We start from the raw sequence: 136,774 nt of genomic DNA on the forward strand, positions 1-136,774 counted from the left end.
TACAGAAGCTTAGAACATTACATTAGGACCCTCAAAGTGATGTTGATTAATTCAATAAACAAAAGTAAAATCCAGTAACTGCAAAACTCATCGAGATACATTCTTACTGCTTTCTTATCTCTTTTACAAGAAACCACTGAATCTCTGGATTAGCTTGTTTTCTTCTAGCAGAATCCATCCTGGAGAAAAAGGCTGGCAAATTTGCGAATGCTGACTTCAGGATTTCACTGTGTGAGTCACCAACAGGAAAGTTTCCCTCCTGACTATTTTAGGGTTTTTTTCGCCCTCATTCATATGCTAATGATTTGCTTTTACTCTAGTACTTTCCTACCTTTTTTTTAAGGAAGCAAAAAGCCAATCCATGCTCTCAGCCCAGGTATTTTTCACATCTGCACCAGTTCTATTGATTTTTCTAAATTCTGTTGAAGGGATCCAGTGTTATATATCGCAGTATCTGTGTAAAGTCATTAGTTTCCGTGGGATGTTGAAAAATTTTGCTTTATTGTTAATTTTAGAATGGTTGCTCACTGTGGAAAACAATCAAATCTGAGAAGCAAAGTTACCTTTCCTCTTTTGTTTTATAGCGTAGGGTAGCAGACACAGGCATAGAGTAAAGTTATGGAGAAAAAATTACAGAAGGACCTTGTTACTGCCCTCAGAGTCAAGTGCGCTCCATTTGGAATAGAAGAGCTCCAACATGTCCTGAGCTGCACCTCTTACTCCCTGGCAAAGAAACCACTGGACAGGAGACTTGCTTCATGTTCCTATGGCTCTCGCGAGCATTTGTGGTGTTGGTCAAGTCAGTTCATCTCACCGTGCCTCAGTTTTCCCAACACCAAACAGGACAATATTCTTATTAGAAAGTGATAGAACTGTTCCCGTGGAGGCTACGTACGATTATCAGCTCATGGTCTGCCAGTTTCCCCTCACAGACGGACACAGAGCAAATGCTGAAGCAGAATAACACCTCATTGGTCATAGGCAACCTGACAATAGCGCAGTGCACGCAGAGAAGTAATAATCGCAGCGCAAGTCTAAACCAACATCTTTTAGCCAAGGCTAGACTGAAGAATGGCACAGAAGGGAGAGACTGTGGAATTACAAAGATCAGCATAACACAGTCTCAGTACTGTATTGTTGTGACATCTTGCAGGTGTTGAACTCACGTTTCTGAAGAAGCTGAAGGAGAATGCAACCTGGCCTCTCATTTACACGATCCTAGCTGTTCTTCTGTCACATCTGTTTTCATATTATTTTCAAATATGATTACTCAAAAATAATAATTTGTGTTTGGTAAAACATCACCATACCGTCTCAAGGCAGAATTTCAAACCTCCTGTCTAGACATAGATTTTGAAAGCCCTGACTAGTTTGGCTAATGAGGAACACCATGATACAAAACTCCTTCCCTCCCTACCTGCTGAGAGGGAAGGAGTTAAGCGTCATGCTGGTAAAGGAATCTGAATCATTCTTTTGCAGCTGCTTCTGACTTGCAGATATATGTGGAGCAATTTGTCCCTGCAATGTCAAGGTCTTTTTGCTATTTGGGAAGTAAAGTTTATCACCAGTACCCTCTGTCTCTCCTGAGATTTTGCTCTGGCTGCTAGGACTATAAGCTGAGCCCTTCAGAATTTTTCATATATTTAGCCTCACAAATCCTCTCTGAACAAGCAAGGAAAGAATTAAAGCTCTGAGAGAATGAAGTGTCTTGCCTGAGGTCATCTGGGCTGCTTGTGGCATGGAAGAACTGCAATCTTTCACAAGGGTAGGACTAAAAATCATTAACCTATTCTCTCTTCTCCCAAGTACAGGAAACAATGCAATCATTCTCAAAATACTCTTTTTTTTTTTTTTAAAGGAGGAGAAAGTAGAGACTTTTTTTATGCTCTGTCAACAGTTCCACATCAGTCTATCCTCCTGTGGAAAGCTGCTTTGTGATGTTAAATGACATTCACATTATTCCTCCCAGTATCTTTGTTGTCTGCAGGGTATAACAAGCAGTGAAGTTTAAGGGATTCGCATCAATTTTTAGTCTGAGCCTGGCTGACAAAGATATGAACACTTAATTAAGATTTCTTTCATTCTGTGAAAATAGCCCTGAAGATCTGAGCCTGAGACGCGAGCTGCCAGTGATACTAGTGAAGGCAAAGTGTCCAACCACAAGATTTTAGCTGGAACACTTGCCGTCACAAACCATTTGAATCAAATCCAGGTGTTTCCAAGTGGATGCCCTAACTCAAGTGAGAGGCTCCTGCTTTCTCTTCTCACTCACTCTAGTCCTGTGAATTCCTCTTTCACACAGGGACAGACAACAGGAGGGAGAGCCCCCTTCAACTCTGCAGGAATAATGTAATCAAGTCAGGCGTGCATGCTGCAGAAATAGTTGGTTTAGGCTTCCCAACGTACCATCTGTGAGAAAACTAATTTTTTAAAACGACTGATTACAACAAAATGCACATTCCTTTTCTATTTATTTACATGCACGCATCTATATTGATTAAAATTAGTCCATTTTTCCTACATTGAATCAGAGTGTTGATAATTAAGCATCTGTGCACAGGGCTGAGAACAGTAGGAGGACTAAAGAAACAAACAATAGTTTATAATAGGATCATTAGAGCAGTCTCAGCAGTACTTACAACATGTTTATTCAAAAATGAAATATGCCCCAAGGAAAAAAAACACTAATTATGGAACACAGGGGATTTAAAATAAAAAGCTCTGTTTTAAAGACTTTAAGTAAATAATTTTAAAAAACTCAGCAACAGCTCATGTTTAAAAATAGACTAAGTAGCTAAAACAATAAAATGCGTTAATTGCAGGATCTGGAATATATCAAATGGACGAGCAGTCACCTTCATTACCTTCTCATTGTTCACGGTTAAAAATTCAGTATTAATCCTGTCATATGACATACCAATTAACGTATATATGCACAGCAAATATTTATGGTTCTGTGTCTCAAATTGGTTGTACACAGCCGAGAAGGAAATATTTGCAGCTGCACCAGGGTTAAAAAAAACTGTGTGCATAGCTGTATCAACAGCTCAGGTCTGCAGAAACCACCGGCTGTCCTTGTGTCAGAAGAAGTTTATAGGTCCCACTCTGTACTTGAACAGATCTTGTGTCCAAGTGGTGGAACAACCTCTTATCGCATACATATAGGAAGGCACCACTTAGATTTATACAAGTTATTTCTCATTAAAGCACGTATCTAACAGCACCTGCAATTTTCAGTGGGACTAATGAAGTATTATTATTATCCACTGACAAACAGGGACTTTGCCTCACAGTAAAGCATTACCGTAGACTAAAACTCACCTCTTCTGTTTACTCTCTTACCACATATCCTCGTAGCACATAACACACAATATAAATAATTTAATCCAAGGAATTAATGCAAAAGAATAGTAAAAGGGTGTAAGCGAATTAAACCCTCTACAGAACTGGCTGAATTTCAGTGAAAGCCGCGGGGTGCTGGTAGTATCCCAAAGCAGGCCACTTCGGGCCCTGCCAAGGAGACACCTACTCCAGTGTTTCTTGGAAGAAAGGGCTGTCGCTGGACCACGCAGTCTTTCCCGCAAGGTTCTGGGTGCTACCTGGAGACCGAGCACCGCCCCTGCGCCCTGGCCCTCCCCATCGACACTGTGGAGGAAGGGGCCAGAGAGCCCCAGCGGCCAGCCGAGCGCGGCTCGAGGCCCGCCCCTCCGGGACCTGCCATGCGGAGGGCTACCAGCCCCGAGGGGCTTCGCCCCGACATGGCGGACCGAGAGGCACCAAACCTCCCCTCAGGTGAACCCAGCCCCACCCCGCCTCCCCACACGCCGCAGGTGAACGGTAGGGCGTTACACCCAAAGGCGCTGCCATTGGTCTGCGGCGCCGCCAATCGCCCGTTGCTGCGGCAACGCGTATGCCCTCCCGCAGGCGCCCCCCCGCACTCCCCCGGTGTAGGCACCTGATTGGCCAGAGCGGCGGTGACGCGCGCGTGGGGGATTTACGGCCCTCAGCCGGAGGCGAAGCGGGTGGAGAGGGCGAGCGGCGGGTCTGTGGGCGGGAGGTTGTTGTTGCTACCGCCGCCATGACGTTCAAGCGGAGCCGGGACCGTTTTTACAGTACCCGCTGTTGCGGCTGCTGCCATGTGCGGACCGGCACCATTATCCTGGGCACCTGGTACATGGTGAGAGCTTGGCGCGGGGGGCAGCGGAGGGGGCGGGGATTGGGTGTGGGCAGCGCGCATGCGCGGGGGCGCCGGAGGAGAGCCCTGAGGGGGCCGTGTCGGCGGCCCCACTGAGCTGCCCCGCTCATCGCCGGGGGAGTCTCCCTCCGTCGGGAGCTGCGCGGGTTTCCTGGAGCGGGTCGTGCCCCTCCGCCCTCGCGGGGTCCGAGTCGGGCTTGGCACACCCGGTTGTTCCCTATTGGCCTCCCCTTCTGTGGTTAGAAAAATAAAGTTCAGGGTGCTTTAACCTGGGTCTCCCGAGGGGTTCTGTTAGTATTCCCGTTCCTTTTCTTCGGGTGGAGGTGCGGGGTCTTTCGTACGCTTCAAACATACTGAAGGTGTCCTTGGTAAGAGAGGAAGACGCTAAGGTGTCGTTGAGGCTGCATTTGGGGTTCCCCGAGTAGTGTGTAACCCCCGGGAGGAAGGCGAGGGTCTTCAACATGAAGGTGGCTTCTGCTTGCTGAGGAGACTTGGGGAAGGTCCCGGTTATTCGGTACTTGGTGTAGTGGTTAAAGAGCGATAGAAGCAGTTTTGGTTCCCTAAACACCCCTTGCTTTGTGGCTGGTGAGTGCTTTTTCTCTGAGAGGGAGCTGTGGTGGTGAAGCTGAGACGTTAAAAGTAGTTTTGAACTAGAGTAAAGTAGAGATGCGAAAACAGTATCGGCAAGTTAAGGCCTGGAGCCTTAACTTCCCTTAGTTCCCTTAAAGGGGAACTGAGTTTTGCTTTACTGAAGTTATTTCCTTATCTTCCTTCCCCGTACCATCACTGGCAGTAAAAATGTGAGGACAGTTTAAAAACATTGCATCATAGCTTTTCTGTTGTCCTGAAGCTGTAACCAAAGCCTATATTCCCCTTCACCCTTCCCCAGACTGCAAAAATAGAGAATGCTGAATTTTTATGCCTTGATGTGAAGGAGCCATGTACAGAAACTTTTACAGTCATGGGGATTTGAGTTTGGAGAGTTTATGGTTTATCTTCAGCGAGTGTGGGGAGATCCTTTATTATTTTATCTTTGTTCTTCCATTGACAAAAACTGTACGGGCAAACAATAAAATGGTAGGAGAGAAGAATGGAAGAAAAAGGTGTGAGGGGGAAGTGTAACAAAGCTCTAGGAAAGGGGTAGCTTCTTGTAAAATAGAAAAGTAAGGTCCATTGCAGTATTGAACGTTGGACTTGTTCTGGAAACCTGCAAAACTTAGAAGTTTTACCCTATGTCTGTGATGCTTTTGGTACCTCAAGTAAGAGCATAAATTGTTAACAGTAAGGAGACGCTTACCCTTGTGATGAAACAAATGCGACACGCCTTACTGCCTTCCCACTTTTGTTTCCTCTTCACAGGAGTATCTGAAAACCCAGGAACTTGGTGATGGTAGTGGGCAGGAATGTGCATTCCCTGGCCACAGACTGTTAGTACTTCCAGCTTCTACCTCTCCTGCTGTGCTTCTGTTTCATCTTGTTGCCTGGATGCAGTGCCTCTTCCTCCTTTCTGAATCTGTTTAAATGTCCGTAGTGCTTATGGACGGTGAAAAGTATGCTGGCCGTTGATGAGGCTGATGTCTTCCGAGGTGGAGTGGTGTCTGAGGCAAAGCGTTCCTCCTGACCTCGTGTAACTGCAATGGATTCAGGCTGCTAGAGGGAAAAATACCGTTGTGTTCACAGTAGCAGGGTGCATGCGAAGTACTTCTTAGCTGCATTTTTCTATAAACTATATCCAACACTTTGTTAAGCTATGCACTGAAAAATTTTTATCAAGCTGTTCTCAGATGTCAGTTGCAAAAAGGTGATAACTCTCTTAAGTCTGACAGCTGTTGGCCGTTTGAGCTGAAATACGGACTTACCATGGAGTCTTAGGTGGTCTTGCCTAATGCTTTAAATCATCATTCAACTGTAATTCATACCTTCTGAAGGCAAAGTACAATTTGGACAGTGAAAATTATGTGTATCTTTCTGCTGACAAATTAAGTGGCCTAGGGCATATCAGGCTCTTTAGATATGTTAATGGACCATTTTAAGTACATTACTAATTCAGTCTTTCAGACACTAGCTTGCGATAAGTATTTCTAAATCAATTTAATGATCTGTTTGTAAGTTACAGTGGGACAAATAGTAATAATTTTCTGTGTGGGGTGAGTTTTTAAGGGAGGTAGCTTTTTGGTGGGGAAGAATGCTTAGTTCAACAATAGCTTTGTGTTACCGGATAGACTGTGTTCTCATGCTGTGCAGTCCTGAAGGAATTTGATGCCAAACATAAAATGGAGCCTTGTAGCAATCTACTCCAGATGTTTAGTAAGATAAGAGTTTGGCTATTTAAGAATAACACACGTGTATTATGTTACCATTTCTGTAGGCATTTCCTATTCCTTCCTTATTTGTATACTCTTAAATCTTGCATCTAATTAACTTATCTCCTCACTAAAACAGTTATATCGATGTCCTTGTGTACTTTTGTGAGTCTAGAGAGAACAAGGACAATATCTTCTAAAATGTCTGCTGTTGATGCTGTATACCATCAAACTGCATCTTTTAAGCATGCTTCAGTCCATATGCCGCTACTGTTTCTCATAAATAGATAAAACTCTATTTGCAAAAAGATGAGTTAAGAATATTTCTAGCAGATTCATACTTGAGTTCCAGGATTAATATAGCTTGGTTTACTCTGCAACACCCACTACTGTTCTGTGTAGGAAGGAAAAAGAAACCTCCTAGTCCTAGCTCCATAATTGCAAACATGTGGCTTTGAAGTTTGTTTCTTCCTGTAAACTTCCTTAATAGGCACAGTGCTTTCCAGAAACCGGAAGTGTGAACCCTGCACTGGCAAAAATCAGATCAGAGTTCAATAAACAGCCTAAATGCGATGGCATTGTTGTGGAGGGAGTGGCTGTTTCATTCTGGCAGCAAACTCCAGCAGTGGAGTCAAAACAATGCAATTGCTACTGGTTAGCAGCAGGGTGAGGATGCTCTCTGGAGTTGTTTGTCCACTGAACAAGATTTCCAGAAATGAAGGAATGTAGCTGGTGTCAATCTAATCTTGATAGTGCTGGAAGCTCTGAAGGACCCTATTTAACATTATTCTTTTTCAGTTTGTATTATTTCTAGATAATAAAGAAAACCAAACCAAAACAAAAACCCCATCTTGGTTTGTTTCTTCAGGAGCATGTTTAAGGAAAAATACTGGAAAAGCAAGGGGAAGATGAGGAAGTGTGGTAGTGCAAGGCAATTTTCCTCTCTCTCCCACTCATAAAAGGAAATAAGCAAATGATAAGTCGGAATTCTTGTTTATGTCCAAGACTTTGTCACTCAGGTGCTTGGGGAAACCTAGACTTCATGTTCAGGCCTCCAGAGGGATGAAGCACTTAGATGATTAGGCATTAAATATATACCATGGAGATATATACTGGCTAATTAAAAAGCTAATACTTGTTACAGTCCCCACAGTCTTTTGAGTTCTGATCACATGGGGGCTAATATTTGTTACCCATTTGTAATAAATGCTGACTTTCTACTTTAATACCAGCTACTGGATTTTTAAATTTTGATATAAGCTACACCAAACTTCTGTTAAGCTCGGTTATCCAATTGGGATAAGAGTAGAATATACTTCTTAAACTACTACAAAACTAAATTAGGTTTTTTCATCTTAATGAAACCATCTTTTGAATAAGAATTTGAACATGCATTTTTGTAATTCTTTTTTTTTTTTTTTTCCCCCCCACTTCCTAACAAAAAGACTAGGATGGGGACTGCGGGGGTTTCTGAGGTGTTACCTCAGAATGGTGCACTATCCACAGAGTGCTGGCTTGTCAGGGTTGGTGGGTTTTTTGGGGCGGTGGTGGTTTTAATCTTCTGAGTACACTAAGGTTGACCTCTGCTATGTTTTTTTTCTGACTTCTTTTCCATGTAGATAATTTGTGAACATACATTTTATTCGCAGTGAGTATATTCTTTTAAGCTCTCTTAAGCTCTGATGATCCTTGCTGTCCAAATCATACTCCTGCTGCCAGTTACATTGACTTACGAAGCTGAAACAAGCCTTGTGGCCTTGTTGTTATCAAGCTTCTGTGAAAGCAGAATGGTAGTAGTTAAAATACAGGCTATGGCTTTGTGCTAAAAAGGACTCTTAATTTGGAGTTGTTGGTAACTTTTAATTGAAATTCATATGTTGTATGTTGCTCAGTGCTGTGATATGGTTCACAAATAGCAGTAATGGACTACTGGAAACCCTGGGGTGTTAATTGGTAGAGGTTTGGATTTGTTTTTTGGTATTTAAGTTGGTATTTTTATTCTGTCTTGCTGATCCTAATAGACTAGATTTTGAATGACTCTTTAATTCCCTATTTTCCTTGCATGCCATTTCAGGTTGAGAAAATAAAGCTTTCAATACTTCGAACTGTGCTCAGTAACCAGTGAAATTACTAAGGACTTTTGTGTGCTAAATTAGGATGACAGATAGGATGAAAACAAAAAAAAGTGACGGATGTAGGATCACAGTCTCACAATTTCAAGGCAGCCAAGTTCTTCAGTATTTCTATGTTAGCTCAATTGCTGCTTGCTCTTTATCTTTAGGCAGATAGCTTATCATGGCAGATAAACTCAGTATTGAAGTAATATTGTCTTTCATCCTGAACTTTATCACTGTATAAGGTCAAATTATGACTGTGTATAAACAATAAATGAGTTAGGTATAATTGAACCTGCCTCTATGTATTTTATGAAGTAGAAATCAATGTTTCAACTGCCAGAGATCTGAACCTTGACGTAGGCGTTGTTTTAAAACAAGTGTAGAGCAGGAAGTTATTTTCCAAAGTATAGGTTGATAGCCCTGGTTCACTCAGAGGAGGAAATAGAAGGCTTGGAAATACATTGAAAGCAGAAAGCCAGAGCAGAGAAGCACAAAGCAGGAGTGGTGAGAGAATATAGTATTCTATACATTTGAACAATGGTGAAGCAAAATAAAAGATTTAGACAAGTGGCAGATGAGCAACCTGACAGTTTGCTCTGTAGAAGTCTCTTGCTGGGGGGGGAATATGCTCATTTCAAGGCTAAAGATACTGTTGGCTAAACTTAGTTCTTCACTGCCAGCAGTACTATTACTATATTTTACATTCCAAGGCATAAAATGGAGGATACAAGTGGCTGAAAGTAGCTTGTATAATACATGATGACGTGATAGCATTTCTACAAAACTGTCAGTTTTTATTTCACTGAAGGGCTTTTTAGCAGAAAATGTAAGCAAGCTGGTCACCGTGATATCTCTAAACCCTAGGGAAGGAAAAAAACACCCAAACAAAAAAAACCCAAACCCTTTGATTAAATCAAAAAGCTTGGAGGAATGGTGAGTCTTAAAAGCTAAAGCTCTTTCTAAACGTTCAAAAGCTTTTTTTCTTACTGAAAACTTCAGTAATTGTGCGTAGGCTTGCCACTATTACTATCACTGACTCCTGGAACCAGGCCAGTAAAAGAAGAAATATCTGGCAAATATTCTTAAGTTGTGAGAGAAACTGCAAACCAGCTTGTTTGGTTTTTTTTGCTTTGGGCTTTTTTTTTTTTCTTTTGAGGGGAATTGTAAAAGATCCTGCGGGTGGTGGTGGTGCCACTACTGAATACTGATTGGTAAACAACTGCAGCTTGAAAATACCATCCTGACCTTTTTTTGTTATGCCTCCTGTTTCTTTGGTATGTCTCTCCAAGTATTAGTAACATAAACTATGCCCCTGTAAATCTTGAATAGGTTATAAATGCTGTGAAAGCAGTTTTGCAGAGGCTTAAGCTACTTCTGACTCTTTGAGCTCTTACTGTCACAAAGCATTTCTGGTGTGTACCAAAATGGGGAAACAGCAGCAGTCTTCAGTGGCAGCGTAAGTGAGGAGGACCGGTAAGCACATAGCCAATGCTGAATGCTTACAAATTTTGGGGCTTAATCTTTGTGTGAGATTTCTTTAGCTTTACCAGTGTTTGTGTAACTTTTCTGATAGGTGCTGGTGAGGTTTTGATAAACTATGTAGGAAGGGGAGGGAGCCAGTCCTCCCCTGCTTGTATTAAAATTGTAGCATGGGAGAAACCAAGAAGCAAGCTACACTGGAGGATTAGGGCTGTAGTGGAAGCTTTTCTTCATACCCAGATTTACTGTGTGATGCTTGCGCGTCCCTTTGTACTGCTTGCCCCCAGCACTATTTGAAAGAGTATGGTGCAGTACCTTACTTGTGCATTAAATTAACTCTGCCTTTCTGTTTGTTGTAGAAAGCAGAAACTCTTTCCAAACGTTCCTCATTGTGTCCGTTTTACCTTTTCCTTCCTGGCTTCTTTTAACTGTTTCCAGTTTTCCAGTTCACAAATCTCTGCGTTCATCACGCAGCATCGGTTTAGTTATCTCATTTGAATCCTTACAAACCCTATCCATTCTCTTAATTTGCGAAGTTTAGTTGTGATTTGTTGAAACTAGCAAGTGTCCAGTGCTCTGCTGTTTGGTTTGTGGTTTTTTTTTTTTTTTTGTACTGGTTTAACTAAATCAGCTTGAAATTTAATCATAAGTTGGGTTCTTTTTTTTTTTTTTCTTCCACTTATAGGCAAAGCAAAGAGTTTATTTCTAACTGAAATAGAAGATTTAAGTGTCCTTAAAAAGATGATAGATGTTGCAATGTAAATAACCTTTAGGTAACTGTGATCTTTCCCAGGTGGTGAACTTGCTGATGGGCATCTTGTTGACAGTAGAAGTAACTCATCCAAATATAGTGCCAACTGTTGATATCCAGTATGAAGTCATTGGAAATTACTATGCTTCTGAGAGAATGGCTGGTAGGTGTATAACTCTGCTGTTTGATTGGAAAATAAAGCATGATTATCACGGTGTATTTGCCTTACACTGGTGTAATATATGCATACAGCTTTTAAATATGGTTGTCTTTTTTTTACAAGAGTAAAAGAAAAGCTTACATGGAATTTTTTTATATTACTCCTAAACATATTAAACTATAAGATTTCTACAGATTTCTTGGCCTCCTAATGCTTTGAGTGTTGAAGTATGTGTGGAACATCTCTAATTCACTTTCTCTACAGACATTTACTATTCTTGCTGTGTCAGTAAAACAAAAAGCAGAAAACTATTTTTAAAGTTTTTTTTTTTAAAAATGTTTGGTGACCCTCATGGATTTAAGGAAAGAGCTTACAGCTCTTGTGTGGGAGTTTACTGAGAGGAAAACGATGCTGTTTTTATAAGAACAGTGGAAGAGTTGGGATGCCAAGTACTTGAGCGAAACCAAAGTATTTATCTAAAGTTTGACATGCGGAAGAACCAGAAGAGAAAGCATCATGAGCAGAATTAAACCTTATTCCACTCTGTTGTTACAGGTGAAGTGTGTGACCTGTATAAGTATAATCAGTGTCAAACTCTGCCTGTAATGACCAAGTTTCTTAACTGTAGCATGACATGTAAACTTGTGCACATGCTTTGTTTTTCTTGTTTTTTATATGTGCAGAAATATGTTGAGTGTGGCACTTCTAATGTGTCTTGTCTAAGCCTGTTATATTACCCTGAAATTTAGGGAGGGTCGATGCAGTCTGGAGCAAAGACAGATAGTACAGCACAAATCTGGATTTTGAGAGTTCTGGTTTAGTCTTCATATTAAGTGTTCATAACCTGAGTTGAGGGCCTGTGACTGCAACTAATGATTGTTAGTAATGAAATGAGAGAGGAAGCAAGGACCAAATACTTCATAAAGCCAAAATATTAAGTAAAATTACAGTAGATAACTGTCAAATATTATCTCTTTTATAACAGGTGTTGGTATACTTGGTAGCCGTAAGCTTATATGACTGAGGGGTGCTTCTGAAGGCGCTTTCTCCACTTTTTAGTGTAAAATGGCTATCGCATACTATTGACTTATATTCTAACATGGAAAACAAGAATCTGAGCTAGAGGTTTTTGTGTGTGTGAAGGGGTATTACAATTTTGATTGTGCATGTGGATACTGCAAGTAGCAAATCCTCAGAAGAAAACCACACTTGCTGGTTGTTGCTAAGTACTTAGGGTGCTCTGATTAACGGAATGCATTTCTGACATGGGAGGACCTCATTCTTGATGCCATCTGTGTAGGTAGATGATATTATCTCGTACTGAATTGGGTCTGTAAGTGCTTCTAGAGTGTAACTTTTCAAATCAGCTGCAGACTAGAAGGTTATGATTCTCAGATCTGTTTCAAGCGTGGGAACCACCAGGGTTTGGCTTCAGTATTGCAAAAAACGTTAGCTTACCACATCTATAGACTCTCAAGCTGGTTTCTTCCTCTGTGTCTAAAAATGTAAACTGTGCTTGCTGTAGGAGAACGAGTATAATCTAACTTGTGGAAAGCAGCTGTGCTTCTGTCATCAGTAACTGTGATGCGCAAGGAGAATCTCTATCATTCAGTTTCCACGAGTGTCCTGGATTTTGCTACCATTTGGTTTCTGTTCAGCTGCCTTTTCATGTAAATAATGGGATACCTTTCACACAGCGATTTCCTGTTTTCCTTAGTGTCACTGAAGGAGCAGTGCTGTTCCCACTGCCAATGGCCGAATTACATAATCAAGCCATTTTAAACTGTAAAGGTTGATGCTGTGCTAGCTTCTCTTAAAATTATTTCCAGTTGTAAAGTTAATCGCCCACATACTTTTAGCACTGACATATATTGCAATCAGCATCATTATGTTGCATTACTGTCAAACGATGTCAGGCTTCTGATCGGTTTGTCTGAGCTTTATTCAGGCTTTCAATTAAGGTGGAAGGATTTTTCCAAATGCCTGCTGGTTTTCTTGAACCAGCTCTTTTTCCATTAGGAGAGGTCTGAGTTACTCAATTCTGCTGTGGCACAGATGAGTGAGAACAGATCACAGTAATGAACAGAGCTTGTGTACCTGTCAGCTGCAGTGTGACAACTTCAGGAAATGACTGATGCTTATTGTTTTTCTTTTAATGCAGAAAACGCCTGTGTCCTATTTGCTATCTCCCTCCTCATGTTCACAATCAGTGCAATGATGGTGTATGGTGCAATTTCTGTAAGTACATTTGTAGTACATGGTTTTAAACTTGCTACTTGAATTTTTAATGACATACCTTACAGACAGCTGCTTCTTTTTTTTTTATTTCCTTAGCATCGTGTAGGCTGGCTGATCCCATTTTTCTGTTACCAGCTCTTTGACTTTGTGCTCAGTTGTCTGGTTGCTATCAGTTCTTTAACTTACTTGCCCAGAATCAAGGATTACCTGGATCAGTTGGTAAGTGTTTGTTCACCTCAAGTTGGTATTTTACGTATGAAATTAAACTTTGGTTTAATTGGATAAGTGGCTGAGCTATAGTTACCTTTCTGTGTGTTTGAAAGAGGAACTCGGGCTGCAGCAGCCATAGGGGATGACTGCTAGGGTGGTTATGAGAATGAGAGTTTATCAGAGGTGGAAGGGCCAAAGGTGTCACTGCTCCCTAAAAGGAGCGGCAGAATTGTGATGGGAGTTGTTGGTTTAAACACTCTCTGCTACATTTGCCTTCAAAACAAAGATGTTCCCCACCGTTTAAGAGATATGGTTCTGTGGCAGGTTTGCTACTGCAGATGAAAAATGTGTTGATCCTTATTTAGTGGGGGAAGAAGAGTTTAGGTAAGTACTGATATGATGTAGGGTCCTACAGCATAATGGATTGGAATCCGAGATTCTGAGGGTTCCTTTTTATGTCCTATTTCTCATTTTGCAACAGTACCTTCTAATGAAACTGTAATGGAGTTGTCATTAATCTGCCTGGGTTTTTAGCTGCAGGAAGACTCAATGGATAGAATACACTGTCACTTAACAGGGATCACAGGCTCTTTCTGGATGGTGTTTAGATCTGTTCAAGTAGATGTTAAAAAAACCCTTTTAAAAGAGAGAGAAAAAATCGGATTGGTGTTGGAGAGAAGCTTTGTTAGTGTGGTCAGGGAAAGAGGAGTCTGAAATTTGCAGAAGCTCTTTGTTTTGGCTGTTCTGAAGTTTGGGGGTGACTTTTTTCCGTTCTCCACTCATGTGCATTACTGGTTGGACTGACAGGAGGTAGTTAATACTAAGTAATGAAAGAGTTATCAAGTAGAGGGCCATAAGTACAAAATCTCTTTGAGGAGGTGACTAGGGGCATATGCAGTACAAGGCTTCTGTATAGGTAGCCCTCTTCTGAGGTGACCTGGTAGAGTCTTGCAGAATGGAGGCAGGATAAATACTGTGCTTTCTGGGAGCAAAAACAAACTAGCAAGAAATTGAATTTTTTGTTGTTTCTGGGAGAGCAGTTTACACAAGAGTTTGTTTCACTAGGTGTGAAGTTCAGATGTCCTTCTGTCATATTTGTGACTGTGCAGTACGTGTGCTTATCTCCTCCCCTTCTCTCCCATTTTTTGTTTTGTTTGTTTTTTTCAACTAGCCGGATTTCCCTTATAAAGATGATCTCCTTGCCTTGGACTCCAGCTGTCTCTTGTTTATTGTTCTGGTGTTCTTTGCTTTATTTATCGTTTTAAAGGTAAGTTAAAAGTTAAGCGTATGTCTGTTTCATGAGTTATATGAAGATGCTATCAACTTGAGTTAATTCTCAATGCTGAATGAAGAACTCAGCTGACTTCTTAATGCTGAGTTAAGAACTTTGAGCAGAATTGTTAGGATGTTCAATTACAGTATGACTTAGACTTACATTTTGTGTACTGGTGTCTTCTACTAACTTGCCTGTATGCAGTGGGGTGTGTTTACGCAGCTCTGCCCTTCCAAAGTAGCAATGCACAAAGACTTCAAATACCATCTTTTTGCATATGTGGAGATAAACTTCATATTTGTAATTAAGCTTGTAGTGAAACGATATCGAGTTACTGCATGCAAGTTTTCTAAACAAAACTTTTGAAATGTCTCACTGTGCCTAACAAGCCAGGGTGCATGTTTTAGAAGGAAGATGATGGAAGGAGGAAATGCATAGGTTAACTGTGCTGTATTGTTCTTACTACTGAAGGGTGATATTACCAGATATTTTCTTTTTGATGATCTAAAAACAGAGGCATTCATTTGAATTACAAAACTTGTGCAGACAAAGCATATTAGAAGAATGAGTTGATAATATACAGTGACCATGAAAATGTTCTTTTATTGCATCCAGATTGAATTTAAGAGAAAATGAAGTAATGAAAAAGTATTTTACTTGTTTTCTGTACTTTCTTCAATGGAAACGTCTGACTGGGGGGAGTGGGAGCCTAATACAGGAGATGATATTTTTGTATTGATGGGGAAATTCAGTACCCGTGCATACCCATGTGCTAATGTGGCAATGAAAAATTCAGAGAGATTAATGTTATACAGATTAATAATAATAAAAAAATCTAATCCTTATCAGAGCGTCCCAGTATGTCTTTCTACAGCAGTTAATGTTGACTTAAGGTCCAGGCTGCTTTGCTCTACCATGTCTTCTCCTTGCCACCCCAGTTGTGTGTTCGTGCCCCCTCCTTCATGCTGGTAGTTGGACAAATAGTAATGCTAACTCAGGGATGAGTGGGATTGTGCTGTTGGCCTCTCCTCCTCCTCCTCCTGGCAAGTTTGGACTGAGATTCACAGAAGCAAAAGCCGGTTGGGGATTAATTTGATTAGTACTGCTGAGGCAGATAGAGGGATTAGTTGAATGGATCTGTGAATTCTTTTGCTAAAGCCTGTGTGGTTCATAGTCTCTGAGTCACTATGGTAGCAAAGCTAAATGGGAAACGACATAGGTATGTGTGGCTAAATCTGTGAAATAGCACCCATTCCTCAGGTATGTATTGACTAAGTTGATTTATACTCCTTGTCATATGAATGTAATCCAGCATCTGATTTCTGAATCAGCTAATGCATGTGAGCTCTTTAAAAAGAGAACTTTCTCTTCTTTCAGGCATATCTAATTAACTGTGTATGGAACTGCTATAAATACATCAGCAACAGAAATTTACCAGAGATAGCTGTGTACCCTGCTTTTGAAGCTCCTCCACAGGTAAAGCCTCTTTATGAGATAAAAGGAACCAGCATCGTTTAATTTTGAAGTAGAGAAGCACACCATATCCATATATGTTTACAAGCTTTCTAAACAAAGACTGGGAGATTAAAAAAGTTAAAGCAGCTAATGTTACGGTGGGTTATTTCTTAGTTACATTCTTACAGTGCATAAAATAGGAGGTTTTGCAGAGAAAAGTCTTCGAATGTTTTTCTTCCAGTAGAGCAAAGATTTCTGATTGTGCCAGGCGAAACCCTCCTTGCTGCTTTGCAAAACCGAGAGACAGTGGGGTGGAATGAATGACCTGGGGTTAGGTTCAGCAGAGCAGTAAGCTACTGTTGTACCTTCTTTCACTTCCTCACTGGCTTACTAGGAACAGCAATAAATTCTTCTTGAAAACATTTGCCTACAACAGAGGATGAAGTTGCTGATGGGGCATGTATGTTCTTGTTCTGGGGTGGGTCCTGTTGTCGTCGTCCCCCCCCCCCCCCCCCCCGCCGCATTAATCTCTTTTAAAATGTCTTCTTTTTAGTATGTTCTGCCAACCTATGAAATGGCAGTGAAGATGCCTGAGAAGGAACCTCCGCCTCCCTATGTACCTGCCTGAAGCAATTTTTATGTTAATTAACATCTGTACCAGCTTCCTGGGGGTTTTGTCTTTTAATCTTGCAAAACTGCTTAAGTAATAGAAGTATTCAGGGCTTTAGGAGCAAACTGTTCTGTTTAAAATATGTTTGATATAAACTTACTAAGCAAAACACATCTGGGAGTGTTTTTGTTTCCTTTAATTTTTGTTCTCCTTAATGCTCTTAAACATTTTATTGCCTTAGGGCCATATACTGCAAGAACTTATGCATGTGACTAACTTGTGGCTTTTAATAATACCAACTGAGCCAATCTGTGATTGAAGTTAGCTACAATTATAAGTGTCTGCAGGATTGTGCCCTTAATTTATATTAATTTTTTTGTAAAGTAGCTCATAAAGACAATCTGGTCGTGCAGCAAAGTGACAGTTTGCCTTTATCCATTTTTTGGAGGGGGAGGGGGTTTGAATGTGGTATATACATGATCTTTTTTTTTACTTTGCACTTTTCTCATGTTATCTTACCTGTATTGTGGTTTTTTTTTTTTATTATCCTCTGTCTTGAAACATCATATTTTTCAGGAAGAAGTGAGGGTGGCACAGGAGTTGTATTACAACGTGCTGCAAATGCAAAAAAATAAATAGAAATGCAGAAGATGGTTGCATGCTTCTAATATTATACGTATTTTCCTCTTTGTGATAAATGATACTTAAATAAATCTTTTACGGACCGTTTACCAGTAGCCTTGGTTGATCTGTTGGGGTTTTTTTTAAGCGCTTCAGTGTACTGCAGGTGGCCCCACAGACATGCAGCTTAGTGAGCACTGGCTTCCTACAGGTTTTTCAGTGGTTGATCTGCATTCTTCAGCAGAAGTCCTCCTGTGGGTGGAGAACATGGATTCCCTTATACGTATGAGCTTGTATTGCAACCTTTGCAGTTCAAGCACTCAAGTGTTTTTGTCTGGTTGCTACTTACACGTAATCTGGGAAAAGGGAATTGTACTGGAGGCTTCTAGCCCTCGCAGCAAATTTGGTGTTTGATGAGCTTGGGTGTTAAGAGCAGGACAAACACCCAGTAGGAATACAACATTATTTATGTTGGGAAACGTCCAAAATTGTTGGACCTATGCCATAACTTCAGAAATGTTCTTTAAAGAAAAGAAACCAAACCCCACAAAGAAAACTTTCTATTCTTCCTCCTCTGTGGTAAGAGGGAAAGATAATTTAATGATCTGCTGATACATCTGAAGAAAAAATGGCTTTCTACTTCAGAAGATAAAAGGAATCTGGGATTAAGCTCTGGGTGAAAAGGATTCAAATTGCTACACCATACAGGTGGTTGATTATTCCAGCCTGTTCCTGCCCTCGGACATGTTTAAAAAACCCCTCTGTCCTTACCACACTACCAGTAACAGGTTCCTTGGTTTTCTCTTTACCTAAGTTGCTGTCTGTGAGAGCACCATAAACTGTGCTGGTGTAAGAACCTCTTGTGCAGCTGCTGGGGCAGCGCCCTGCCCTTCCCGTTACCCTGTGCGCGCAGGTGTCTTGGCAACCGCGCTCAGCTTCCAGGTTCTAAGGAACTGGTTGGATGCGGACTTCCAAAGAGAATTCCCAGAACAGGGAATCTTTAGATCCTGGCGAAGACTGCTCAAGTGTGACTTCAGGGTGGGGAAGCCAAAACACTACATGAAGTAGTGTTGGGTTGACAGTTGGACTTGATGATCCTAGAGGTCTTTTCTAACCTTAATGATTCTATGAAACTGAAGTGGTCTAAGAAACATGCAGCTGAAACTTGGAGTTGTGTGATACTCAAATACCAATCCCAGAGCTTGTGCTCTGGGCTGGATCCATCTGCACCAAGGGAGATTCAGCATGTGTTACAGAATGAAGCCAAAAACCTGCTCCTCCATTAGCTGTCTGAGCGTGAGTGGGCACCTAAGGAACGTGCCAGCGTTGGTTATGGGCAGAGAGCTCCAGCCCAGGGGTGGGTGTTGAGAATTCCCAAAGGGAGGGTGGGTGAGCAGTACTTGGCGGCAGCAGGCACTGCCTGAAGTTCATGTGGGGTGTGTCTCGCTCAAACACTGCTGCAGCCCCCTTGAGAAGGTGAAAGCCAGTGTAGGCCACTGGACCCCGGCCCAGGGGGGTGAAGGGTGGTGTTCCCTCTTCCCTGACTTCATTTGCAGGCTTTGCAAACGTGTTGGTGGCCTCCTACTGTGCAGTCAAGAAAGTACTTGCTGAAGTGAGTCAATACTGGTGCAAGACTGTACTGCTGGTGGGTTGTGAGGGTGCGGTGTTTTGTTCCTGCTCTAAATCAGGGCTTCCTGTTCCGCATATGGAGGTACAGCCCAACATGTCGACTGTGGGTTCAGCAAAGTGTCTGCTGAAAGGCTGTGCTGGTGATCATAATGGATTTGTGCCTTAAACCGTGCTTTCCATTGAAGCTTGCTGCAGCATCCCGCAGGACTGGCAATCCTAGGGACCGGGTGTGACAGTCTAGATCTGACAGCAGGGAAGGTGTGTTCTCGTGCCTCGGTGATAGTGCCGTGAGCTTTTTCTCCCATTCTTCACAAATACTGCCCTGGAGATAAAGCATGGTGCTTGCTTGAGACCAGAAGTGCGAAGTTAGCAGACCCGGATCAAATCATTCCAGCGGAGGGAGAAAAGCTGCGTTTGTATTTCAACTCCTCCCGCTCCCAGGTTTGAACCCTGTACTCGCTGTGGCACAAATTCCCTAAGTTTAGCTCTAATCCTTGCAGCCCTCCCCTCTCCCAGGCTGAACGCCCCGTCGGGGCGGGGGAGCGCGGTTGGCAGCTCCCCCGGGGGGGGCCGACACCCCCATCCCGCCGGCAGCTTTAAAGGCGGCGCCGGGGGCTGCGGGGCGGCCGGCGGCACCATGCGGCGGGCGCTCGGCTCCCTCGGCTGCTGCCCGGCGCTCCCGTTCCTCCTCCTCCTCCTGCTGCTGCCTCCCGCGGCGCGGGGCTCCCCGCACCGCCTGCGCCGGCAGCCGCGGCCGGGAGGCGGCTCCGCCGGGAACCTCCCCGCGGCAGGTACCGTCCTCCCGCCCCGCAGCCCGGCGCGGGGCTGCGCGGGGCGGCGCTGGGTTGCGCGGGGCTGCGCGGGGTTTGCGCGGGGCTGCCCCTGCCGGCGCTGGTGCCCTCCGGCTCCCCCGCTCCCTGCGGGCTCCGCTCGCCGCTCGCCCGCCGCTCCGGGCGCCGCCCGCCGTCGCTTCCCTCGGGACGCTTCCTGACGTGCTTAATTTTGCAAACGCTTACGGGGAGGTTGTGCCCTGGGACCTCGTGCTGTAGCCGAAGCGGTCCGCGGACCGTGTGGCAGCAGTACCAGCTACTTTCTTTTATGCAAAGCTGGCCTTGCTCATCTCGAGAACCGAAGTAACCCTTCCCCACCTCTGGTCGTTTCTCGAAACATCTCTTTCAGACCCTCAGAAGGATCAGGCTGCTGAAACGGGTTTTTCCCCCTAATCTACAAAAGATAATTCGTCTGCCTATAAATATGGGATTCGGTCTTTTTTTTTTTTTTTTTTTTGTAGGACAAACATTGTGTCTCTTTTTCTTCCATGTACACGCACGCATGAACATTTCTTTGTGTTTTCTCAGCTTTCCAGAAGGCACAAAGCCATTCTTCTAAATCCTTAGGCAAAAACTGAGTTATGGGATGCATGCAGAGTTATATATAATATATGTGGTCGGGATCCTAAATTAATCCAGTCCATTCCTCTGTCCCAAGGCAAAATCAACTCTGCTACTGTGTTTCCTGATGGAAGTAAGATCTATCTGTTGATTTTTTCCCTCCTTTTAACTTCCACAAGAGAAAAACATTTTTAATGCATTGAAAAAAAAAAAGGTGCTGTCTTCACCTCTACTTTTAAAAGAAATGTGAAGTTTTTTTTTTTAACCTGGAATGGAATAATGAAAGTTGACTTGATGGTAGCTGGGCGCGTCAGGTTCCCAAAAGAGCCCTTCAGGGAGGATATTCAACCTGAACACCTCACAGTTTGCTATTTAATGGACTGTTGAGCAGGAATGTCTCTTTTGTAGAAATATTGTGCTTTTGGGCTGCCTGTTTTGATAGACCATCAGTACGGCTCCATACCTTTATGGCGTTGCTGATGCCAGGTCAGGATATCAGGACAGAGAACGTACAGTTTAGGTTACCGGCTATTGCTGGCTTGATTATTTTTCATCTTCCTAGAAGTGATGCCTATCTGAGCTGAGCCATGGCTTTTCTCTTTCAATCTAGATTAATATGTTAGTGAGGAATATTTCTGTGTCAGCTAGAAATATTTGTGTAAATGTTCATTTTTACATGTAAAATTACTTCATAAATAGTAAGTTCATTTATTTCTTTGCTCTAGAAGCCTTTAAACTGTAAAAACTTCTAAAGAAGCCTTTATCACAGCATCGTTTACATCTTTTTCCTGTTGGCCTTTATTTCTTCTTGTTGTGTACTTTGGATTGTGAATTACAAACAAGAAAGAATTCCTAATAAGCAATCTATGTTGTTACTATCCTAAAAAATACTGTTAGGATCTGTACACTATGTAATCTAGCCAGTTGTTTTACCATTTTATTTCTGTAGCTTATAAAAATGGAATTCGGGCTTTATAAAAATAAAAAGTCAGCATATTTATATATCATTGCTACATTTCTGCGTTGGCTGTTACATGCAAACTACAACCCTTTGTTTCAAGGACAGTTAAGACATTTTGCGGGCTCAAATGTGGACCCATCTTTTAATGCTCAGAAAAGTTTAATTACGTATTCCTTGTCAAAATGAACATTTAAGAATTTATATAATAATATAGAGGTATTATATATTTAATACATACACATATATATTCTATTTATATATAAATTAGATATTTAAAAAATCATGTGTTGCTCACTATAATTTTAAGCCTCTTCCTAGAGAATCAAGAGTGCCAACATTTATGTGGTAGGAGTAGTTTGCCGTGACAGCTCTCACTGCCTGAGGGTGAGAGCTCTGGTTCTATGTAGGTGATGACTTGAAGTGTTTTCCTTCCTTCTTGACAGACACTGCCTGCAAGAACCGGCCCCTGGACCTCGTCTTTATCATAGACAGTTCCCGTAGTGTCCGACCTGAAGAGTTTGAGAAAGTGAAAATCTTTTTGTCAAAAATGATTGAGACTCTGGATGTTGGTGAAAGAACAACCCGTGTGGCCGTCATGAATTACGCCAGCACCGTCAAGGTAGAGTTTCCCCTCCGGACCTACTTCGATAAAGCATCTATGAAGGAGGCTGTATCTCACATTGAGCCCTTGTCTGCTGGCACAATGACCGGCCTTGCCATCCAAACTGCCATGGATGAAGTCTTCACTGAGGAAATGGGCACCCGGCCAGCAACCTTCAACATCCCCAAGGTGGTCATTGTTGTGACAGATGGACGACCACAAGACCAGGTTCAAGATGTGGCAGCAAGCGCCCGGGCGGCTGGCGTTGAGATCTATGCAGTTGGGGTAGACCGAGCAGACATGCAGTCCCTGAGGGTAATGGCCAGCGAACCACTGGATGAACATGTCTTCTATGTGGAGACCTACGGTGTGATAGAAAAGCTGACATCAAAATTCAGAGAGACTTTCTGTGGTAAGGTGGTCAGTCCAAGAGGGTAGTGTAATTTGGCTCCTTTTAGCTCCTACCACGGTTCCACTGCCTAAGAAAGAAGTTTTTCTTTCTGAGAAGTGTTATGTATCACATTCAAATAATTCCTTTGCTATTCATTGGGCAAACAAGTCAAGCTTTTATTCACTGGAAGCCAAGTAATGACCTTTCATTTTGAATAGTGACCTTACGATGCAAGTAACAGACCTGATTTTAGATTTTAGTGGACGTCCTTGTGCAGTTGGTCCGATTTAGTGCAAGAGAAAACACAGCAATCTGGGCGGGATTTGGCTACGTATATTTACTGATTTACCAAGAGTGCACGCAGGAGCTGCACAGTTTTTTAGCCACCTGGCTGGGAAGCAAGTTGTGCGGAAGTGTGGTTCTGAAGGGCTCCTTATAGATTCAGAGCAGGAAAATCACTGTGGCAGGTAAACCGCCATGCCAGCTTGAGAAATTTGGTGCAGGATGAAGTGCCTCAACACAACAGCAGGTCATCTCGGAGTGGGCTTTCAATCTGCAGGCATTTCTGGGCTTTTTCAGTGTGCCAGCCTCGCACCTTTCTCTGTTTCTCTGCACCTTGATTTAGACAGAGATCTGTATCTGCGCCTTCTGTTGGATGTGTTGAATTACCTTTGCTCTTTGAGGGCTGGTCTTGGAAAAAATGCTGGATGTGTATTTGGTTTGGGCGAGAACTCCACTGACGATGATAGGCCAGTGTGGGTTGTTACTGCCATTTACAGAGCAAAAAAATGGTCATGTATCTGGAGTATTTACAACCACCTATGGAGAGCTATGCCACAGCCCTACCCACAAAAATCAAATGACAACTTTTTGATGCTTAAAAAACTTGTATGAAGTAGATTTTTCAATTTCTAAGGCAATTACTTGTAAAATAAGTCTCCAGCAAGTAATGGGTAAAATCAGGTGTAAAAAACATTGTAAGAGAATGAAAATAACAGCCATTGCATTGGGAAGTTGGTTGGCAATGTGTTACTTTGCTCTTTCAGAGTCTTACTGAAAATTACCGCCATACCTTTTGAATACGTTTAAAGTGAATAGGCCTCTTTTTCTAGGTATGAAATAAATGTGTAGGACCATCTGTAGACAGGACACTTTGCCCAATAATTAACATAGGAAATTCCTTGAGGTTTGGCTTGACATCATGTTGTACTGCTGATGTGACCACATCCTCTCTCTGGTAGCTGGGAGTGGGCACAAGCGCCCACCTAGCTGGACAGGTATGTGCACTGTGAACGTAGCATTGATTTTCCACCTATGTTCTCGCCAAAGCAAGTCCTTTTATAGCACCAAAGAAAATTCTCTCGTTCTTCAGAGTAAACGTACTGTTTATTGTGCTGAAGCGTAGGAATTATGCCCCTACTAAGCTGGAGAATAAACCAAAGAGAGCTCACACGTACACACTTCCAGTGTAATTTTGAGTTGCCTCCATGCAATTAACCAGAATCTGTGAGGTTCATGGACAAAAATGGGGTAAACGGAATAGTTTTTCAAAAGGTTCCTACAAACCAAATGTATCTAAGAGGGTCTTGTAAGACAGTGTGGGTAAACTGGGTCTTTTCCAGCTCCAGACTGCTTTTTGGTCAGAAATCTAGACTCACCAGTGACAATTAGGATTTTCTTTGCTTTGGCCAAGCCAAATAAATTTGTTTGTAGGGTGAACTGAAAACAGGAAAACTAATGTTCAGGGGCAAAATAGTTGGCTGAGATCAAGTTCTTGATGCACTGAGAGCATCATTCAACATGAAACCATCCTGGAGATGGAAAATCTTAGCCTTCAATTGGTGTCCAAGTCAGTGGAAGCTTGACTTTCCTACCACAAAAATCTGAGTCTGAGCTTCTCAGTTATGGTTGAAAATATCACCCACAGATTTTGTTAACAAGTCATGGAGATGAATTCTCTTACTCCCTAGGGTGTAGCAGAATGAAAAGGCTGTCCTGGTTTGAGATTTGTTTTTGCCAGTGGGAATACAAGACACACTTTCTACCAGCCTTCTTAGGGGACATCTAAGTCTTCCAGGTTTTAGAAAATGGGTGATGTTGCCTTGCATTCAGAAATACATGAGAACATTCAAGCACTCTTGCTTCTCATTTCTTATCTCACCACGATTGCTTTGGAGTTTGCTTTTACCAGTGGTCAATATCCACATCATATCTACTCATCTAAGTAAAATCTCATGTAATAACAGACCCATCTTCCCATTTTTCTCTTTTTCCCTTTTGTTTCCTCCTTCTTTCTTTCCTTCCTTCCTTCCCCCCTTTTTATCCCTTCCCACTCTTTTGTTCCACCTTTTTTTTTTCTCCCCCCTTCCCTCTCCCCTTTTTCATCTCATCTAAATCTAGTCATATAAAAATTACCTAAGTTTGAGCAAGTATCTAGGATTTCTTTCTGTGGAGAGAAACAGAGGCATCCTGAGGTGACCAAAGAAGCATCAGATCCAGAGCTAAATACACTTGAGAAAAATTGGTCAGTAGTAAATTAGTTACTTAGTTAGACCATCTGTGAAGAAAAAGACTGTCAGCACACATGGTGCATTGCAGAGGCAGCCCAGTGTTTCAGCAGTCATTTTGTCTGCCCTGTCACCACAACACGCTTCTGTCAGCTGCCATCCGTCACGCTGCTTTTCGTATCACCGTTTCCTGTGTTCTCAGGCTGAGGAGGTAGCCTCACTGCCTGCTGGGGGACTAGCTGGTCCCCCAAAATTGAATCTCGTTTTGTAGTTTGCAGTTTCTGCTTCTCAGTCTTCTGAGGTTTGGACATTATTTCTGCACTGTCCTTCCATTAGGTTCATGTGCCTGAAAGCTACCTTACACTAGAAACTTTCCTCCAAATCTTCTTTTGATCTTGACTTTTTAAACCTGATGGAACAAAGCAGCTGCAGCCCTCACAGACCCATCTTGCACTGGTGGGTTTCTTTGCTGGCTGGTACACCTGGACCATCATTGCGCAGACACTCTCTTCATCTTAGTGCCTCTGTGTCATTTTTCTTTTCATCCTCATCTTGATGCCCTTTCTATTACAGTATTTTATTTTATTTTATTTTATTTTATTTTATTTTATTTTATTTTATTTTATTTTATTTTATTTTATTTTATTTTATTTTATTTTATTTTATTTTTTGTGCTTTCTGTTGCATTTGAGTTTACATAGGAGTTCTTTACAGTGCAGCGGGAATTCATAAATCAGGTTGTATGCCAGTGAGCAGAAGTTAGTAAGCTGCCAGACAGTGATTGATACATTCTGGGGTTATTTAAACAGGTTGTCTGTAATAGAAAGGGACTGGATACAATAAGCCAAAAGGTCCTTTTCATTGCTGAGTTCTCATTTTCGGTGTAATGTTACTAAATGCTTAAAATCTCTCTCTCCCTGTTGTACCTTTTTCAGTTTAATCTTATCTTTCTGCCACCTCAGGTGGTGAGTTATTTCAATGCTGTTGCTCAGTGTTGTTTATGACCTCTTTCTTCTGGCTACAGAATTATGCAAAAGATGCCTGGAACTTTTGTGACAGTGACACAGCACTGACATTTACTACTACTAATCCAGCAAATGGTTCAAGACGTACTTTTGTAAGCATAAATGATTAATGGCTGTTTCTCTCCTTCGGGATGACCTGAAATGCCTTTTCTGTAAATGCCCTTTGTAGCTGCAAATGTGTGTGCGCTTGGGACCCACGACTGCGAGCAGGTCTGTGTGAGTAACGGCGGATCCTACCTTTGTGACTGCTATGAAGGCTACACTCTCAATCCAGATAAGAGAACCTGCTCAGGTATTACTCCTTTGGTAAATGTGTTCAACTAGCAGAAAAATCACTTTTTAACACCATAATTGGGTTTGAGAAGCTACTTGTGTACCTCTGGTGAAGCAGTGAACATCTGTATGTCTTCAATAATAATAAATCTAATAATCAATAATAAATAGTCTACTGCAAGTAATGGTGAGAAGTAGTTTGATTCCATCACCATCCTTTTTATTATGCCTACAGAACTATTCATTAGGGCCAGATGCCAAAACAAAGTCTTCAGGTGTAGTCACTGTATAGATATTCTCTCCTACCGCTTTCTTTAATTCCTTCAATTATTATTGCCATTTCTGAGCTGATTCCAAAGAGAAATATATTTGAAAATGTGAATATGCACTCCACCCCAAACTACTTTTTATTAACAATGAATTGTTTCTCCAACGTGTGCCTTGCAGCTGTGGATGTGTGTGCACCTGGAAGGCACGAGTGTGATCAGATCTGTGTGAGTAACAACGGATCCTATGGCTGTGAATGCTATGACGGCTACATCCTGAATCCAGATAAGAAGACTTGCTCAGGTAAGAATTAAAGGCTACTATAATGCATGAAACTCATGGAGACATGGAAGTGTCTTCATTGTTTCTAACTGAAAAATTGCTTACAAACATCATCTCTTAAAACGAGAAGTCACCTGTACACTTTCCCCTTGGTTCCAGTAACAGTAAAATGGCACTTCTCTTTAAACGTGTTGATTACAAATTGCAATTTGGCACTTAGCTACCATTTTATGGCCTTCACAGTACTTCATAAACATCACTTAGTCCTTGGGAGAGGACGAACCTATTCAGAGATGCCTGCCAGCACTGTGTCTCCATTGGAGACTGAGTGCCACTAGTCTGCAGAGAACTTAAAACCTGATGATTTTCCCCCGTCCTCTCCAACTCTCCTGTCAAAACTCGTATTTTTTTTACAGCTTGCTGCTTCTGCTTCAAAGCTGTGCAGGGATCTGCGATATAGCAACCCCAGTCTTACACTGGCAGCAGCTTCTTGAATTGTCACCCTGAAAATTTATCCTATTACAAAAAGGTTCTTTTTCCCAAATACTTCTCTGGAGTTGTTTCTTTAAATCCAGAAGTTTTGAGCAGCACCAGCCTTAGGGTAGCTATTTTATAACTGGGAAGTGCATCCCTCCATTTGGGAGCACATAAGCATTCTTCTCACTGAAGTTTTCACTCTTCTTTCTGAAGAGAGAACATAATCATCTAGTGCTCCTGCTTTTTTGTTTGCTTGTTTTGTTCTCCCTAGGCTTTATATCTCTTTGCCATTTAATAGCATTTCTACATATCATGCCTGGCTTTTTGTGCCTGCCTTCAGCTCATGGATGAAAGTATGAAGTTAAATTTGGATTCACCATAGTTGCTGCTAATATTGGAAGAAGCATCTTCTGCCTTGACATGTGGCAGGTTATTGCTCATCTCAGTGCGGTGTTTTAGCTTCATCCTTACTGGGGATATTCAGGGCTGTTAGAATTGCTGATGAAAATCAGATTGCGTGAGACGTGGTATAGTAATGTCTTGCAGTCCAGATATCTGCCTTCTCCATTAAATAATTAGCAACTGAATTCAGTTTTCTGCAGCATAATATAATAACATAGTAGGACACTGGTTGAATCCTAATTTGAATCCTAATTAAATTGTACTTATAAACATTGAGGCTTTTAAAACGCTTGAGTGTCGGGGGATGATTAATAGCTTTCATCTCTAAAACATGGTTCACCACAGCCATGGACATGTGTGCAGCTGGAAGGCATGATTGTGCACAAGTCTGTTTGAGTAATGATGGATCCTACAGCTGTGACTGCTTTGAAGGATATACTCTGAATCCAGATAAGAAGACTTGCTCAGGTAAGACCTGATCAAGGAAATATTGTGTTCAGCTAAAACCAAGTAACTTTAAAAATCAGGTTAATTTATGTTATTTTTCTGACAAGAGTATCCAATCGTTTCTGTACAATTCCTGAAAACACAATGCAATTTTTTTTCTACATGTTTCCAGTAATTTGAGACCCGTGCATCATGAGTGTGATCACTCTTTCTGGCGGATATGTTTGGACCTTAAAAAATACACCAGCCTTAGAGCTCTAGAGGATGGAGGGAAATGTCCTTTCCCAGTGCTGGGCTCTTGTGAAGAATAGGAGCGCAGATGTAGCTGGTACTTAAGGATGTACATATAGTACCTACAAATTAATGTGTATTCTATATTATTTTCACTTGATTAGGATTTGAACTTCACTCTTCATTTCTTTGGATTTCTCACTGATGATTTATTTATGCAAAATCCTTTTTCCACTTCCATCATAACCCCTTTCCTTATTACATTTTGTGTGACAGAGCGCTGAACCTAACCTTCCAGTTCCAGGAGGTTCCTAGGCAAATCTCTCCAATTAAGTCATATGTCTCACATCTCGGAGGAGAAGCAAGAGGGCCTCAATATTTCTTCCTGCCTGGTTTAGGAGATGATTTTGTAAATACAGTTCCTGAGATTAATTCTCACCTGGCATTATATAGACACAATAAACATCTGTGAGGGAATGTAAATTCAGTTAGGCATCCCCTTTGGGAGTCTAATCCTGAACTTCCTTTCATAGCACTGATTCTGCCACTGCATAGTCGAATTTCAGATTATTTCCCTAAAATGCTTGCTTTTTTTTGACCAGGAGGGAGGGGATCTTTCTTTCCCTTCCCTTCCCTTCCCTTCCCTTCCCTTCCCTTCCCTTCCCTTCCCTTCCCTTCCCTTCCCTTCCCTTCCCTTCCCTTCCCTTCCCTTCCCTTCCCTTCCCTTCCCTTCCCTTCCCTTCCCTTCCCTTCCCTTCCCTTCCCTTCCCTTCCCTTCCCTTCCCTTCCCTTCCCTTCCCTTCCCTTCCCTTCCCTTCCCTTCCCTTCCCTCCCCTCCCCTCCCCTCCCCTCCCCTCCCCTCCCCTCCCCTCCCCTCCCCTCCCCTCCCCTCCCCTTCCCTTCCCTTCCCTCCCCTCCCCTTCCCTTCCCTTCCCTCCCCTCCCCTTCCCTCCCCTTCCCTCCCCTTCCCCTTCCCCTTCCCCAGACTTCCCTGGACTTCCCTTCCCTGGACTTCCCTGGACTTCCTTTCTGCAAATGTATCCAAATACAGGAACTCCTTCTCAGCTTGCCCTTTCACAGTTGACATGTTACATTTGGCAGAAAACATCAGCCTCACACATAAAGTACCCAGTTTCTAACTGGCAGCGGGTGCCACGTCTCTCTGTTTTTTAGCAGCCACGTATTCTCTTCTGTTTATGGCCTTTTCACTCCATAAAACAGTGTCTTATCCAACTCAATTAGGGCTGAAATAATGCCAAACAGTCTCTTAAAATCCAGGTATTTGTCTTCTGAAATTCCTTTGGATAATTATTTTGTAACTGGGTCACTGCTAGTCCAGTTCCTTTTGCAATCTGTTACAACTGCGAAAAAGTGTTGCCAGTATTCCAGATATCGTCTTAATTTTGTGATGTTGATAGCCAGATAAAAACACACTCTGCATACTCTACTATGGCTAATAGTGTGCTGACATGCAATAAAACCATCCTGGCTTGGATGCAAATGAAGATATGTTTGCAAATGTGAATTACTAACACCAGCTAAAAAGGCTGAAGTTTGGGTATTGATTAATGATGTTCTCTCTCAAATGCCTTCCCTAGCTGGCGACATGTGTGCACCTGGAAGGCATGACTGTGAGCAGGTCTGTGTGAGCGATGATCTGTTCTATACCTGTGACTGCTACCAAGGCTACACCCTGAATCCAGACAAGAAGACTTGCTCAAGTAGGAGCAGATTGCTGTTCTCTATCCCCCCATACCCTCCCCAGCTAAGTACCTGTATTCAAACAGCTCTTGTTAGAAGGTTGATATATTTGAATCTGTCTGAGAAACTTTCACACGTGTTCAAGTGTTATAAGACCGCTCTGTGTCACTCTGCCTGTTCCACTTTGAGAAGCATTCAGAGATATAAAGCACTTTCTATGCAACAATGCTAGTAACTGCATTGGTCTTTCTTTATCACCTTATGACTAAGGCTTTCACAGTATTTAAAAATCTGCAATTATGCAATATTCACCAAACCCAGAACTGAGAAATAACTGAAGAGAGACAAGCTGAGGTTAGTCACACAGTCACACACCTTGCAATACTGTGGAAACTGCGTGCCACCATGCAGGAGACAGTTGGGGATGGTTTCCTCTCCTCCAGGCTGATTTTTGTGGTGTTGTTTCTTTAGCTTCTCAGCTAACTTCGTGTTATAGTAAAAATGTAATTTTTAAAAAAATGTGTCTTTCCTTCCCAGTCTCCTTACTATAAAGTTATTGTGTGCTGGAAACTTTTCATAGCATGCCTTTGGAGGTGACTGGGCACTTCACATCTGGTGGGGTTAGGCAGCTGCAGTCAGAGTGAGCACAGCCTGTACAAAGCAAGGACTGAGGGAGACCCTGATAAGGCAGTTAGTTCATCTCACTGCTCCAAGGCAAGATCATTTACACATGCCAGTAGTTCCCGGTAAGATTCACGTAGGATAGGCTCCCAGCATGGAAAAGCATTACCATTGGGAAGCATTAAAAAAACATTATCTTCTTTTTGGATAACTTTCTCCAAAATGCATTCTGTAGGAACTGATGCGTGTGCACCAGGAACCCATGACTGTGAGCAGGTCTGTGTGAGTAATGGTGGATCATATACCTGTGACTGCTATGAAGGCTTTACCTTAAATCCAGATGAGAAAACATGCTCAAGTAATAATTTAATATATTTTTTTTCTGAATATATTTATTGAAGCACCTCTCTTTAATGTGTTAAATCCTTTTAATCTGCTTGAGAAACATTCTATCAACTAACTCCCTGAAAGTATAACCCCTTTTCATTTTCTGCCTGTTTCCACTAATGTTTTGAGCTAGTTTGATCTTTCTTGTTTAGTTATAGCAGTTATTGTATTTAAAACTAGAGTTGACTCTTAGCTCTCACCACGCATTTAAGGACTTCACCGTATTATAAAAAAAAATCTGTTACGATCTGCATTTCCTTATGAAACGGGAATAAGTGGGGGGATTGGCAAGGCAGGGTTCTGGGGCATCTGCCTCTGGGGCATGGGACTCAACTGCGTACCATCAGCTGGAAGCTGGGGGCAGGCCAGAGGGGAGCAGAACTGCCGAACTGGTGTCAGAAGAACTACTGCAGTGCTAAACCATATGTTCTTGTCCACACCTCCAAGCTGAGTGGGGCACGAATGAACTCACCAATTGCTTTCCCTTCACATGGGCAATAATGGCATCAATGGTTGGCAGAACCTCTGCACCATTTGATGTAGAATCATAAGTAAAGTTGGGTTGGAAAGGGACCTCAGGAAGCACCTAGTCTGATCTCTGGTTTAGAACAGGAATAATTTGCCGTTACATCAAGTGGCTCAGGACCCGATGTAAGAGCAAAGTTATAAAATAGGTGGGTATAGCCAAACACCATCTGCAAAAATAGTAATTTTTTCTAGGTCTGGGCTTAATCATAAATTAAGTGTAAAAACACAAATCTAGCATGTTTTGTATGACTTGTTGGGCATCCCAGTGGCAATGGGAGTGCCCAAGATTTTGAATATCAAATACTGGAAGACAGTAAATTTCACAGAAGGACTGTAGAAAACTTCAGGGTACCCTCGGGCAGTTGCCAAAGTTGGTTGGAAAAGTAATATCTTTAAAACAGACATAATCCAAGGAGGATCTGTATCTGTCACTGGAGAATTTAAATGCTAACATGAAAACTTAACTGGCAGTTGGTTGGAAACCACCCATTTTGGTGTGATGTTTTGAACTGGCCTTCCTCCAGCTGAATCTTGAACAGCTCTTCTTTGTACATCAACCATAAAGCCAGTGGAGTGTTCCAAAGAAGAGAGCTGAACAAATACAGGTTCAGCGGAATCAAGAAGACACCAGTTTCAACATTGGTTCTAAGATAAATGAGCTTCTACATCGCTAGAAATGAATCTGTTCATAGATTTTTTCCAGTGAAACACAATGAAAAAACCTTTTGAAACTGATATATTTCAGTAATTTTTCTGTAATTCAAGCAACAATCAGTTGCCCTGCAAAATGGAAATATCAATGGCATGACTGATAAGCAAAAAGAGAAACCAAAACGATGTAGAAAAAAAAAAGAAATTGTATCCAGGTATAATATTTCTATTGTTTTACTGTTATAATGCTCACATAATTTGTTCGGCATTGATCAGCTATGCATTTATATATCTACAGAAAAAAATAATTGAAAAATCTGCTGTCATTGCCTTTGCAAGCAACAAAAAACCGCATGTATAAAGTGTCAGGTATTACATACAAGTAATCCTTCTTGATAACTTGTTGAAAGGGTATTTCATAATTGTAGACCCTCTTTTAAGGAGGCTCTGCCTTTGGCAGCTTATTATTCCAGTCTCAGACATAGGCAGTGCTCTCACTACAGCAGCGGTGCTTCAGCAGCTGTTCACATGTTTGTTCTTAGCCTGCAGCAAGTGGTGCCGCTTGCCTTAACTCCTATTTTCTTTATGGAGAAGGAGGGGTTAAATTGCCTTTCATGCAGCTAAGAACTCATGGCCATCAGCTGGTGCTTGACATGTTATTATACAACAACCAAATTATCATCTCTCTGAGCCCTTTGAGATCACCCCTGGTTTTGTGGTGGGTTATGGAGAAAAAGGAATTCTTGAGGACAGCTGAGGCTGCCCTGGTAAGTCTGGATGACACAGGGCAAGACCTAGGAACAGATTCAATGGAATCACTGCAGAGTACAGCAATGCTTGTTTTCTCTTTCCTGAGAGACTGGTTACTTCTCTGTCATACTAACTGGCTCCTCCATTAATATTGCTGTGCCTTTCTACCAGATTTTAAATTAATTTGGGCCCATTTGAACATGGTTGTTCCCTCCATCCGTATTCATGTGACACGGGAATGGACTTGTGTTCACACCTCTTGATAATCCAAAATTATACTCCCTATGCATGCCTACTGCCACAAACCAAGAGTACTTGTGAGGTGATACACATTGACAATTTGGCTGAAACTCTATTGCATAGTATTTTAAATTAATGCATGTGTTCCTGCTTTCATTTTTATATTATTTACCAAGTGATAAATTCAATTCTTCTAATTCCTTCCCAAGCTGAGGCTTGGGTATCTAAATCCCACGCACATCTCAGAAACTGATGCAAACCAACCAATTTCTGACACTGACCAACTCTTTATGTGCCTAAAATCACTAGATGCCCTCCTGCTTGGCTTGCAAAACTCCCTGGAGGCTTAACTTTTGGACTCTAATGCATTCTCAGAAGTGCTGTGTTTGGGAGTGATGGGTACACCAAAGGCCATTACAATCCAACTTTGACAGGGCAGCAACCTTGATTTTGTAGGTAGATAGATTTAGGTATAAGGAAGAGATCCGTTTCTCTGAGGGTGGTGAAAAAGTGGAACAGGTTGCCCAGAGAAGTTGTGGATACCCCATCCCTGGAAATGTCCAAGGTCAGGTTGGATGGGCCTTTGAGCAACCTGGTCTAGTGAAAGATGTCCCTGCCCATGGCAGGGGGCTTGGACTAAATGATGTTTAAAGGTTATTTCCAACTCAAACCAGTTTGTAATTCTAAGTTTCTTCTGAAGAGAAGTCGAAGTTAGTCATTGCCTTAAATACAGCTAATTTTATAAATCCTGTTTACAGTGATGCCAGTGGCCTTCCTGTGTGGACAGTCTGATGGTCAAAGTACTATGTACAAGACAGAGACCTGGACTGCAGGTTCTTCTCAGTCTGCATCACTAGAACACACTCATTCTACTTCCCAGGGTGACTTACGTTTTGAGGTGGGGGATATTCTGGATTAGAGGGAGAGGGAACAGGCAAAGGGAAGATTCACTCTAGTTTGGCCATTAGAGTTGATGGGGGAGGCTAGTTGGTCCCTGAACCCAGGCCTCTTTTTATTTTTTACTCAATCATGGTCCAGTTTAAAAAGTGCAGAGAATCCAGGTAAGCAGGCTAGGAACTCCCTGCTCTGCCTCCTCCTCAGTTAGAGTCAAACTATCTCTTGCCTGTCCTCTTTCTGGACTATGACACTCGTGTCTCTGGCTACACACTGGCCCCTGTTCCCTGCCGTCTCTCCCTCCCGACTGCCCTGGGTTGCAGTGCTTGCTGTAGTCTCACAGCATGAGTTCAACTCCTGTTGCAGAATCAAGTGTCTTCCTGGGATTTAAATGTTCGATAATTGTCATAAATATTCTAAATGCTGTTTTCTCTCTTAGGAGCCATAACAAGCAGTCTTATAACAACTGAAGAATCCTGTAAGTGTGAAGCCATAGCTGCCTTGCAGGACTCAGTTACCTCACGCCTTGAAGCTCTGTCCACAAAATATATCCTTTTTCTTACATGATCTTCTGCATTCAGCTCTTTACTGGTATTTTACAGGTAGCTGTTTTGATATACACCAGGGAAGCACCGTCCCTCAAAACATAAAGTATTTTCATGGTGATTTTAGAAATGTTATATAGCAAAATCTTGGTTGTTGCAAATGCCATTATGCTTTCACATCTCATTGAAGGGCTTTAGTATCAAGACACAGATAAAATACACATGCCCACATTCCTTAGATTATAAATCTTGAACATCAAGCATTGCTCTGTTCATAACTCTTCCAGATGACCTTTACCGTTATAGCAAATGCTCTGTTTTGAGTCCCCCTATTATGTCCCCAAATTTTCAAGACAACTTCACAAGCAGTATGACAACATTCCCATTAGCTGCGGTATTCCCCTGCATCCCACCTCTGCAGGCAGGTGCTGTCCCAAGCAATTTTCATGCACCTTCTTCTTTTCTGTGAAAATGTGCTAGCCTATTAATATCCAGCTGCTGGGATATAGGAGAATGGGAGAGCTGTGAGGCAGGGTGCCGATGCTGGAGGCACTGGGCAAGCCTCAGGTCCATGGGACATCTGAGGTGCAGGCTGGTGGGTGCCAGCTATGCAGGCGCTGGAATTCACCAGCTTCATTTGCTGCAGTCCAGCGCCTGCAGCAGTGAAGAGGAATGTGGTCAGCCCCCGGGTTAGACATTTCACAAACGTGTGGGAGAGAAAAAAACAAAAAAAGAGAAAGTGGTGAACTCTGTTGTACCATAGCAAACCTCAATGCTGCAATAAGTGCTCTCAGATGGCATGGCAGGAACTGGACTTTACAGTTGGGCAAGCTGTGATTCAACATAAGGCACAGTTTTTAGAAGCGAGAGTGGTTGATCACTGTGAAAATTTACCAAGATTTTCATCACTCAAAATTTTTGAGATGACAGGTGTTGTTCTGTAAAAGGTGATCTTGTTCAAATAGTAATCGATTTTGGGGGAGTACTTTATCACAAAGAAATGACACTTTCTTTCAAAGTTATTCTTTGGTGGGCAATTTGTACCCCTAGCATCCTTTCCAGACAACCTGGAAAACGCAGCAGAAACAATCACTTGCTGCTCCTCAGCCCTGAATGTCACTTGGTCCAACCCCTTCTAAGAAATTAGGGTTGTTGAGATCATTTGGGAAGTGGCCAGACCTTGACAGATCTCTAAAATCATAGAATCATAGAATCATTAAGGTTGGAAAAGACCCTTAAGATCATCGAGTCCAACCGCTAACCTTTCACTGCCAAGTTCACCACTAAACCATATCTAAATGTTCTGAAATCTCTGGTTCAAGAATGTATTGGCCTCATTCAGAAAACAGACTGTTTGTTGAAAATGGAGCAATGAGAAAGATCATAAATAAACCAGACCTTATAGCCATCTATTATATTGCCCTTAACAACTGACCACTAGATGAAGTATCTGAGAAGCTGCAGGCGTATCAAGGCAGACAGCAGGCTGTCTGAGCTATCGTCCTACTTAATTTTAGAATAATCTTTCAGAATCAACCCTTTTTATTGTGTTCAGCAAGCTTTATTTTGTTGCACAGCTTACAAAACAGCAGTTGGTTTGTTGTTATTGACAAATGTCAAGAAGACTTCAGGAAGAAAACAGTCTTGAAAATACAGTGACCCTGAGGATCTTCATGTACAGTCACTTCATAACGATAAAGCTACCTACACCTGCTGTGCTTCAGTCTGTACTACTAGTACAGTAGGCACTGCTTTTCTGCAGTAATGGCATTTTTATTCTCTTATTTAAAATAAATACAGAAAAAATTAATGGATACAGCCTATCATATTATATAAAACTGTGAAACATCAAGGCAGAGTAAAAAATGTGCCTATGTCATCTGTCCATTAAATGGGAAAATAATCTGGGGTCTCGTAACTTATTTTAATAAAATAAAGTATGATCAGTACACTGAAGTTGGAAGGTTTTTTTGTATACAACTTAAAGGATGTGTGTTATGAAGTAAAGTGTTTAACAAAAACAAGGAAACATAACCTCAAAGATAAAGGAGGCATAAATGGAAGGAATCCACATAATTAAACAGGATACGATCCTCAAGTCACATAGTTGGAAAAAGAACCTTGTGATTTTAAAACCTACAAGTCCTTGTTAATACAGATAAAAGGTTTAGTAGTACCTTCAAGTATTAATAGAGTTGTTTAACACTCAGAAGGATGAAAGACATACTCCAGTTAAGGTTTTTAGCCTACAAGATTTACTTATTTTATTAGTCAGTCTTTCCTGTTATACCATGTACTGGGACTACTTGTGTCAGCTGGGCTTGTAGGATAAAACACACAAGCTAACAATTTAAAAATTTAGTTGTTAAAGGAATCCACTCGTTTTGTACACTTGACGTTCATAATCATCCAAATGCTTTAGAAACTATATTTAAATAAATGTGAAGATGGAGTAAAAACTATTATTCTTTTTTTTTTTTAGAATTGAAATATCTGACATATTTTGTAGAGTTTTGCAATACAATTACACAAAATATATCAGTAGTTGGTATGCCAAGGACATATTATAATGACATCTGTGCTTGCTTCATACCCTGTCCATAATAGATATGAACAACTGCAAGGAAAATCAGTGGCAGTTCAGTTATCATGTTCACTGCACGTGTGAGACATCAGATATGTCTATACAGTAATGTTAAGTTAGAATATAAAGCTAAATAGCGCAGGTGAACATGGAACACAGCTTTGTCAAGGGTTAAAAATAAGACTACGCACTCTCCAAGACTGCTGGATTGGTCTGTGGTTGATATTTTGTGATGTGTCCCCACTGATCTCAATTTGCTGTAGTTCAATTAAAGTTAGGGTGGGATGACCTAGCTATGCTATGCTTGCTTCCTCAAAGTGCTGTGTATGCATATTTTTTCTGTAAGTCATGGAGTTTTATATCCAGCGCTTCACTTTGCTTACTTTCATGTCCTCTGCTTAGGCATGGGTATTACATAAGGATTTATAGGGCCAGAAGCATGCCTTGGCCTCCGTGATTGGTAAGAATAAACAAGCTGTAAATCTAATGCAAGACTTTTCAGCTTCTTGGCAACTGGGCAGGGATGACATCAGTCCCATTTACACTATGGCCAGTTGTCAGAGGAGATGTATCATTTTATACAATAGTGGAAAAATTGTCCTGGAGGCCAGATGTGTCTTGCAAGCTGTCAGCTGGGCAGGCTTTGTTTCTTGCATTAGTATTCATAACTTCATTTTACATTACAAATGATAGTATTTACATTCAATTCCTCTGAGCAATTGCCTTGTCTCACTTTGTGTTTGTGAGCACCAGATGAAATTCAAAAGCGATATAAGTGATTTCTTTAAAGTAGGACATACCAGCATGTCCTATTGACTGCACACTTCTATTTTAAATATAGATGTACTTGATGATATGGAATGAGTAGTTATAGTTTTAATTATTGGGGCAGTAGAACTTTAAGACTAATGCGGAGAACTGCTATTAAAAAGACCAAACTTAATATTTTGGAAGGTATTTTAAAATTATTTTTATTGTGCTTAGAACAGAACAGAACAGAAAAGAGAAGAACAGAATATTTCAGTTGGAAGGGACCTACAACAATCATCTGGTCCAACTGCTTGACCACAGGCATTTCCTAAATTACCTTTAACTATCTTATTCAGCTCAAGGTTACGGGGCTTCAGCCAGCCTTGCTTCATATTTCTGTCTTACGTACGTGCTTCTAAGTTGGCATCAGTCAAAAAGCTGGATGCCCCCTGCTCCTCACTATCGTGTGTTCATGTAACTTCAACAAAATGGTGTGACAATAACCCATGGCTGGTTCTATTTCTCCACATTTGCAGATAGCCTCTATGAGAAGAAGGTAACACTCTAAACTTGACGAGACACAGGTTTGAGACCCTGGCTTCATCATGATCCTCCTTTGACATTGAACAAATTACTTATATTTCTCTGTTTGTGTTGTGGATGCCCTGGGAGACATGGCATTTCTATTCCTCCCATGTCAAGCAGGCAAATTTTTAGAGCAGGATGCAGAAGACACAGGACAGACCATATTCTATACATCTCCTATGTTCCCCTTTTCTGTCAATCAGCTACAGAACAGCTTTGGTATGGAAAATATTTATTTTGCAGCTGGGGCCAACCTAGCTCGAAGCAGTGCTGCAGAGCCAGGCTGCTCCCAAAGCCCCCTGCACCCCTCGTGCAGGCACAAATCTAGTCTTGAGCCTCCCCACTGCCCTAACAGTAGCCATGGGGCTTGCTTTCCCCCTCTAACCCGCTGAATCAAGGCAGCATTCATCCGTGCGTGTGCGTAACCGACTGGCCAGGCCTGGCTTTGGGTGCCAGCAGCACCCTCTCGGGGAGCAGGAACGGCGCCCAACGCCTGCGGCCTCAGCCGCAGCCACGTTACCTCAGTGAAGAGTAACGCCTGGGGCAGCTCTGAGGTTGGGGTAACCCTGGGGATGTATTGGTGTAAGTTATGCTAAAACCACCACGTGCAAACGCTTTGGGATTCGCAAGCTTTCAGATTTTCCTTCATATATAAGCAGAGTGACGCTTACTAATGAATTACCAGTGCTTTCTACCCAAGTTACGTTAATTTGCTGCCCACTGCTGCCGCTGTGCCGGGGAGGGCAGACTCCCAGCCCACCTTCCTGCCCAGGGACCCATCGTCCGGCGAAGATGCGGGCAAGCAGGCAGGTAGGCGTACTAACAGGCAGGCTGACAGACACACAGACAGCCTGACCAACGCCTGCGACTCCAGCCCCTCACAGCGGCCACGACCCCAAACGGCGCATTTGGGGGCGTGGCCACAGCATGGCCCCGCCCCTCTGGGGTGGAGCACCTATGCCTGCCGGCAGAGGGCGGGCGGCAGTGAATGAATCGTCTCCACCCTCTCCCCCTCCCGGAAGTAGGGGGGCGGGCTTCCGGCGGCGGTTACCAGGGAGAGGCGGTTGCCGGGGGGGCCGCGCCGCCCGGAGGAGCGGTGAGGGCCGGCACCCCCGCCCGGCCGCCCTCCCCACCGGGATGTTTATCTACCTGTGCAAGAAGGTGCTGCTGGGGCGCGGCGGGAGGTCGGGTCGGCGAGGGGTGGGCGGGGTCCCCGTTCCGTCTCCACCCGGAGCCCCCAGGCTGGGAGCGCCGAGGCCTCGGTGTGCTGAGGGGACCCTCCCGCTGCCTGCGGCCGCTGCGGCTCTGCTGGCGCCGGGGGCTCGTCGCTGCCCAGAGTGCTGCCTGCTCTGTCCTGCCAGCCCCGTCTCGACCTGACTTCGGGGCGTGGGGTGTCCCTGGTCCTCAGCCGTCCCCAGGCAACAGCTGCCCCGGGAGAGCTCGGACGTGGCCCTTCAGCTGGAGACCAGCTCGTGGCAAAGCCCTGTGCACTCTGTGGTCCCTCTCGCCTCTTTTGTCGCTCGTGGCGCCTTCCCTGCACGCCTTTGAAGATGTCCTGTCATTATTTACTGTATATGTTAGGTTTCCCTTTCCTGCGGTGTTCTGTTGCCTAGTTTTCACTAGTGCATGTAATTCTAATTGTCATCTGTCTCTTTTGGCATGTACTGACCTGTTGATAGAAATAAATTTCCCTTGTGTGGTATCATAGGTGTCTTTGAGGTGTTCAAATAGAGCATTTTAAAACAAAACATGATTCTTAGAACTATATAGAGATAGAAAGCATTTCTTTTTCAGATTGCAATTCCTGGTAATATTCGATTAAGATGTATTTCCTGGAATAAGGATCAAGGTTTCATAGCCTGTGGTGGAGAGGATGGGTTACTGAAAGTTTTAAAATTAGAAACACAGACAGGTAAATGTGACTTTTTTTATCCCCCCTCTTTAAGGACAAAACGCACCACACTGACAAATTCTGAAATCATAACTCCTTCCACAGGTTACTTGGCAGTGTTGCATGTGTTTTGAATCTGTAGGTCGATATTTATGTATTTGCATAAACATCAGATGTGCTGTCACTTACTCTTGAACACTGTTTTCCTCCAGCTTCTTGTACATGGCTCACATGTAATTTATCTGCCTGCTGTATCTGCTGAAGTTGTCTTCAGTGCTTCTTTTTTTTCAGGACATGCATCTCGTCTTTTTGTATAGGCTTCCAGTTTATTTTGGAACTTATTTCATTATTTCTTGATTTTGTTTGAATGTTCTCTACCATCTTCATCATCTTTTTAATAAATATGTTCGAAGAGAAGTAAAACCTAATATATTTTCAAATTCTTCCAAACTTTTTTTCTGCATATAACAAGATATGACAGCCATGGCTTTTGCTGCTGTTTTGGGTTTTTTTGTTTGGTATATGAATTTGGATGACAGATGTGAATAGCAAGCACATTGAACTGAGGGATGGAAAATTCATCCTGCAGTTGCAATTTACATACTTCTAGGTGAATTGATTTTATCTACATGAATAGTGACTAGAGCTGCGGTATTGATAGAGGTACAGTAATATGTATGCTTTATTAGGTTTATTTTATAGCTATTTTTGTTATTTTTAGATGAAGCAAAAATAAAGGGACTAGCAGCTCCTAGCAATCTTTCTGTGAACCAAACTCTTGAAGGTCATAGTGGTAAGTGTGTTTGGGCATTTAACGTACCTTTGATTAGAATAAAAGAAATACAAGATTTTGTGATGTTGATAGAGTAATTTTGCTATAACTTTTTATTATAAACCTGAAATAAGGATTATCAGCATTCAGCTCAGGTATGTAACAGTTTGGCTATCTGTTGTTACCAAGTTATCTGATGAAAGGCCTACAGTCAATCTTTCATGATATGTGAGTGAATTACTGACTTGAGAATCAAACTGATCAGCCGTAGTTCAGTCCTCCTGGCTGATACGGTATGTATGATGTGGGATGCGTGCTGCACAAACCAAGCTCTGCTCTGCCTGTTACAATTTAAAGTTTGCTTACGGATTTTGGAAGGTTAAGTCTGCAAACTTCGACATTACAGCCGAACTTGTCTTGTGTTACCTCAGGTTCTGCTTTTTCCAAATTATTTGGTCCCCATTCATTATCCTGAGAAGGAAGTATTGATTCCTATTTAAGTGAATTATGCTATTTTACATGTTATATTACAGAGGGACTTTTTTTTTTAAATTGTGCAGTGCTACTGGTATCATAATTGTCAATTCTGACTTCTGCATGGTTAATCTGGAAGTGCTCATCATTTGCATGGGGCTGGAATATATTTGTAGGTATTTACATAAAAGATCATGATACACTTGCTTCCATACATTTGTTCACATACTGCCTTGGTAGATGACGGACAAAGAACACTTTACAGTAGAAGAGAAAAGCTAAATTGATGGGCGTCGATGCTGGAATTGCTGAGTTAAAGAAACAATTATCTTCTACTGTGGCTTTTTTTTTTAAAAAAGAGCAATTTTCTCTTACACTATATAGAAAGTTTTAATCTCTGTATGATGAACTAAAATGAGAATTGAGACTAAAAGCCTTCTTAAGCATTTCTTCTAGTGACACATACGCGGATAAGCCTATAGTTTTTTGATAGTGTCTGAGATTTGCTTACATGTTACGGTAGCTTTACATTTTCTTCTGAAGAAATCAAAGTTAGTTCAGTAAACCTGATCTCTGTCTTAAATATATCTGCATTTTCCCTTTATTGACAAACTACAGAATGTGTAAGGTAGACTGCAATATAGTACACAGACAAAGTTTAGAGAAGCTAGAAAACAGGCTAGAGAGCGATAGTGTGTGAAAGTAAAAAATGAATGCAGGGAAATCATAGAAATTAGACAGGGAGGAATTAAACAGGGAATTAGGGAGGAGTAAAACTCTTGCATGCGATGGTCGTCATCGGTGGACAATGGGATATGAAGAGAATGCTAAAGTCTTTACATTGTTTAAATAAATGGTCCTTCTTTGACGATTTGCAGTTGAAACCTGCCAACAGCAAGGTTATTTCAGGGGCCTCGTTAAATATGATTTAAAAAATGAATTGTGAGCAATTGATTTAGTGGATATTTTGAATGATGTCTTCAATTCTGAAATAGATTACTGTTACCTTCAAAAATCCCCAACATTCAGGGTATCTTTGCGTTTGCTGACAAAGTTCATGACTGAAATGCTGAACAATGGAAAGGTTACAGAGGAAATGGATGACTAGTGGTGAGAATGTGAAGGAGTGTGATGCTTGAAGCGGCCAGGTTCATATCCAATGTTGAAGTGATGAAATAAAATCCTGCTTAGAAACAGTCGGAAGATGTTTTAGGTCAAGTCAAGTATTTATTTGGCTGTTTATTATAGGATTCCATATGAGACTTGAGGGTCTGAATGAATTGTGTAGAGTGCTCTTTTTGGTAATTGTGAGGGAGATTTTTCTTTTAAAAGTGCAGCACTACTGAGGATCAAAGTATTAAGAGGAAGAAAAACCAAAAACTTCTTATGAGAGTAAAGTTTTGTCAGCTTCCCAGACTAACATGTCAGAGGTGGTCAGAAACCACAGAACTATGATTCAATTTTTGTGTATTGAAGCAATATTCTGAGCAGAATTTGGAGAGGATGTTACTCAAGTGGGTGAATACAGAAGCACAAGGAGCTGTTTAGCAGAATTTTGAAAGAGGAAATGAGTGATACAGAAAGCATGCCTAAAACTAAATCAAAGTCAGCAGTGCAAATTTCTGAAAAGCTCGTGTTTGATTAAGTTCAATGTGGTGGTGTTTATTAATTTATTTATATGGTGCACATAAAAAATTTGTATCATTTTCTAGGTTCTGTGCAAGTGGTGACATGGAATGAACAGTATCAGAAACTGACTACCAGTGATCAAAATGGACTCATCATTGTGTGGATGCTGTATAAAGGTATTCTACAGCACAAATCTGAGATGGGATAATATTCCGTGTTGTGAGAAATCTTTTTTCTTCTGGTTTCCCCCCCCCCCCCCCCCCAGCAATTTTTACAGTTCTTTCCCAGACTTTTTATTTTGCAGACTGTAAATCTCAAAATAGATTTAAAACAACTTCCAAGTTTTTATTGCATTACTTGTCTACATTTTTTGTGGTGTAGTTGCATATAAAAAGGCATTTCTCCTGCAGAGCTACCTTAGGAGAAGGTATCAGTTCTTAGCCATATGCTTGGTAAACTGCTCTAGAATTCTTGTTTTCTTATCTCTATTACTTTATTTCCGTGGAGGAAAAATAGTATATTGAACAACAACAACAAAAAAGCAGTGCTGCTTCATGTAGGTTCTGTTCTGGATATCATTGTAATATTTAAACAGTTCTGCAAAATGCATCAAGCGCAGACATACTGGTAGAACTGCAAGAACTTAGCAGCCTTCCTTAGAAATTCAATTAAATACTTTTATAAAAACAATCTTTAGAAATGTTTAATTAAGGCAGAGAACTAATATGACTAACCAGGGTATTGCTGTAATTGGCTTTATTGTTCTTGTCCTTTTCACACATAAATGCGCTTCTTTGCTACACTTAAATTCATTTGAAAGCCAGCAAACCTCTCAGTCAAGGTAACCATTTTCCAGCACCTGTGGGAAAGGAAAAGAAAATAATGTTTTGGTTTTTTATTTCTCTTGGGGATTTTTGTTTAATGAAAAATGGAAACAAAATCTCAGCTCAGCTTCTTATTTCAGGAGTGAAGAATATCACTTGATTAGTCTTTCTGCCTGATATGCAGTGGCTACTGTCAAATATATAATCTCTTAGTTTTGGAAAAGAACCAGTAAATTCCTTAATACATATTCCTATCAAAGATGGTTGTTTCCTCTGTTTATATTTCCTAGTGTATTCTTGTCTGTTCTGAAATTACGTAAGCAGAGATCTCTTCCTGCAGGGCCCCTCTTAACTTTGGCTCCCATCTCCGATTCCTCATTTGGAAATAAGTAGCTCGCATCTGAACACTGCGTTTCACAATAATTGTATCTGTGGAGTCTGAGGGACACTATAGTGTAGTCTTGAGAGACTTTTACAGAAAGGGTGGAACAAGTTTGTTTTTAATTCCTTTCCAAAATTCATTGCTTCTGTATCTTTTTGTTGTATAGTACATTGCAGAGTCACGTGTAACCTACTATCTCATGTTTACTTATAAACAGGCCATCCTCAGGTTTCTACATTTCATTGAACACCTAATCTTACTGCTTGGTAACTTTTAGAAACTTTTTGTGCGTCTGTATTATGCTTTTTGTTGTGTGTGTGGGGTTTTTTGTGGTTTTTTTTTTTTTAAAACAACTTCAGGAATTCATACTGCTAAGAAATGTCATTATCATCCTATTTGCATATCTTTTTATTTGAGAGTAATTCTACTCTTTGAATTCAGTGATTAGCATGTACCTTGAATCCAGTAGAGGATTATAAAATCGGAATTATAACTCAGTTTTCCATTTGCTACTAATAGGTGCTTGGTATGAAGAGATGATTAACAATAGAAATAAATCCGTTGTTCGAAGTATGAGCTGGAATGCTGATGGACAAAAGATTTGTATTGTATATGAAGATGGAGCTGTGATTGTTGGATCAGTGGATGGTAAAATTTAAGCTCTACTAATTGATGTGGTGTTACATAGCTTTTGTTTCAGTATCGTGTACATAGTGGCTCTGTTTTTGTAGACAAATACAATTAATAGTTTCTAATAGTTGCTTTGACTTTCTTTAGCAGTTTCAGTTTTTACACTGGTAACTTGCATCCTATTTTTAATTTTGTGGTATGTTTATTAAGTACAACCAATGTTCCGTTACAGGCAATCGCATCTGGGGAAAAGATTTGAAAGGTACCCACTTGTGCCACGTGGCCTGGTCCTCCGATAGCAAAGTTTTACTCTTTGGAATGGCAAATGGAGAGATTCACATTTATGACAATCAGGGAAATTTTATTGTAAGTTCATGGTGGTATAATAAAGGTATTCACTTCAATGGGTATGAAAACTTGCTTCCTCCTAATTTATTTCATGTTGTTTAGTTGGTGGACTTCAGTACTGAGAATTGGACAAGGTCTTGTGCCCAAAGTTTTTATTCAAGATTTATGCAGCTGTAGCTTTCTAATATAAATATTTCTTTCTTGGTAGCTAAATGAATATCGCATCAGCTAATGCCTTTTTGTCTTGCAATAGTTATTGAAAATGTAAAAATAGCTATGGTGATACTAATTAAATTAGATGAACCTCATGTTAAAAGTACTAGCGTGCTTTTAGAATAAAACAGGAGTTCCTTTTCCTATTGCTCTTGTCATTCTTTATTACTTAAGGAATGTTAGTTACATGCTTCAGAGAAAACCAGGTAATAAGTAGAAAAGTGAAAGGAAGTAACTATAATATTGCTGCATTCCTACAACTTCAGTTTACTTATTTTTATCTACTTATTTGGAATATTTGACTATGACTATGACAAAATGCTAAACAGAAGTAAAACACTGACTTAGAAAAGAGCAATGTATTTGGAACCATGCTCTTGACTTTTTGATGCCTATTATGGGTGAATTTTCTCCTCCTTTCCTTTCCATTTTCTTTAACCCTCCACTGTATCTATCCTTCCCACTGTGTGAGTCATGGCGTAAACGTAGTAATTTAGCATGTAGTGTAAATTACTGAAATTATTTAAGTAAGTTGCTCCCGCTGTCTCCCCTCACCCCCTGACCTCTTATCAACAATATGTATGGTTGTGTGTACTCTCCTTCCTCCCTCCCTCCCTCCCGTAAGTTACCTGGTAGCCCTCCCTGAAGTGATCCGGGTGCACTCTTATCTTTCAGAAAAAGCCCTTACCTGGGTTACCAGATGTACAGGGCTAATTATTACAAAAGTAATCTTATCTTAATTGGTGTTCTAATTTGGACACTTATTTCTTCCAGTTACGTTTATATATTATTCAAGAGACTTTTATCAAGAAAAAGCTGACAAAAGGTTTCTTTTTTTTAAAAAAAATAAATCTTGTGGCCAGGAGTGCTTTATTTTTATTTTTTGCAAAGTTGCAGTGGGGTTCTATGTGTGGGCATGTGTGTGTGTGGGTTTTTGTTTCAGTTTTTTTGGTTTTCTTTGTTTTTAAATTACTTTTCAAAGGATGGAAATGCCAACATTAAAGTACTTCTTTGCAGTTAAAATATATGTCTTCATATGTCTGGTCTGGCTTTGAATAAGGAAGTTTCTCAAACTCTTAAAATTTTGAGAATGTGAAAATTTTTCTTGGAAGAGGAAAAAAAATTTTGCGTAGACATCTGGCCTTCTGCAGGGTGTCAGTAGGGGTACAAATTGTTATCCTAAATAGCATGTTTATGTGACTTTAAATAATGAACCATTCTTGTCTAGGTGAAAATGAAACTGAGTTGTTTGGTGAACTTAACTGGGGCATTCAGTATTGCTGGAATACATTGGTATCACGGTACAGAAGGCTACATTGAACCAGATTGTCCCTGTCTTGCTGTCTGTTATGACAACGGAAGATGCCAGATAATGAGAGATGAGAATGACCACAGTAGGTACAAAATGTCAGGTGCTAATTACTGAGCTACTCGTGACCCAAAATGTCTACTTCTGTTCATATTCTTAATGTTTATTCCCTAAAATCTAGATCCTGTTTTGATTGACACTGGTATGAATGTAGTATGTATTCAGTGGAACCACTGTGGAAGCGTACTGGCGGTGGCAGGCTCCCTAAAAGCAACTTCTCAAGATAAAGATGTAAACATTGTGCAGTTCTATACTCCGTTTGGTGAGGTAAAAATATTTAATATACTTACATAACTTAAATGGTTTTTTATCTTTGTACGTTTTGTCTATGTGATCATTACTGGTGGAAATTGGATGCCAAAGTGAGGTGTTTAGTATGTTCAGTGTGCTCTAAGCTATCTAGGATATACACCTGGATCTGGAAAGATGATGCAGGACCAGGTACGCTTTTAGAACAGCAAGTTAGTGGCCAGCGTGGAAATCCAATTGCATGTCATAAAACGCTAAATGATGGGATCTGTGTGGTGTCAAACTTTGAGCACCTAACTCGGATACTTAGGTTCAGACTATAGTCAGTAAGTGGTTTGGAACACTTAGGCAGCAGTTAAGATGCTCCCTTAACATCTGTGTATCAAATCTTGGAAGTACTTGTCTTTCTACTGGCTGCATAAGAGACCTGGGCATCTATAGATTAGGAGTTCAAAATACGGCAGTGAATGTTCCCCTCTATTTTTATGGAACCAGTAAAACTGAGAAAATGATATCTGGTATCAGTAAAAACAATGGCTCAGAAACCTCAGAAAAGGTACTGTTTCTAATCTTTATTTGTCTGTTGGGGATATGGTTTTGTAAATGTTTTTTGTACTTCCTGCCTTTTTTACAAGATGGTAAATGCTCAGCAGTTGAGAGACAACTTTCCTATATATTTTTGTTCATGGTGCTGTTCTTGCCTTGCAAGGGAATTTCAGGTAATTTCACCTTCCCTCCTAGTAATATATCTGGAAATCAGTAAGTTAGTGTTACGTATCAGAGTGTGAGGGAGTTTGTCCCTTGTACAGAGGAAGCCCTTGTCAGCCCTGAGGGTAACTGTGGTAAGGATGGAGCTGTGAGCTCTGCTGTGAAAAGTTTTAAGGTCCAACATCATCTGTAGGGGTTCCCTTTGTTGAAATTATTAAATGGAACCAAAGGCATTGGCAATAATGTTATGTCTCTGGTTGCTAATGTCCTTCAGATTAACTGAAAGAGGTGTTCCAGATTCTTTATCTAGTGTTTAGAAGTAAATTCTTTAGATTTTAAAATTGTTTTGTACTAGTTCTGATATTCAGATACAGACTTAACTTGTTGGAAGATGGTATCTCCTGTGAATAACGTGTGACCAGTATTTGGACTTGGTATTTGCATCTGATCAAAGGCATGAAATACGTACTAAACTGTGAAAGTTCATTGATAACAGTTTATTTAGGCACAAAGTTATGCCCTCGAAAGGAAAGTGAGATCCAAGCGTAAGTATCAGTGTTCTGCTTGGTAAAATATTGTATTTTTTCAAAGCCTAAGATTATTTAAAATCTTGCCATATGTAGTTGATTAATGTGTCCTTTATTGCATACATCTATATTACAGAATCACAAAACGGTAGGGGTTGGAAGGGACCTCTGGAGATCATCTTGTCCAACCCCCCTGCTTGAGCAGGGACCCCAGAGCAGGGGCACAGGAACGCATCCAGGCAGGGTTTGAATGTCTCCAGGGAAGGGACTCCACAGCCTCCCTGGGCAGCCTGTGCCCCTGCTCTGGCACCTGCACAGGAAAGAAGTTTTGTCTCACATTGAGGTGGACCTTCCTGTGTTCCAGCTTGTGCCCATTGCCCCTTGTCCTGTCATTGGGCACCACTGAAAAGAGCCTAGTCCCATCGTCCTGACACCCACCCTTTAGATATTTATAGGTATTGATGAGATCCCCCCTCAGCCTTCTCTTCTCCAGGCTGAACAAACGCAAGTCTCTCAGCCCTTCCTCATAAGGGAGATGCTCCAGTCCCCTGATCATCTTTGTAGCTCTCCACTGGACTTGCTGAAGGAGTTCCACATCCTTATTAAACTGGAGAGCCCAAAACTGGACACAGAACTCCAAATGTGGTCTCACTAGGGCTGAGTTGAGGGGGACGATAACCATTCTCAACCTGCTGGCCACATTCCTTTTAATGCATCCCAGGATACCGTTGGCTGCCTTGGCCACAAGGGCACATATTATTTTCAATTTCAATTTTCAATATTATTTTAAAACAAAAAGCTTCCCACAAAAAGATACTCTGTGGGACTAAGGTTATAGTCTTTGGAAACATGTTTTTCAATTGTTTCATTCTTTCAACTTCAAATTCTACAGTAAAATAAGGATATAAAAAAAAGATGGAAAGTGTGTTTCTTTGCTATCTCTTAAATGGTAAAGGGACATCTAACTGCTTCTCTTAGACTTTTTTTTTGGAAAGGGAATAGAGAAGAGACTGTCCATTGCCTCGCTGCAAATGGTGTACCTCTGCAGCTGATTCATTGTAGGCTCTTGACATAGATTAGCTGTATGTTTTCATTTGTTTAAACTATCAGCTGTAGTTAAGGGTGTTGTACATCAACTGACTAATCCTTCCAGCATAAATGAAACTTCTGAGGCATATCAGGTATCAGTACTATTGCTGTGTTTATTTTAGTAGTGACTAAAACTATAAAGGTGATTCAAATTACCAACCAAAGGAAAAAATGTTTATACTGTCATTCTCCGTCTATTTTTCTAAGTTTGAACGATCATGTAGCCCTGTTTTTTCTTTCTCTCTGACAAAGAAAGAATTGAGGCAAAAGAACACTTTATGGTAATGCATGTTAAATGTCTCCCCCTTTGTTTGCATGAGTACTGTAATTTGGGAGTCGTCATGGCGTTCTGTAAAGATGATCTATGGTTTTCATCAACTATCAAAACTGTTGCTTATGTGTATTAGAGTGGTTTTCCTATGGTGAATTAAGAAACTTGTTCTTTCCTTGTTTTAAACAAGCATTTGCGCACACTGAAAGTTCCTGGCAAACAGATATCTGCCTTGTCTTGGGAGGGAAGCGGACTGAAAATCGCACTAGCTGTTGATTCTTACATATATTTTGCAAATATTCGTCCAGATTACAAGGTACGGAGGAATGTGGCACTTAACTGTATTAATAAGTTTCTGTTATTTATTGTTTCTGCATGGGTTGAAAAAGTAGCTTTCTCAAAGCTTGATGTGATTACTGTTTGATCAACACCACCCACTTGAAGTTTTAGTGGAATGTGAGTGTCTGTCTTGATGATGGAATGACTTAGCCATTGCTTTTCTAATGAATTTGTGATTTTATTTTCATAATAAGGAACTCTATGCTTTTGTTAATATTAACAGAATTGAACGTGATTCTAAATCTGGTAGTAATTGAGGCTGTCATATAGATAAGGCTCCGGTGTTTTCCTTGCTCTGTGGTTAAACGGAGCGGGCTAAGTGATACAATGGGACTTGTTTGAGCCTGACTTTTACTGTCACCTTTTCGGTGGTGAATTATTAATTTGAACCATAAGAGTTGTGTAGAAACCTGAGCAGTAGAAATGAATGTAACCTGATAGGTGTACTTCCTACTCATATTTCAATCCCCAGTATGCTTTTTACAAGTGTGTATTGAGCTGATTCTAAATAATGTTTTTATGTGGTCTACCATATGGGGGTTTTGTTTGTTTTAAGGAGTTAGGACTGTTTCACTTAAATTTCAGTTTAACCAAAAACAGCGATTGGTGTTCAGTATACCGTATTGTGTACTTTTTTCCAGCACAGGATGTATTTTTTAATCATCAGTGTGTAACCACTGTGATTAAATGGAGTGAGAGTGTAACGTGAGGAACTTGCTGCAGATATATTGAAATTTATTCACTCAGTTGTGAAAAATCATTGGTCAGGGGGTTATAAACACAAATCTGCTAGGAAGCAATCTCAAATAGTTTGTTGTAAATCTGCTGGGAAAGACGTTGGAAATTTGAGCTGGAAATTAGTCTTGCAGGAAATGCTACCTAATGTTTATTCTAGGAAATGTGTAACAGCTGGAACACAGGCCTATTACTTTTTCTTAAACTCATCAGTATCTATGAAACCATGTGTATTTCAAGAACTGGCACAGTTTGCAAATAAATAATATTCTGAAACCTTAGTTTTAGAAATTGCATGTGTAAGCTCTTTTTTTTGCCCTTTTTGCATATTTAAAGTGGAAAAAGATGTGCTCAGTTGATTTCTGCAGCAAATAATCTCTTAACCTGTTGGTAGTATACTCAGTTTCAGTGTTAAATATTTTTATGGTGAATGGTATGTGTTGTCCTTCAATAAATAGTACACATTACCACTGCTGTGTTATTTCTGATTATAACAGTAACGTTTTTAGGAACTAGATATTCTGAAAGGTGACAGCCATTAAATGGTAGTGATTCAAAGCTGTCATTAGCTTAGGCTGGATTGGAATTAATGACCTGGAAAAGAAGTGTTAGTATCACATTACCAATCTACTAAATAATCCAGTTTCCTGTATTTTTCAGGTATTAACATAATAAGAGAGAGGGTTCTAAATTAATATTACAGTGAAAACTATGAATTGATCTGATAATTTTTAAACTATTCATGGTTTACATGGTATCTCTTCGGAGCTGTAATACAAATTTAGAGTCTGTAGCTCTAGTTACATTTCTTCTGGTGTCTTACCTCATTCAAACCCACATTGGATTTCACTTTATATCCTCATCATCCAGCTTTCTGGGGACCTTTTGCACTTCTTGAAGTCAGTTTTAGATTTGACAAACATGATTTACTGTTTACCAACTTGTTACCTCATAACTTATACTATTCCGAATATTCAAAATTTATATGAAAATAATAAGCTCTAGTTTGCATCTCTGGGAACGATCCTGTGCGTAGTGCTCTCAGTTGTCAAAAACTACCTTTATTCCAATCCTTTCATTTTTCTTCCTGTATCCAAAATGAGCTTGACTTTCTTGAAAATCCAAGTAGGTCATATCAGTTGGCTCATCTTCATTGGCAAGCCCCTTGCCTTTCTGAAAGATAATGATAATAAATGAATGAGGTACAACTTCTAGGGCTAAAAACATGACTGTCCAGTGTGTTGTACTTATCCAGGTCCATCTGATTTTTTGTTTTTACATCTCTGCCTTGTGTGAAAACCGGATTTACTCAGTTGTGGTTCCCGGAATCATAATGCTTTTTCCATCTGCCCACTCCTGTTCCTCTGGCTGTACTCCACAGCATTGTGATTGAATTCCTGTAGAACTCTACTTGAGTGAAAACCATTGTGTTCTGACAATTTATTACCGTTCAGTTTATAGATATATTCTAAAAGTTCTTTTGCTGATACTTTAGTTTATTGTCTCGGTTTCGTTCCCCGTAGAGTGAGGGAACCCTGCTGGCCGGCTCTCTAACAAACTTTATCCTCTCTCTCTAGCAAATGCTGATGTGGAGAATTCTATTACTTTTTCTACAATTGCATCACCATCCTTAAGTGGTTTGCTTTAGATCTCATTTGTGTGTCAGCATTATCTCCTTACTGAGATACTTTCTGATTCTGCTGTGTTAGAAAGGGGTTTCAGTATTAATTTCTATAATTTAAATCAGTTGAATGCAATAAAATACATCTTCATGGGTTTGACAGTGTTTGGATATTGCGTTTCTTCTTTTGCCTTTTTGCCCTTTCTCCTACTTGTTACATGAATAATTATGATGTTCTGGGAGGAAGGGAGGGTTTTTCTCATGTTACTAATACAGAAGAGGGGATGTGAGTTATTATAGTGCTCTAATACAGTTGCTTGTTTTCGGCTGCGTCAGGAATTGCACTGAGGTGTTTCTTATATTCCTCTTGAGAAATAAACTTTGGGTTTCCAAATCCATAGTCACAGAGCAAGCATTTTCATGGCAAAAAACATCATCACAGTGGGTGTTTCTGTGTACCTGCTGAATAAGGAAGAAACAAGGGGAAGTGAGATCTTGTTACATTTTGAGGTTGATCCTCCAGTTCTGATTGCGATAGGTTATTCTGCGTGATGAGAGGGCTGCTTTTGCTAGTTTACTATTATGCAAGTAACTTATTACTGGAGCTGTGTTCACATGAATCAGTTTGTCACTTGACAGGTAAAACATATTGAATACTGATTGTGTATATCAAATAAACACTTCCCTTCACAGCTGTGAACAATTTATTATTGAATTCTTACAAATTTTGATATGTTTTATAAAAATTGTCTCTCTTGGCAGTGGGGTTACTGCTCCAATACAGTTGTTTATGCATATACCCGACCTGATCGTCCAGAATACTGTGTAGTCTTTTGGGACACAAAAAACAATGAGAAGTATGTGAAATATGTCAAGAGCTTGATTTCTATAACAACTTATGGAGACTTCTGTGTTTTAGCAACTAAAGCGGATGAAAATCAGCCTCAGGTAAAGTCTTTCTTTTAATTTTCACTTGAAAGCTCTGTTCCACGTGTCAGTGCTTTACAGCCAGAATAAGATGGAATGTAAAATTCTGAGTCTGTTTCAGGGTGCGTCATTCAGTTGTCATTTGACAGAATGGCACTTGAATGGGCTCAGTGTTTAAAAACAAAGAACCCCAACAAACAACAAAGTAATAGCAAAAATGTGCAGAACCAACTAACTGCCTCTATATTTTAACTCCTTGTAGCATTAGTAACTTACTGAAAACTGCAGCCTTTAAGATCAACGTTTCTTTAGAGATACTTAGTTCTCCAAAGAAAAGCTAAAAGCAGGAGAACATCAGAATGGTAACTAATATTTAATCAGAAGTGGGGAAAAAAAAGAGGAATTTTGTAGGTGATATAAATCACATGTTACTACGAACTGCTCAGTTTTTTTGTTTATTTTAAATGTGGTGACAAATGATATGATAAATGTATCCTTTGGTTAATGTATGTTGGGTTAGTGTGATGCTAACTGTTACATGGCTTTTCTTACTGTGTTCACTTTTGACTTATTTTCTATATCACTTGTATATTGCTTACAAAGGAGGAGCATGAGATGGAGTCGGTTGGTGCAACGGTAAAAAGGATGCTTTAGTGCTGCTTTGCTTGATTGTGCAATAAATGGTCTACTCTCATATGGATTGAAAATATAGTATACATGGCCAAAACCATCTGGTGAAATTGAGTGCGATAAAATGAGATTTTTCTGGTTGTATTTTTAGAATAGGAAACAGTGGAGGGATTTAGTATAACTTTATTGAGCATAAATAAGAGATTTAATTTTAAAATCTGAAAATTACTGATAATAAGCATCTTTCAATTCTTTTGAAATGGCTCCAATGTAATTATTAACACTGGGGGGTGGGGGGTGGGGGGGTCAGCTTTTAGGAAATGAAGTGAACAAGCTAGTCCTTTGGTAGTAGTTCATTAGAGTTGTTTTCTGAAAAACAGATTTGTTTTCCAATAACTCTTAGTCATTAGAATTGTGATTTCAAGATGGCAAAATGTACAGCAATAGCTGATGGGGGGGAAAGACTAATTTCAGCAGGAACTGTTTAAAGGTATTGCAAGTGGATGTGAATGTCAGTAAGTTATGAAGAACTTAACATTGAATCTTGTAGCAGGGCTTGAGTTTTCTGCTCTGATCAAATTGGACCATGCAAACTCCCTTGTCCTGGCCCTGCCCTGTGTAGCTCATGCAGCCTCTCTGTTACTGTTAACTCCATCACCCCTTGGCAGTCTCTGATCTACTGACTTAGAGTCTCAGAAATAAGTAAAAAGGGCACAAAAGAGAAACTGATTCAAGAGTGAATGTTGGGATAATTTACCAGAGAAGAATTAATATAAACATAATGGAAACAATAAATAGTTTAAAAAGCCAGGTGTGGTTTCCTACAGAGGTGGAGGCTCAACATATTTTTTGGAAAAGAGAAATTTGAGAATGCTGGTAGAAAGTTCATGGTGGAACTCATGAACAAGGAAATAAAAATACTATTTTTGAGAGGTGTTTATTGGTGGCAGAACCAGAAAAATAAATTATTTAATGAAAAGAAGTCTTTGTTCAGACGTTTGAAAGAATGAAATTCATACAGTAGCTGAAAACCTAAATTCTGCCATTCTCATGTGATTAATAAGATATCGATCTGTCAGTTAAAAGGGGTAAGCTGTAGAGTTGCTGAAGTCTGCTACCATCGTTACATGAATTGTTAAGGAGGTGAAAGAGCTACAAACTAATTATCTTCCATTTCCTGGAGAGTCAGGGTAACAGCCCTTAGGAGATTCAAGTTTTGGCAGTCCTGTGGCTGTGTGTTGTGGTGTGGTTTTTTTTTTTTTTTAATCTAAAGACTTTATAGTAAAAGTTGTTACTTAATTTCCACACTTCTCTTCAAGACATTGTTATTTCCCTGTGCAATCATCATAAAGCTATTTAATCCTTGATTTAGGTCTGGAAAAATAAATGCATCAGCAACAACAATGAAGCATTGGTGTCTAGGTCAATTTTGGTTTATTTGCATCTTCCTGAGTTTAACAGTCTGTTAAATCTGAGGTATCTGTGCTATCAAAGCCCTCCTGAGCAGGATTACATGAAGGGCAAAACTAACAAAACTCACCAGTTTTGTTATATCTGCGATACTGCAGGGCAGAGGGATGGCCTTATTCACAATTCTCTCCACGTTGTTGCCCTCTTGGAGGTTCAAGGAGATCGAAGTCTGCAAAGGATAGAACAAGGGTTCTAACTTACAGGAGCTAGCGAGGGGGTCCAGGGCAGTTTATTAGATTACCCTTTGAATGAACAGCTGGACGAGGGTTGAGTCACTGAGAAATTGCTGGTGGATCATGCTAGTAAATAATCACAGTACAGTGTGCCCTATGGGGCAGGGGGTGAGACACTGGACTGTTGCCCGCATGTTATCTGTGGACCTTGCTGGTGGTACATCCTGCGTGTTGTATTTTGTCTGGTAGATTTGCTCCTTCGCTTAAAACAGTTGGTCATTTTCCTGTTTCGTGCTTGGCTTCAGTTATAGTGCTAATGGGCACACATCTCATTACTCTCATGCTTCTGTTTATATTTACTGCAGCCATGGTCCCTCTGTTTTCTGTTGTTGATCAAAATTAAATGGTGTGAAATGTGGGTTATGAGATACACCTTCCCAGAAAACCCTGTAGAGCTTACCAATTTACAAAAAATGGGATAGTAATGACACTTACTTTTATTTCCATACAGTACGTGCTGGTTCTCTGCAATTCTATTGGTACTCCCTTGGACCCAAAATATATTGATATTGGTAAGCAACTTGCAGTAGTCTTATTCTGTTGGTGTTTTTCGAGTCTTTATAACAAATTTCTTATGCAAGCCTGTTGTTCAATGAAACAATCGCTGTGTGGCAACACCCCTTGCATCCAAATGTTGTGACCTTCTCTTCTACCCGTGGTTGTTACTGTGAATTTTTTTATCGGCTCCTCACTTGGATCCTCCCTAGGCGTAATAAGCATGTAATTGAGGTTCCCATGTTGTGAACTGTAATTTTTGTTGGAATTGACCTATTAGTTAGTCTGTTAATAAAAATAGTGACTTATAAAACCAGTCCTATTCCTTGTAAAACTTGGCTAAATTTAAACTGATTCTTCCAGGGAATACAAGCTATTTACGATAGAATTTTGGAAAATTGTTACTTTTCCTTTTTTTTTATTTTAATGGATGTTCTTGGTGATTCAGATTTTCCTTCACAGCAGTGGTAATTCAACTCGTTTTTAAGAAAATGTACTTTTTTGAAGAGGGTCCTGTTTCTCAGAGCATTTGAAATAATTTGATCTGGACTTTGATTTAAAAATAACATGTTGCTGCTTCCCAAATATCTTAAAGATCAACTTCCCATATTTCAATGTAGATAATATCCCTTCCTTATTTTTCTCACAATTGTTTTATCTAAATAGTTTCAGATTATAAATTAAAAATAACATTTAGAAAAAAAATCAGTGGATTATAACAGAATTATGAAAACACCCCCACATCCTAAATAGATCTGAGTTCCAGGCTTTACCTACACCTTTTTCGCTGCAAGTCTGGTACAGAAAGTTGCCAAGTAATTGCAAACCACTGTTTTCTGGGAGTTTTGCTAGAGAATAAAGGTCATTGATTTTTCCCTTCAAACAGATGAGGGAAGTGCAGACAAACCAAGAAATTAATCAGCTTTTTGATTAATTAATCCACTTCTGTTTGTTGCAGTTTTTGCTTTATTTTTGGTTTGTTATCCAAATAGCTCTGAATTTGGATTCAGAATAGACACTGTGAACCCTATTTGCAGTTTTCTTTTGTGAAGCTTGGTTCTTTGATTAACTCTTCTGTTTTGTTGAAAGGCTAAATCATTTGTAATGAAGTTTTAGCAAAAACATTTTGATTTTGAATGAGAGAAGAAAGTATAGTTATTTAAATGAAGAGTACACACTTATTTTTAGAACCTCTTAGCTAAAATGATGGTAAGCAGAAGGTCTGTTTGGCAGTAGACATCTATTCCATATAGTAGACATGGATTCTACTGTGTTAGAAAGGTGGGATACGGTATGCCACGGCTGTGCTCAGTGGTACAGCATGTTCTGAGCACACTAAAATACTCAGGAAAAAAAAAATGCTGTGCATGGTTGGTACAGCAGAGGAGCATAGCCATATTGGAACAGGTTATGGTTTTGACCAGATTGCTTATTGAAAACCTGGAAGAATTCTTCCCCGCTTATTTTATTAACATAAAGGTGTCACTTAATGTGTGTATATAGCTTTGGAACTCACGTGCTCTGATTCTGCAGAAATTGGGTTTAATTTTTAAAGAAACCAAACCAAAATCTTTTCCGTACAGTATCACAGAATGGCAGGGGCTGGAAGGGACCTCTGGAGATCATCTTGTCCAACCCCCTGCTTGAGCAGGGACACCCAGAGCAGGGGGCACAGGACTGCGTCCAGGCAGGGTTTGAATGTCTCCAGGGAAGGGACTCCACAGCCTCCCTGGGCAGCCTGTGCCCCTGCTCTGGCACCCGCACAGGGAAGGAGTTTTTTCTCATGTTCAGATGGAACTTCCAGTGTTCCAACTTGTGCCCATTGCCCCTTGTCCTGTCATTGGGCACCACTGGAAAGAGCCTAGTCCCATCGTCCTGACACCCACCCTTTAGATATTTATAGGTATTGATGAGATCCCCCCTCAGTCTTCTCTTCTCCAGGCTGAACAAACGCAAGTCTCTCAGCCCTTCCTCATAAGGGAGATGCTCCAGTCCCCTGATCATCTTCGTAGCTCTCCGCTGGACTGTGCCAAAAAGCAATGTAGCTATTATGACAAGAACCCTCATGAACTTTTTTCAACATAAATTGCCCCCTAGAGCCATTGTTTCATCCACTCTGCAAAAAGTAACTCTTCTGTCTAAATTAATCTCACTAGAGAAGTTCGTTCCAAGCCATAGTGCTGCTAATTGGTGTTAGTATTGAACAATAAACAAACAGCCATTCGGTCTGATAAAATAGATGGGAAAAGTGTTTAGCAAAGTTTTGGTAACGAAGAAATGATGAGGAAAGTAAGGTGAAGAACTGTAAGACAAGGAAGTAACAATTTACAGAAGAATGTAGGTAGGAAGAAAAATTCAATTCAAGAACAGAAATAGTTGAGATCATGAAGATGATTACTTTCCTCAACCAGTGTTCCTAAACAGTTTTATTATATATTAACTAAGTTTGTAAGTGTCATTTCCTAATGTTCAGTTTTTCAGTGATAGGAGGAAATCAGCTGAGTCAAATACATATTGTGAAATTCATGCCCTGTATTGTAGATGATCATCATTAAAATGAAGATTATCCTGCTCTGATGAATGAGTTTGACTCCTTTGTCCTATGGAGTTTGTATGAAATATTGTACTTTTTAGTCTCATAATTTCTGTTTATGTCAATTTGATGCCCTCTTGCCACCTTTTACAATAGGGGTGGTACACCAGAGCCTTAAAGAATAAAACGCCCAGGAAATTCAATGCCAAGGATTTTACAAAGGATGGAGGGAAAAAAAACCAACAAAACCTGAGCACTGAAGTAAGATGTGGAGGGTGGTAGTGGGGTGTCTGTTGTGTCCCTTGTCCCATTTCCCCTCCTGATTGGATGTCTATGCTGTACGAGCCTACTAGTCTCCCAGATTTACTTGACAGGTGGGGTTGGGGTGGTGGGAGGAAGATTTGGGGACTTATAGGGAGTAGTTAATCTCATTTCTACAGTTGACATCTAAAAATAAGTTCGGTGAATCATTCCCAAAAGGGTTTTTTTGCTCTTCATTGGGTACAAAGAAGCCCAGGGCAGCCAGCTCATCTCTGTCAGAAACGTCTAAAATTAGGTGAGACAAATCCCACTCAAATGGTCAAAATTAGCTTTCCATGTACACCTCTAACTCTGCATTTACACTTTTTGCATTTTTCTGGTGTTCTGTTTATGTGAGCTTTCTACATCCATCTGTGTTAGTTTTATTTACATTATAAACAAAGGTATCGGCTCCTTTATCATTTCCCCATCAAGATCCATCTCCTACAGCTGTCTACACAAGGAAAGAATCTTCTTCAGTGACTGAAAACAGTTAGAGACATGCTATTTAATTGAAACATGCTGCTGTTGTTCCAACTGTATTTGAATTGTGCTGAAGAGATTAAACATCTGGAAGAAGCTTGGCTTCCTTTAGCTTAACTAAGCTTTCTGCAGTCTGCTGCTGTTCCCTCCAGTGTCAGAGGATCAGTTTAGCGCATAGATTTACAATGCTCTCTCCTAGTGTGAGTCATTTGCAAAAATGCTGGGCATTTTAGCCTTCAACCTCGTAGATGGGCAAATACTTGAGGTTAGGAATATTTGCATTTTTGAGTCCTGAAAAATCTGTGTAGTCTCGGTAGTTCACATGTAACAAGCAAGTCTTTCATTGCTCTATAGTAAACACAGCCAAGGATTCAAACTTTTTTTTTTGATATATGCATCCTGTAAGACTCCTTTAAAGTCAGCCTACCAAACTTACAGAAGGGATCAAAGGTGAACGTGAAAAGCAAATGCCTATAAATACAACACTTTTGGAACACTCTGTGCTGGTTTTATCATAGTTGCTTTCCTTTTTTTTGTAACCTTTGAAGAGACAACTTTATATAACAGCTTGAAATATTTATAACGTAAGGTCCATTTGTTTGAGGTGTGGACACTTTTACACAATCAAGGCCGTAATATACAGTATATCATGCTGTTTATCACAGTTGGAGCTTCTTGGCAGTAGAAAGTATAATTGTTCCGGTTTGACAGGGTGCTGAACTTAAGCAGCTGGCTGGCCTTGCTGAGGTCAACAGAGAGAGAAAAAAACCTTGTAAAATCTTGAAGGCAGAAGACGTTTCTGTAAGTTCCTTTAAGATTCCAGTTAATCATTTTGTTAGAAATTATGCATCATCCTTTTGTCCTCTTTATAAATTATAAAATCAGCTTCAAATCAATTATCAGGTGAGAGTAATCATTTATGGTTTAAGATATAAGTAGTACAAAAGTAAAACTAACATATCTCTTAATATAATTGGAGGGGTGTTATTGACTTACAAAAAATACATTATCTGTCTGTGAAATTCTTTCTCTTCTTTCTACCAAAACAGGTTTTCAGGCTACAGTCTTTTAGTAGAGGGATAAACTGTTGCATTGAGTTCTGTCCAGAAAATAAGTTGCTTAGGTAGTTTTTGTTTTGAACTCTTGTTTCAGACTTCTAAGTGCCATCTTTCAGAGCGGTTTAAAAACACTTAGGTTGTTACTTTGATTTTCAGAAATGCTTATGAAAAATATCTTTTGATATAGCAGGATGTTCCTCAACAGACCACTCGCTATCTGTGTGCTCCTGCCTATTCTTAAGTGGGTGCTCTTGACTGCCATGAGTCTAAACTAAATTTTTTTAACTGGCTGCAATTACTGCAAATTGAACACAAAATATCTTTTTTTAATCAGTCTGTGCTTTATTGGAATAGCAGTTACCTGGCGCTCCACTGAGCATAAAGGTTTTACTCCTCCTTGAGACTTTGGTGCCTGGCAGGTCTTTTGTGCTTTGACCTGTTAGGAAATTGATAGTGGAGAAAAAAGATTGCTAATCTAGGGATACTAAGTAGCTGATAGAGCACTTGAATAATGCATCTGAGAATGTGTGTTAAGGCACACTTTGTACAAATTTGTTTCAACAAAGTGCTATTAATCTCCTAATGACAAATTGTGATGCTGTGCAATGCTTGATTGCTGGGAGATGCAAATCTTGTTGGGTTCTAAGCCAATAGTTAAGATGGGCTCAAAAAAAAAAAAAGGTGCTTATTCCCTTTATTCTGTTGAAATTTTAATTACGTCATTAGCCTTCTAATGCTTTCCTCTGCTAATGATGGATCCATCAGTCACTACCTGGTGAAAGGCCATAATTTCAACTTTCTTTAGACATTGATGGATGGTTACACATTAAAGCTCTTCCTCATTTTGTTCTTTATTTTGTCCAAGGGCATTTTTCTTCCTGTGCTTCCTGTGCCTTGTTTTTAGGGCCCTTCACAATAGCTAGTGTTTGCTAGCCCATAAATTAGTCTTTTCTCCATCGTCTAGCATTATTACGTTCCATCCTACTAGGGTACAAAAATTAACCAACAGAGTTTCTTCTGTGCTTGTTTCACAGGCTTTCTGTCAAAGTTCTTTCATGAATAACTAAGTATAAACTACAGAAGTTAAATATCTTGTTATGTAATATCTTTTTAATGGAAACACAACAGATGGTATCTGCTGAAGAAATGTCGCTCAGGCTGGATTATATCATCTTCTTACATGTGCTTGGGAGCACTGATACTGTGAAGTGTTGTGTTATCTTCCACATGTGTGCGAGTGCCCAGCGAAAGGAATACAACAGGCTCATCAGCATACAGGTGGATTAAAGGCAGAGTGCTGGAGTCATGCCCAGCTGTCTTGCCTCCCTCCTGGATGCCTTAACAAGAATGACTGAACTATATGTGAAACAGCACTCGAATTGCTGTTACTTAGAGTTAATAATTTTGAAGTAAATGATAACTGATTTTTCGTATTTCTTTGTATTCTGTAAACTGTTGTCATTCATGAGTTGTCCCATATGCAGTTCAGCTGTCCCTGCTGCTGTCTGACATTTTCTTGTTTTTATGAGCTAACACTTCTGGAGATGTTTGAATCAAGCTCTAAAATTAGGTAGATGTTATTTATCAGACTAAATTCATCCCAGTTTCTCAGGAACAGCCTGTAACAGGCTTGTATGAAAACAACAGTTTAGTCTTACGTCTGTCTGTCAGATTGCTCCCTTTCCATCAGATAAGGTGGGATTACTTGTCTCTTGTGTTTGCATATTCTATTCCATATACTAGAAAGTGTCTCAGCTTTTTAATGCAGCAAAGTAATATATTGATGGATTAAGTTTGGTTTCCATCTACTATTTTTTTAAAGAAGATCAGATGTAAAAGCAGGTGTTTTCTAACTGTTTTGAAGTGAGATGGGAGTGAGCGTGGATGAAATACAGACATCACAGGAGGTTATTTGAGATTTCTGGATATCTAAGAAACATGGTTACCTTCAGGGAGGAGGTTTTATGAAGGAACGGTGAAGAGAAATGAAGTGAGAAGAGAAGGAAGGGCCAGGGAAAACTTAAAAGGCAGTTATTTCACATGTTGGTGTTGTTTTGATGGGATGGTGTGTTTTATCCTTTTCAGTATTTGATCCCTGAAAAGTAAGGTACCTGTTTAAATATTTTTCATACGTATTTTCAAGGTCTGGAAATTCAGAACAAAGACATTAATACTGAAGTTAGCTATCTGCAAAATCAGTGGGAAGAGCTAGACAATCTAAGAAGTCTGTGTTTAGCATGGAAAGCCGCTATGTGGTAGAAATGCTGAGCAGAGGATTGTCTGAATCTCTTGTCTCCTTATGACTTAGGTGCTTGCTTTTCTGTCTGCTTAATAGTCAGCATGAGTTCTTTGAAGGGCACTGATGCCCCAGTGAGCAGCACTTGCTGCTGAAATCAAGGCTGCTGTGTGAGAGGATACTACTTCCCTACACTAAGGCTCCGAGGAGCGAGAAGGGAATAGAACAGAACAGAATATTTCAGCTGGAAGGGACCTACAAAGATCACCTGGTCCAACTGCCTGACCACTCCAAGGCTGGCCAAAAGTTAAAGGATGTTAAGGGCATTGTCCAAATATCTCTTAAACACTGACAGACTTGGGGCATCAGCAGCCTCTCTAGGAAGCCTGTTCCAGTGTTTGATCACCCTCTCTGGAAAGAAATGTCTCTTGATGTGCAGTCTAGACTTGGATTTTAGTTTATTTTCTCACAGATTTTTCTGTGTGTAATTTTTTTTTTTTGTTTGCTTCTTTAATGGCTGTCCAGTATAAAATGCTAAAGCAATTCTAGGGAAAAAAACCCATATGTCCTACTTCCATGCAATTGTTTAAGCTATACGGGCAATTTTTTAAAAGCATCGCTTCCCACATAGAAATACTGCTCTTCTAGGTGTGTTTTTGAATGGATCTGAACCTGATTATTGTGTCTGTGTATCCTTCTCCCTGTGATTTGACATCTGGCTTACATCCAAACATTGTTTAGCCTGCTGTTGCAAAGAAGGGAAGGCCCTGCCCTCCATGTTGGCTGCTCACTCCTGCCCTCTCCAACATTTGTGATTTTTCTCTTTAATCCAATTTAAACTAATCTTTTATTTAATTTTGAGCTCAGTTAGATGAATGAACTGATCCAACTTACTCTGTGGTCAAGGTACTGCTAGAGCTGTTATAAAAGAAGTGGCAGGGAAATGTGTCAGGGGTTGGTGAGTGGGTTTTTTTTTTTCACAGCAACATCCTTTTTTCCCCAGTTTGGGGTACACTGCGGTGTGCACAAATGAGTATGTTTAGGCTCCATGGAAGCTGTAGGTCCAATGGGGAGTCACTTGGTGAGTCTGAGAAATGCCCATGGCTTTCAGATATGGGCTTGGTTTAGCACGGTCGTGGAGTAAAGTGTTTAAACGTTGACTAAATGGAGTCCAAAAATGAGGCTTAGTACTAAAATTTTGTGATTTGAGCAAAAAGAAACCTTATTTCCTCACAGGTCAGGAGATTCTCATGTTTCATTTTTAAAGGATAAAAGCATTGATTGTTATGGCATGTACAGCCACAAGGTAATAAAACAACAGAGCAAATACATAGAATTTATTAATGCTATTAATGAAACAGAGGAGACTGTATCCTTCAGTTGTTTGTGACTAATTTTGAAATGAATGTGCTACATGAAGTACACTGAGTTGCATATAATGTAAACAACCATACTGCTCACATGTTAAGCATCATCAGTAAGCCTTCTTAGCCAGTATTTACATTTATAGTAAAAAGTATTCTGCAGCCATCAGGTAGTTTGTATAATCCCCTTGGTTGCAAAGAAATAAAATCTGTTCAACCAACCTTCCCCCATCTGTCTCTCATAGCACTGGTCGTCTTTATGGCAGGCTTATAGCTCCCTCCAGAGTTCTGTTCTGTGCTGAAATAGAAGAAAAAATGAGATTCACTGTAATATAATCAGATTTTGTGTTCACGGCATTTTATCTGTGTGATTAAGTGTTTCATTAATGGGCTGGGCTACACAATTCATTTGAATTTGCCTGTTTTTTCTGGTAGCATACTATTGTAGAATTTAAAGACATTGGGGGATTTACTTAATAGGTTTCTACATTTATCTATGCCTTTTTATGTGCATTTACTGGTTTTCAGAAAGATGAGACAAAGGATTGTCAAAGGAAAAGAAAAAAGAGCCACAATGCAGTCAAGACAGTGTATTATAAACAATAATGTAACAGTTTAAGTACATATATATTTTTTCTTTGTTCACTGAACGCTGACAGCAGGAATGAGATACTAATTTGCTGCCATGCAGATAAAGAAGTGTTATTTGGTCTAGCTCTTAACAAAGATACAAACAGCATTTTTGTTAACTGTTAGGTGGTGCTGATCAAAGAATCTCTTACAGGTTGTCAAGTTTTGAGTAGTTTCATTTATATTTGAATAATTACAAATATGTCAGATATGGAGGTATTTTATAAACCTTATCAAAGATTTGAGATATTCCCGAGCTAGCCATTAGCCTGAAAATTTGTCTAAATGTATTTGATGTCTTCTGCATTAGCACATGGAAAGTCACTGAAATAATATGGAGGAAAGTGTTAATTTTAAAATCAGAACTTGTAAAGAATTTCTCTGTTCTTCTGAACACGGCCACAATGCCCCAGTGAAACATCTTATCAATTAATGAAAACTGCTGCTATGTTGTGTGTGGTGTGGTTTTTGGTTTGGTCTTTTTGGTTTTTGCTTTTAATGTATGCAAGGTACGGTTTTATCCATCTGGGAAAAAGTTCACAAATTAGTACCTAGTCCAATATTTGCCACTCTAATTTTATAACCATTTGGGTTTTGTAACAGGGCCGTTGTTTGTCACGATGACGAAAACGCATGTGATAGCAGCTTCAAAAGAAGCGTTTTACATCTGGCAGTATCGTGTGGCCAAGAAGCTCACAGCATTGGAAATTAATCAGGTAGCACGGACCAGAAAAGAAGGCAGGGAAAGGTTTGTCTTCAGGCTTTATAATTTTTCTTTCTTTGCATTGGTGTCATTGATTAAGGCAGATTCTCCCATGCCTAAACTGTGAACTCCTGTCTCTCATTTTTCTGCTCAGATTTGTTGACCTGCAGGCATGTAAGATTAAATACTCAATAATAGTCTTTCATTAAAAATGTGTGTTAGTTATCTGAATCTCTTGGAATTATTTGGATGAGTTCCTGTTCAGTGTCTCCATTTGCTCACTGCATGCTTCCCTTACAGAGCTGGGTGTCTTGATGCTTCCCCCCCCCAACACCCTCCCCTTTTTCTTCTGCATGCTCTTGGCTTCCAGGCAGCTATATTCCTTCTGATAACTTTAACTGCTTCTTGGGTGTCAGTGGCTGTTAGGACATAGTCTATCCAGCTAGTTCTTCTCTAAATACACTTGTGTCTGATTTTATCTTTGACATCTAATCCTGTATGGACTCTTATCCTCTCAAACTAAACAAGACAAAGTCAACATCATCTTGCCTCCGAAATATATCCTTCTCACATGCTCATTAGGGGCATTAACCTTTCTGTCATCTCTACAAGCTTGCAGCTTCTTTTTATGTCATTTTATTTTCTTCCATAGAGATGCTCTAGCATCTTTGTGTAAGTCTACCATCTTCTGTCACCATATATCCATAATAATGAGTAATTATTTGTACATGGTATAATAACTTACATTGGTCTAGTACCTGAATGTCCTAGCCTTGGACACAATTGTAAATTTGACAGAAATACTGAAAAAGTAAATAGTTGTAATTCAGCATAAACTATTACTTTAGCATTCTAAAATCTTTCCTAATACTACTTTTTAAGACAAAAGAGAAGTTATCATGAAGTTTTGAATACAGAAATACATAATTTTTATGGATATGAAGGCGAAGCTCTTCAGAAGTATGGAGAAGAGTCTGAGGGAATATGGAAGTGCACGTTTGAAGAGAGACAAGTGGGGCTGTTGATAGCTTGCAGGAACTTCTTGCAGAATGAATGTTTATAGATCATGTGAGAATAGACAATCAGGGGCTGTGAAAGGGAAAGCAAATACCACACCTTTATATCAATACACTGCAGGGTTATCAAAGGGGATACTACTGCAACATAAGAACAGGCATAGCTTTTATTCTCTTTTCCAATTGCAGTGGTCTCATCTCCAAGGATTGAAGATACCTATATGCTATGAAAAACGATCCTTTCCTTGGACTCACTTTTTCTTCTAACTTTCCTTTGCTACAGGATTTATCACATTGATGACACCCCTTCAGGATCTGCAGACGGACACCTTGATTACAGCAGAGCTATCGAAGTGAGTGATGTGTTTAACTAGCTTATTGTGGTGTCACTGGTAGCTTGAAAGAGAATTAGTTAGCATTGCTTTATTTACTTTCATAATTTTCATCAGTACAAGTGGTCACACTTAAACTTTCTTTTACTTCTACCTTTTGTACGTAAGTGTTATATTTCTTCCCTTTGGTTAGTGCGTTGTTACTGTGTCATCACTGGAAATATACACCAAACTGTAGGGAACAAAGGAAGAGTATACTCTGGGGTCCAGTATGGAGACACCTGCTGTCTTCTTGGTGAGAAGCAGCACCCCTTACTTCAACGAAGTATAAGCTTGTTGAAACTCAGTAACCGCTGTAATCTTTTCTAGTATTTTTTGCCTTTTTCACTTCATGTTTGTGTGTGTGTGCACATGTGCGTGCTCACTTTTGTATTTGCCAATATACCTGAAATTAATTTCAGGCCTCACAAGTCAGAGATAGTTGTCTTCTTGTGTTTGCTGTTAAATACCTGTTATGTTTTGGATTTCTTGTTTTTCTGGAGGAGATGCAGGAGAAGAAAGGAAGCTGTTAATATTTTGTCATGATTCCCATAACAAAGGGTACTAATATCATAAACTACCCATTTACTGTATACTGACAAGGTTTGATAGCCCCTTTTCACGTGGATACTTAGCAATATTCTTGTATATTTAAATAACTTGTTTCTTCAGCAGTGCATTTGTACTGTTGCATTAAAACTGATATTGATATTGCTTGTATACTTTCAGGGAACAAGAGATCCAATTTGTGCAATAACAGCATCTGATAAGATACTACTTGTGGTAAGTTACATGATTAAAATAACTCCTAATTGCCTCTCATGCCTGTAGGCAGGAGATTCTTCCTCAGCATGTTCATAAGCAGTCATAATTTCAAAGTATTTCTGAATTTAGAACTGGACTTTTCTTTAGGAGGACTAATTCACTAAGTGCTTACAATTTAAATATGGGCTAGTTGCCTGAGTTAGTACTTATACGGAGTTAGTACTTATACATAGGGTTTGATAAAGTCCAGGTCAGGACTGTAATCAGAGTTCTGGGAAGTCTCTTCTAGGCTGTAGGTAAATGCATAAAGATTTACAGTTTGTCTATTTACATATTAATAGTATAATGTATGATGATAGATATGACATGTATGCAGTGTGCAATATACATATTAATACTTTTATGGATTATACATTTGTGTTATGTATGAGGTTTTGTATCATGCTAAACAGCTGGTGGATTGTTTTCCTGATTTGAAAAGAGTGATCTCATTAGATGAACAGACATACAGGTGGGTTTTTAAAACTAACGAAGCAGAACAGATATAGAAAAAGAACACTGTTTCTTTATTTTATCCACCTCCCCAAGAATGAACTGGATGTTTTCCCATGTTCCTACTCCAGTGATTTTTTTTTTTTGTTCATTTGTTACATCCTTTGAATGGATTATACCAAATCGGTGCATCACGGGGCAAAAACATGAATGAAAAAAGTGTGATGGTTAGTTGGTGACACTGGGATTCTGTTTGTGCTTGAAGAATAAGAGTGAGAAAATGAAACTAAGAGGGTAATTAATCAGTGACTTTGGGTAAAAGGAAGGAAGGGAATGAGAGGACATGCCTTTGAGACTAGATCTGGATAAATGTGCTGAAGCTGAATGCATATTACAGTCGTTAGAATTTCTAACACTTCTGACCAAGTCTGCTTTTCAGTGTATAGGGTATACAGGTGTGAGAAAGTCAAAGATGAAAGGTGATTTATGCTGAGTATCTTAGGGTGGCTTTGCGGCGGGGTGGGGGGGAAGGAATAAAATTTGGACTACCTTCAAGTTGAATACCAACCAACTTGCAGCATAAAGGTTAAAGAGTACGAAAAATAAGCTGGATACGTTGTTCAGTCTACAGAAACACCATGAAAAAATAGTGGCAGTGATCATTTCAGTCCAGGGATGTCAAACTCATTTTGGACTGCTGGCCTGATAGTGTCGTGACACAGGGCATGGGTGCGTCATTCGCCATAGTAAAGATAAACCGCATTGGTACTTAGATTTATTTACTGTTACTCAGGCCTTTGAATAACCGGTATATTTTACAGCATTTACTTTTAAAGCTAGTTCTGGCCTTGAAGTAATTGGTAAGCCTTGTTAGCCTGCAGACAGCACTACGTGAACACAGCTGTACTCCTTTCAGACCTGAGCTGGTACTGTCATACGCAACTGCTTGAGTGGATTTTCCAGCATGGGACAGGGATCTTTTCACTGTTCTCCTTTTTTATGTAGACCACGCCTGAAGGTTCATGGGGAACTGTTGGGCTCCTGAAACTGTTCTGTGGGCTGTATGTGGACTCTGACTTTTCATTTTAACATCCCTGATTTAAGCAGATCTGTAAACTGTAGTATCTTAGGAAAGTATTTTGTTTAAATAGCAGAATTCTGAGCTTTTAGGGTGGTGATGTCCTTCTCTCCGCTTCTGCTGCTCTGTCAGTTACCCAAAAACACTTTTATCTAGGACAGCACATAAATAAAACCTTTTTAAAGTGATGGAAAAAACCTTTCCATTAAAACCATTTCATTAAAACCTTTAGTGATGGAAAAATTATCTCGATAAGCAGGCATTGCTTTTCTCTAGGGAAGAGAATCTGGCACTATTCAGAGATACAGTCTTCCTAGCATTGGTATGGTACAGAAGTATACCCTGAACTGTCGCGCGTATCAGCTGTCTTTGAATTGTAACTCCAGGTAAGTTACACATCTACTTCTAGTGCAGGTATCTGAAATTAAAATAAACCACTACCATTTGTGAAAATATGAATTCTATGATTCTATAATAATTATGTAATGATTTTACTTTAATATTTACTATTAATTTTATCGTTATTAATGATTGCTTAACCATTTATTTATTACTAACTAATTACATCTGGCCAGTCATCAGATTGCTCTGAGAGACTGTGTTAGTAAAGCTCTCTTAATGTTTTAAACTCTTCAGGGTGTGTGTGGGAAGTTTAAAAAAACATATACATGAAAATATCTTTGTTTTATTAGATGAACCAAACATAAGCTTCCTGTGGTCATGATGTGAAGTGACAAAATTATGGTGCAAACTGAAATTTTATATCTCCAAGGCTTCTTTCTATTTTTTTGTCCTTCTAATGCCTGGAAACTTTGTTTATCCCATGGTAATTCCCCTTGGTACAAGCTGTAGCTGGTGGCAATGCTTCTATCAAGACTGGTTTTCCTAAGCTTCAGCTGTGCCAATACTGAAGTTGCTTTCTACTTAACAGCTATTTCCTTTTCAAGAGAGAGCATGAGAGTCTTGGCAGAAAAGGCAAAAATATACTGACTAAAGAGAACTTGTAAGACAATTTAATCACTTTAAAATAACTTTATAATTTCAGTCAAAGTTCATAATGCATGTGTAGATCACTCACCTTTTTAAGCAGAGACCAAAAATAGATTGCTTCGCTGAAAAGACAATGCGATCTAGCCAGAGCTGCATTAGTTTTGTTTTGAACCCAAGCTGTTTCCTTCCTAAATGTGGAAGGACTTTGTGCTAGTGAAAAAGGCTCAGATCCATAAGCATTTTGAAATTAATTTTCTAAATAGCTTTTGAAATTTTAATAGGGATTAAGAGTGTCTAAATACCTTTTAATAATTAGAAATGATCTTAAAATGGCATTGTAGTAAATGCAGGCTACTATGATTCACTGAAGACCTATGTAACTGGAAATTTTCAAATGTAACTCTTCATAAATATTTTTTCCATATTTTAAATTACTTCAAAGATTAACTGAATTATACTTCATGTTGTGTGGAAAAACCCTAAAGGATACCCTTTGTAGAAATATAAGAAATCCTGTTTTTAAGACTAACAGTGCATCATCACAGTGTCTTTTTAATTTAAGAATCTGCTTCCTTGCATCCTAGTAAATACAGAAAAACAATTCTGTTCAGTTGTTAATTTTATGCTCCGTCAAGAAAAGTTTGGCGTGGGGCAGAACCTGCAATTTACTCAACTTCAGATATGAATTACTAAGGATCTTCAAAATGCTGAATGCAAAATGGGTGTATTTCAGAACCTTTGCAGGGCCAGATCCTGTATGAGCAGATGAAAAACTTTTCTCTGTGTCTATGGTCTCATCGCTGTGCAGATAAATGAAAATCACATGCATTTCCCTGTATCTGTGGAATTATACTGGTATTAGAGGGGAAATTTGGCCCGAGTGTGCCAGTTTAGGGAACTATTTCAGATTTACAACCTTGAATAGTATTATTTAGCTGTCTTTTTTCTTCCTTTGTTTTTCTGTAGTCGTGTTGCTATCATAGACCTTTCAGGTGTTTTGACTTTCTTTGACTTGGATACACGGGCAGTGGACAGTACAGGACAGCAAGTGATAGGTGAGCAGCTGAAACTGGAACGCAAAGACGTCTGGGATATGAAATGGGCCAAAGATAACCCAGATTTGTTTGCGATGATGGAGAAAACAAGAATGTATGTTTTCAGAAACTTGGATCCGGAGGTAAATATTAACATATGTAAACGACTCATTTTACAGATTTGCTTGTAAATTAATGGCTCTATGTTAAATAGTATTATTCCTGTGCTTACTGTTCAATTAGGCAAGTGTTTATTTATATAAACTTGCTTCTGGAAATCTCAAAACCTTGTCTGCTCTATTGTGGGAGTATTATTTAGGAACAAACAAGTAAAATGCATTATCAGTCCTGGAAAGATAAAAATGCTGTCATATTTCTCTTAAATGTATGAGAGATTTTAAGGAGCATAGTTTTTGTATACTTTGGAAAACATAAACACAGTTTTAGTAAAGATATTTGTAAAACACAGTTCAGTTTAAGCTAAATATTACCAGGTGTTCCTTCTATCTCGTTCTCGTAATTTTGTTACAGAAAACATGAGAATTTTTGATTAAGTCTGTGTACGTGGAGTTGCCAGTGACTTTAGTATTTGTTTCCTGTTGGAAATGCAATTAAATCCTAGTTTGGAGAAGAATACAGTCTCTTTATGTATACCTAACAGATTTGGTTAGGATTTAATCAGACAGAATCCAAGTTCATTCCTTTGTAACTTATTTAACTTTAAGGAACCTATACAAACTTCTGGATATATTTGCAACTTTGAAGATTTAGAAATCAAATCTGTTCTTCTGGATGAAATATTAAAGGTAAGTATAATTTTATTTTATAGGAAGAGTTGGTGTTTGTCTTAATGATTTGAACAGCAGATATCTATGTTGGGAGAAAATAAAGGTGACATGGAATAAAATTATGTTTCTTTATCCATTATGTTAGAATCCTGAACATCCTAACAAAGATTACATCATCAATTTCGAGATTCGGTCATTACGCGACAGTCGAGCATTGATTGAAAAAGTTGGCATCGAAGAATCTTCCCAATTCATAGAAGACAATCCACATCCCAGACTATGGTAAAATCTCTTATAAACCAACTTTGTTTAAATTTCTGTTCTTCTGTATTCTTTTTCTGTTCAGACAGATCTAGTAATAAAGTACAAAACCTCAAATCAAAGGTGACAGTGCGCAGCTGCAATCTTAAGGGCTGCTATTCTGAGAATGTCTCTTCATTGGGCTGAACACCCTCCAAAGGAGTATTACAGCACTGAGGCAAGGCCTAGAGAGCAAGCCCTACAGTCCCCTGCTAGCCTGGCTCCCCACCTCTTTTGCAGTTAGCATGTTTGGGCAGTTTCAAGCTGTGTGGCATTATGATTTCCCAGAATGCAAGAAAGTCAGCTTTTTGTTCCTGTGTTTCAGGAGATGCTGAGCAAGTGTTCAAGACTCCTAATCTTAAAACCAGAATTTGGGGCAGGTGCTTCTCCAGGCTCCTAGTCCTTGAACCCAAAAATTGGGCTGTTGTTAAATTGGAACTCTATGATTCTATGAATGTTGTGGTATCTAGAATGGAAGGCATGCTGTGTGTGTCACGGCAGTGGGTATAGGGTACAGGATGAGGCCCCACTTTTAGTTTACACTGTATGAGCCCCAGAACACAATGCTCCCTACTTTTAGGGCCAAATCTAAAGGAAATGAAAAAGCTGGCAGAAAGCTAACTTTAAGTTGGTTAAGTTAAAATTCAAAGTGGTCATAAGTCGAGAGGGTATTTATTTATTTATATATTTTATATTGAACCTTGATGACAAAGAGCTTAAAACCCAGTAAGGGGAACACATTAGAATAACAAGATAAGAGCAGTTGACTAACCTTGTAGTGTTTTGGACAGGCCACAAAGGATGGGAATGAGAAAGGTGGGTACGTTAATCATGTTATGATGCAGCCTCTCAGAAGTAATCTGAGAAAAGGAGATGTTGGCATGTTGAAACTAAACATGGACTCATCTGTTAAACTACACTTGAAAAGCCTGCATAGCAAACATGCAAGATTAAACATGTGAAAACAGGAATTCTGGAAATCTGTTTAATATCCCGTCTCATAAGGGCTGGAAGAGTAAATGCCTCAGCAGGTAAAAAAAAGTCAGTAGCAGAAACTAAAAGTTCATTGACAAGTTACTTTTTGAATGATGCCAATTCTCTTTAACTCTCTGGAGGCTGTTTCTCTGTTTGTACCTTTCTTCAATAATTCTGGCTGTGGTTTGAAGCTAACTGATCTGTTGCAGTGTTGATGTTTGACTTGCATCAAGGGTGGGTCGAGAGTTCCCTGTTAATTCTGACAGTTCAGAAGGGAGTTTAGAATTGCTGAAGACTGGCCAAGACAATTTGCTTTAAAAGTTTTCCCAAAAAGCATTCCTTGCTATCCAGTTGTGCTTTCATGTCGAGAATGTAGGCTGAAAAACAGGATTTGATAGCTACGTGTTGAAAGCTTCTGTAATAGTGCTGTAATTTTGTTAGTTTGAGTGTGTTAGGGTAAAATGTTAGCTTTGCAAGTCTTCATTTTTACTGATGTTATGAAGTAGGTGAAGATTTTTGGAGTTTTGAAGTTGTTCATGCGTTTTGCTAGTACCATCTATTTGTTTAATATATAATGACTATTAGTTTTGAAACTCTGTGTCTCAGTAAAAGTTTTATATTATAAAATCACAAAATATATATCAAATGCTGTTCACCTTGCTCCAAAATTGCCATGAACTTAATTTTCCTTATGCAAGGAAGCATACGATATGTCACATATTTATATAGAAGAGATGGATTAGAAGTGTTGGATATAAAGCAAATATATTCTAGATCACAACGGGACAGTGCCCTTAGTGCTAGAATGCAAGAAACAGGATTATGTGTGTTGCAGCTCAGCTACATTTGCCAGACTGTTTTTCTCTTGGTTTCCTTGATGTCAGTGATGACCATTTGAGTTGAAGTGATACTAACCTTCTCAAATTGGTTCTGAAATACTGAGTTAATACTGCCTAAGCATGGCTTAGGTCACTGAATACAGCATAAATATTACTGGTTTTGTCAGTGCCTACTGCACTGACTTTGTTTCACAATGTCAATCAGCCAGTCTATATTTAGCTAGTCTTATTTTTGCAGAAAATTCTAGAGCTCATTCAAGCACCTGATGCATGTAGGTTGGCCTGAAGGTAGAAATTCTCTGTTTACAGACCTAACCAATGGGGCAGTACCAGTACAAGGTTTCCCAGACTGCTCTCCGAACTGGACAAGGAACATCCAGATGGATTAGAAGTATAAGTTATTCTTCCTGGCCAATTTAGTGGGAGGCCTTCAGACTGAGGCTGCCATCAAGGCTTGAAGTGATGATATATGCATAGGTCGAAATATCTAAATGGAACTGCATTGAGACCAGCAACACATTTCACGTAGGACAATTCTAACACTAAAACCCTGTCCATTCCTCCCAAGCCAGTGTCCATTTGAACAGCTGAACAAAAGAATACTAGCAATTATTGAACAGCTTTCCCTGAACGAGTACTGGATAGATCACTGAAGATACTGGGGACAAACATACAACTTAATTAAGATTAGTTAGTAAACAATTCAAGTTGCTGCAATTGTATGTCTTATTTAAATAAGGACTAGTATGGATCCTCATTTAATTTACTTTATAGCTGCTTTTCCATCAATAATATTTTGTTTTTCACACAGGCGTCTCCTGGCTGAAGCAGCTCTTCAGAAGCTGGATCTGCAGACTGCTGAACAAGCTTTTGTACGTTGCAAGGATTATCAAGGTATTAAATTTGTGAAGCGTCTAGGCAACCTGCAGAGTGAGTCAATGAAGCAAGCAGAAGTGGCAGCCTACTTTAGCAGATTTGAAGAAGCTGAAAGAATGTACCTGGATATGGACAGAAGGTAATTGCATGTAGGCAACCCAGCAGCAAATAGAGATTCTGAAGAAAAAAAAAATGCTTGCCTTAATAAGGAATGGCTGTTTTAGCACTGAAGACTCTACCAGTTTCTGGAAAGACAAAAAAGGATCAGATGGAGAGAATTTCATTGTATCCTTAGATAACCAATTCTAAATGTAAATCTGCGCATTCCAAACTTTGCAAAACCTCAGCTGCTCATAAAAGTTTTTTCGCAAGTATTTTGTCGGTGTTTCAACTGGTATTAAAAAAATAGTCTTAACTAAAGTTTAATTTATGTACTATTGCTCTTAGCTAGTAGCCAAGTACACACTTTTTCCAATTACATATACAAACAACAGAGGTTTTCATGAACTGTAATCTCTGGAGAGACAGAAAGGACTCTGGATGAAATTGTGGACCAGTCAATGGAACTCTTGCTCAGGAATGAAAACAAACAAAGCAAACTTAAAATATTACTGGGAAGTAAAAATTAACGCTAAGTAATTAGCTAGAGCACGGTCTTTACTGAAAAAGGATAATGAGAAATAATAAGCAGCAGTTGTATGATGTAGCCTGTAGGTGGTGGTCAAACGTGGAGAAGCATGAGTCATTTATGCACACGTGAAATTTTTAAGCTTTGATTAATGAAGCTATGAAAAAAAGTATGGAATGATGGAGAAAAAAATTATCTCTTCTTTCATGCTGTAAGAATGAGAAACCTTCCTCTCCCCCAGTAAAGAGCCAGGGGAGAGAAGGCACGTGCTGGTGAGATGCATGTTAGAGCCTGGTAATGGGAAAACTTCCTTCCATGTAATTAATTAGCTGATGGGAGCATGCTGGTTTGGAGAGACGGACTGCTTCATAAGCACTTCAGTCACACTGCAACACCAGTTTTTAGATATGGCATATTCCTTTCCACATGGCTGAAGAGAAATTTGGCTGTTATAGAATTGCAGAAGTTAAAGACTTACTTTTTTCTACTGGTTTCTTCAACAGTACAGCATCTGTACATTCCAGCTACGGGAATTCCGTATTGATCTTACGTGTCTCCTCACAGCTAGAGAAATCTTGATAAGGACCTACTATAAATCAGGCTGAAATAAATCTATTTTTCAAACACAATTTTAAATTTTTTAGATAGATGTTTTTATTTAGCTGACTGCACGGACTTGCTCTTGCCTTCCTTAACTCACTTGTAAGTTTAGGACATTTTTGAAAAGGAGTGTATAGATCTCTCCCATTTATTTTCTATGCACCTGCAGAATTCCTTCTACATGAACTAATACAGAATTATTCTATATGGTAGAAAAAACATGCCAGACACACAGAGTGGGTCATATGTATGCGTGAATAATAAAAAGGAAAGACTACTTCTAAGTCCTTTCTCCTTCATCCAAAGTCATTTTGACTCTGCAAGAGAAGTCTCTGAAGTGCATTTTATTACATCTCAGCTTTAGCCTCCATTATTCATACTCCTTGCTCTTTGGCCTTTCCCCTCATCTCCCTTCTGCTTCTAGTCTTTTGCAGCGGTCAGCAGTGAAAAGCTAAAGAATGGTATACAGAATAAGAGGAAACTTGAGGTAGCACCAGCCCAACCGTCTCACCAGCTGCTCATTTAACTCCTCACAAGAGTATGTCTAATAGGGAAGTGCATATGTATGATATAACCTGTGAGCTCTCTGAGTATTTGCTTTTATGGAATACTGTTTAAATTGTAAACGAACTATCTGGGATCATGGTGATACCTGTGATGTAGGTTATGAACATGAAAATACTTTTGGATGCTTTTCTCAAGATTTTTCTTAGCTATCTTCTTGCCTTTGAATTTTTCTTGCTACTTTCTGTTTATGTTAGAGATCTTGCCATTGGACTACGGATAAAACTGGGAGATTGGTTTCGAGTATTGCAGCTATTGAAAACTGGCTCAGGTGATTCAGATGATGCCCTTCTTGAACAAGCACACAATGCTATTGGAGATTATTTTGCAGACCGTCAGAAATGGTATGTTCTGTAGAGGACCTAGTAAGAAAGAAATTACAAAGGAAATGAGAAAACTGATGACAAGACTTAATTTATGAGGAGGGACAGATGTCAGGGAAGTCAGGATGTAATACATGGGATGATTTGGGAATGATGAGGTTTAGCTCAGACCTTTATGGTTCCATTGCTGCACGTACCTTTAAACAGAGAGCTGTTGAACAGCCATCTAAAGAATGAAGGTGATAAAAATCTCAGTTTTGCCAAAAGTCTGCTTGCTTCAAAGGTGTTGGGGTGGGGTGGAGAGAAATATCTATACAGTTGTATTAGGCTGGATATAGAAAGTATTAAAAACAAAACAGTTAAAAAAATTTAGGAGACAATAATTTCAAAAGCGAATTTCAAAACTAGCCACAAACTTTCTAGTTTGTGCTTAAACCTACAAATATTTTAAAAGCTCCAGGGTTCTCTCTGACCTGGATCTGCCTCCAGCTATTGCCCGAACTGGGCACCCAAGGAAGATTTTAAGAACAGTGCACACATGTAATGGTATTTCTCCAGAACACATTTTGCTGTCAGGTACTTACTGAGCCAGAAGTGATATATTCATAGTTAATAACTTGCAGAGAAATTTTCTTTCATGAACTTCCCATGTTGCCTTCTAAGCCCATGTAAACTTCTAGCATCCAGAACACTGTCTCATAGAGTTCTGCAGCTCCCACTACATATTGCAATTACCCAAACTATAATATCACAAAGAACTTGGGTCCCAAAGCAGCTGAAAACTTTTGATTAGGTTTTGAAAGTTGATTTTTAGATGCTTTAGGTAGCTTTGGAGAATGGTCTTGGAGACCTTAGTGCTTCTGTTTTAAAATATGGAGGCACAACAGTAAAGCCCTTTCTTGAAAGTTTAGTTGTAAGTTGTCCATTATCAGCCATGATCTAAGATTCCTTGACTTCGTAACCTCATGCTAGTCAGAGAATCAGTCTTGCTACTACTTCAATATGATCTCTGAAAATTAAAATTTCTAGTGCATTTTAGATAAGCAGTGAAATTTAGCTACAAAAGCTCTCTTAAGCACAATTACCTATTTAAAATAATGTCATTTTAAATTTACAAATGCAAAAGGCTTACACAATGAGAAGCTTCACTTGTGTTTATATATCAGAAGCCACCACTTTTTCTTTCCCTTATTAGGTTAAATGCTGTACAGTATTATGTACAAGGACGAAACCAGGAACGCTTAGCTGAATGTTACTACATGCTAGAGGACTACCAAGGACTGGAGAATCTAGCTAACTCACTTCCAGAGAATAATAAATTGCTCCCTGTAAGCAAAAAGCACCTTTATTTTTCTTTGTCTTATGCTCAGCTATTTATTTAAAATTTCCCATCTTGGGAGCATTAAGAAAGAAAGAATGTAGTATATGACAGATTCACTTAAACGTAATGGTGTTACTTTGGTATTGATCTCCAATATTACTGTTGTTTTCATACTCCATCATTATTCCTTTCCCTTATTGTCCAGGTTCTCCAGAAAGACCTGATTATTCATCACACTTTATGGCCACATGGCTAAGTCACAATTCACTGCTTCCCTCCCCAAACTGGCATTTCTGTCTAAAATAGATATGCTTCACTGAGAAGTCACTCCTCAGGCCTGGACACTACTTTAGCTTTCATTTTGTCATCTAGTCTACACTGGGTTTACCCCCACCCCAAATTCTTCCTGGTTGCTGTCCCTGGTTTAACTTCTTACATGGTAGCTCTGGTGGGAATGCTAATGTACAATGAAAATTGAAGATTCTTTGCTGAAAGGAGGTGGATGTAAGTGCTACAGCCTGAAATGACCTATTAAGTAATAGCTAATTTAAAACAATATGATTAATCCAAAATGCCTGAAGAACGCAAAACATGCTCATTTAATGACATTTTCAGTTGTTTGAATAAAGCAAGATGTAGCACTTTCTTTTTAACCTCTTTCTAATAGCAAAGGTTTGTGAAATACTCTAAATAATTACAACACAGTCCTTGTGGTATGATTTGATCTGAAAGAAAAACTTCTAAATACATTTTTTTTAATTTAGCAGCAGTGTGTGAAAGTAGCACACTGTTCTGAAGACTTACAACCGTGTGTGCTGTCTTCACAGAATCTGCGAAGTAAACAACCCCTTTCCCCAGCTTTCTGGAATTAAATTTAGAAAGAATGTAATAGTCTTGCAGTTGCTATGCAATGTACTAAAAACCTGGAAGTGAATTTAACACAGTGCTGATGCTTTGTGCAGGATATAGCTTATATGTTCGTAAGAGTGGGGATGTGTGAACAAGCTGTGTCGGCCTTTCTGAAATGTAATCGACCAAAGGATGCGGTAGATACCTGTGTACATCTCAACCAGGTAAAACAGCAGCAGATAATCTGCTTTACCGATACCAATTTAACAGTGAGATTTCTGTCCTCATGCCTGGTTAAATACAAGTCCTTGTTAAGTGTCTGATTATTTGTCATGATTTCTGGAAAACTCATACTTCAGTGCTTAAGACAGTTACCTGAAATTAGGATTAGACCATTGGGAACAGCTATGTGCAGCAGTGGTACTTCTGCGTGTGTGTGGTAAGCATGCCCAGCATACAGGCGTTCGTGGCCTTTGTAGCGCTAGGCTGAGCTGCCTCCTGATGGAATGGGAGGAGGACTGGGGAGCTTCTGGATGCTCATTTTCCACATTCCCCTCCTTCCTTGTACAGATGCAAATGTATTTGTGGCTGCGTTGGGATGTAGCTGGAAAAGAGCTGTTCTGTAAAATAATCTGTTTACAGCTAGAGCTGTTCCCCAGTACGACTTCCCTGCACAAAGTTTTGTGTCGACACAAATAAGAGAGAAACCAAGGATGGCCATGAGGAACTTGATGTGTGGGAATGGCAGGACTGGCTAGTGCTGTCTTTATGTGAACAACTTCCTAGTTCATGGATGTGAAGGGCTGTTACGTACGAGATTCAGCTAAGTTTCTCAGTCCTGCCAAACTTTTGATCTGGAGCAAACAGTAGCCAAACTGTTGAAGATCAGAAAATTCACAGACAAAGTGAGGTGTATAGAAGGATAAGTAAAGTGTTATTGTTTGTGCGTTAAGCTTATTGGCTGAAGTCCTCTTTTAGACATGCTTTTAAGAGTCTGGGTTTTAGTAACGTCAGAAGTGTTGAAATCCATGTGTCCAGCTATGAGCAGCAATGAAGTGATTTTGCAAAGCTTTTACCGAAGTAGAAGCAACTGCTTTGTATGTGGTTTTGGACAGAGGTCCAGCATTTGTTTCACAGGCCTGCTGTATCACATGATTGGCAATGATGTTAGCATTTGTATTCTCTTGCTTTTTACTTTAATTTTATAGTAGCTTGGTTCTAAATGGTGATGAAGTATTGCAACTGCTCATGGATAACCAGTTTGTTCTGAGAATGTGTTTGAAAAAATGAGGTGGTTATTTGTCTGCTTTCACTTCTAGTGGAATAAAGCTGTGGAGCTGGCTAAAAATCACAATATGAAGGAGATTGGATCCTTGTTAGCCAGATACGCAAGTCATTTACTGGAAAAAAATAAAATCCTTGATGCTATAGAACTCTATCGTAAAGCCAATTATTTCTTTGAAGCTGCTAAACTCATGTTCAAGGTATGGCAGGTTTTATTTTTATGTCAAATAAGTGGGTTTTTGGACTGGCTCCTATTATTCTCATGCTACTTTTATTTTCTTGGGGTTATTGTAGTGTTAACAATGTCCAGGCAATAAACAGATGTTGTTATACAGGATCCTGCAAAGATCAATCCAACTCCTAAATTCAGGTATCTCTATCTGAAATAGTTACCCTGGATGTCTGGATGTCCTCTGTAGCCAGTGGAGAGGAGACTTAGGACACAAGCCATCAGATTTGAGACTTTCACTTCAGCATGTACTGCAGAATGAACTGCACCTCAGAAAAGGTCCTCTTGCCCTGCATTGCAGCCAGGCCTGGCTGCTCTACTCCTTTACTGGGCAATGTCCACATTATCTTATATGTAGTGCAGATTAGTTTTATCTCCTTTATTTTTAAAAATAGCAATATCGTTAACTAGATGTTAGGTTTTGGTATTTCTTCAATTGATACCTTCAGTTAGAAACTGCTGTGGTGTAATTTTAAGATAAAGATGTTGCTTAGATTTGGTTTGACTGCAGAGATTTTTGTATGTAGCTTATAAAGTCTGTAAGAGTGATATATAATTTTTACAGTAAATATTTGTAGTAATATATATATATATATATATGTTACTTTCAACAGCTATTCTTCTTTTCTGGGAAAGTCACCAGACCTTATTGAAAGCTATGTATTTCTTAAACTTCAGTGTCTAAAAATTGCTATTTTTTAGTTTATTTTTATATTAAGTCAATAGACTAATACATGGCTACACTGACTTACCCTTCCTTAGAATCTGGCTTTATATACTTGTTAGGTAAATAAATACAAAATAATGTGCGTTCTTTACTTAGATATTTTCATTTCTAGTTCTGTTTGCAGTCTAAATTATTACATTCAAATGCAGAATTGTTTTTTGGCATGATTTCCTAGGTTTGTACCAACATGCAATTGTCCAGGAGAACAAATCAGCTCTTCTAATATTCTTTTTTTAATCTACATTAAATTCCCTTGTTTTGTTTTTTAAGATTGCAGATGAAGAGGCAAAGAAAAGGACAAAGCCTTTGCGAGTTAAAAAGCTTTACGTATTATCAGCCTTACTTATGGAACAGTGCCATGAACAAATGCAGAATGCTCAAAGGGGAAGAGTTAAAGGAAAAAGTTCAGAGGTAGAGTATTGGGGTGTGTGGGTTTTTTGGTGTGTGGGTTTTTTGGTGTGTGGGTTTTTTGGTGTGTGGGTTTTTTGGTGTGTGGGTTTTTTGGTGTGTGGGTTTTTTGGTGTGTGGGTTTTTTGGTGTGTGGGTTTTTTGGTGTGTGGGTTTTTTGGTGTGTGGGTTTTTTGGTGTGTGGGTTTTTTGGTGTGTGGGTTTTTTGGTGTGTGGGTTTTTTGGTGTGTGGGTTTTTTGGTGTGTGGGTTTTTTTTCTTTTCCTTTTGGAATTCTGGTATGTGCTACCTCATTAGGATAAATAAAGCTGTCTTCATGTGAGGCTATTATGGTTTTTTTTTAATAACACTTCTTCCTACTAAGAACAAAGCTTTCCTTAAAGCAACTCTTCCATGAGAAAATGTCTGAATTATTATTTTAAAACATTTCATAGAATCATAGAATTGTTAAGGTTGGAAAAGAACCTTAAGATCATCGAGTCCAACCACTAACCTATGATTTAAATCATGTATTAACAGATATTTTCCTTCCTAAGTTTAATGTGTTTTTCTTAATGTTTTCACTTTAACAATGAAAATCATACTAAGAAACACCAGGTTTTTTTTTTTCCTGTGAGACTCTCACTTTCCTGTCATTTAGCAGTAAGTATCAATCCTAAAGTGAGATCTGTGATTAGATTAAGCTATGTTGGTTATAATTTAGCAGGGAGATGGCTCCAGATACAGAGGAAGCAAATGGAAGAACTTTTTTTCTTGCTCACACTTTCATCTTCATATGCGCCAATGTTTTTTCACTTGCTCCCCCAGGGCTCGAAAGTCTTCCTTGATTTTGCCCAGGTTACGGCTCTCAGTGTTGTTCATGCCTACATGAAATAGTAGTAGTGGATAGGAGTCTGTTTTCCTGATGAGTTGTGGCACCCTCTCGGCAACGTCTCGGACCTTGGCTCCTGGGAGGCAGCATACCTCTCATGACTCCCTGTCAGGTCGGCAGATGGGTGCCTCAGTACCCTTCAACACAGAGTCACCCACCACGAGCGCTCATCGTTTCTTTTTACGATTTCCACTGTATGTTGCTGGTACAGTTTCCCCTTGTGGGGGACTTTGCAGACCTTGCTCATGGGTGTCCTCAGTCATTAAGGCTTCATATCTGTCTCTGATTGTGATGGTGGAGGGTGCGGGCTGATGTCGAATCCTGCTCCTGTGAGTAACCAGAGTCCACGGTGCGTCATTCTCGGCAGTGTCTGCCACAGGAACATGATTCTGAAGCCACCTGTCTATCTCTGCCTCAGAGGTTCCTCTAATACTGCGCAGCCTCTTAACCGTTTCCTGCAGTTCAGCCACCTGACGTAACAGGTCATCAACCTGTGCGCACCTCGTGCAGGTACTTACCTTTTCATCAGAATTGGGGTTTGGGCATTTGCTGCAACCCACTGCCTGTACTGGTGTGTCCTTTCTTACCAGATTCGTCTGGGTGGATGCATCTGACATTTCAGGGGCTTTTGATACACGAACAGTGGTTTTAGCTCTGAGGCGAGTGCCCACCATTTCGCCAGAGACCAAAGCACTTGCCTGAGCTGTAGACCTACAAGTGGGCTGTGGCGTCCCTCCTGCTCACCCTGCCTGCGCGAACTGCCACGCCACACCCTTCTGCCACGCCAGGCCCTTCAAATCCAAAAGGGAAGCACACCAGAGATGGAGAAGAGGAGGATTATCCGTCGAGAGCTACAAGGGCATTGCCAGAGCGTGCAGAGATGCAGTTAGAAAAGCAAAAGCCAAGCTCAAATTGAAACTGGCCGTAGATGTCAAAAATAACAAGACAGGTTTCTTCAGGTATGTCAACCATAAGCAGAAAAAGAAGTAAAACATAGGCCCACTGTTAAACAGGAGAGTCAATCACCAATGATGCTGAAAAGGCAGAGGTCCTCACACCTTCACCTCTGTCTTCACCAACACTGTTGGGTCCCAGGCTTTGGGAACGAAATTTCCAGTTGATCCAAACACCGACCCACCATCAGTGAAGGAAGAGTTAGTACATGAATTACTACAGGAGCTTGACCCCTATAAATCAGTGGGCCCTGACACATCCACCTGAGGGTGTTGAGAGAGCTGGCTGACATCATTGCAAGGCCACTCTCCACAATCTTCGAGAAGTCATGGAGAACGGGGGATGTCCCAGAGGGCTGGAGGAAGGCAAATGTTACCCCTACCTACAGGAAAGGCTCGAGGGAGGCTCCGGGTAACTATAGGCCCATCAGCCTTACTTCAGTCCCTGGAACGAATCCTCCTGGGGGCCATCACAAGTCAAATGAAGCACGTGATTGGGAAAAGCCAACATGGCTTCACTAAAGGCAGATCGTGCTTGACAAACCTGGTGGCCTTCTATGACAAAGTGACTTGCCTGGTTGACATGGGGCGGGCAGTGGACATTGTCTACCTGGACTTCTCCAAGGCCTTTGATACAGTCCCCCACAGTCTCCTCCGGGAGAAATTAATGCGTTATGGTCTAGACAAGTGGGTGCAGTGGGTGGGGAACTGGCTGACAGGCCAGACCCAAAGGGTGGTGGTAAATAGCTCCTTTTCCAAGTGGCAACCTGTCACTAATGGAGTTCCCCAGGGATCAATATTGGGCCCAATCTTATTCAATAACTTTATAAGTGGTCTGAGTAATGGCATCAAGTGTAGCCTGATGAAGTTTGTGGATGACACCAAATTGAGTGGGGAAGTAGACACTCCAGAAAGGGGAGCTGCTTTGCAGGGAGATCTGGATAGGCTGGAAGAGTGGGCCAGCAAGAACCTTATGAATCTCAGCAAGGACAAGTGTGAGGTCTTGCACTTGAGAAAACATAATCCAGGAGTGCAGCACAGACTGGATCCACCTGGCTGGAAAGCAGCTCTGTGGAAAGGGACCTGGGGGTCCTGGTGGACAGAAAGGTCAACATGAGTGAACAGTGGCTGCTGCAGCCAAGAAGGCCAACAGGATGCTGGGTTGCATCAAAAACGGCAACACCAGCAGAGATAAAGAAATCGTTATCCTGCTCTGCTCAGCACTTGTCAGGCCACACCTGGAGTCCCGTGTACAGTTCTGGTCCCCGCTGTACAAAAAGGATGTACAGGCTGGGAGGGGTCCAGAGAAGGGCCACCAGGATGATCAGAGGACTGGGAAGCTGCCATGTGAGGACAGGCTGGGAGAGCTGGGTTTGTTCAGCCTTGAGAAAAGGAGGCTCAGAGGGGATCTCATCACCGTGTACCAGTACTTAAGGGGCAGCTACAAAGAAGATGGAGACTCCCTTTTTACACGGAGTCACATGGAGAGGACAAGGGGGAAAGGACACAAGTTGCTCTTGGGGAGATTCCGATTGGACACCAGAGGGAAATTTTTCACACTGAGGACAGTCACCATTGGAATAATCTCCCCAGGGAAGTGGTTGACTCGGCCACATTGGACACCTTCAAGAGTCGTCTGGACAGGGTGCTGGGCCATCTTGTCTAGACTGTGCTCTTCTGAGAAAGGCTGGACTAGATGATCCCTGAGGTCCCTTCCAACCTGGGATTCTGGGATTCTGTGATATGCACAAATGAAATAGTTTAAACAAAGTTTTAAGTGTTCTGGTGTTGAAATGCAATATTACTCCAAACTATGAACCAGTCTGCAGATGTGCACAGGATATATTTGTAGGCATGTATATGATATTAATCTTTGAAAATCTTTACCGTATGTTCTGCCTGTGCACTCTATAAAACACCTAACAATGTTCACTTTAGGTCCACGTCTTCATGTTTTCCCTAGTTAGCACAGACAGTGTTGTGATCACCAAGCACAGAAAAGTTCTTTTCATATACCCCCATTTCCTGCTGTTTTGTATAAAAATTACTTGTGATACTGCTTTGTTTTCAGACTGCTTCAGCTTTGGCTGGTTTTCTAGAAGATGATGTTCTTTCTTCAACTAATCGCTTTGCAGACAATGCTTGGCGAGGAGCGGAGGCTTACCATTTTTTCATACTTGCACAAAGACAGCTCTATAAAGGCTCTGTAGATGCAGCACTTAAAACAGGTAGGACTTCGTTTTTAACCCTGTAAAGAAACTTATCTAATTTTACAGACCTGCACAGCACATAATTTAATTTATAGTTGGCACACTTTTCTTTTCTTGCTAGATCCATGGAGTTTAAACCAAAACCATATAATGAATTGAATATGGCTGCAGCCAAGATACCTGGAAAGCATTGTCTTGGAGGCAATGCAAATCTAACTTACCAGATATTACTTGGTTAAACTGGACAATCTCTGTAGATGTTCTGTTGACTGTTTTGTTTCTTTCTTAAAATTATAAGGCATGCTTGAATTCACATCTGACCTCCCTGTAGAGCTTCAAAAAAAGTGGGAGTTAGAGAAGCAAATAGTGCCCTATACTTTGTCCAAGTAATAAAGGTCTGTTTCAAATACTTCTAACGTGTTTTAAAAAAAAATAAGCAAAGTGTCTCAAAGACACTTAAGGGAATTTGACTGGGAAGTTTTTTTTTTTAAAAATGCTGAACCGTGCAAGCTTCACAGTCATGTCAACGAAGAGACTTTGGTTCACTGTGTCCAATTTGTAAGATTAATACTCTCTACTGGTAGCAGATACTTCATACAGATGCTTGCAGTTCTCAGAAGACAAGTAATAATTTCCTTGGATTTTTTTTTCCATTTCTTAGCTCTTCATTTGCGAGATTATGAAGACATCATCCCTGCAGTTGAAATCTATTCTCTTTTGGCACTCTGTGCATGTGCAAATAGAGCATTTGATACTTGTTCAAAAGCCTTTGTTAAACTAGAATCCTTGGAAACTCTTAAGCCAGAGCAGAGGCAACAGTATGAAGACCTTGCTCTAGAGATATTCACGAGACATTGTCCGAAGTCTAACAAAAAATCTGATCTGGACGACGTTCTTGAGAGGTGCGTTTAGATTATATGATACTGTAGAAATACTGCCGTTTTCCTCCTGTTGTCTGATTTTTGGTTGTAGTGGGTTTTGTGTGACCACGTTAATTAGGTGCTTTGCTGCTTAAACCATGTATTGGGCAAGCATGATGCAGGTTTTAGCCAGTCTGCAGAAAGGGTAATACAACACTATTCTATTTGGGAGAATAGACACTGGCTGTATTTCAGGAACTGGGCATAAAGTTATAACTTCATCTGAATTTGAAATGCACGTGAATCGAGGCCAGGAGTTTTAGGGCCTTTGATAAGGTGTCACATGCCTGAAAGTAATACTGTTTGCCTCACCATTGTGGTGTGATGCAAATGTCAACAAGTGAGTGTTTAACCATTATTAACCAGTAAGTCTCCAGTGTTTCGTGAATTACCTCAATCATCATGGTGAGTACATGGTCAGGTAAAAGAATTAGAATACAAAGGGCATGCTGAAGGGCGAGTCCTTGGGGTGGCTGTACCCACAATGGTGTCTTCAACGTAAGTTTCCTGCTAACAGCATAGAGTTTGAGAGTATAGAAACTGTGAATCAATTTTCTTTTTAATGAATGGGATTTTAACCTGTCTTGTTTGATTTTTACTGTGTAGATGTACTGAATCTCACTAGTGGCTTTTGTGTTGACTCTTCAGAGGAATAAATGTAATAGTGCAGGTGTCTAATTGGACCTTTCCTTTATATGGGCTTCACTGCTTCTTTTCACTTAATCTTTTGGATCTGCTGGTCCTGATTTGCTGTCTGTGTGGTTCTGGGGGTGTGCATTCTGTTGTGTGAAGATTACCTACTTGGCTATGTTAACAGTGAAGTGTTACATGATTTAATAACTTCTAATCAAAAAGCAGCACACATATGAATAGAGAAGCGGTATTTTACAGATGAACATCACACAATGGTTACTAGCCGAAGGCACACAAGTAGGTTTTTATGCTGTTTTGCAAATTCCTACAAAACAAGTCTTCATTGCTATTTTAAAATCATGGTTTTATTCTTTCAGTTTATTTACTTTTTTTTTCTTTCACATAGTGGAGACGGGAAACTTCCTGTATGTGTTGCAACTGGAGACCCTATCCTAGAGTATCGATTCTGGATGTGCAGTGTATGTAAGCATTGCATGAAAGCCAAAGAAGCAAGCAATTACAACTTCTGTCCCCTGTGCCACAGCGCAGCATAGCAGACGATAAAGGACTGTTTATCCTCATCTCTGTTATGTCTCCTAAAAATACTGTTTGTTACTGATGTACTATATTTTAAAATACAGCTCAGGTACTGTATTGTAACAGGTAGTGCCACTATTAGGGGAACACTTAGAACAAAAAACCCCCAAGACAAACCTTTGCTGGTTCCATGTATGTGAAGAAACAACTGTTAACAGACTCAAACTTTTTGGTTACATTTTGTTACAAAGTTTTAAGGTAAGAGGATTCTTTTCTAAATGTAAATTGGGCCTAGTTTCAAAACCATGCAAATTGAATGTAGGTTCATCTCAGTGTTTTACTTTGAGCAAGCTCCGGCTTTTTTGTTTTTGTAATTCCACAGGAAATTATTGTGTTTTCTCAAAATTCATAATTTCTTGAAGGAAGTAATTTCTCAGTGGAAATAATGCCACAGTAGTTGTGATAGTATTATTGCATGTATTTTTCCACTACTGTTTTACTAGAGCGATGGCACCAGTTTAGGCATACATCTGTGCTGTTTTCTTTTGTCAAGTGTATTTAGACCCACCACAGCAATAAAGGGCTTGCAAACACGTAGCCATTGGTGCCCTGCATCTGCGTCTGGGTTCCTGAGCTTTGGTGATGTTTCCAACCAGATGAGGAAAAACCTCTGTGAACCTTCGGACTGGAACCTGGTGAGCAGCTACTCAAAATTTTAAGTAGCTTGAAGTGAGCAGCTGATGCCTGTTGAACAGATTTCAAGAGCTGAGCTGTCATCCTTGTAGGTCCGTAAGCCTTCGTGTATGCTGTTCTACTTCGATGTTCTGTTCATTGCTCGATTTGAGCCTCTGCTCTGGAAGTGCTGCAGGCCCTTGCTCCGCGCTGTCAGCTTTCCACAAGACGTGCCAAGGCTCGGCAGCAGCCGCAGGCCCTTGACCCTCACGTTGTGCGTGTTCGTTTGAGAGGAGAGCGCGAGGCCTCTTACGCGCAGTCGGTCGCGGCCAGCAATGTCTTTCACTTAAACCCGGGGGGCGGTAAGAATAAACCCCATTTTGTATATAAAACATTACATATTATTAATTTTTTCCCTTTTGTCCTGGTATTTGAGCTTCTTTTGTAGAAATGTGTATTAGAGGACAGTGCCAATTACGTCATTCGGCGCTCCACCAGCCGGACCCGCGGGGGGGAGGGGGCGGGTACCGGGCGGCGCCCTTCGCCCGCCCCATTCGTCCCCTTCCCTTCCCCCCCCCCCCCCCAGGCCCTTGGGTCCCCTTCCGGCCGCCGCCGTACCAGTGACGTCCCGAGGCGCGCGCTCCGCCCCGCCCGCCCCGCGTGACGTGTGCCCGCCGCCGGGCGGAGGCGCTGGCATGGCGGGCCGGGCGGCGGAGGAGCTGCTGGCGGCGGCGCAGGCGCAGTTGGCGGCGCGGCGGCTGGCGGCGGCGGAGGAGCTCTACGGCCGCCTCATCGCCTGCGGCGGCGGGTGCGCGTCCGGGCGGGGCGGGCGGGCGGGCGCGCACGGGGGCGGGCCCCGCTCTAACGGCCGCTCTCACCTGTCCCCCCGCAGCGCCGGCCGCCACCTCGCCACGGCCCTGAACGACCGCGGCCTCATCAAGTATCTTCAGGTGGAGTTCGCCGCCGCTGTGGAGGACTACACGGCCGCCATCGAGTGCCAGCCCGCCTTCGAGGTGCCCTACTACAACCGCGGGCTCGTGCTCTACCGGCTGGGTACGGGCCGGCACGCGGGGGCGCGGGCCTTCCCTCACCCTCCGAGCCCGGCGGCGTCCGCCCTTCCCCGGCGCGGCCCGCTCCCGGCTTCCCCATGAGGCGCGGGCAGGGAGGGAGCGCTCTTGCCCCCGGCTTCACCCGGAGCTGTAACTGCCTCCGTTTGACACGCGCAGGGGCCTGCCTGGCACCGGCGGCGGAAAGGCTCACGCCAGAGATAAGGGGTGACGGACACGCCCGTTCCTCCAGGCCTCGCGGGGCGTTTCAGCTTCGAGGCTGCCCTTTGCGCGCAGTTGGACGTCCCTGTTTGCGGATGTGCTGCTGCGCCGTTTGAAACGATACTATTCAGGGAAAAATCGGGGGAAAGTTGCAGTTTCAGTTTAGGAAAAAATTGCATTAGGGGTTACACTAGCTAATTTCAAACGTTGCCATTAAACCTAAGACAAAACCTCTGGTGAGCAGGTGCAGCCATAGTGAGCACAGCCTCCTCAGCTTGCGGTGGGCTGTCAGTCAGCTGTCTCTGGGGAATTTGCTGCCTGAGTTTTGAATATGCCAGAAGAAAATGATGCACATCCCCACCCGCAGTTCCTTTTGTGGAGCTAGGCCATTGCCAAGTCAAGACAGAAGTTGGGGGGCTAGGGAGAGCACTAGGAGAACAGAGCCTGATCAAGGGCGCCAGCTGGGAAGCAGCACGCCTGTATGCCTGTGTTCCAGGTTTAAAGCAGCCTGGCTGTTGGTTGCCCCTTTTACGTTCAAAAACAGGTATTTGGGTTCTTGCTCTGAAGACCTTTGATTCCTGCTTGGGCCTCTGGAGAATCCAGATGTAGTGGGTCCTGGAAGTAGAGCTGCTAGTTTTTGTTAGTGAAAGGGTTAGGAGTCACAGGAATCACTCTTCAATTGTGGTTTGAGAGTTTGAGCAGTAGTTACAGAGAGATAATTCTTTCTTTCTTCTTTCTTTTTTTTTTTTTTTTTTTTTTTGACAGGATGCTTTGATGAGGCCATGAAAGATTTCAGGAAAGTATTAGAGTTAAACCCCCAGTTTGAAGATGCTGCATTGAGTCTAAAACGGGCTATTCTTGATAAAGAAGAAAAACAAAAGCGAGGTTACTGAAAATGCAGCTAGTGGTGTGAAACTGTTTTGCTGAACACTTAGTGATGTTTTCATTGATGGATGAAACACACATCATTTACATCTGTTACAACCTACTGAAGAAACCTCATTCTTGGGCAAATAAGTTAAAAATGGATTATGATTGCAAAATAAATTTTTTTTGATAGTGTTGAGGAAAAGCATAATGTTGGATCTAGGTGAGATACTTGTACAGATTTTGTACAGAAGTACTTTGTAAAGATGGTGGAAGCTCAATAACAGGAAATGAAGTCTGAAGTTCTCTTATTAGAACTGTTTCCGTATTCTTTCACAGGTTGTTTTAAACAGTCTTTCATGGGGAAATACTATATAATACATTTAAATACTTAAAATTGGAGCTTGTGAGAAGTACAGTGTCTTAATAACAATTGTGTTTGTCCCCATTTAAATATATATTTGATTTAAGCTAAAAGTGCAATTGTTAATTATAAGGTATTGTCCTTGAGATGCCGTGGTAACTGATTTTCTTTTCATTTCAGGGAATTTGTGTATTAAGAAACACTTAACAAAAACAATAAGATCTTTTTAGGTAATGACATCTGTACCTCACGGGAGGAATGTGGTATAAGCATTTAGTCCGGTCTAAGTTCTTTCACTCCAAGAGGTGGTTTTAGGTTATGTAAAGAGGAAGGAACAGAACGTACCTACATTTTGTAATCTCCTTTTAAAAGTATTGGACAGATTCATAAGTGAATGAATAAAAATGAACATGTACTTTTTATCTCGTGATTGTCTTTGAAGAGCTTATGGTAGAGGATGTAGTTGGGCTATTCACAGTAGGAACTGTGGCTTTCTCCTTTTTATTGGAAAGGTCAATTGCTTGAAAAATACAATGTGAAATCTGTCTGACTGAACTGGCTGTCAATACCCAGGCAGCTTCATTTCTCACGTGATGGGGGGGCCAGTGCTGAAATCTATAAATCATCAGTAAGGAACACCCTTGCATGTTCATAGCAACACAAGTTCTAATAAAAATACTCTGATAGCCCACATAAGCATTAGGATATTTTTAAAAATAGATTATGCTAATGACAGTTCTCCTTCTTGGGGTGCATTTCTCTGTGGATGATCCTAGAGCCTGCGCAAATGCAGGGCTTGCTGGAGATGGTGGCACCCTTTGGGGTAAGTCATGAGAACCGACTGACTTGAGGCTCCGACCACCTGCCCCAGCAACCTTGCTGAGACCGCTTTCAGCTTTGGGATGAATCCCTGCAGCAGCCGCAGTGAGCGGATTTGGAGCAGGGGGCTGAGAAAACAGTGCATTTACCTCCTGTGCGCTGTGGCACTTGACAGCAGCCATTTGGAGGTTATATAAATATGATGCGTGATAGCAGGATGTAATTTAGAGTTTGGAAAGCAGACTGGTATTATAACGATGACTCTTTTTTTTCTCCCAAAAAAAAGTTTAGTTGTGGACTTTTCTGGATATATTAAGCACGTGTTTTGCTTCTATTTCTACATCTTAGTGCTCTGTCCCCAAAACAACATTGATAATTTAAGGACTTGGCACATTTCATGCCACCTCAGTCTCAAAAATTGAGAAACCATACCAACTCTTGGTTGATGGTGAGAAGGTGAGCTTGAACTAAGCCTGTTCCTGGCTTTCTATGCCAAGAAAATTTTTAAAGACAGTATGAACAGCTCAATGTGACCTATGAAATTTCACTATGAGAGATCACCGATGTGGTTCTACACTGAATGCTGTTTAAATGACCCGATACAGATAAAAATCAAAAGGGTAATAGTAAATAAGTATTTTAGAAAACAAAGATGCTAGAAATAATATCCTTGCTACTTACCAGCTTGTGTTATCTTGTGAATATCGCCCAATTAATTCTAATGCATTGTTGGCACAGAAATATTTCACTGGACTGGGAGCAATTTTATCGCAGATTTTTCTGCAGTATTTCCTCTTCTCTTCTGTAAAAAGATGAGCTGTCATGGTGCATTTTGGCACAATTTAGAATTCTTTCAAGGTAATTTTGGCCAGTAAGGTTCTCACTTGCATTTTCCCCTTTCACGTGCACACATAAGTAACTTAGTTCTCTGGCTTTACATCACAAGATTAATTGGGGTTTTCAGTCTGAAACCATTAAGTAGTGTTATGTGGTGTTCTTTCACTCAGGGCTGTCAAAAGGGTATAAACTGCTGTTATCAATAGGAAAAAAAAAACCTGAGGATGTGTTTAGTAACTCCCCTTGCCCTGCAAGCTTTCCGGTTTGTAATCTTTTAAGAATTAAAAGTCTAATGGAGAGCAATAAAATTATTTTTATGTAGTGTTTCCACATGAAATTCAGACAACCTCTCAGCTTGTAAAAGGCACAGGGGTTGTGTGCTTTGGATGCTTTGCAATGCAGGGGTGCTGTGGCTTTACACCTTCACTGGGCTTTAGGGGTTGTCTCTGCTTGAAAATTATAGACCTCTGTAGAGCGTCTGGGTCATTCCTGTTGCCCTTGCGAAGCCTTTGCTAGTCAAAGGCATGGCGCTGTACCAGTAAGTCCAACAGGTGCTTGCAGCTAATGTACGTTGACTGTGTCTCTGCCCAGAAATGTTTCAGACGTGAATAATTCACAGCCACTTTCCCAAGATTTTCTACCTATAAACCTACTTTCCAAAAGCCCTTGACTCTTTCCTTCACTGGCAGCCCCTCCATTTAGTTTGTTCCCCATAGCTGGGGTTCATTTGGCAACGAGTAACTGTTCTGGTGTTTTACCTCTAAACCTACAAAAGTACATGATTTCCTCAATACATTACAGATTTTTTTTTTTCTTCAGTATCTGGAACGGCAGTCTGCAAGATCTCACTTGCTCAGAGAACAAGGCAAAGATTAACACCATCACCCTGTGCTTTTCCCTAGTAACCTATTTGTCCTTCTACTGAAACACAGGAGGAGGAGTTATCACACCTCTTGCAGTGTTGCAAGGCCTTTCCCTTGCTTGTGCAGAAAGGTAGGAAAAGATCACTAGATCCCAGGTTAGCAAGGCACAGAGCAGTATAAAAAGTGTTCCATATATGTTTAGTGTGAGATGCAGCATGAGGAACAAGGAGAGCCATTCCGAAGGGAAAGCTGCAGCGCGTTGTGGGGAAAGGGCCAGGTCATCAAGTGGCCAGAATATGTTCTTCCATGTGCTTTCCCTCCGGGTGGACAGCAGAGGTAAGTCAGCATTAAAAACCTGAAACTCTGGCTGTTAGAGCTGAGGTCTGCGCTATGCACTGTCCCATTTAATAGGTAACCTTGGTAAAGTAAATTAGTGGTAAAAGGTGCGCTATTCAAATTTTGTGGGGAATGAACACCTTTGCATCAATCAAGCTCAGCTATGCGGGTCTTTGTGATGGGTTGACCCTGTCTGAATGCCAGATGCCCACCAAAGCCGCTCTACTGCTCCCCTCCTCACCTGGGCAGGGGAGAGAAAATAAAACAAAAGGCTCGTGGGTTGAGATAAGGACAGGGAGAGATCACTCGCCAATTACCATCATGGGCAAAACAGACTTGACTTGGGGAAATTAGTTTAATTTATTACCAATCTAATCAGAGTAGAGTAATGAGAAATAAAACCAAATCTGAAAACACCTTCCTGCCACCCCTCCTTTCTTCTCAGGCTCAACTTCACTCCTGATTTCTCTACCTCCTCCCCCTGAGCGGTGCAGGAGGATGAGGAATGGGGGTTGCTGTCAGTTCATCACACCTTGTCACTGCTGCGCCTTCTTCCTCATGGGGAGGCCTCCTCACATTCTTCCCCTGCTCCAGCGTGGGGTCTCTCCCAAGAGTGACAGTTCTCCATTAAATTCTCCAATGTGGGTCCTTCCCACGGGCTGCAGTTCTTCACAAACTGCTCCAGTGTGGGTCCCTTCCATGGGGTGCAGCCCTTCAGGAACAGGCTGCTCCAGCATGGGTCCTCCACGGGGTCACGAGTCCTGCCAGCAAACCTGCTCCAGCATGGCCTCCTCTCCATGGGGCCACAGGTCCTGCCAGGAGCCTGCTCCAGCATTGGCTCTCCACAGGGTCACAGCCTTCTTTGGGCATCCACCTGTGCTGGTGTTGGGTCCTCCACAGGCTGCAGGTGGATATCTGCTCCATCGTTACCCTCCATGGGCTGCAGGGGCACAGCCTGCCTCACCATGGTCTTCACCACAGGCTGCAGGGGAATCTCTGCTTTGGCACATGGAGCACTTCCTCCCCCTCCTTCTTCACTGACTTTGGTGCCTGCAGGGTTGTTCCTCTCACATATTCTCACTCCTCTCTCCAGCTGTAGTTGTGCGGTTTATTTTTCCCCTTCTTAAATACATTACCACAGAGGCGCTACCACCATTGCTGATTGACCTTGGCCAGTGGCGGGTCCATCCTGGAGCTGTCTGGCATTGGCTTATGGGACATGGGGGAAGCTTCTGGCAGCTTCTCACAGAAGCCACCCCTGTAGACATTCTGCTACCAAAACCTTGCCATTCAATCCCAATACAGTCATGCTCTCCCTTGACTATCAGAAAGGGAAGGGTTAAGAAAGAGCCAAAAACGATGTTTAAAATGGAAGATTGCTCGTAGAAGGGTAATATTCTATATTATTTTGTGTTAGCAGGTTACTGTCAGTCTGCCTAATCCTTTTAATAGAGGCAGAGGCTGGATCAGTAAAACAGATTCAACCGCAGCCTGTAGCTTTTGTGCATGATGGAAGGGCTGGTTGCTTTTTATGAAAAAAGTTTGCTGTGAGATCTGGTCAAGGTGGAGGTCCACCACAAGTATGGAATGCTGCTGGAAGCCTTCCTGGCTTTCCAGGACAAAAGGGAAAGATCTCGGATATCCCACTTGCTGCAGGTAAGTTTACCTGAATCTGCTTTGCAAGACTGCAGATGAGCAAACCTGAGTGATGCAACACCGGGCCTGGTGTTGGTCTGCATGGAACAAGACAGTGACCCGTGAGCAATGGGAAAAGAAGAGCTAGCATTTAGTTATTATTATTTAACCTTGGTCCCAGTTTACAGATTTCAGAAGGACTACTTTTTAGATGAATAGAAAGTTGACCTAAACTGATGAGTTTCTTACTGTTAGCCTTAACCTGGGGAACGTGGTCTCTTGGAAAATGTGTGGAGGCTGTAAGCTTGCTTGACTCTGCAGTGTTAGCTCCGGACAGTAGAGTGCACTGCTCATACAGCAGAGAGGAAGGCATCTCCCAGGCTGCTGCTGAAGGGGGTCTTGAGATCGCAGAACCCTCTGGTTCCTTTTAACAAGATTTAGTCCTTCAGTAGACACAGCTTTAAGACTACATTTATTCAGCAATCATCACAGGCATGACTGCAGCTTTTGGGAAGTGTGCCACGTATGTGCACTGATCAGCGTGTGTAACCAGCCAGCCTGCGAAGACAGGCTGTACGAGCTGTGCAAACCCACCGGAGACTGCACACGTGTGCGCCTGCATCGGCATCGGTGCGATTGCCCCCTCTCCAGCGCTGTCGAACACCTACTCGTGCTGCTGCACACCTTCAGTTACAGTGTGGGTGCATCCTGAGAGTGATTACAGGTGGTAATGTGTCTGGTTTGTCCTTGATTCCTAGAAAATAATAATTAAAAAATGTTTTCTCTGGGCACAGAAAAACAAAACACCAGGTAAGTTTTCCTTTTTATTCATGTTAGAGCATCCATCTTTTCCCATTTTGTAGGGTTAGCCTTTTCCATACAGGGGCAGGTGAGAGGAAAGTGGGGAACTAACAGGTTTCCAAGACACTCAGGTCAACGTAATGTTATAGACAAAAATCTGCATTAATGGGGAAAAAATCTATGCCATTGTGTTGCACGTGGAAGAGGCCCTAAGTAGCAGATTGCTTGGCTCTTTGAAGCCGATGTTGGTACACCAGATGGTTGCTGTTGCACATTAGCAATGAGATGTTCTGCACTTACATTACTTTGTATGTATTTTTATTTGGCTTTTCAGATTTGCACTTTACATTCACATGGGAGGATTGGCAGTCACATTATGAAATATTACAAGAAGCAGCTGTAATCAGGGCTGGAATAATTTTAGTGATCTACGAGTCCGTATTTCAACAGCTGGAAGAAACAAGAAGTGTTATTTTGCAGCCTTGGGTTATTTTCTGGTAAGTTTTCTTTTGTAGCCACTTCAGTGAAGCAACAGGTTACAACACTTACTAATCCTGTTAGCAGACCCTAGCACTTTCCAGTGTTGTAGTACTGTCCTGAGTACCATCCGTTTGGTCTTTTCACTTCAAGCAAGATAATTCTGGTGGTCACTGAAAGAGGTAGCTCCTGTGTCTAGCTGCACCATTCAGAAAGCAGCCAGCACAGCAGAGCCTTCATGTGCTGTTGGAGACACACACAGAGTGAGGTGAGGAGCGAGGCTGGAGCACACAGATGAATAGCTCTCATTCTGTAGGGTAAATCTTAACAGTTTGGAGGATTTGGACCCTTCAAAAAAATTTGGAATATGGCAGTGATTTGTGCCTTAGTGTTTGTTTCTAAAATTTTGGACCCATTTTCTTTCAGACTGGGGGCGGTCCAGTTGAAAACCTGTTGAAATAATATCTGGTTCCAAAACTGCCTGCTACAGCCCAACTCCAACATGCCCTGCTCTACTGCTGGCACCTTCTGCAGAGCTATGCCACCTGTGTTTGGCTTGGCAGGTAGCTCTCCTTCTTCCCTCTCTTATGGGCTCAAGGTTAGATCAGGAGACTGCAACCCCTGCCTGTTCCCTAGTTCTTGTTCCAGAACTTACTGTTCTAAGGTCTTGAAGGACAAGCTATTCGTCGCTTGTGCCACAAAACATGGTGACCTCTCTAGGTGAGTACGCAGGGCCCGGTGTTCTTTCTTACCAAATTCAGTTTACATGTGTCATCTGAGATCTGGATCAACAATCCAGACTGGTCCAGCAAGTACGTAGCCCTGGAGATTGGCTGAACAGTGACCTGGAAAGGCTGAGAATGATACACGGTGTATTTGTGTATTTTTGAAAGGATACATGCATGCTGCATGCTAATGTATTAAAGCATGAACTAATGGTAATGTCACACAGTCTGCGTTCAAGGCTTTTCAGATGCTAAACCCAGAGGTCCTAAATCCCTTAAAAGACATCAGGTCAGGAGTGCTTTGCAATGACTCTTTTTCTCCTGAACACCTACCCTTCCTCTTCCTGCTTGAGCTGCACTGTCCTCTGCAGGGGCTGCCAGGTAGTGTGTTGGTAGGAGAGCACGCTGCCACCAAACAGTGCACATACACCTGAGAAGAAGGAAAAGTACCGCCTGGTCCATATCAAATCCTGCTTCGCAGAGCATCGTTTTGTCTTTTGTCCACCTTTTGTAGAATTTACAGATGATTAGATTTAGGCTTGTCTGAACACTTGCACATGGCACCTTCTAGCTGAACCTGCCTTGAATTTCAGATTTGGTGTTAAAGAAACCCTCAGGCAGTTTGGTAACTCAGAGGCTGAGACAGGAGAAGTTAAAACCTCACAAGCTGCAGTGAGGCTACGTATCAAAGCTAGACAGAAACTCAATCTAGTGCTAGTTGCAGCTGCACACTGAGGAAGCAGCACAAGCCAGAATTGCATCATGTTAATTTCTAGCAAGTTCATGAGTTGAACTGCTTATGAAAGGCCAAGTCAAAAAATTCTGTGGTTACTTAAGCTGCCCAGGCAGGGGTACTGACATGGCTCGTATCAGTACATGTGCTGGAGTCCACTCAGCCGGGTGCAAAGCACCGCCAGGTGACTGTCCTGGGGTTTTCTTTGCTCTTCTTAGATCTGTTAGAGGCAGACGGAACCTCAAAAGTTAAGACCAAACCCACACGTCTCTGCTTCCCTGCACATTGAGCTGGCATCTGAGGAGATGGTTGACTGGCTGGGACAGATGGGAGACAACAGATGTGAACTTCATGTGGATATTATGGCCTATAAGTTGACTTTTCTGTTCTAGACATTTTGAGCTGAAGTTCTAGGAATCTGATCCTATAAAAAGTCAGAAACACCATATAAAAATCTTGTTTACATACCAAACTCTTTTGTTTACTTCAGCCAGTCCAATCTCAAGTCACTGAAACTGTGTTGCAGAGCAGATTTGAGAAGAGAACTAAATTAAAGCTGCACACCAGTCAGGCAACTTGGTTGAATGCTGGCTAGGTCTTAAGTCTGTTAGGTGTTTAAATCGGCTATTTTTAAAATGGTTTTAAGAAGTTCAGAGGATAGGGTCCATGAGTGGGAGGTGAGCCTTTCACTTATTCTTACCTGTTCCAGTCGACGTGCCAGGGTTCTTACTGCTAGCCTTTTAAAATGAGAAGGGTGTCTCACCCTGGGGCTAGCAGCCACTGGGCAGAACTCCGCAACATACTCACTGCCGTTAATCTCACACCTGTTCAAGAGAATAGATCAACAGGTCTAGAAGAAATCAGGGCTTTGCTGATGAGCACATTGGTCACTCAATAACTACTTGCCCATCCACAGTGATGTTCCATCTTGGGGTGCTGTTGAGGTCTAGAGACCTGGTTACCCAGCAGTTTTCCAGGTATAACTCAGTGTCAGGTCTCTCATCTTTCAGCTCCACCTCAAGAAACACAGGCTCCATAGGTCGCTTGAGTATTGCCATGTTGGGCTCGTAGAATTCCACAAAAGATTCATCTTGAGAAAGTGTCAGGGGATTTTGTTGTTGTTTAATTTTATCTAAATTAAAACATGTTCGGACATTTTCTGATTTTCTGAGGACGAGACTTACCTTTGGACACTCTTGAAACTACATTCAGGGCTTGTCTTATCCTTCTGTACACTGCAGAAAAGGAAACGCTAGTGAGGTTCTTTAGTAGGAAGCAGGGCATGTCTTAACATGGGAACTTACAACAGAAAGAGTCACAGAAGTTTAAAAATGGAGGGAAAGGATTGCCAACCTGCAATATTTGATCTTGGTACCATCGTACCAGAGCCAAAGGGAGGTGACGTGGATGGATCGCTAGCGAAGGCACCTAGCACGAGGGTCTCTCTTGCTTGATAGTAGCACAAGACAGTTAGTCTGTAATAGGAGAAAGGGTAATGTTTGTGTTCACTTTTACTTTCCAGCAGCTGTACCAACGTGAGCAGTGTCACTGAGCAATAGCTCCTACCGGTAGTCTGGATCTCTTGTGATTGTTGGTGTGCTCTGTCCTGGAAGCATCTCTTTCTCATAAGAGATTTCATTTTCATAAATAATGTGATCACCTTCGAACTGTGAAAATGGGAAGCTCATTAAAAATTGAATCTTCTCAGGAGCTAGGGCAGGGGAACAAAAGAGAAAATGCAGGAGAGACAAAGACTTCCAGCGGATGCGTCTGCTCTGGCCATGGGCTTACCCTTACTGAAGTGCCACAGGTAGTGACATGGAACTTGAAGAAGGCATGTCTGTCATTATACTCTTTAGGCTTGCAAGAGCTATCCCTTAGTTTGGTTTTACTCATATCAATGGCAGGAATGGTCTTCATTTGAGCAGATATCATTACGGTACCATCTGGGTGGCATACTGAGAAAATCAGAGGGTTGGTTATAAACCCAAGGAAAAAATCACAGATCTTTCTATTGGTTGATCAGCTGTATAACTTACTTATAAATGCTGAAGAATTAAATCTGCAGCTAACGGAGAACATCTGTAAGGTCTCCATAGTTCTCACTTTCCTGAGGGCAATGTCAAACCTTGCTTTAATTTTCTGGAAGGCCACTTCCTGTGAAGGAGATGATGGAAGAGGTCTCCTGTTAAGGCACGTGATCCATAGGTACAAAGTTCTGCTCTTTAGCTGGTGCCACGTGAATACTAACTAACAAGTCACAAGAGATAAGTCAGTGTGAAGGCTCGAGCCTGGTGCAACATGGGGGCAGAATTTTTCTTGTATGACTTAATTGGTCACTGTCACAGAGGTAAATTTTGGCTATTATTGTAGAATAGTTCAGTTATTTGTTACAGCATCAATTTTCCCCTGCCATGTCTTAACATTTCTACAAAATGTTGCTTTAAAAGAGCTTTCATAAAAGCTATATTGAAATATTGTTTCTGGCTCAGTGCAGATGGGATATTTTGCCTCATCTTACTAAAAATACTGAGGAGTTTGTTTTTGAAGACTTGGTGCATATCTTTTAGAGACAACTTAGCACTGCAGATTACATAATACATGGCGTTACCAGAAGGGTCTGTGTCCCATACCTCTTGTCCTGCTTGTACTGCCTTAGAGTCTTTCCCTCTGGAGGTTTTCCAATATATACAATACTACAGCACTACAAACTGTGATGGTAGGACTGTGGCTGTGTGAGAGAAGAGTCCTACGTGCTTTAAAGAAGGCATTGCTATACAGTTCATGTACCTCATAGATAACTCCCACAGCAAACAGAGGTATTTGCAAGATCAGGTGTGTAGAATTGGTAGCTGCAAGATATCCGTTAGTAAGTGCAACGTGCCGGTTCAGGAGCTTGTTACGAAGATACAGGTTCCAGTACTGGTGCAAGCCAAAAGTAGGGATGGCTAGATACAGGTTTGTGTCATCACAGTAACCAACTGCTTCTGGTAATTCTGCGGGAAGAAGGGGGGATGAAGAGTTAGCAATGAAGGAAGGTTTGAACAATGATGTTTGGCCCAGACAGAGACTTCTGTCATGAGTAAATTTTGCTTTGGCACTGCAGCAGCACTGCTGCGTGCATACTGGCATCATCTGCAGGGCTTTGGCTGTGTTGTGGATGTAGCAGCTCATGATTGGTGGGATCAGGAATCCTCATGCTTTGGTGGTGGCCTGCCAGCCTGCCAGGTCTACTCCCTGTTTCAGTAAGGCGAGCTGAACTATGTGTGTAAATATATTTTTTCGGTCAGCCTTCTTTGGGTACCCAGAGGTATTTCAAAGACAAAATAGAACAGTGAGGAGACTCACCTTCGTGGCATCCAAAATCTATGTTTGAGAAAATACCAATCAGATCTCCTGACTCTTTCAATAACTTCCTAAGTACAGTTCTTAGTGGATGATTGTCTTTTTAGAGAAATGCTGTCTTTGGAGTTCACAGCAATTTATTTGAGTCAGTTGAGTTCTGCCCTGGACGCAGAGGCAGAATTGCATTTGAGGACAAACTGAAACTCGTAGCAATGTCTGAAAGTTTTGCCAGTAGATGTATGTTCAAGTTATGAGGCATCTTGTTCGCTGAGATTGCAAGCCAACTTCTTCTACACACTAGTTTTTATTGCTCTCAGTGTCTCGAGGGCAGACTGTCTTGCCAGTATGCAGAAGAGCTGCCATCAGAAAAGCAGCAAGTTGGCTACGTTACCAATAATGAGCTATTGAAGGGTGGGGTTTTCCCAAAAGCTCTCATCCTCAGGCTAATGCCGTTCTCGCTGAATTCAATGAAAATCTGATCCATGCTATTGATGCAAACTGGTTAATATCAGGGGAAAGCTTACCAATATCAGCGATCACACATTCCACCTCTGCCAAATGGTAATAGAGTGTCATCTCTGGACCCACGCTTATGGTGTAGTTAATGAGGAGGGTATATTTTGTTTCATTTCTGTTCACATACTGAAAGGAAGAGAAGCATAAGGCTGCAGTAGCAATGGCTTTCAGCACAGACAGGCATGTATATCCTGAGCGGCACTAAATAATTATTCCAACACCCTCCTCTCCCCTGCAAATAGCTCAGTCTCCAAAAACATCGCTTCAGTTGGCCTAAAACTATTCAGAAATCTGGACTGGATTCAACAGCTCTTTTAGCCAAACATAAATGTGGAGAATGTAGTGCCTGTTCAGAAAATGGAGGCAGAAGTGAACACAGTGGTGTTTCCTCTGTAGCCCACTGGTGAAAGAGCTTGTAGAGGGAGATCCAGGTCCAAAGCCTTATTCTTTACTCAGAATGTGGGCTGAGCCCAGGAGAGCAAGGAATCAGTAAAACAGAAGGTGTGAGGAGGTGCTAAGAGAGATGCCTCTCAATATCCTTATTTACCTCGCTAAAAGTGCTCCCAAAGCAAAACCTGCTGTTCAACCTGAAATAAATACTTCTGAAAATTTTTGGCTTGCTTTGATCCTTAATGCAATTTAACTGTGGTTTGACTGCAGCCTGAAAGCTATTTGTGCAAGTCCTGATCCTGTGCGTCCACAATGTTGTTCCTTGTAACAGAAAATAGCGTCACAGCTCTGCGTGATTTGGTTGAAACAGTGGTAGAGGACTTGCAGTTATGTGTTCTCCCACTGAAATAAGAGGTTGAATTCCCTCTGTGAGTTTATACTTTTTACAAATATTTAGATTACAAATGGTCTGAAGCTTAACAAAATTACATTTAGAATACCCTGAGCCTGCCTGTACGTGCTCGCACGGTGCATGGCCTGTGCCAGCAGTCAAATGGCTCTGCATAAACAGTAGGTTCAGGAATTACTGGATGTTGGTAACTGGTGTTTGCAGGATTACAATAATTGACTTATTTTTCCAAGGCACTCCTGTTTCAAGGAACAGCATTTAGTAGAGATTTGACAAACCTCTTCCTGCTGGGCATGAGGTTGGACATTAGCCATGCATTGGACAGACACTAAAGGAAGTCATACTCCATACCATCTAACCACACTTGATGCTGCAAGTCCTCCAGAGACCTAGGGAGAGCAAGGCGGGGACATACAAGCCTCTAATCTGAATTCAGATGAGCTCAGACTCATTGACACCTTTATGCTCGAGGAGCAGTTGTTGGTTAATAAAAGCCAGAATTACATTCTGAAAAGTGACTGCAATACCTCCTCCACTCAGCTGCTGAACTGACCTGCTGTATCTTACCTCCTTTAGAACATACGGATCATCAAAAGAGACTTCCAGGATAAATCCTTTTGTTCTATTAGAAAAAGGAGTTTCGTAAATCTTAAACCCGTGGTGCTGTGCTTCCCTCAGGGTAAATGGCACGTTTCCTATTGCAATTGCCACCAGAAAGACATCGGGAAGAAAGTGTCCAAATGCAACATTAAATAGCCTTTCCTCTGGCAGAGTATCTGTAGGGAGAGAACATCAAATTACTGCTGATGTGGATCAAGTAATGAAGACGGTTGGGGTGGCCTCCCATTCAAGTTCCAGGAAACTTAGCCAACAGCCACCCCTTTAATGGCTCTGATTAATGAGTGTTTGTGTTCTAGTCAGATCTAAAATACTCTGAGTACACGAGAATTGCTTCAAGCTGCAGAAGATTAACAATACATACAACTTTATAGAAAGCGGGTTCAGTAACTTTCTAGAGGTGCACTAAGATGTGTAATGACTTTCCTATAAAGAAGTCTAGAATCTAGTTCAGCCACAAAAAATGTGGAAAAACTATCATAATGTATACGGAGAGGCTTCTTTTTCTTTCTATATCAGTTATGCAGACAGCTCCAAAAATGTTTAGTGTCTTAAAGCAATGGAAAATATCATTAGAAAAACATTACAGCACCTCTGGATGGCACAACGATTTCATTATGCTCCCAAGATAACAAATACAGGCAGTTTGGGAGAGAAAATGCCATCAGTGAATGCTGTCCTCAGACAGTTCTTCTCCCCAGTGTGATAATTGCACAACACAACGTCTTTATTCTAGTGTCCCAGTGCTTCCTGGAAAAATCTGGATGTTAGTGTGAAAGAAATGTTTACATTCTTATCAGCAACTTATAATTTTCATTTCATCCCGTAATGACGGGTGATGAATGGTACATCTGTTACACTGAAGGTTTGGAGTTTTTTATAATATCTTGAATCTTGGCTTTGGCTAGCAAATTGGAAGTGGGAGTTGAGAACATTCTGGTGAATGTAGGTATGTGGCAAAGGTCAAATGGAGCAATGTATATTACAGCAAAAGCAAGAGACTGGTAAAAGTCAATGAGAGGAATAACTTACTGTTGATAACAGTTGGTATTTGTGGCATGAAAGGTGTGGTGATGGATTTGATGACAGTATATTTTGTGGTTTGCCAATCTGCATCTGTCCATGTATGCTCCAGAAACAAGTCAATACTGTAAATGACTCCGTATACACCACCAGATATGGAGCTCTAGGAGGTAAAATTTGTGACTAAGCTTTAATTCTCAATAGCTCAATAAAGGAATGTCTGAATATGGTTAACATTCTTACACTAGAAAGAGAAAATTATATTCTAGCACAGTTTGGGATGGATTTTGCTAGGGGAGCTTGTTTGTTTTCTTGGCCCATTCCATGTCCAGCTCATATACTGCTGAGATTCTCAACAAGGAAGTATCAGGTTTTGGGGGAGTCCTCATTCAGTTTAGTAAGTAACGATATTTGCATTGGGTTTTTTACAATCCCTGGACTACTACCAGTCATGTCTCTCATTCTGTGTCCGTTCACTCTGAAAGTTTGTCAGCACTTCCAACAGTTCTTCAGACCAAGCCTGTCTGGTGTTAAAATATACAGAGTGATGTAAGTGTCCACTGATACACAAAAAAGTGAACTTCTGAAGGAAATAAGTCAAAATCACACCAATGTCATCTTTACAAATGGAACTGGTAAAGAGCCTTGTGAGAATATTGCCAGCTCCTTTCTAAGTGTCCAAGGACAGGTTGGATGGAGTTTTCAAGCAATCTCAACTAGTGAAAGATGTTCGTGCCCATGGCAGAGGGGTTGGACTAGATGATCTTTAAAGGTGCCTTCCAACCCAAACCATTCTATTCTGTTCTACTGAACACTTCTTTCAACACTGCCTCTGTACCTGTAGATTATAGATCGGCAAAGAATATACTATGTCCAAAGCAGGTGGCTGCACCCAAACTACACGCTGGTAACCTGTCCCATGCTAACCCCTGCTGTCTGCATGGAAATTGTCTGGGAAATTACTCCTTGACCCAGGCCAGAAGTTTACCAGAACTAGTTTCATAATGTAACAACACAGACAATTGAACTCCAGTCCCCAGGAATCCTTTCACTCCAATTTATTAGTATGTTACAGATTATTACCAGAAGACAGTGTCTTGCTTCTATCATGTTTTGTAATCATACATACTTAGTTTCTAAGTAAGTGCTTTCAAAACACAAAGAAGGAGCATCTGGGTCTTCAAATATTTCTTGTATCTAAGAAATTTAAGCAGCATTCAATCACTGTTTGGAATGATCATGATCTAGAAACATCTTCCATGGTGCAGGCCCTCAAATTTGTTAGCGTGTGACAGGCTCGTACTAACCTTTAGCTTGCCTCCCTCTGCTCCAATAGGGACAGTTATTCTGATGTGTGTCTCGTTGTACTCCAGTAAGTAGTTCTTCTCCTCCGGGTTTACTATGACTCGATCATCAACTCCCATTAAAATGTTTTTAGACAGAAAGGTGGATTCTTGAACCACTAATGTGGGGATAATGCTTGGCACAGTCCATACTAGCATTGTATCAGTGAAACTGACGCCATCTGTTGAGTTAGAGAGACAGTCCCAGAAGACCGGGTAATTGGAGTTACTAGTCCATCTTCACTCTGCAACAGTTGACTTCCCCTGACTGCTTTTCACCAGGATACCTTTACAGCTTTCGCTAATTAAGCACTTTGTAGGATATTAGGCAACTATTGGCTAAATAGTAGCTAATAGCTAATTTGTCACAGAAACCCTGGCACTTGAAGTAGTCTTGAATCAGTTTCAGGTGACTAATTAATTTATTCAGAAGACTTGACAGTCATGCTCCCAACTACCTGCTCTGTTGTCCTTCTGGTCCCAGGAGTTTTGCCTTACTGGCAACATCAGTTGTTTACGTTAATACTGTTCTGTGAGAGACAGAAGGTGCAGCCACCACTATTCTGCAAAATGCCAGGCTAGTTCTGCCTCTCCAGCAGGAAGGACTAGGTGAGTTCCAAGGATGCCGAGCTGCATCCCCTGCAGGGAGTTATATGACAGGGGAGAGCCAAGGCTGTGGGATTAGTCCAGGGGAGGTTCCCTGGCCCTTCTGCAGCAGTTTTACTTGTCCCCAGTTCTCTGCATCTAATGTGGAGCTTTAAGAAACCAGAGACAAGGCACGACACTGCACAGGGAATACAAATATTGTAAATTCACATCAGGGAACATGTTTGTCCGGGACTAAAGCCATGCACTTTTAGCTCAGGTTGCTCTAAGGGCAACTTGTAAACCTCTTCTCTTACTGAGTAGGTCACAGGAAAATGGGGAGACTGTGTTTTCTACTAGTGTCTTAGCTTGTTAGTTTTTGGTGAACGAGGAAGAAATCCTTACCAACAGGACAGGAGACAGTCGTGTCAATCAGCAAAAGCAGCCACCGCTGCCTGTACATGGAAGTGGAAGTGACCATGTTCATATTTACACCACTGACCTGTTGGGATGCAGGCAGAAGAAGAGAACTGATGTTCTAGAGAGGCGGTGGAAACAGCACAGTTTTCTTTCCGATTGAGAGCAGCAACTCACCACACTGACATCAGATTCGTTGCTGTGATAGGGCGCACGGAGGTACACTCGGGACAGTGTATTATTGAAGCTGTAGCCCAGTTTTGCTGCATCGCTTACTGTTATTCTCTTTCTCCCTGATGGAGAAACAAACATCAGTTGCCATAGCTGGTATGCAACATTTTGCGTCTGCAAGAGAGAGATGAGCTGCATCAGATCTAAGTCACAGAACCACAGAATGGTGGGGGTTGGAAGGGACCTCTGGAGATCATCTCATCCAACCCCCTGCTTGAACAGGCACACCCAGAGCAGGGGGCACAGGACCGCGTCCAGGCAGGGTTTGAATGTCTCCAGGGAAGGGACTCCACAGCCTCCCTGGGCAGCCTGTGCCCCTGCTCTGGCACCCGCACAGGGAAGGAGTTTTTTTCTCATATTGTGGTGGAACTTCCTGTGTTTCAATTTGTACCCATTGCCCCTTGTCCTGTCGTTGGGCACTAATGAAAAGAGTCTGGACCCATCCTCTTGACACCCACCCTTTAGATATTTATACACATTGATAAGATCCCCCCTCAGTCTTCTCCAGGCTGAACAAACCCAAGTCTCTCAGCCTTTCCTCATAAGGGAGATGCTCCAGTCCCCTGATCATCTTCATAGCTCTTTGCTGGACTTGCTCAAGCAGTTCCCTGTCTTTCTTGAACCGGGGTGCCCAGAACTGGACACAGTACTTCAGTAGTACCAAAGTCTCTTAAAGAACTATGATATTGTAGCACCTATTTTCATGTTAGAAGCTGGAGTAACTGGAGTGACACTGGACACTACTAGTTCACCCCAGGCAGGAAATACACTTGATATATATAAAGATAAGGATTTCTATAGTTCTTTAAGGCACCTTTAGAGGTAGTCTTATAGCAGCCCTGGAAGAAACGTAGACTAGTGGCCTTGAACAAAATGCTCCTTGGACAAAATTCCTGTACTGTTAATAAAACGATTGCCTTCGTGTCTGTCGATTGTGGGGGCAGTCCAGAGGCCAAATGACAGACTACCTTTTATAGTATGTAGCCATACTGGGTCAAAGGTAAGAAGAGAATAATGTCTGTACTGGTCTAGAACAGTGTCTCCTGAAATGATAACTATATGGGAGGACAGTCAAAAGGAAAAATGGGCATAAGGAGCAAGAATGACATGAGAAAAATAGGACAAGAGTATATATTTCCCCCTAATACTTTCCAGCCTCAAATAATTTTTAGCTTAGGGACTCCTGAGCTATCTGTAACTTCTTTGTATTTTGTATGTCTTATTGGATTTCTCTTCAGTCAACTTTTCCAGACTCTCCTTGAGATCAAGCAAGCTTTTAGCAGCCACAACATCTTTTGGCAAGGAGTTTGACAGATTCACTACCCATTGTGTGAAGAGCCACCTATCTTTGTTTGTCTTGAATTCAGTTTCCACTAATGTAACAAGCACATGGCTCTGTTCTCCCACCTAAATGTCTTTCTGCAGTCCAGAGTGCTAAGAAAACTTGAGAGGTTTTTCAGTACTTGATGGCATCTTTGCCATCTCCATTTTTTTTGACAGAGATGGAGCTATGCCACAAGAATGACTCATGAGACTAGTGAGAAGAGGCAGGCTGGGAACTGTTAGGAAAGACTCCCCTTCATACCTCTGGCAGTGCTGACATCCATGCTACGGTGTAGTCGTTTGAAACTGCAGGGACATCGGTCTTCACTGACACCTGGGGACAAAGACGAGATTCTTTGGGAACAAACAAATCTTCAGCATTGTTACAGGCATGGGAAGCAGAGAGAGGGCTTTCAGATTTCTTCTCCAGTGTCTGTCAGGACACTGATAGTGTCCTCCAGTGTCTATCAGTTTACATACACTCTAGGTAATTAAAGTGTTTCCAAAAAGCTTCTTGATGACAGTAATTTCTGTGGCCTTAAAATGAAGGTTAAAGCCAGGGCATTTATAGGGTTCATGTACAGCAGAGGGAATACTTTGTGTAGTACCAGGTAAATAAAAAGTCCTGTTTCATATCTGGAAAACTATAAGCTAGATTCCACTCTGGAGACTTTCAGGGGCATCTGGGTCTCTCCACTGGAGGTATAGGGCTATTGGCTTTAACAGGACTGGTTCCCTCTTCCTGAAAATGCAGGATCCCCAATACCTAAGGCAGATGCTGTGGTGTAAATCTTGCCAGCATGTGCTGCAGAGTGAGGCAAGTTCTGGACACTGAGTTGGGAGTCAGTGTTTACGTCAGGCATCTGTACCATGGTTTAAGTGTGCTGCAATACCCAGACATGACTGCACAGCCTCAAGTCCTAACAGGAGAAATATGCTTTCTTCATCCTGCCTATAGTAGGTGGATACAAGAGGCAGTGAAGTTTGTATTGTTCAGTGCCTTATTTCTACATTGGTGTGTAGATGCTGGTAGCAGGCTGGACAGCCAAATCATATCACCCAGCGGGAGGCAGGTTCTGTCTCACAGTGATGCCCTGAGAGTTGTGTGATGCAGCAGGGGTGCAGCTCTGCAAACTCTTATTTATCATTTCAGTATAAGGATGATGTTCTCACAGATGCTGCAGCACTTCATAACATAAAGGTGATCTTGTGAGCTAAACAGGTTGGCTTGCCTGGCTGCTGATTTACTTGCAGTGGCTTGATTTACATCATCTGTACAGTTAACTGAATTTCACTGCATTCAAAATACCTATGACATGTAAATATATTACTAATAAACATCTACAGTTACACCCTCTGCTGAATATCAGCAGGCTGCTATTATGCCTGGTACATAGTGTAAAATCAACTTCTGACAGGAATTTGTGGAGGTTGTTGTGCCTGGTAGGGAGCTTGGATGTAGCTTCACCCTCAGTGGGAAAACTTTTACCTCCATGTAGTTTTCTTCACACACAATTTCTCTTGAAGCCCAGGAGGAGTAGGAGCAGTACATAGGGTAGGTGTAGGTCACAGCTGCCCTCATGCTTGAAAATGAGGAGACCTTGATGTTCACAGTCAGTGAAAACAGCTCATCTGCCTGGCAAGAAAAGCAGGCAATTCAGCAGGTAGCGTGGAAGGTGCCAGGAGCGGCTGCTTGGGACCATCCAGTCCGGTGTCCTCTTTCTGAGAGTGTTTTATAATGGTGAGAACAGGTTGAGAGCTGTAGTGATAGTTCCTCCAACATGCCGCCCTGTCTTAAGTGGTTTGTGCACAGGGGCTTTCTGAGACAGAGACGTTGCCTCAGTACTTACAGCCTTTGCCTCAGATCACACCTCAGCACGATTCTTGCCACAGTATTAAGGAGCAGCTAGTCGTGGGGAAGATCTGACCTGCAGATGTGGTTCAGGTTCCTCCCATTCATGACTACTATTTGTTTTCATGGAGCGAAAGTACTGAAGCTTTTAGTTTGTTGTAGGTAGTTCAGATCTATCTTACAAGTGCTGTTTAGGTGTCTCTCATTGCTAGCTTCAATAAGAGCTCCTTTTGGTCCTTCAGCTCTCCAGGAGCCACACATGGAGCCTTGGACTGTGCTTCTATCTGACATGGTTATATATTTTTCTACTCAAAAAGGCAAAACCTTTCCAGAGACATTTCCAGTCTGGAACTCCTGGTCATTGCACAGCACACTGTACACCCCCTGTTCTTGTTAGCATAACCTCTGCCCATAAAGTTTTACCTTATTTTTTCTGTGGGGCTTCCAGGACCAACCAGACTAAACATGGACAAGCAATGAAGTTTCTACGCTGATCTGTTTCTAGGTACATTTAATCTCAACTCACATTTAAAAATTAGAAATCCAGGCTACAGTTTTACACGTTTTAGGAAGGGGTGAATCACCTTCCGGAGATGCCTGTTTCTCTCCATTGACTATTGTGGAAGCATAAACAACTAGTTTAGACTAGACATTATCTTTTAGATGGCTAAAGTTACGTGAGACAAATCTGGGTCTAATAGATGTGTGTGATCTACGTTCCTAGGCATGTGTTAACAGGCACATTACCACACAAATTAAGCCAGGAAATGATCTGCCAGGATCACACTGCAAATGTTGCTTTTTCAAGCAGATGCCTACTTCTTTCCAGAGAGGGTTTCAAGAAACTCTCTGGCAAACCAGCAACTACAAGGATATGCTTGAGAACTGGCAGCAAGTCAGCAGCATTAGGCTAAGTGTCATTTCATGGAGAGAGGAAATCCCATGTCAGTCACACTGAACAAACCTCATGCTGGAGAGCCATTGCTTTTTCATTTCTACACACCACACCATCAACACTAATGCCTTGAGTCCACTATTTCTTGAGCTCTCAGAACATGCCATTAGAATGCCATATATCTCAGCATTGCCTTTTTGGGGAGGAGGTACTGTCTGAACTGTTTTCAAGCCTGACTCTGGGTCTTACCTCGTTGGTGACGTGACAGCCGAGCACTGATGCACGGAAGACGGGGTTGCCCCACACGTCTTCTGACAGGACATAGCCACAGCGAGATGCTAGTTTGTCATCCAGCAGAACGGGGCCAGCATAAGGATCTACAGAAAAAGGGAATGACGTGTGGGATGGAAAGCTCAGGGCAAGTCACGGACCAGAGTGGTGCCGAGGCCCCTCACGCAGCTCTCCTCAGAAAAGAGGTCCAGCTGGGCTGGGTGCTCTCCAGCAACGTGTGCTGTTAAGGAGCTGGCAAAGCTGTGCTGGTATGTGCATGAGTGCATGAGACAGTCTGCGTGTCTCAAGCTCACCCACATTATGTTCACTTTAATGCCCATTTCTTTGTGTCCAGAGCTTGTGCCACAGCCACCTTAAAGTACTATTATGGGGGGTTTCACTGAGGCATCACATACATTTCTCCCTCCCTGATTTTACTCTCTAGAAAAGAGTTATGGGGTATTAAAACCATCCATTTCTAAAAATCCTCAAGTCGTGATAATCTGCTGCTCACTCTGGTCAAAGGATGCAGTCACGGACCTGTTTTGGATGGGCACTTCTACAAATTGGTCAGGTTTGCTGCTGATCTCTGCTTGGCAAGGTGATGTGTGCTGTTAAATCTATGGGGGAGCCAAGTAACAGGCATGATGGGAGCTGGCTGCGCTCAGCTCTTGATGCTGGTAGAGTTAATAACATCATACTTTGTTAATTATCTGCCCTCTGATTAAGGAACTATTTTAATCTTGGGTTAGACACAAGAATCTTTACAAACAGATAGGGTTTAACTAGCTGCCATTGTAATTTCTGGATTTATCTGTCATCTTTATATGATGAACAGTACTAATAGCTGCTGTTTCAGTAGATGTATTCTTTCAGCCAGGACAGACTAAGGAGATAAGTGAGAAGAATTTTGGAAGAAGACGGAATAGCTTTTATGAGACCAATTGATAGAGCTGGAAGAAACAAACAACCTTTTTGTGCCTGAAGGCTGGTCTGTTTTTTCCAGAGATATCAGTTGCTCTCATAAACGCTATCGCTTCTCCCCACACCCTCGCTGTACTTGACTTTTTCAGTTCTGCCTCCAAATCAATTGAAAAAACCCAAAACCCAGAAAAAAAGTGGACTGATCTCAGCAGAAAGAAATCTGGTTTGGGGTGAAATCACATACTTTTTTCAATCTGATGTGAACATTTTCTGGTTTTCATTTTGGTTAAGTAGATTTTTGTTTTCCTCAGCAAAATGGGAATCCTTTGTTCAATCTGAAATAGGGTATTTAACTGCCATTGTGGTCTTAAATAAGAAGGAAATTTTAAAGAAATCCTTCAGTTGCTGCAGCACTCACACAGCACTCACTGAGAGTGTGTTTTCTGGGTATTACCCAGCCTACATTGCTGTTGTCATTTGTGCTGTCCAGGACATATCCAAGCTGCAACGTCACCTTTGTTTTCCTCGCTAGAAATGTGTAAGGGCTCAGCAGAGGAAAGGATGACAGCAAAATGTCAGTCCTTCCTCCTCTGAGCAGCCTTTCTCCTTTCCCCAGCATGTTAGTTGTAAGGGGCAAAAGGGACTGTGGCTGTAGCTACAAGCTTTACATATCTGTACAGATATTGGCCAAACTGAGGTGCGAGAGGCCAGGTCGACGAGGCGAGGATGTTCTGCAAGTTCTTTGGGGTCAGTTACCAATTACATGTAGGTGGCAGCGGCATCCAGATCAGAGACACTGTGATCGCTTAGGTGATTCCCCAGCCTTCATGGGACTCAGGGCAGCCACTTGTGACTCACCCTTGATTTCCAGCTGGAAGAACTTTCCCTGGAGCAAGAGTTTATTCAGCTTCATCCAAAAAATCCTGGAGCGGCAACTGCTCTCCACAAAACCTGGTGGGAGCATATATAGAGCAGATGAGCCAGTGGGACTGAAGGGCAGAGAAGAGGCACATCTTGTTACAAGCAAAATAACAGAGTTCTCATCCTTGCCTCTACCCATTATCCTTTTATCACATTTCACCGACCTGGGGGAGCCATCTGCCTCCCTTGTCCCAGCCAGAACAGTATGAAAAGCAGCCAGATCCTGCAGTATAAGTACATGAACAAATGATGGGGTGACAGAAAAAAAGGTCAAGATGGAAAATGAATGAGGCAGCAACTGAAGTCTCATTACCTGCATAGCGAGTAACCCACAGCCTCCATCAGTCCCCAGAGACCTGTGCATGGGCAGCAAAGTCCTCCTCCCTCTGAAAGCTGACCCAGCTGTGGAGAGGGACCTTGGTCAGACCCGGGAGGGAAGGTATAGCTGGCCTTTTACAATAGGGATTGCGCTGTCTTCTCCAAAGCTTGTGTGTGAATCAGGAGAGGCCAGTGGCTTCTGTTGTGGAGGGACGCCTGGGCTGAATCCTGCAGTGCCCTCCAATGTTATCTGAGCTTCTGGCACTGGGAGGCAGCCTCCTTCTGCTGGGAGGGCAGAGCACCCTTCTGCCACGTATTTACAAGGTCAGATGCTGCTGCTGAGCCTAATTTTAATGAGTGCAGCAGAGGGTGCTCCATGCTTTCCATCAGCCCCTGGGAAGTAATCTCATTCCTTACAAGCCAGATGGGTAGCTTTGGCTTCAGGTCTTAAGAGCACATGAAACACTTCCCCGGAGGTATTTTAATTGGGTCTACACAGGAAATACATTTTTGTTTCTGTGAAATGTCCCAGTGACCCAGCCATGCCAGAGATAACAGCAGTTCTTTGGCAGCTACACGTTTTGCTTTTGTGGATCCAGTTCGGTCGCCCTTTGATTTGTTTGATTATCGGATAGTGTTTTGGTGAAAACATCTTGTTTTTAGAAGTGCTCCAATATCTCTGGATCAGTCAGACCATGTTCAGGTCTGTAACTGGCTAAGCATATTGCCTGGGAAGAGAAAGCCATTGCACCGGGCAGGAGCTGTGGCTCTGGGACTGCAAGTGCCCTGGGAAGCAGAAACGCCAAGAGGTTTGGTGAGCTAAAAATGCGGCTTCTGTGGCATGAATGGGCTACAGTGGGGTGAGAAGTACAGGATATTTAAGCTGTCATTTTTAGCCATTGAAACCCACGCTCAGTCTCTTTTTGGTCCCCATTTTGGGGCATTATCCAACCATTCTGACCTTACTTTTGTCACATGAATGAGCAGAGCTGTGCTGTAGAAACGAGATTGTTTTTACAGCATACTTCACACTGCTTTGGGATTAAAAAAAAGCCGGTGGGCATGTCCACTCAGAGCACACAGTGCAATCAGTGTAATCTGTCCCCCTCCCTCAGAGGACCTCTGCAGAAACAGCAGAACCCACACCACTGCCCTGCCAGATACGCCCACTTTATACAGCAGGGAGCTGGTGGCACGCTTGTGAGAGTGCTCTGGAGCAGAGCCCTGGGGCTTTAGCAATCTTCTAATTAATGTCCTTTGGCCACAAGACCCTTTCTCATTCAGCGGGAGCTGAGGTCCAACTTCTGCAACAAACTTCGCATAAGCCCACGCAGGACTAGCTGGATGATCCTGGCCTGCATTAACTCTGTGTCCCCGGACTCAGGGTGACTCTTCATTGAATCCAGCTGGGGCTGGAATTCGGCTGGAAATGGCAGTACTCAGATACCACAGTGATGAGTGTGGTGTAACAATGAGATTTTGAGTTTTGAGTGAAAACTTAAGTATATTTGGATAGCAAACGGTTCCAATTTTGATAAGCCACTTCCAAGAGCCATGTAGCATCTCTCTGAGATACTGAGAGTCAAGGTCTGAGGGACCCATGTTTGAGAGAGCGTGATTGCAATTTATTAATGAACAGCCAACCATCAGGACAGGTACACAACTGCAATTAGCTGGCTTCTTTGCACAAGCAGTGAGGAGATGAATTTCCAGATCTTTGGACAACTCAGAGCATTGTGATTACTCTGTTTCTGGCATTAATCATCGTTCTAAATGTGGCAGAAATGACTTTGGATGTGACATAGCAATTGTGGTCAGTGTGCGATAGCCAGCTCTTGGCCTCGCTGTCAACCAAGCAAAGCAAAGCAAGTCCAGGTCAAATGCTTTTGGCTTCCAAGGATCGCTTAAGTGCTGCTGAAAGCGTTGTTAGCACTGGGCGGCTGGAAGCATCTGCTGCTTGTGGTCCTTAAAGTCCCTCTGGTACTCTTTATAAAGGTAGGGAGGATAAGCCTGTGCATTCCAGGTTAATGTATTTGTCTACTTGGTTTTCCTCACTGTTTTGGCTTCATAAGAGCACCCATCTTAATGTTCTGTAGGGTAATAAACAGCTGCTGTGTTTCAACGTTGAGGTGATGGCATTCTGTGGTGGATGATTAATGGCTTGGGTTCCTTCGAACTGAAAGGTACTGTATGAATGTAATGTTTTGGTTTCTCTTTTTTTTCGTGCATGGTTCTGGAACTGAGTTTTGTATTTTATAGTATGATTGACAGTTTAAAACTGGCCACTTGGAGCAGCAGGCATATAGCACCTCTACCAGTGAGGCTTATTTTTAGTGGTGGAAAAAGGCTCCATCCCTTTGAGTCATAGTGTTTTTCTTTCTGTTGTTCTGTGGCGCTGAAATCCCCAGGTTACCTGATGCTACAGAAAAAGACTTCTTAATTTTTCTGTCCCAAGCCATTTAATTATGACTTTATTTTTTCCAAATGGTTAAAATGCAAGGGGTTTGGTTTGGTGTTTTTTCTTTCACCAGGTCCCATGTGATGATCTTAAGTAAACCTCATAGATTGGTGCTTAGTCTGAGTGTGGGATAGAGTAAAATGACACCCATTATTGGACAAAAAATAACTAGAGAACAATGGGAAAGGAAATGGGGTGAAGTCTGGTTTTAATGTACCAAAAGCAGAATCTTTGCTTATATAGAGTTGGGAGAAACCAAGATAAGGGATCCTTGCCCGCCTTGTGCTCTTGCAGCTACAGGACCGTCAAATCTGAAATAGAGATAGAAATATTGGTATGTCAGTATTTCTAAACCTAGAAATAGCTGCCCAAGAAAGTGATGCAAGATGTGACAATTCACTAGAGAGAGCCACTAGGAAATCTTCAGGAAAGAGATGCTAGAGGAGTTGCTTCTCCATGGGAAGAGCTATGCCCTGGAGTAAGCTGAGAATTAGATATCCAGGTTGTTGGTCCAGTGGGTGACAAATGGGAAAGGTGCTAAGCTTTGTCTTTGAGAATGTTTTCTCAGGGTGTGTGTCTGTGAGAAACAGAGAGGTACAAGCAATGTCCCCCTGAAGGGTAGCATTCCTGTTCTGGAAAGGGCTTGATCACCACCTTGGTATGGATGTGTGCCTGAGCTCTGCTCCCACCTGCACGTACCAGGAGCTTGTAAGTGCATTCAAAGGGCTTTTAAATCCCCAGGAAAAAAATAGCATGTAAGGATAGTTCTGGTTTAACGTCATACCATACCACAAGATAACCTCACTGGTGCAACTAAAATACTCTGTCTGTTTTTGTATGCACACATCGTGTTTCAGAGGGCTGGGGCCTTACTGTTGTTTGCAGATCGTGCAGAGGAAAATATACCCTGTAAGAAGCAACTATAAAATAATCAGCTCAAAGAGGCTATTTCTTCCTATCCCCATGAGCTAGTAGTTGGCTTATGCCTTGGACTGCAAGGGTTTACATTCCTCATTGGTTATTATAAAATGATTATTATTATTATTGGTGTTTAGAAAGTGTCCTTGTGTTCATGCCATTTTTATCTTTAAAATATGCCACACTCAAATTCATATGAGTTCCAAAAAGCAACACTTGGTATCATTGCATGCCACTAAATCGTTAAAGTAGTGGAAAAAGCACAAATAAGCAGATCCATATAATGATGAGCTTTTAATTTTTTTTAACGTGCTATTGGTGTTAATTTCTGTGTGCCTGTAATGTTTGTGTTCACTGTAACTGAACAATAGAACTTTGTTTTTGTTCTTTGTGTAAATTAAAAACATCTGTTCTCTTTATACGAAAAGTTGTTTTTTAAAAGAAGCTGGTCTGATCTAACTAAATACCAATGCTGTGTCCACAATGAGTTACTATTAATATTTGGGAAAGGCAACCATCCAAAGCAAGTGTAATGTCAAATCACTGGCGGGAGTGCATATTTATTGCTCAAAGTGACAGATAAAAATGCAGAGGTTACAAAAACAAAATTCTTGTGGATGACTAATGATGCGTATATATGCCCCCAATGCCCCATCACCACATTTACAATTGGCAGGGTGTTCTCCACTGCCTCCTGCTCCCCAGGATTAATCGGCAAGAGGCTGGTAGCTTGGCACCCTCCCTGGAGGAGCGACGCTCTCGCACCTTCCCTCCGGCAGACCCTGCGTGGAGAGACCTTCAGGGCGTGCTGGAATCTGATCTATTTCACGTGTCTGACTTTTCCCCCACCTCACTCTGGTATTTGACTACATGGGTTTATTCTTCATTGAAGGCACATGACTTTTTTGTCCGTACAGGTGGAGGAGGCGGAGCATCCACTGCACGTTTCTGTAGCGCCTGTGATACCGGCACGATGGTGGTCTTCAGAATTGTCTGTAAACTCCTGGTATGAAGGAATTGGCAGCCCAAGACAGGAGGAGCAGCCCTGCATTCAGCAGCAGTCTTGCTGAAGTAGCTGAAGGTTATTTCAGAGAAGAAAATATACTATTTGTCATGAGCACTGGTGGCAGAACTGGGGTCTGACAGGCTCAGTGCTCTCCCTGCCCAGGTGGCTATGTAGCCTTCTCACTAATGTACCTGAGACTTCAGAGATGATGAAATTGTCCTCACAGGCAGATGTCTTGGGAAGGAAATGCATCTGATTAACATCTCTTGATGAAAGGCCTGATTCAAGAAAACATCTCTGTTAGGTGCAGCAGTTAAGGCTTTGCTTAAATTTCACTTATTTCAGTAAGATTTAATCACAAGTAAACACTTTCCAGACCCTGAGCATGCAGGGCCCTCACCTGCTTCTCCATTCCTGCTACCTCTGGTGTCCTGTGCCAAGGATGCCCGGCCTTTCACTGGCCAGAACCAAGAGTATAAGCTTGGATGTGTTAAAAAATTAGGTATTTTGTTGCTATGCTTATTGCAGCCAGTGCCACAACAGATATTGACCTATTATCATGTAACTTTCCTGCTCCCTCTTAAGATGCCCCATCCTAAATATGTCCTTCCCCTCTCCTGTTCTCCTGCAAGGAGCCCTGTGCTCCTTCCTCTCCTGTACCCTTTTCCCTGACTACCCCTAATATCTGTACTATTCATCGCCATCTCTTTCCACAGCACTTCCACTCCCTCTCAGCTGTGTACCGCAGCGTCCCCCCATCCCAATCCCGACAGGTACCTGCACGGGCGCTGGCTGCAGCCCGGGCAGGCAGGTGGCTGCCTCCCACGGAGGACAGCTATCATCAACCAGTTGGTGGTATTTTGCCTCTGTCTCAGACACCAACGGCTGCCTCCAGGATCCAGCTGAGTGCAGAACTTGCTGAGTCACATTTTCACCACAAAAATGCTCAAGTGCTTTCCGAGAGTCGCGCAGTTATAGGCACGGCTTGGCCGGAGAGGAGCAGACAGCTCTCACCCTGAAGCGCATCCAGGAATGCTGGCAAGAAGTTGCTTTTTATTTCCTATCTCGGGTTACCGCAACATGGGTCAGGACTACAAAAGCTTGAAATCCCTGGCAAGCTAATGCTGTACATCTGTCTAAGATGACGGCCAGTGTGGACAACCGTGGGCTTCAGCCCATGACCAGTATGAAGCACTTTGTTCCTTGCTGAGCAGCTGTCATTAACAGTGATCTGTGAGGTTTCTTCCTGATTTCACTCGGTGGTTTGCACGGCTGCTCTCTTCTCTGGTGAGATCTCCAAGCTTGCCTGTTTGGCTGCAGAGGTGATCTACTGCTCAGCCTCACTGTCTAATTGTCCTCCTCATTTAGCTGTTGGTGGGGCATGTGCTGTTTCCATCAGCCTGATGAGCTGCAGCCCCCTGCATCCCCTCAGGGGATGCCAGATCTGTGAAATGGGAACAGCACTTGCTCCCTGGGATGGTTACGAGGGATTAGGAGTGAATATTTGCAGGATGACTTGAGAGGAGCTATAACTCACCAGGGTCAGTCTCCCTGAGAGCGGAGGTCTGTTTGGGAAGATGATCTGTGGAGTCACTGCCTCATATTACTGGCAGCTTATGTGCCCATTCTATGGGCAGAAATTGGTGAATTAAATTGGTGCTGCACTAGAGGAACTGGGTCTTTATGTTTCATGGGACCTGTCAGACTTCCCTTCCTCTCTGTAGGACCTGGCCCTCATGGTCTGCAGTGAGGGGGACAGCAAGGTGCAGTGTCCTCTTTTGTTCCCTTGAGAGTTCGGTTGCTGTCAGAAACAATTTTGATGTTGATTGTCCTCAGTTATCCATGTTGATCTTATGCATGATACTGCTGTTACCTGCAGCCATGACATTTTTCGTGTAGGGGTAGGACAACAGCCGCCTTGGCTGGCCATATTACAAAGGGTAGTGTTAAGAACAATAGTTGACCACAGCTTTGAGGGTCCTTTGCCCCCTTTGCTGTCCTGGCAGTGCAGCCATGGTGCGGCTGGGACCCTTGAGCAGAGCAGCAGTGCCACAGCAGCAGTGCTGCCCCTCAGCTGGCCGGGACGGCCATCCATGATGTGGGCTCCGACTGCCTGTAAGCCCCCTGCCCGTGTGCCCTGGGCTGCTCATCAGGGCAGTGCCGAGGAGCTGGGTGCAAGAGGGGTCGCAAATAGGGATGGGGTCCATGTGTGCAGCAGGTGAGGGACAGCTTTGCTGCAGAAATAGCACCTGTGTTGCCCGCAGCTAGCCCCTCGCATGGCTGCAAGAGGCAGCATGGGCATGGGGCTGCTGGCATGAGACCCTGCTCTCCAGCCCCTTCCCAAATCCCTTTAGACCTCTCCGGGACACTACAGACAAAACTGCAGATTATCACCCATGCTTTCCCGCCACGGTGCACTTCTGCTGTGGTGCTTTTTTTTCCTGTTCCCATTAGGTGTCTCCCTTTTCCTCCTTATGAATAAGTTGGAGCTGTGCATATTCTGGTGGTGATCACCCCTCAGGCACAGGTCTGAGTTGGGGTGCACAGCAGGGCACCGGGACTTGGGGACCCCCTTTCCCTCTGGGGCTGAGGCTCAGCCACATTGCTGGATTTTGCCCTGGGATCTTTGCACAGGAAATTTCCTTGGCGGGGCAAGGAAGTGGGATCCTGCTGCCACCCCCACTGTGCAGTGCTGTCTCCCTCCCTTTTCCCGCCTCCCAGGCTGCTGCAGTGTGCTCCTTGGGGCTCTTCGCAGTGCAGGGAAGTGAGCATCCATGTCCAAGGAGGTGGAGATATTTGCAGGCAGTGGCAAACTGCTGAGTATCCATACAACTTATTTTGCAGCTCCATCAAACCTACCTCAATGGAGTTTCAGGCTAAGCCCAGATTTCCTGGTAGCAGGAAAGCAAGCCAGTAACATGGAAGAAGGGCTTAGAGGACTGTTGCCTTGTCACAGGTACTATATACTATCCCTATTTGGGACCTAGGATGTTCCCCTGTGTTACAGATACACAAAAAAACCACATGCAAAGAGGGATGCCTGATAACACGCTATGCACAAAGACGCCTACTCATCTCCCTGAATCCTAAAGTGAAATGATGGCAATGGTATTCCTGAGCCTTTATGTGGGGAGAAAAAGGCCCTTTCAGCGATGGAATGGCTGTGAGGCTTTTGCCTCTCTTTCTGCAGCTGATTTCTGACCCTACCTCTGCTCTGATCAGTTTGGGTCCCTGTGTAGTCCCTGTGACATCCCACGGAGCTGTTTAAAATTATTCAAGTTTTGTGCGTATTGACACAAGTTTCTGCAGTTTTGGTATTAATTGATGCTTAAAATATAGCAGGTTCTAAAGGCAATAGCAATGCAACACCCTGCACACTTCATCACTCTCAAAGATCATCCAGCTGCTGCCATGGCTTGTTCCTCATCTGCAAATCACCTTGCATGTGGATTTATATGGCACTAAAAGTTTTACGGCTGATTGCATTAGTTTATTCTTAATTCATATGCAGTGCTGCAGCGGCACCACTGGTACTCTTGCAGCATATAAATTTAGGTCATCTTGCCACCATTTTGTAGACAGGAGGACTTAAATTTAAGACCAAGACACTATCCTAATATTCAGGTACTAATCCTAAATCGTAATATTTACAGAAGTCTTTTTTAGAATTTTATTTTGATTTTTATTTATTTATTAATTCTGGGCATGGGCTTCTGTTGTTGGCAGTGCAGTTAGTTCAGCTGTCACACAAGCAAGGTTTTGCCCCAGACACAGCTGCATCTGTAATCTTTGGGATAGGCTGACTTCTTTATACAACATGTAGCATCTGGTCTCTGTGGCTTGAGTGACTTACCAGAGGTCACACAGCAGAGACTGGGAAACAACCCAGCTCTCCTACCTCTGATGTTTGTGCTCAAACTTTTGCAACTGCTTCCTCCACCACAGAGCAACATTAATGTCCCCAGGCAAGAGAAGTAACATAGCTGTAGCCAGCCTGGGGAGATGTGGAATACAAGGTGATTGAAAAGCTGGCTGGACTGCTGGGCTTGGAGGTGAGTGGTTAATGAGCTGAAGTCTGGCTGGTGGTCAGTGCTGAGTGGCGTTCCTCAGCTGTGAGTACAGGGATGGATAGTGTTCAACACCTTCATCGGTGCCCCAGGCGATGGGATGGCAGGCACCTCAGTGGATGATGCCAAGCTGAGGGGGAGCATTCAGTGTGCTGGAGATTTGACTGCTATTCAGAGACACATGACAAGCTGAACAAATGGGCCTACAGGAAGCTCAACAAAAAGGAATGCAAAGTCCTGCATCTGGGATGGAGTAACCCCACGCACCAGTACTGGCTGGGGACTGACTGCTAGGAAGCAGCTTTGCAGAAAAGGACCTAGGGTCCTGGTGGACACCAAACGGGACAGAAGTCCATGGTGTGCCACGGTAGCAGAAGGCTACTGTGCACTAGACTCTGTCAGTCAAAGTGTAGCCAGCAGGGTTTGAGGAAAATTATTATTCCTTTCTGTTTGTCACTTGCTGGAGTACTCTGTCCAGTTTTGTCCCCTTGGTACAAGAATGACATAGACAAACTCGAATGAGTTCAGCCAAGGCCAGTGAGCTGGTTGGGGGCTGGAGCACACAAGGTAGGAGGAGAGACTGAGAGACCTGGGTTTGCTTAGCCTGAGGAACAGGGACAGAGGGGATATCTCACTGTTGTGTCCAGCTGCCTGAAGGAGGGTTGCAGAGAAGATAGAACTGGACTCTTCTTAGATGTTCATAGCAAAAGAATGGGAGGCAGTAGTCACAATCTACAGCAAGGGAAATCCTGACTGCATATAAAGAAAAAAAAAAATCACAATCAGTGGTTAACCACTGGCATAATTTCCCAGAGACGCTGTGCAAGCTTCATCCTGAAGATTATCAAAACATGAGTGAACAAAGCTCTGGGCAACCTGATCTAACTTTGAGGCTCTGAGCACAAGTTTTGACCAGATGGCTTTCAGAGGTCCCTTCCAACATAATTTGTTCCATGACTCTACAATAGCTGGATATCTTCAGTATAATTCCTGCTGTATTCCCCAGCGAACTGAACTGAATCCTTTGTCAGTATTGTTTTCACAGGCACACCTTTCATAATCACCACATATATCACAAAAGAGAAAAAAAGAAGTCCAAAGCTGAGAGGAAAAATTGAAGCAAAATAATGTGCAAGAGCTACACAAAAACTCCAGTGTCTCAAAGCTGCTGGTTGCTGCTAGTGTTGGCATGAGAGGAACCATAAAGTGGATTAAGTGCAAGGACAAACAATCTGAGGCATTCTGCTAGCAGAGTCTCCTGTCATCTTCCCGCTTCTCAACATGACGGTGTTCCAAGCTGTGCAGAGTCTTGGATGAGGCTCCAAGCGCTGAATCACTTTGACTCCTCTCCCTCCCCTGCAATGATCACACATAGAAAACAGACATGACTGAGAGAGACTTGGGCCAGTTTATAAAAGGAAAGTCACTTTTCAACACAACCCTCCATGAAAAAGGATTGTTTGGTCTTGTCACTTAACAAATACCCCAATGGCCTAATGAGAAACATACTTGTCAAGCTGAGTTTCCTTCCTCACACTTGAGGAAGGTGGGTTTAGGAAACTGTAGTCGCTGCAAAAAGGTGGTGGTAGCCTTGAGATGGGATCTGTCCCTTGATGGCCTTCCTCCCCCATGGCTCCCAGTCATGTTCTAGTACCAAGATGCTGCAAACAAGTGACAAATACATCTTCCCTGCTGCCAGAAAAGTGCATTGACAAGGTAATTTCTATATGGCATGAAACCTTTTGTATTAGAAGAATATTAAGGCTACAAAGCAAAACTCTCACAATGATGTAATATTAACTCTATTCTGTCATTAATATGAACGAGGATAGGCCTAATTGGCATTGGCTCATATGTACAGAGGAAATGGACCCTGTGCTAGATCAATCTGTTAATGCCGAAAATGGTTAGTTAATGGGTGTTTGGGTGAAGAGTCTTTGGGCACATCTGTATTGATATTTTAAAGGGCACAGGTCGCTTGCACATTTCTGCTATGGACAAATTTGTGATCTTCAAATTTCCCAGGTGCAGTCTGAGAGTTTGCACAGGCAGGTAGGAGATCTGCAGTGAGAGCTAGGAGCATTTAATGGTATGGATACAGCCCAAGAAACTGAAGTCTGCTAGTGTAAATGCATTTCTGTGCTTAGCTCATAGCCCTACTCGTCCCTACGCTTTAGTCCTTATCCTCAACTTTGATCATGTCTTCCTTGACCTCTGCCTTCTCACCAGCCTGTTTGAGCTCAGCCTGCTCCCATCCTGCCGTGTGTCCCTGCCCTGTGCATTCTGCATTGATCCCTCTTTCCTTCCAATCCCTGGATTTTCCATGTCTTTTCTCTTGGAGGTGGTTTAGATCATCTCCTTGACTTACAGGCTTCCCTTGTACTCTTCAGTTATGATCTTGCTTCACCTCTTAACGCACTCATGACTCCTGTGGTGTCTGGCCTCATTTTCCCTTAATTTTCACCAATGAACCCAGACTGACCAAACTAGTAGGCAAATCCGTGTTGCTACAGTAAAGCTGTTTTCCTCAGGCTGCAAATCAGAGAAACACTTCAGTATGTCCTTAAATCTATTCCCCTTGGTGTGCTTAAGCACATTCTCCTGTTGCCCCGAGCAAAGAGGATGCCTGCTGTTGAGCGAGGCGGGATTGCCTAGTGAGTTGATTTAGGCTCCTGAGCAATGTGGAACAGTTCAGAGCCTGGGCAGAACTGATGTTAAATCACAGATGAAAACAGCAATCTGTCAACAGCATTTTTCCTGTTGTTGTTGTGGCCCAGACAATTGTGCTGCTGAAAGGCCAAAAGTGACATATATGAAGAAAAGAGACCAATAAACCTGGGTGGGGGCAACACCCAGTATCAATACAGGCTGGGGGATGAAGAGATTGACAGCAGCCCTGCAGAGAAGGATTTGGGGGTACTGGTGAGCGAAAAGCTGGACATAAGCCAACAATGTACGCTCACAGCCCAGAAGGCCAACCGTATCCTGGGCTGCATCAAAGGAAGCATGGCCAGCAGGTCGAGGGAGGTGATTCTGCCCCTCTGCTTAACTCTGCTCTGGGGAGACCCCACCTGGAGTCCTGCATCCAGCTCTGGAGCCCTCAGCACAGGAAGGACACGGACCTGTTGGAGTGGGTCCAGAGGAGGCCACAAAAATGATCCGAGGGCTGGAGCACCTCTCCTACGAGGACAGGCTGAGAGAGTTGGGGTTGTTCAGCCTGGAGAAGAGAAGGCTGCGGGGAGACCTTATTGCAGCCCTTCAGTTCTTAAAGGGGGACTATAGGAAGGATGGGGGCAACCTCTTTAGCAAGGCCTGTTGTGACAGGACAAGGGGGTAACGGTTTTAAACTAAAGGAGGGTAGATTTAGACTGGATATAAGGAAAAAATTTTTTATGGTGAGGATGGTGAAACACTGGCCCAGGTTGCCCAGAGAGATGGTGGATGCCCCATCCTGGAAACATTCAAGGTCAGGTTGGATGGGGCTCTGAGCAACCGGATCTAGTTGAAGATGTCCCTGCTCACTGCAGGGGGGCTGGACTGGATGACCTCTAAAGATCACTTCCAGCCTAAACCATTCTATGATTCTATGATTCCAAATAGAGGTCAAAGGGAATATCCAGTATACTGTAATCTAAGTATTAAAACACAGGAAAAAAAAAAGGGCAGGCTTTACTAGGGTAAGCCTAGTCTATGCTCAGGGATAACCCACCCTCGAAATAGGTGATGTGGCACAACTTGGGGAAAATGGGTTAGGAAGCAGCCATGCCTAAAGCTGGAATTAACACTAGCTCAGTCAAGGTTGCCCTTACTTGCAGTTAGTATCATACGAATCCAAGATCTGCATCAAAACTCTCAGCTGTGTTGGCCAGACTTTGATATCTTGATAATCATTGCACTTCTTTGAAGATCATCTTTGAACTTTTGGAGTTGGTCTTTTGTTGTTTGAGGTTGTTTTTCTTTGCTCTTTCATGATTTGGCCCCCTCCCCCTCAAAACCAGCATAAAAAAGATTTCAAAGCAATTTTTTGAGAAGTTTAAGAATACTGTCCCTGCTGGAGTGAGCCCACGTGAAGCTGCAGCAGCAGCTCAGTTCCTCTGGCAAGGGAGAAATCACTGTAAGTACTGTCCATGGTCCCCCCTGTCTCTGGGATCTGGGCAGCTTCAGGCAATGGCAGGTAGTTAGCAGCTCCATGGTTAGCAAGAACAGTTTCAAACAGTAATTACAGTAATTTCTCACTCTTCTCACCTAGAGGAACCGAAATGCTAATGCCTCCTGTCTTGCTCCCTTCAAAGCCTTTGGCCTTTGCTTGGGCATCACCTATTTGAAGCTTTGCTCATTACACACATGCCAAATAACCCCACTTTAACAAGCCAAGACCTTTGACTCCAGAAGGATGGCTCATGTTCTTCATCTTTTGTGTGTTTACATGCAGTGCTTGACTGGGCTTTACCTTGGGTTACCACATTGGAGATTGATGGGAAATGTGTTCAGAGGGTAAAAAAAAAATGAAGCATAGGACTAGCAGGATTTCATTCCAGGCTTAAATTTTATAAACACTCTTATAATAAGCATCTTTGGCAAACTCCATGACCCAGCTGTGCCACTTTTCTTGCAGTACTTCTATTCCTCGATCCATCCTGACGAGCTGTAGGAAATCTCTTGAAGTGCCTAAGTAAGCACCTCCTCAGGTCGCACTCCTATAGGAGTCAATAGAGAGAGGTGAGCTCCTCCAGACACTGCATCTGATCTTAGCTCAGCTCTGCTCTGGAAGTGGAGACGAAGACTGTCTGTCTTCTGGGACCACACTGGGAATTTACAGTGACTGGGCTCCAACACTAGCCTCGGCTAAGTCCCTAAAGGTAGGAGCAGAAGGGGATGCCCTCAGGTCTTAATGTCTAAGAACCACCTATGAGGGTATTACTATAGCCTTTGCACCCAGAACTCCCCCTGACCTTGAGCTGGTTGTTCGAGGTTACTGAGCTGGTCCTACTCCTGCTGCAGCTCCTGTGTAGGTCCTGAACCAGAGCCATGGGCTCGAGCGGGACTGTGGGTGACTGCAGCCGTCTGTCCTCTGTGCCCAGAGCTGTGAGATCAGAGTCTGAGCATCCACATTCTCCACGCGGATGGTTTTGCACTACATGTACAAACCAGATTATTTTCAGTGAAGAATCATGTATCACGTGGCAAGTTAAAAAGGCAAAAATCTTGCCCGTCAAGAATTAATTTCTAGCTATGGAAAATAACAGATAACATGTATCCACAACAAAAAAGTAGAAAATAACCTCGAGAGTTAAATCTTATGAATACAAAATACTGCATGAACTATAACTCAAGATATTCACTGCATTTGTTGAAATCTCTCTCACACAGCACTTTAAAAGACATTAACTTTTTAAAAAGTAATCTTTTCCCAGCTATGCTGAACTAATAACTATTTACATACTAAGTTATTGTAAAAAATATATACATAACATACTTCTTTGAAGATATGCACTGGATAACTTGGAATAAATCCTACCTCATTTAATACAGATTTTCTGAGATGTGTAGAAAAATGAGAGTCCTGAAAAACCTGGAAAGAATTCAAATCTGATGAAAACCAAAAATATTATATATGATTAAATTTTCCAACCAGCTTTAATAAATACACCGATATTTAAAACAGAACAAAACAGAATAGTGAGGCATGTCAACATTTTTCAAGGCTTCTAATAATTTTTCAGAACATGAATACTTCAAATTTATATCCAATTATTATTGTTCCTTTTTCTTCTAAAAATGGCTGTAAGTAATTGAAAAGGTAAAACAGTGTTGGAACATGCTTTTAAAAGGTGCTAGAACACCTAAATCCTTTCAACTACAAACAAAATAAAATGGAGATCACTAGAATGTTAAGTGATTTAAAAACTAAACTAAAACTAACACAGCAAGAAAAATATTTTTTGTATCAGGCAAGTGAAAAGCTAAAAAGAACAACATTTTCTATATGAGATTGAGGTTTGTTAATAAGCTTACTAATACTTTGCCTTTTAAGATCTTATCACAAGTAAAGTATTCTAAAATCCCCATTTTTTAAATCCTGATTTTTTCAGACATTTCAACATTCAAGGATATTTTCTGTATGTAGAATTCAGTCCTTTAAGACACAGTACCTGAGGTTCTGGAAAGATTGCAGTATCTGTTTCAGAGCACTCTTCCTAGACTGTCACTCATACGCTCTTAATTTAAACAGAGTTGAAATAGGGAAATTAAAGCAAAACAGAAAAGAAACTGAAACATTAATCTGTTCAGCTGTGGCACAGCCTGTCTCTTAAAGGAGATCTGAACACTAATCTCATTGCTGATTTACATCAGATTCTTTTAACTTTTGTCTGAGTCTTTACCGAAGCTGTTCAAGTCAGTTTGTAAATGTAGATTGAAGGAGCAATTTATACCATTATCTTGACAGGCAGCTCAATCAGGATAATTCATTGAAAATATCTGTTTAAAACTCATCATAAAGGCAAAGCATTTAATGTTTTCTTTATTCAAATAAGTAAGGATCATTTACTAAGGAAACGGGAAATTGTAATGCCTTTTTTTTTTTATTTTATTTTCTAGACAACAAATGTATTTAAGGTTTTACTAGCTCTCTTTGCATTGATGTGATAATGCATGATGCTTTCCAAGTAATGAATGAGCCTTTTTAAGGAACCTATAAAAATTACTTGCAAATTGAGAAGTTCAAATTTTTAATAAATAAATGTTTACCAAGGAAGAGAAACAGTGTCCAGAAAACCAGAGATGTTTTATGACTTTAAAACACAGGCCCCAGTTCAGCAAATCAATTTAATGTATAGTTAGTAGATGAACAATTCCCTTAAATGAAATGTATAATGGGCTCGGTTGCTGCAGCGAAGCTCGGACATCTAAACCAGGATTTTTTCCAGTGATTAATAACTAAGGCGCTCACTTTCAGAGAGCTGCTTTCCCACATGCTTCAAATTTACATCCTGGATAGGAGCGCAGGTTATCTGAACTGGCTCTTATCCATTAATTTCAGGGATAAATTTTTCCTGGTGGTTTTACTGCTCAGGAGGCTTTATTTGCAATTCTCAGTCAGGTGGATCTTCTCATCACCTTGTAACATCAAGAGGAGCTAGAAGGCTTGCAACCTCTGATAGCATGGCAGGATCCCTAAACTTTGTCCAAACTGGACCTTTTGCAGGGATGCAGCTTTTGCCAGACTTTGAAGGCTGCTCTCTAGTCAAAATATGAGGGGCTGGCAGTGAGATGCAGGAAGAATTTTTATGAAAGATGCTAGTGAAAAGCAGAAGGCTGCTAAAAGGGACTTCTGTATATTGGTATGAAGGGAAAACCCTGATTGTTTGGAAACCCTTGACTGACTAAAAGGACATAATTCTTTTTTATAGAAAGTGCCCAAATGTTTTGCAGACAAGAGTGCTATGAAGGAGTTAATGTGTTATTTCACTAACAAAACTAAACACAGAAACCTTTTTTTCCTAGTATCACAGAGGTTGCCAGTGATAGAAAGACTCCTAATCTCTGGTTCCATACTGCTACCACTGGGAATGTTCTTACTGATTCTTCTTTTCTTGTGGAGTTATTAACATACTTATGTCTTGTAATAAATAGATATCTATGATATTTTTAAATACACTAGGAGAGAAAGTGTTAGCAGAATGTGTTAGTGTGAAACTGCCATTTCAGTAAAAACATCTTAATCTTTTTGGTTTGCATGTAAAACCAGTAGAATGGTTAATGAAAAAAGTGAAGGCACAACAGAAACAACGAAGTTTTTAGTATTTATAAAAGCAGACTTTTTCATAAATGCAGAGACAGCTAGACAGATGGAAGAAGCAGAGAGTTTTGTGGGGCAAGAAGCTCTCATGTCCAGTCTGGCTCTAGCAGGTTTGCCTGGGGGTGCACAGACACCCTTACTCTGGAAGCTTTGCCTATTTTTGAAGGAAGCTTTAAGCAGATAAGAGCTGTTTAAACCTTTTCAATTTAAAGGGATGCTATTCAGCACAGAATGAAAATGATGAGTTTTCCAAACGGCAAGATACAATGACAGAAATTGCACAGCAGCACTGGAGAATAAATACATGCATTTCAGGCTGATAAGCATCGGGGTACAAACTGAGTATGAAGATAATTTATATTTGTTTTTCTTTGGCTATTATGAACTTTGATGATTTTAATCCTAATTTAATAGCACAATAAATCATTTTTATTAACATCATGCTCTTTAATTTCTTCCTTGTTAAAATGTGAGCTAATTGTCCTTGGTCTTGGAAGAAAACTTCAGGGAAAATAAAATACTGTTCTGAATAACCCAAGTCTCTTAAGTTCAACAAAGCTGCAGCAAAGTGCAAATGTCAGAACAGCCTGCGGTTGTGTTCCTCGCTGGAAATGATAAAAACTGAAAATGCTGCTGTGTGTTAGTCATTGCTGTTGGGTAAAGGGCCGTGGCTGAAGAAGTTCTAGCACTAACACTTAGCCTCTGACCCCCTCTGCCTTTTCTGACTGTAGCAGTGACTAACGGCGAAAGCCCACTTGTCGAGGCAGGCCTGTACACCCACGTTGAACATGGTAGCACAACCCTGTCGCAAACATAGCGCTTTCTGTAGAGAAAGAGCTCTGCTCTCAAAAACTTGTATGCCTGCTCCTTGGGAATGACACCAAAGAATACCTTATAAATGAAGTATGCTTCCCATTAGGGATTACAGCATCATTTGATCAAAGTCCACTGGAAATAGCTCTTGGCAGCGTCGATGTTCTCTGTAACTCTTCATTTGCTTGAGTCTGATTGGCAAAGTTGGAAAAAGCAGAGCTGACCTGAGGGCTAGAGGAGAGAAGGACACAACAGGAGTTTTATTGTTGTTTTTGCCGTTTTCTCCTTGTTTTAAGAAATGACTCTGTGAAACTGGTTTTTCGGATGCAAAGAAAACATTGGCAATGGGCTCTTTCTTCTAGAGAGTTGATCATGCCCTACATGCTGGCTCAACTTGTAAAAAGTAATGCAATACATGCATTGCTTAAAATTAAACAATTTTTTGGCAACTCTGGTGAAATATATTTTCATCAACTGCAGAGCACTGACACACTTGATAGAGTTAAAGGATATTTGGAAGACTTCAGGCTCTCTCTGGTTTGAGTTTAACGCAATCTGGGCAATCAAAATGTCTACCTGGCAGCTCAGAAGAGACACTTCATGTTCATTATTTTGTAGTTAAACTATCTATCTGCCCCAATGTGCAAGGCTACAAATTTGTATACATTTTTATATAGTCTATTTCCATTGTAAATTACCCATAAAATAGATACAGACTTTCAGGCACCTCAGAAAGGTTTTTCAATCTCTATTTTGGTATCAGGGATAGATGTTGTTGAGTTTTGTACATTGGTTACTCTCTTGAGAAGATCAGCACTTGCAGCTGGGAGAGAAATATGTCACTCCACTGCCTCTTCTTCCCATTCTATGGGCTATAAATCATAACATTTAAGAAGATTAAATACTGGTGCAGTGCCTTTATTTATGGCTTATTCTGAAGACTGCAGAGCATCTGAAAAATGTAAATTGGTCCTGACAAAAGCTCAATGAGTTGTTATGCAGCTAAACATGTCCTCCATAGAGATGGCAAAACATAAGTGTTATGTTTTATAAAAACCTTTGTACTCCATATTACCTCCTTCCCAAATACATTGTAAGCATAGTCCTAGTTGAATAGATTTGAGTCAGCTGCACATAAATCTACAACACCTTTAAGACCAAAGGCAGAGACAGAGAAGAAGAGAGCAGATCCCTCTCTTCTGCCATATTGTGCCTGCCAATACAGTATTTGCACTTCAGTGCAAGAAAAATGAGGACTAGTTCACTGACTTTGTTGGACTTTTTCTTGACCCCAGGTGATGGTACCTAGCTAGTTTGGACATAAAGATGCATATACATTCAGTGTTCCCCATCAATGGAGAAGATGAAGTCCTGCTCCTAGCTTCCCTCCCTTTCTTGAAAATGGTCCCATTATAAGTGTACAGACCATTCCCTTTTTTAAAGAAAAATGCTGTAAAAATATGGTTTCTGCTGAGCACCATAGAGAATGGAGGATAAGAGTCCTTTTCTGCTGAAGCAGGTCCTAGAAGAATTTCTCTGAGAGGTCTTCAGGCCTCTTTCACTCCATTTCTCTCCAGACACACACGTTCCAGTTCATTTTACTTTTATTTCCTTTTTGTGAGTGTAATGTGCAGATTACACAGCTGTCTTTTTTTTTATTAAATGGGTTTTTATAGTTTAAATGTATCTCATGTCTGTATATATAATGGTCCCAACATGTTTATGACAGGTTATGTCATTGGTTTCCTTGTTAGGGAAACTAACAAAGCTTCTCCGTTAGCTTAAGAGGCCTGGGAATTTTGTGCATCCTGTTCTTGTTGCTGTATGTCAGTACTGGGCAGATTGCCATTATACCTCTGTGCATAATTCACTGGTTAAGAACATGTGAGTATGTCTCCCTCTAATGTGTGGCTCCAACAACAACCTGCTCGTTCCCCAAAGCCAGCGAAAACAGTCTTGCCAATTCTTGTGATTTTATTGTGAGTCTCTTGACATTTGGTGTGTGCCTTAAAAAACACAGCTCCTGGAGTTAAGATGAATGCATAAGAACCTCAGCTTTCATTTGAAAAATAGCATAAAATAACATATTCTGAGTCTTCCTGTTGTGAAAGTGTTTGGAAGTGGACCCCAGCAGTTAAAACCCTAGAAAGTAAAAGCAATCAACCCCAAATATGTTATTAAAGTAATATCTAGTGGTGTGATTTTTATTTAAAGGCAAGTTCATGAGTATGGGAACCTGTCTGTAACTTTTGGATGGCTCAAGCTGGCAACATAAAAGATGCTGTTCCTGTTCAAGTGCTGGGCTTTTCTACTTTTGATGCGAAAATTCCCATGCTTGATACCCAATGACAAATATAATGCTGATCTGTGCGCTGCTCAGGATTTGTCTCATCTGCAGCCAGCAGCCTCGGGCCAGCCTGTGGAACTGAAATCCAGGTATGTTGCACTTAGTCAAGGACAAGTCTGCTTTGGTTTGCTTGCTTGGGAGAAAGATCAGATCTGTACAGGTGCTAAGCAAATTCCTCCCCAGTCACACCTGCATGGTTCAGAGACACCTAAACTCCTTTAGTCTCAGCTCCAGAAGCCACACAGTCATGTTAACACAGCAATGCTCTCCAGTTAATATATCCTGCTTTTCAGCGTGGTAGTTAGTTTGGGCACTCTACTGCACTAATACAGCCATACAACTTCCAGACAGGAGCTGGGTTGCATCTGGCTAGCTTGAAATTTGGGGTAGAGCATGTTGGCCTGACCGCACCACAGTAAGTAGACTTATCTTAACAGTGCTCAGGGAATTGCTTCTTCATGGTAAACTGCCAAAAAGAGGCCCTTTGTGACTGAAGCTGAAGGCTGTGCTTTCTAGCCCTCTGTGCCCGCAAATGTTTGACAACAGCCATGTTCATACATGTGCAAAAATGGAGTGTCCCAGACTGGGTTTACATGTTGGGCTTTTAAATGTCTGCCTGTGCATGTATCTATAGGCACCCTCTTACCTGAACTGGACTTTATGAAAATCACAGTCCTTTCATCAGAAATTGGCACTTGTAGTAAATTCAACAGTGGCTTGATAATACTTACTGCTCCAGTTCCTGATATTCTTCGTCTTGCTGCCTTTTTCCATCCTTTTCCTCCTTGGGTTGAGCCAACACCTGTGGTCCCATATGGGCAAATTTGGCAGGTCCAGGGGATGGATAACAAGCTCTGGAATATATTTTTCCAACTGTGTCATCTGGCTTATAGGAGAACTCTGGCTTAGCTGTACTGCCAGTACTGGAACGATTCTGGAGCTGTCTCCTAGTCAAATGGTTGTAGAGCTGGCTGGATTGCTTTGTTTTCCTGGACAGTGTATTGTCTTTTTTTTTTTTAAGTATATATATTTTTTATTCCCTTTTCACTGTGAGAAATGTGGTCCATATGAAACATCTGACATTAAAGCCTTGTTTTAAATTCCTTCTGCAGTCTGTGTGCTAGGTCTATTAGATAAAGGAAAGTCTTTTTCCAGTGTCTGTGTATGTTCTTGTTGTAGCTGAGAAGGGAATTCTAGGAACTACCTGTGTCTCTGCTTGTGAACATCCAAATCTGAGCTCTAAGAATGAGAGTGGATTTCCTCACTTGCAAAACCACAGCTGTGGTTAATGACTGTAATGGAGATGAAGCAGCACATTTTCTTGCGAACATTAATAACTCCTGTGCACATTGTCCACATTTTGCAACCACATTTTCAAACCACTGCATGTTTTTCAGAGGACAGCTGCTCAAGGGAAGCCTCTCTTGCTACCAAATGCTGGCACTTTGTTGTAAAGGTCTGCTCTTGATTTAAAGAGTAGAAATATGACAGGACTGGTGGCCCAGCACTAGAAAAATCAACAACCAAATAAATCAGCTAGCTGTTATTGATCTTAGTTTCCCCCCAAATGGTATCGGACTTCAACATTCCTTGGGCTGAAGGGAATGAGAAGTTCATTTTTGAGTACTTGCCATAGTGCATATATCAGTATTTGCCACTGACTTTCTCTCATCACAGCCATCTGCAACCCTCCTGAAGAAAATCATGTGCAGCATTGTGTTTAATGTTCCTGAAAGAAAAGGGAACATGTAATAATTATTTTAAAATAAACACCAAAGGGACAAGTACTGTGTTCTTTGGCTTAATTCATACATGGATGAAATCATTTTTCTAAACAGGCCTGCCAATGTCTTGTTTCAAAGTCTGAGCCTTGGAGGAGGCCGGCAATCACTGAATGAAGTGTCGGCCATCCCTCCCTCCTCCCACTGCGCTCCCTGCTCTGCGGCAGCCGAGCGATCCACAAACCACAGCCACCGCAGCACGATGGCTGTGGCTGGGAGTCATGAAGTATTGGCTCAGGATAAAAATATAGCATAGGCAATAAACATGAGAGAGCGCCTGGGTGCTCTGCAGCAGGTGGTTCGTCTGCCCTTGCCCTGGTTGCGGGCTTTGCCTGTTTCGATGTGGAGCAAACGCACATGCTAGCCATAGGCCCCGGTGCATGGCCTCCCACGCATGGCAACTGCTCCGTCAATGGCTCCAAGAACTTGTAGGGAAGCAGCCTTTCCCCCAGGGTAGCCTGGGGCCGTGTGGGTCCTCCCATGGGTCCCGTGCCAGCCAGCCGGGCCAGGCACTGCCCACGCTGCCTGGCAACGAACTGCCGTGGGCTGTACCATCGGGGGGCTGCACTGCAGGAGGGTGCAGCCCACTGTTGTGCCTAACCCCAGCGCGTCTGCTTTGGCTCCTGCCATGGGCAGCATTAGCCATCTGTGTAGGTATAAAATTTGTTCTGTGTGCTAGGTATATGCCTCCATTTGTTTTTTTTTTTCTTTTCTTTTCTTTTCTTTTCTTTTCTTTTCTTTTCTTTTCTTTTCTTTTCTTTTCTTTTCTTTTCTTTTCTTTTCTTTTCTTTTCTTTTCTTTTCTTTTCTTTTCTTTTCTTTTCTTTTCTTTTCTTTTCTTTTCTTTTCTTTTCTTTTCTTTTCTTTTCTTTTCTTTTCTTTTCTCTTCTTTCTTTTCTTTTCTTTTCTTTTCTTTTCTTTTCTTTTCTTTTCTTTCTTTTCTTTTCTTTTCTTTTCTTTTCTTTTCTTTTCTTTTCTTTTCTTTTCTTTTCTTTTCTTTCTTTCTTTTCTTTTCTTTTCTTTTCTTTTCTTTTCTTTTCTTTTCTTTTCTTTTCTTTTCTTTTCTTTTCTTTTCTTTCTTTCTTCTTTTCTTTTTTCTTTTCTTTTCTTTTCTTTTCTTTTCTTTTCTTTTCTTTTCTTTTCTTTTCTTTTCTTTTCTTTTCTTTTCTTTTCTTTTCTTTCTTTTCCTTTTCTTTCCTTTTCTTTTTCTTTTCTTTTTCTTTTTCTTTTTCTTTTTCTTTTTCTTTTTCTTTTTCTTTTCTTTTTCTTTTTCTTTTTCTTTTTCTTTTTCTTTTTCTTTTTCTTTTCTTTTTCTTTTTCTTTTTCTTTTTCTTTTTCTTTTTCTTTTTCTTTTTCTTTCTTCTCTTCTCTTCTCTTCTCTTCTCTTCTCTTCTCTTCTCTTCTCTTCTCTTCTCTCTCTTCTCTTCTCTTCTCTTCTCTTCTCTCTCTCCTCTCCTCTCCTCTCCTCTCCTCTCCTCTCCTCTCCTCTCATCTCCTCTCCTCTTCTCTTCTCTTCTCTTCTCTTCTCTTCTCTTCTCTTCTCTTCTCTTCTCTTCTCTTCT

General features: G+C 41.5%; 4 protein-coding genes across 6 annotated transcripts; all 4 read left to right on the forward strand.

Annotated features, from left to right (window-relative positions):
• The first annotated feature begins 3,956 nt into the window (after nucleotides 1-3,956).
• LAPTM4A (lysosomal protein transmembrane 4 alpha) lies at nucleotides 3,957-17,522 on the forward strand. Its single transcript, XM_075086740.1, has 7 exons — nucleotides 3,957-4,177; nucleotides 10,888-11,008; nucleotides 13,167-13,243; nucleotides 13,340-13,462; nucleotides 14,625-14,720; nucleotides 16,104-16,202; nucleotides 16,735-17,522. Exons 1-7 carry the CDS (start codon nucleotides 4,079-4,081, stop codon nucleotides 16,807-16,809), a joined length of 690 nt encoding a protein of 229 aa, XP_074942841.1. The 5' UTR covers nucleotides 3,957-4,078; the 3' UTR covers nucleotides 16,810-17,522.
• A 1,584-nt stretch (nucleotides 17,523-19,106) lies between these two features.
• On the forward strand, nucleotides 19,107-37,067 carry MATN3 (matrilin 3). 3 transcript variants are annotated; one of them, XM_075086743.1, is made up of 9 exons: nucleotides 19,107-19,299; nucleotides 21,837-22,406; nucleotides 26,087-26,209; nucleotides 26,638-26,760; nucleotides 27,964-28,086; nucleotides 29,895-30,017; nucleotides 30,854-30,976; nucleotides 34,508-34,615; nucleotides 36,052-37,067. In XM_075086743.1, the coding sequence occupies exons 2-9, from the start codon at nucleotides 21,941-21,943 to the stop codon at nucleotides 36,105-36,107; spliced, it is 1,245 nt and encodes a 414-aa protein (XP_074942844.1). In that variant the 5' UTR covers nucleotides 19,107-19,299; nucleotides 21,837-21,940; the 3' UTR covers nucleotides 36,108-37,067. The 3 variants fall into 3 exon arrangements, with proteins under 3 accessions (XP_074942844.1, XP_074942843.1, XP_074942845.1); XM_075086742.1 differs by having other exon boundaries at nucleotides 19,118-19,482; XM_075086744.1 differs by lacking the exon at nucleotides 19,107-19,299 and adding an exon at nucleotides 19,571-19,832.
• A 2,487-nt stretch (nucleotides 37,068-39,554) lies between these two features.
• On the forward strand, nucleotides 39,555-88,842 carry WDR35 (WD repeat domain 35). The gene is made up of 27 exons (XM_075086741.1): nucleotides 39,555-39,693; nucleotides 40,327-40,444; nucleotides 41,145-41,216; nucleotides 43,382-43,474; nucleotides 45,024-45,152; nucleotides 45,367-45,500; nucleotides 46,924-47,089; nucleotides 47,186-47,331; nucleotides 50,099-50,224; nucleotides 53,366-53,551; nucleotides 56,315-56,375; nucleotides 65,566-65,710; nucleotides 66,965-67,034; nucleotides 67,782-67,835; nucleotides 69,664-69,773; nucleotides 71,344-71,554; nucleotides 72,137-72,217; nucleotides 72,345-72,481; nucleotides 75,125-75,328; nucleotides 77,179-77,325; nucleotides 78,500-78,632; nucleotides 79,588-79,698; nucleotides 80,794-80,958; nucleotides 81,985-82,125; nucleotides 86,017-86,173; nucleotides 86,817-87,057; nucleotides 88,115-88,842. The coding sequence occupies exons 1-27, from the start codon at nucleotides 39,670-39,672 to the stop codon at nucleotides 88,260-88,262; spliced, it is 3,510 nt and encodes a 1,169-aa protein (XP_074942842.1). The 5' UTR covers nucleotides 39,555-39,669; the 3' UTR covers nucleotides 88,263-88,842.
• Nucleotides 88,843-89,510: 668 nt separating this feature from the next.
• On the forward strand, nucleotides 89,511-91,838 carry TTC32 (tetratricopeptide repeat domain 32). Its single transcript, XM_075086745.1, has 3 exons — nucleotides 89,511-89,725; nucleotides 89,810-89,970; nucleotides 90,951-91,838. The coding sequence occupies exons 1-3, from the start codon at nucleotides 89,613-89,615 to the stop codon at nucleotides 91,076-91,078; spliced, it is 402 nt and encodes a 133-aa protein (XP_074942846.1). The 5' UTR covers nucleotides 89,511-89,612; the 3' UTR covers nucleotides 91,079-91,838.
• Nucleotides 91,839-136,774: the final 44,936 nt, after the last annotated feature.

Source organism: Phalacrocorax aristotelis, chromosome 3, assembly GCF_949628215.1.
Source record: "Phalacrocorax aristotelis chromosome 3, bGulAri2.1, whole genome shotgun sequence".
Taxonomy (NCBI): domain Eukaryota; kingdom Metazoa; phylum Chordata; class Aves; order Suliformes; family Phalacrocoracidae; genus Phalacrocorax; species Phalacrocorax aristotelis.

Coding starts and splice junctions, on each gene's coding strand:
- WDR35 (XM_075086741.1), top strand. CDS start 39,670: ATGTTTATCTACCTGTGCAAGAAG. Junction 77,326..78,499: donor TTTGCAGACCGTCAGAAATG/GTATGTTCTGTA, acceptor TTCCCTTATTAG/GTTAAATGCTGTACAGTATT. Junction 82,126..86,016: donor TTAAAGGAAAAAGTTCAGAG/GTAGAGTATTGG, acceptor CTTTGTTTTCAG/ACTGCTTCAGCTTTGGCTGG.
- MATN3 (XM_075086744.1), top strand. CDS start 19,679: ATGCGGCGGGCGCTCGGCTCCCTCGGCTGCTGCCCGGCGCTCCCGTTC. Junction 30,018..30,853: donor AGACAAGAAGACTTGCTCAA/GTAGGAGCAGAT, acceptor TGCATTCTGTAG/GAACTGATGCGTGTGCACCA. Junction 34,616..36,051: donor TGAAGCTCTGTCCACAAAAT/ATATCCTTTTTC, acceptor ACAACTGACCAC/TAGATGAAGTATCTGAGAAG.
- LAPTM4A (XM_075086740.1), top strand. CDS start 4,079: ATGACGTTCAAGCGGAGCCGGGACCGTTTTTACAGTACCCGCTGTTGC. Junction 13,463..14,624: donor AGGATTACCTGGATCAGTTG/GTAAGTGTTTGT, acceptor TTTTTCAACTAG/CCGGATTTCCCTTATAAAGA. Junction 14,721..16,103: donor CTTTATTTATCGTTTTAAAG/GTAAGTTAAAAG, acceptor CTCTTCTTTCAG/GCATATCTAATTAACTGTGT.
- TTC32 (XM_075086745.1), top strand. CDS start 89,613: ATGGCGGGCCGGGCGGCGGAGGAGCTGCTGGCGGCGGCGCAGGCGCAG. Junction 89,726..89,809: donor CTCATCGCCTGCGGCGGCGG/GTGCGCGTCCGG, acceptor GTCCCCCCGCAG/CGCCGGCCGCCACCTCGCCA. Junction 89,971..90,950: donor GCTCGTGCTCTACCGGCTGG/GTACGGGCCGGC, acceptor TTTTTTTGACAG/GATGCTTTGATGAGGCCATG.